Source organism: Glycine max, chromosome 3, assembly GCF_000004515.6.
Source record: "Glycine max cultivar Williams 82 chromosome 3, Glycine_max_v4.0, whole genome shotgun sequence".
Classification (NCBI taxonomy): domain Eukaryota; kingdom Viridiplantae; phylum Streptophyta; class Magnoliopsida; order Fabales; family Fabaceae; genus Glycine; species Glycine max.
In genome coordinates this window covers 37,737,439-37,877,187 of record NC_016090.4, presented here as the reverse complement: position 1 = coordinate 37,877,187, position 139,749 = coordinate 37,737,439, and the positions used below count along the sequence as shown (strand labels likewise).

The 139,749-nt window shown below is 33.2% G+C and overlaps 12 protein-coding genes and 1 pseudogene across 14 annotated transcripts; 5 read left to right on the top strand and 8 right to left on the bottom strand.

Annotated features, from left to right (window-relative positions):
• The first annotated feature begins 6,728 nt into the window (after nt 1-6,728).
• LOC100799520 (adenylate isopentenyltransferase 3, chloroplastic) lies at nt 6,729-8,063 on the top strand. The gene has a single exon (XM_003520512.5). The coding sequence runs from the start codon at nt 6,974-6,976 to the stop codon at nt 7,901-7,903; it is 930 nt and encodes a 309-aa protein (XP_003520560.2). The 5' UTR covers nt 6,729-6,973; the 3' UTR covers nt 7,904-8,063.
• An 11,741-nt stretch (nt 8,064-19,804) lies between these two features.
• On the bottom strand, nt 19,805-20,239 carry LOC102666530 (uncharacterized). Its single transcript, XM_006576824.4, has one exon. The coding sequence runs from the start codon at nt 20,237-20,239 to the stop codon at nt 19,805-19,807; it is 435 nt and encodes a 144-aa protein (XP_006576887.1).
• Nucleotides 20,240-23,419: 3,180 nt separating this feature from the next.
• LOC102666295 (uncharacterized) lies at nt 23,420-32,686 on the top strand (annotated as a pseudogene).
• Nucleotides 32,687-49,684: 16,998 nt separating this feature from the next.
• On the bottom strand, nt 49,685-53,998 carry LOC113001172 (probable glutathione peroxidase 4). Its single transcript, XM_026127874.2, has 6 exons — nt 53,806-53,998; nt 53,625-53,701; nt 53,430-53,491; nt 53,146-53,264; nt 50,219-50,386; nt 49,685-49,916 (listed from the first exon to the last, which is right to left on the bottom strand). Exons 1-6 carry the CDS (start codon nt 53,857-53,859, stop codon nt 49,884-49,886), a joined length of 513 nt encoding a protein of 170 aa, XP_025983659.1. The 5' UTR covers nt 53,860-53,998; the 3' UTR covers nt 49,685-49,883.
• A 1,873-nt stretch (nt 53,999-55,871) lies between these two features.
• On the bottom strand, nt 55,872-67,075 carry LOC100799006 (protein HUA2-LIKE 2). The gene is made up of 11 exons (XM_026127873.2): nt 66,595-67,075; nt 65,926-66,002; nt 61,431-63,374; nt 60,054-60,504; nt 58,364-58,472; nt 58,108-58,220; nt 57,829-58,013; nt 57,247-57,733; nt 56,698-57,133; nt 56,426-56,593; nt 55,872-56,303 (listed from the first exon to the last, which is right to left on the bottom strand). The coding sequence occupies exons 1-11, from the start codon at nt 66,718-66,720 to the stop codon at nt 56,278-56,280; spliced, it is 4,122 nt and encodes a 1,373-aa protein (XP_025983658.1). The 5' UTR covers nt 66,721-67,075; the 3' UTR covers nt 55,872-56,277.
• A 5,012-nt stretch (nt 67,076-72,087) lies between these two features.
• On the top strand, nt 72,088-79,566 carry LOC100798474 (CSC1-like protein At4g02900). Of its 3 annotated transcripts, XM_041014070.1 has the most exons (11): nt 72,088-72,398; nt 72,555-72,710; nt 72,997-73,132; nt 73,947-74,048; nt 74,985-75,104; nt 75,257-75,341; nt 76,069-76,405; nt 77,441-77,686; nt 77,771-78,095; nt 78,443-78,676; nt 79,037-79,566. In XM_041014070.1, the coding sequence occupies exons 1-11, from the start codon at nt 72,088-72,090 to the stop codon at nt 79,253-79,255; spliced, it is 2,271 nt and encodes a 756-aa protein (XP_040870004.1). In that variant the 3' UTR covers nt 79,256-79,566. The 3 variants fall into 3 exon arrangements, with proteins under 3 accessions (XP_040870004.1, XP_014629277.2, XP_003520558.2); XM_014773791.3 differs by lacking the exons at nt 72,088-72,398; nt 72,555-72,710 and having other exon boundaries at nt 73,007-73,132; nt 73,947-73,985; nt 75,257-75,337; nt 76,065-76,405; XM_003520510.5 differs by lacking the exons at nt 72,088-72,398; nt 72,555-72,710 and having other exon boundaries at nt 73,007-73,132; nt 75,257-75,337; nt 76,065-76,405.
• Nucleotides 79,567-83,635: 4,069 nt separating this feature from the next.
• Nucleotides 83,636-86,701, top strand: LOC100797949 (isoamylase 2, chloroplastic). Its single transcript, XM_003520509.5, has one exon. The coding sequence runs from the start codon at nt 83,788-83,790 to the stop codon at nt 86,386-86,388; it is 2,601 nt and encodes an 866-aa protein (XP_003520557.1). The 5' UTR covers nt 83,636-83,787; the 3' UTR covers nt 86,389-86,701.
• Nucleotides 86,702-87,254: 553 nt separating this feature from the next.
• Nucleotides 87,255-94,038, bottom strand: LOC100797410 (mediator of RNA polymerase II transcription subunit 33B). Its single transcript, XM_026127871.2, has 6 exons — nt 93,424-94,038; nt 91,526-91,640; nt 91,223-91,384; nt 90,355-91,021; nt 89,124-89,330; nt 87,255-88,568 (listed from the first exon to the last, which is right to left on the bottom strand). The coding sequence occupies exons 1-6, from the start codon at nt 93,729-93,731 to the stop codon at nt 87,442-87,444; spliced, it is 2,586 nt and encodes an 861-aa protein (XP_025983656.2). The 5' UTR covers nt 93,732-94,038; the 3' UTR covers nt 87,255-87,441.
• Nucleotides 94,039-94,275: 237 nt separating this feature from the next.
• Nucleotides 94,276-97,603, bottom strand: LOC121174577 (mediator of RNA polymerase II transcription subunit 33A-like). Its single transcript, XM_041013949.1, has 3 exons — nt 97,441-97,603; nt 94,886-95,013; nt 94,276-94,644 (listed from the first exon to the last, which is right to left on the bottom strand). Exons 1-3 carry the CDS (start codon nt 97,601-97,603, stop codon nt 94,276-94,278), a joined length of 660 nt encoding a protein of 219 aa, XP_040869883.1.
• Nucleotides 97,604-108,307: 10,704 nt separating this feature from the next.
• LOC102665888 (sm-like protein LSM2) lies at nt 108,308-110,781 on the bottom strand. Its single transcript, XM_006576822.4, has 3 exons — nt 110,564-110,781; nt 110,318-110,476; nt 108,308-108,563 (listed from the first exon to the last, which is right to left on the bottom strand). The coding sequence occupies exons 1-3, from the start codon at nt 110,564-110,566 to the stop codon at nt 108,444-108,446; spliced, it is 282 nt and encodes a 93-aa protein (XP_006576885.1). The 5' UTR covers nt 110,567-110,781; the 3' UTR covers nt 108,308-108,443.
• Nucleotides 110,782-111,863: 1,082 nt separating this feature from the next.
• Nucleotides 111,864-116,581, bottom strand: LOC100792660 (BTB/POZ and MATH domain-containing protein 2). Its single transcript, XM_014773790.3, has 4 exons — nt 115,858-116,581; nt 114,589-114,937; nt 112,889-113,165; nt 111,864-112,285 (listed from the first exon to the last, which is right to left on the bottom strand). The coding sequence occupies exons 1-4, from the start codon at nt 116,283-116,285 to the stop codon at nt 112,107-112,109; spliced, it is 1,233 nt and encodes a 410-aa protein (XP_014629276.1). The 5' UTR covers nt 116,286-116,581; the 3' UTR covers nt 111,864-112,106.
• Nucleotides 116,582-119,060: 2,479 nt separating this feature from the next.
• On the top strand, nt 119,061-124,044 carry LOC100792125 (uncharacterized). The gene is made up of 5 exons (XM_003521189.5): nt 119,061-119,454; nt 120,278-120,458; nt 121,184-121,598; nt 122,550-122,627; nt 123,280-124,044. Exons 1-5 carry the CDS (start codon nt 119,359-119,361, stop codon nt 123,770-123,772), a joined length of 1,263 nt encoding a protein of 420 aa, XP_003521237.1. The 5' UTR covers nt 119,061-119,358; the 3' UTR covers nt 123,773-124,044.
• An 877-nt stretch (nt 124,045-124,921) lies between these two features.
• LOC100791600 (elongation factor Tu, mitochondrial-like) lies at nt 124,922-129,157 on the bottom strand. Its single transcript, NM_001255142.2, has 12 exons — nt 128,860-129,157; nt 128,656-128,731; nt 128,461-128,553; nt 128,290-128,364; nt 127,716-127,820; nt 127,513-127,603; nt 127,174-127,379; nt 126,377-126,460; nt 126,074-126,139; nt 125,926-125,988; nt 125,523-125,763; nt 124,922-125,368 (listed from the first exon to the last, which is right to left on the bottom strand). The coding sequence occupies exons 1-12, from the start codon at nt 129,051-129,053 to the stop codon at nt 125,298-125,300; spliced, it is 1,365 nt and encodes a 454-aa protein (NP_001242071.2). The 5' UTR covers nt 129,054-129,157; the 3' UTR covers nt 124,922-125,297.
• Nucleotides 129,158-139,749: the final 10,592 nt, after the last annotated feature.

Genomic DNA, 139,749 nt, shown 5'->3' with positions numbered 1-139,749 from the left:
GTGTATTAGTGAGATAAATTTTGAATTTATAATATAAAATGGTTAAAAACCATATATAGTTGAAAACTAATAGATAAAAGTTTTTATCCATAATTTCTTAATTCCATAATAATAGGTAAAATATTATTGTATATTAATTTATCGTAAATAATAGAGAAAATTGTTTTATAGATCAAATTTGTTAAGTGCTAAAACTTTTTGTTTGCATTACTTAATATATTTTTTTAAAAAAACTAATCAATTTATCACAATACATTTTCTAATAATAATAATAAATAAATAAAAGGTTGCTTATATACATACTTACTACCCTATATTGAATTCATTATAGGAATATTTTTTTGGAAGGCTAATTCACTATAGGAATATAATAAATATAATATTATAAAAATATAAATAAGAGAAAAGTACGAATTAATTTTTAATAATATTTAATTTTTCCTTTTAACTTTTGGATAATTATATTTTATGTGTGGGACCAAATTATTTTGTCTAGTATAATGAGTAACAAAGCTAGCTGAAGACTTTTATTTTATCGTACGTGCTCATTTTTCTTAAGAATTTTTTTATTTGCTATTTTTATTAAGAGTTTAATAATTATCAGTGCAAAAGTTTTTAGAATACTAATTAATAAAAGTCATTGTTTGTTTGACTTAAGGTATTATCATTGTTTGTTTCACATGCCCGTATTAGCTATTTTTTTCTCTCTTTTAAATTTGTTACATTTAAATATAATGAAACATGTAATTATGGGTTATATCAAGTATTTTATGTTATTATTCCAAATTGAATGCACCCAAAAACTGCATTTTATGCTTAAGTTATCTCTTTTGAATATTTATTATCCCCATTGAATGTCTTCATACAATTTTAATTTTCATCTCGATTTTAAAAATGAGTATACTTATTTATATATATTAGATAGACTGATAGAGGATAATGTATAAAAAAAGATTGACTGATAGAAGAGAATTATTATTGTACATTTCGTTTTTGAGAATAGTGTGAAAGGGGGAGAGAAAGATAAAATTAAAGGAAAAAAAAGAAGTGAGAAATATAACAAGTAAAACAATAAAAAGGAAAATAATAATGATAAAGTAATTGTAAAAAAAGCAACAATAATTTGAAATGTATCAATATCAATGCCCTTAGATAAATATTCCATCCGTACTATTGAATTCTACTTGAAAGTTGAAATAAAGAGAATCCCGTACAAACTCAAATATTTCTGATTCATATAAAGCCAATATTTTGAAGTCTATCCTGGTATTGTGTATGGAGTGCCCTGTCAATGAATCCATTGTGTAAAAGGCAATATATTTAAGGCAATATTCGTATGATCTTGTGAGATAAGCGCTAGATGCTAGCTAAGCTGAAACTTCTATACGTGTATAAGGGACAAATTTTGAGATAAAAAGAAAGGAATAACTGATCTTATCATGGCGCTACATATATACTCCAAGCATATTAATTTGTGCTCCCTTAGTTATACATCCCCACTATAGAAAGAAGAACCTTGTGCCCCCCTTGGACCTTTGAAGACCTAGCTTCGTAATTGATGAGCACACAAAAAATAGTGAACACAAATTAGGGTAACAAAAATTAATGTCTTTTAATAATATTGTACTCTACTACAGGTAATCAGTCTTAACCAACCGACTAACACTACACACACATTTCCATATTGGAGTACGTGGAGATAGTTTTCAACCTTGATAGCTTTTAAGCATACATCGACAGAAGAATGTAAGTTACATTCATTTTATTAGATACACATCTTAGATAAGTATTGATTTTATCATTAGAGTCCTTTTCTAGGTATTTTATCTCACATCAGAAAAAAAAAGAAGCTCGAATTAATAAAGATATAGCTTTCAACAGGTCAGTATAAAACTAGATAAGAACAAATAATATTAGAATGTATTTTTAAGAAGTAAGCATTAAGCATACATAAAAAAAAGTATGATTAGAACATAAACCTTTCTGTTGAAATATAAACTTGATTTGGGTCCAAATTAATTATTTGGTTCCTTGGACTTAGTTATTTTGGGCTTAAGTAATTATGGGTCATGTTTTTAGAGAATTCTTGTAGTGTTTGGAGTGTCTAGATATTTCTTATGATTTTAATATTCTCTAGAATACTCTTTGGATCTCTAGAGTTGAGAACTCTCTAGAATTAGTGTGTCTAGAGTTCTCCTTAGAGTAGTATAAATAGAGATGTAATCCTACACATTTGTATCAAGCAAAAATACAAAGTTCTCTCCTCCATAAAGAATTCTCCTTCCTATCAAGTTTCTATTCAAAGTCTCCAATATTCCTAAACACTTTTCCTAAACATAAAAAGCCTTATTTCCAACAAAGTGGTATCAGAGCATCAAGATCCTCAAAAGATGGCGAATGGAGGTTTTCCTTTCCAAATGCCGATGCTCACAAAGAACAACTATGATAATTGGAGTATCAAGATGAAGGCGCTACTAGGAGCTCAAGATGTGTGGGATATCGTAGAGAATGACTTTGAGGAACAAGATGAAGCCTCGCTAAGCCAAGGTGTAAAGGAGACGTTGAAGGAGTCAAGAAAGAGAGACAATAAAGCTCTCTTTCTCATTTATCAATCGGTGGATGAAGATACATTTGAGAAGATATCCAACGCAAGGACGGCCAAAGAAGCATGGGATAAGCTTCAAACTTGCAACAAAGGAGTTGAGCAGGTAAAAAAGATTCGTCTTCAAACTCTTAGAGGTGACTTTGAGCGTTTGTTTATGGAGGAGTCTGAGTCAATTTCTGATTATTTTTCTCGAGTATTGGCCGTAGTCAATCAACTTAAAAGAAATGGTGAAGATATTGATGAGGTGAAGGTCATGGAAAAAATACTTCGAACTTTAAATCCAAGTTTTGACTTCATTGTTACCAACATTGAAGAAAACAAGGATTTAAAGACCATGACTATTGAGCAACTCATGGGTTCCTTACAAGCATACGAAGAAAAACAAAAGAGAAAAATTAAACAAAAGGAGGCTACAGAGAAACTACTACAACTCAACGTAAAGGAAGCAAACTATGCAAATTACAAGAGCCAAAGAGGACGAGGTCGCGGCCAAGATCGTGGACGTGGACGAGGACATGGAGGAGAAGGAAGAGGTGGTTACAACAACCACTTCAACAAATTCAACAATGGAGAAAGAAGTTGGAATCCACAAGTAACAAGAGATCGTGGAAGAGGAAATTCATGGTCGAGGTATGACAAATCACAAATCAAGTGCTTCAATTGCAACAAGATTGGTCACTACGCATCCGAGTGTAGATTCTCAAAGAAGGTTGAAGAGAAAGCTAACTTTGTAGAAGAAAAAGGCGGAGAAGAAGAAACTTTGCTACTCGCGTGCCAAAACAAATTTGAAGAGAAAAGAAACAAGTGGTACCTCGACACCGGCGCAAGCAACCACATGTGCGGCGATAAAAGCATGTTCGTGGAGATCAATGAAGCAGCAACTGGCGATGTCTCATTTGGAGACGACTCAAAGATACCAGTCAAAGGCAAAGGTAAAATTCTCATACGTTTGAAGAATGGGAGTCATCAATTCATATCCAATGTCTACTATGTGCCTAACATGAAGAATAATATTTTGAGCTTGGGACAATTATTAGAGAAAGGCTATGACATCCATTTGAAAGAACATAGTCTTTTCTTAAGAGATTGTAGACATAACTTGATTGCTAAGGTGCCTATGTCAAAGAATAGAATGTTCCTCTTGAACATTCAAAATGATGTGGCAAAGTGTCTCAAGGCTTTCTATATCGACTCTTCGTGGCTATGGCATCTACGGTTCGGGCACCTCAACTTCGACGGTCTAGAACGTTTAGCGAAGAAGGAGATGGTGAGAGGCTTGCCTAGCATCAACCACCCAGACCAACTTTGCGAAGGATGTCTAATTGGGAAGCAATTTCGTAAAAGTTTTCCAAAGGAATCAACAACAAGAGCAACAAAGCCGCTAGAGCTCATACACACCGATGTCTGTGGACCAATCAAACCCAATTCATTTGGTAAGAATAAGTACTTTCTCCTCTTTATTGATGATTATTCCAGAAAAACCTGGGTTTATTTCTTGAAGGAGAAATCAGAAGTGTTTGAAAACTTTAAGAAGTTCAAAGCCCTCATGGAGAAAGAAAGTGGTCTTTCCATCAAGGCCATGAGATCTGATCGAGGAGGAGAGTTCACTTCAAATAAGTTCAACAAATATTGTGAAGACCATGGAATCCGTCGCCCACTGACAGTGCCAAGATCGCCACAACAAAATGGAGTAGCAGAGAGAAAGAACCGGACCATACTTAACATGGTGCGAAGCATGCTCAAAAGCAAGAAGATGCCGAAGGAGTTTTGGGCTGAAGCAGTGGCATGTGCAGTTTACCTAACAAACCGTTCCCCAACAAGAAGCGTGCATGAGAAGACACCACAAGAAGCATAGAGTGGAAGGAAGCCTGGGATCTCTCACCTCAAAGTGTTTGGAAGCATTGCCTATACCCATGTTCCAGACGAAAAGAGGACAAAGCTCGATGATAAAAGTGAGAAGTACGTGTTTGTGGGTTATGACTCAAGATCCAAGGGATACAAGCTCTATAATCCAAATAGTAAAAAGATCGTCATAAGTCGCGACGTGGAGTTCAACGAAGAAGATTGTTGGGATTGGAGTGTTCAAGAAGATAAGTATGATTTTCTTCCTTATTTTGAAGAAGATGATGAAATTGAACAACCAATCATAGAGGAACATATTACACCACCTGCCTCACCGACACCAAGGCTGGATGAAACAAGTTCAAGTGAGAGGACACCGCGACTAAAGAGCATTGAAGAGATTTATGAGGTAACCACAAACCTAAACGACATTAACCTCTTTTGTCTTTTTGGTGATTGTGAGCCTCTAAGCTATCAAGAAGCGGCGGAAAACATAAAGTGGAAAGACGCCATGGACGAAGAAATCAAGTCAATCACGAAGAATGATACGTGGGAACTTACTACACTTCCACGAGGACACAAAGCAATTGGAGTAAGATGAGTGTACAAGGCAAAGAAGAATGCTAAAGGAGAAGTGGAGAGATACAAAGCAAGATTGGTGGCTAAAGGCTATAGTCAAAGACAAGGAATTGACTATGATGAGGTATTTGCTCCTGTTGCTCGTCTTGAAACTATTAGACTAATCATTTCTTTGGCAGCCCAAAATAAATGGAAGATCTATCAAATGGATGTGAAGTCAGCCTTCTTGAATGGTTTTCTCGAAGAAGAAGTCTATATTGAGCAACCACTGGGCTATGAAGTAAAAGGGCAAGAAGAAAAAGTCTTGAAGTTGAAGAAGGTGTTGTACGGTCTCAAGCAAGCACCGAGAGCTTGGAATGTTCGAATCGACAAGTACTTTCAAGACAAGAACTTCATCAAGTGTCCATATGAGCATGCACTCTATATCAAAGCGCAAAGTGGAGATATTTTGATTGTGTGTTTGTATGTAGATGACTTGATCTTTACAGGGAACAATCCAAGCATGTTCGAAGAGTTCAAGAAAGATATGTCAAATGAATTTGAGATGACGGATATGGGGCTCATGGCATATTATCTCGGCATCGAAGTAAAACAAGAAGACAAAGGAATTTTCATCACCCAAGAAGGCTATGCCAAAGAAGTCCTTAAGAAGTTCAAGATGGATGACGCCAATCCAGTTGGCACCCCGATGGAATGTGGCAGCAAGTTGAGCAAGCATGAAAAAGGAGAGAATGTGGATCCAACTCTTTACAAAAGTTTGATTGGAAGTTTACGTTACTTGACATGTACAAGGCCGGATATTCTCTATGTTGTAGGAGTAGTAAGTCGCTACATGGAAGCTCCAACCACAACTCACTTCAAGGCGGCAAAGAGAATCCTTCGATACATCAAAGGTACAACAAACTTTGGCTTGCACTATTACTCTTCTGACAATTATAACATTGTTGGCTATAGTGATAGCGATTGGAGTGGAGACTTGGATGATAGAAAGAGCACTACTGGTTTTGTGTTCTTTATGGGAGATACTGCTTTCACATGGATGTCAAAGAAGCAACCAATAGTCACACTATCAACTTGTGAAGCTGAGTATGTCGCTGCCACATCATGCGTTTGTCATGCAATTTGGCTAAGGAACTTGTTGAAAGAGTTAAAAATGTCACAAGAAGAACCTATGGAAATATGTGTTGACAATAAATCAGCACTCGCTTTGGCAAAGAATCCAGTCTTTCATGAAAGAAGTAAGCATATCGACACCCGTTACCACTTCATAAGAGAATGCATTGAGAAGAAGGAGGTAAAGTTGAAGTATGTGATGTCTCAAGATCAAGCTGCCGACATTTTCACAAAGCCACTTAAGTTGGAAACTTTCGTGAAGCTAAGGAGTATGCTTGGAGTCACAAATCAAGTTTAAGGGGGGATGTTGAAATATAAACTTGATTTGGGCCCAAATTAATTATTTGGTTCCTTGGACTTAGTTATTTTGGGCTTAAGTAATTATGGGTCATGTTTCTAGAGAATTCGTGTAGTGTTTGGAGTGTCTAGATATTTCTTATAATTTTAATATTCTCTAGAATACTCTTTGGATCTCTAGAGTTGAGAACTCTCTAAAATTAGTGTGTCTAGAGTTCTCCTTAGAGTAGTATAAATAGAGATGTAATCCTACACATTTGTATCAAGCAAAAATACAAAATTCTCTCCTCCATAAAGAATTCTCCTTCCTATCAAGTTTCTATTCAAAGTCTCCAATATTCCTAAACACTTTTCCTAAACATAAAAAGCCTTATTTCCAACACTTTCGGCATGCCCTTGGCTATATAAATACTGTTCTAATTCTAAGTTCCTTTCAAAAACTTGAACATACGTGATACTTTCTCAACTCAATCCCCTTTATTCCCATCGATTCTCAATTTCCTCACTCTCAGTTGATTTTCTTACCCCTTTAATTAGATGACTATGACCATGTCAAGAGTGATGTGTAGGCCAACACAACCACTGAAAAACGTTCCTTCTAATTCTTCCATTAGTGGCCAAAACCAGATAATAAGGCCAAAAGAGAAGGTAGTGTTGGTGATGGGAGCAACCGGAAGCGGCAAAACAAGGTTGTCGATCGACCTAGCCACATGTTTTCCATCAGAAATAATAAACTCCGACAAAATACAAGTCTACTCAGGCTTGGACGTTGTCACAAACAAAGCAACAAAAGAAGAACAACGTGGGGTCCCACACCACTTGCTGGGGACACAGAACCCAAACACAGAGTTCACAGCCTCCGACTTCTGCCACATGGCATCACACGCCATTGAATCCATCACTCACCGCGAGAAGGTTCCAATAATCGTGGGAGGCTCCAACTCATACATTGAAGCCTTGGTCGACAAGTTCGGGCCACGTTACGATTGGTGTTGTCTCTGGGTTGATGTTTCCACGTCCGTGCTTCACTCCTACGTTGCGCAGCGCGTGGATCACATGCTTGGTGGCGGAATGGTGAACGAGTTGAGACCCTTTTTCAGTCCCAACGGGGATTACTCGAAGGGGATAAGAAAGGCAATTGGGGTGCCGGAATTTGATGCCTATTTTCGAAGGGAAGCGTTTTCGAGCAACGAGACGAGGGTGAGTTTGTTGCAGGATGCGGTGAGGGATGTGAAGAGGAACACGTGCCACCTAGCATGCAAGCAGATTGGGAGGATTCACAGGTTGAGGAGTGTTAAGGGGTGGAAGATTCACCGTGTTTGTGCCACTCCCGTGTTTCAGAAACGTGGCCAGGAAGCGAATGATGCGTGGAAGAACATTGTGGCGCAGCCTTGTGCCTCCATAGTTTCCCATTTTCTCTATAGTACTGCAAATCATGATTATCAACCTCTGGAGTTAATTCGTTAATTCTCCTGAGTTTATGAGTTTATTGGTAGACTCTTGAGTTTATCACTTAGCCAACTAGTTAATAAATTAAAAAAATTAAATCAAAATGTAAGTTATTTTTTTATTATGTTTTGTATATTTAGTATTCAATATACCTTCATTTAGTATGTTATTCTCAAATATAAAATTTATCTTTATATTATCAAATTCTTGTTTTCTAATAACATTAAACAAACAAAAATTATTTAACATTATTATAACCTCTACAAATTATTATCGAATAATAATGTATTATTACTAAATTTGATTATTTAAATATTCTGAACTTTATGATTTATTATTTTATTTTATTATATTAAAATATTTAATAGTATATTATTTATAGATATTTTATTATTATTTTTATATAAAATAGACTTGTAGGAATCCATCAGTTAAAGTCTATGTGTCAAGTATATGAAATTCTACTTAAATTCTCAGGTTTAATAACTTCCACAATGCTGGGAGAGTGCCGGCTTCTTTGCAGCAAAATGATCATTAAACCTATATGGTGTGTGTGACACATGGTTCTAAATTGCGAGTTGCCATCTCCTCATGATGCTCGTCGTTACCGAAAATTCCAGCAAAATGCAATCGTTATGTGAATGCAGTGACTCCAAAAACCTTTATGTTGCTGCTACAATAATTGTGGTTACGAACTACAATTTAAAATCTTGGCGTGACATCGAGTTATTTGACAGATATTTTGTCTCTCAAGTACTGTGTTAAATGTTCAATTTTTTTAATCAACCTCCGTTAGAAGAACATATCTATTAGAAGAGTTCAACTCTTCAAATACTAAAAAAAAATTAAATATACAGTTTCATACCACTACTACGTGTATATGGTCATAATCAATTTTTATGTGATAAATAATCAAATTAATTTTTAATTTACAAAAACAAAAATTAATAACATTTAATTATTTATCATAAAGATTGTTTAATATCACCATGGTCCTTATCATTATAATGATTTTTTCCTGGAATTAATCTTCATATTTCGAATGATTAGTCTTTGGGTTTAGATTCTGGATACCTAGGGTGCAAAAAAAAAGACATTAAGTATAGTTGTATCATTTTTACGCTCAACATTATATTTGTAAATCTCTCATATAATTTGTCATTCAATTAACATGGATCGATTAGTTGTTATTAGTTTTCATAGTTTTATATCATCTTCCTACTAATAATTTTATTTATCAGAGATGAAAAAAATTATGAATATATATTTATCTTTTTATTTTTTTTATATATAAAACATCGTAATGATATAGATAATAAGAAAATATTATAAACGCGTATAATATTGATGCTAGTTAAATTTGTATACTAAAAGTTTTGATATAATTTTACACATACAAATTTGAAGAAATATTAAGTGGTGAAATTGTGTACGAATAGAAACACTTTTCTTTCCTTTTATTATTACTTAAAAAAAATACGATGTAAGACCCCATTCGGGATGATTTTTCGTTTTAATTTAGTTTTAAATTTTTTATAAATTTCCTTTTTGAGTTTTAGTTTCAGATTTTTTTGTTTGTTTAGTTTTTAAAAAGGTTGGAAATTGAAGATGAATAAAATAAATGAGTTAAATGTTTTATGTTTTCTAGTTATCTCACTTTATTACTAAGAAATAATGGTGGTAGGTGAGTGACGGTTGTAGCAATGAAGGTGGTGATGGTAGTGATAATGACGTTAGTGAAATGATGATAATAATAATGACAACAACAATAATAGTGATAAAATAATAATGATATAGTGATAGTGGTGACAATAAGAATGACAATGTAATAGTGACAATCACGACGACAGTGGTGAAAATGTGATGATGATGATATATGATGGTGGATGACAATGTTAGTGGGGTGAAATAGTGATGGTGGGATTGAAATGATAGTGGTGTTGGGGATGGAATAGTGGCGATGAAGGTGAAATGATGGTGGTACTAGTGGTAATAACAACGATAGTGTAATAATGATGAAGGAGATGATGTGAGAGTGTGTTTTAAAATTGAAAATCAAATTTAAAAAATTGTTTTAAAAAGAATGTAAAAATATTTTAAAATTAAATTAAAAATCATTTTAATTTCATTTTTGCTAAAAATATTTTGTTTTAAAATCAAAAAATTAAAAACGTGTAACCACAGCACCTTGAAACAAAGAAAAAAAATCTATGATTAAGCTATTTAGCTATTTAGGGGTGGGGTTAATTAACAAGAGTTGGTCACTACTTTTTCTATGTTACTTCTTCCATGTCTTTTTTTCTCTCAAGAAAAGATATAGATGATATGAAAATATTTCGTATGAATTACACGAAAATTAAGGTGTATTGATTTTGGCAAAATTCAACTTTTGACTTTTTCACCCACACCTTGTATGATTATTATAATTCTGATTGGTCAAATATTGCAAAATTTTCATGATGCATGAACTTTTTGAACAAAATCATTTGGTGGGGGAGAAAAGAATAATTAATTATAATTTTTCTTTTACTTTTTTTTACAATAAAAGGATGTATGAAAAAGAAAACGTGAAAAAATATTTTTCTGATCAATTTTTAAGCTTGATTGTTGATTATTAATTCAGGGTTTTTTCAAACATCGATTTTTACATTTACTTTATAACTTTTTAAATGTTTATTCCTCACATCACAAGTTGCAATCATATTATTAGTTTCTTTACTTTAACTTCCTATGAAATCATCATTTTAAAAAGAAGATTTGAACCTCAAGGCTTTGAAAACCTTCAACAATATTCCCAAGGCCGGCTAAACTCAAAGCAAATAAAATCCTCATTTTAAACTTGCAAAAATCTAATTTTAACTTTTAAAATATTTTTCTCAAAAAATGTAAAAAGTTATTAATTGTTTGATAAAAAAAATATTATAGCCCGTATTAGAAAAATTAAATATTTCTCGTTAAAAAAATCAAAACAAATACAATTTTATAAATAAATTAAATTAAATTTTTAAATGAATAAAATTTAAAAGTTAAATAAAAATAACGTTAGGAATTTTTCCTTCACTTATATCTTATTTATTCCAAATCTTACAGATTTGAAAATTGCAATCCAATTTTTTTAACTCAGAAATAATATTTAAGTTAAAGATTTATAAATTTATTAAATAACTTCAGCCTTTTTCAAAAAATCATTTTAATCTTTTATAGGATTAACTTAATATCTAAGATTTGAAATTATTTTGGATTTTCTCTCTTTTTTATAAGTTTTAAAAAATCTTATATAAATATATCGGCTTAAGTTTTCAACATACTTTGAAGAATTTTTTGAAACATGTTTCAATCACACAACACAACTTAGCTTTCAAACATGTCTTGAAAAGTCACGTCTTCATTATTTTCATTTAACAAATATAAAATAGTAGTTAAGGTATGTTTAAACTATATACTGTAACCCTTCCAACTTCGTATATATATATATATATATACGTTCAAAACTGAAAGGCATGTTCAAACATGCATGCAGCTTTTTTGAACAGAAAGATAATATTCGGTGAAAGTATCAGATACATCATAAAAGGAGAAAAAAGAATTCCGCGTGAGTGACTATTGACTACTAACGGGTCTTTGACTTTGAGTCTTTTGTTTGTAGACTATACTTGCATGCGGGATACCATGCTGACCGTTGAGCTGACCACTCTCATTTTTTTTCTTCTAGATATATATTTCAGTAAAAGTGTTAGTATGTTTAAATATATTTGAACATAATAAATTGTATGTATGTTTTCATAAAATAAAATAAGGAGCTGCATAATGGAATAACTTTTACAAATAAGAAGGAATTATAAAATTAATTGGATAGTAAAAAGAAAAAAACCACGGATTCAATTTTTTTTTTTTTAAAAATAATAATTAATATTTGTCAATAAAAAAAATTCATAAATAAGTGGTTTGTCAACCACTCAGCTTGTGTTTCCCTGTCTATCTTTTAGTTTAGATAGATTTTCTTCATTTTCATTTATAAGGATCAAAATTATACTCTTTTTTGCAGTAATAAAGTAATAACTTTTTCTCTTTGAAAAAATGAACAAATTTCTTAAAAGAAATGCTTTAAATTATAATTAATAAGTAAGTCTAAATCTAGTCAAACATTACTGCTATTCATACCGTACTGATCACCATGACAAACTTTGCATTTAATTTGGTGGACATGAAACATGCATGATGCTCAACAAGAAAAGAATGATAACATTTTGTTAATTTTTATGTTTGGAATGTTAGTCTTGTGACTTATTATGAGGATACTTTACTTTCAGGAAAAAAAGAAAAGAAAAGAAAGAGATGTCCCTATTCCATATTCAGGATGCAATTAATAAACCATTGAAATTTGGAACTAAACAGGATCTAAGTAAGATTACGAGACACGACTGCTTTTCACCTTTGTCATCATCATATATATTGATAGCTGCTACCCGGCATTGGCAAACTAACACTATATTTATGTAAACACTATTAATGTTTTTGTGCCGACCTCAACTATTATAAATAGTTGTCGGGTGTAATTCCGGAAGTTCTTGCAACGTACGTAAATTAAGCGGATCATAAGGGAATGTTTGTTGATAAAAGCACCAACCCAAATGGAAATGTAGTTTGTTTTCATTAATAATTATTGCTTTGAAGACTATAAACTTCTTTTTTTATGTTAATTATTGAATCACATGGGAATGCTGTACCTATAAGCAACAAACGGACTTGCCGACTATTGGTGTTGGTCAATGCAGAAATACTAGTAACTAAGGGTAATGGCCGGTGAAAGGTGATGGGACAGGGGCACTGTACATGGTAGGTGCAGAGGGTGCATGATTTATAGTGTGTTTGGATGAAACAATTCAATAAAAAAATTCATTTTTTCAAAGAATTTAAATTGATTCATGATAGAATAGTTTATTTGAATAAAATATTTTTAAAAAATTTAATTTTTGATATTTTTATGAATAATTTTGATCGATTAAAACAGTGAAATTTCAAATTCTCTCAAAAAATATAAAATTTGAAATTCCTTTTTCGAAAAGGCTCATTCTAACTCACATTCTTGTTCGTGACTCTTTCTCCCTCAATAGTCACAATTACGGGTGATCAAAGTTTTTACAACCGACATTGACATAAGTTGTTTTTCACTGACGTTGACCGATGTTTTTTTGACCAAAATTTTTTTGTATGATGTCAACCAAAGCTATCTTTTGTCGATATTGGCTAAGATTATTTTAAGATGATGTTGGTTAGAGTTATTTTCTAACTAACGTCAATCATGAGAATTTTTTGCTGACGTTGACCAAGGATTTTTTTGGCTGTTGTCATCTAGATTTTTTCAGTTGATGTTGACTAATGATTTTTTTTTGCCAATATTGATTAGATTTTTTCTACTAACATCAGTCATGGCTAACTTTTGAGTAGACACTTGTTAGGGTTTTTCAGTCGACGTCAGTTAGATTTTTTCAGCCAACATCAGTCAAAGCTATTTTTTAACCAATATCGGTTAGGGTTTATTTTTCAGCTGATGTTAGCTAGGATGTTTTGGCTGATGTCAACTAGATTTTCTTAACCGACGTCGGTTATGATTTTTTTTGCTAACATCGATTAGGGTCTTCTAGCTGACATCAGCCAGAGATATTTCTTAACCACATTAGCTAGGTTTTTTAGTTGATGTTGGCTAGGGTTTTTTCTGCTAACACCAGCTAGGTATTTTTGACTGATATCGGACATGACTATTTTTAGTCGACATCGACTAGGTTCTTATAGTTGACATCCACAAGAGTTTTTTAGGTCGACATCGGTCAGAGTTATTTTTTAGCTAACATCAATCAAGGCTATTTTACAGCCGATGTTGGGTAGGGTTTTTTGTCCGACATTGGTTAAGACTATTTTTTAGCCAACTTCGACTAAGAATTTTCCGATCAACGTTTGACCAATGATGTTTTTCGGCCAACATCGGGTAAGTTCTATTGGTCAATATCGACCAAGTTATTTTTTAGCCGATGTTAGGTAGATTTTTTTATCAACACCTGCTAGAATTTTTTAGGCCGACGTTGGCTAAAAATAGCCTTAGTCAATGTCATTCGACATTAGTTGAAAAATAGACTTAACCAACGTTAGCTAAAAAATAGTTCTGGTTAACGTCAGCTGACAAATATTCTCAGTATATTTTGACAAAAAAAACCTTATTTGATGTCGATAAAAAAATAGTCTTGGTTGATGTCGATTTAAAACATTACTAGTTGTGGTCAGACAAAACAACCCTAATTAAAATTATCAATATTTTGTATTTTTAAATTTTTAAAAATGAAAAAAATATTTTTTAATTAATATTTCAAAATTAGATTGTGTTTGTTTTCTTTAAAGTTTAATATTAAAATTTTATCTATTTAAAATATAAAATTAAAATTTTGCATATGAAGGAAATTGAATTGCCCTATCCAAACACAAAATTTAAATTAAAGAAATTTGAATTGATTTATCCAAATAAAGCATTTGAAAAATGAAGGAAATTAAAATCAAAGCAATTCAAATTTTAAACATTTTAAATTCTCTTAAAATTTTGAAATTGATAATCCAAACAGAAGATGAAGTCTGTGAAGTTTGAAGAAAAAAAGAATAACCTTAACCCTGATTACACTATGATTTGTAATTAGTTATAATTAATTAAAATAAATCTTAGCAAATGGACTTAAATACGAGGCCAAACTCGTATTCTAGGATTTCTTAATAGACTTTTCCTTTGCCACATAGCTGAACATGCATGGTGGATGGAGGTGATAATACTTTTAAGGAATTTTAAGTTATAACATTCAAGTGAGCATTACATTAAATAGCTAGAGTAACATAGTGATAGAATGAATAAGAAATTAGCTGACCAAAATGTAAGAGCAGTTATCAATATGTAATCCCATCTCGATCGGCATAAAATGCGGAGAGCTCTCTTCAATGGCCCTAAGTTTATCCTTGAATTTACAATTAGGGTTATTGATCTTAGCCTCTACCATGAAGTTTTGACTCCAGGAATTGGGCTTAATTCAATTTTATAGATTTGAGCTACATACAAAATCATATTATAACTCAATTGAATTCACTTGCATAGAGAGACAATTTGTGCCCTAGTCACTTTTGATTACTTATTAATTTACAAAGATTCTACTAATTTGCTCAACATAATTTGAATTATCAATTTCAATTCATTCGTCTCAACATGATTTTGCTATTTGGCTCCAATAATTTGACTAGGTAGTACTTGACACCTGTCTCAATCTAGAGGGAATGCTACGTAATTTAATTACTTAACACAATTGATACACTTATTACCATATTTGAAAATTTACATTTTAATATTTTTTTCTACTATGACAAAACCTGTGTCAATATATGGCTCATTCTCTTCGGCCAACAAGTTTTTATTCTGAGTGATGTCAGAGTTTGGTAAGCAATCTTGGATTCAAGGTTTTTAAATGTAAAAAATATTATTAAAAGGAGAAATCTATTGAAAGTAAAATTTTTCGACAAAGATTAATAATAATGATACAATGAAGAAAAATGACCTAGTCGGCGTTTTTTCAGTATGATCGAATTCCTCCCCCTAATCCCACCATACCCTTAGTACAAGAATGATTACATGTGATTATAAGAACTTGGATTCAAGGTTTTTAAATGTAAAAAGTATTATTAAAAGGAGAAATCTATTAAATTAAAATAATTTTTTTCGACAGATTAATAATAATGATACAATAAAGAAAAATGACTCACTCTCGTCGTTTTTTCAGATGGATCGAATTCCTTCCCCTGATCCCATACCCTAGTACACGAATGATTACACGTGATTATAAGAACAATTTGATTATTACAATTTACAAGGGATATAGTTGAGTCAATGACGTTAGTATTTAGTAGGAGCATTTGGAGGCACATAAATTACTGCATTTTTTCGGAGGAGGAACATTTGATAAAAGTACGCTCATGCAAGACATCTTTTTCTTCGCATGTTCATGGTTGAAGGGTAACATTTATGCCTTCTTTTAATTACTGCTTCTCGTTATGGTTGGTCAACCTCGGTGTATCGGTTATTTGAAAGAGTTGGGTGGGTTCTAGTGGTCGATCTGATAATATATTAATATGTCTCTTTTTTGGGAAGCTCTTAGTGAATGAAACATTTGAAGGATAAGTTGAGTGGTTATGATGGTTAGGAAAATAGTGTGGGAGGTTGGATATTCAGTGGTGGGTTGACAGTGGGTAGTTATAGGTTAGCATACAGTTTATATTAAACATATTTAATGGAATTATTGAGCTAAATAATTCCAATCAAGTTTAAGAATTTTTTAAGTTGGAGGTTGGATTTTAGGGAAATAAAGAGTCTGAGTCAACCTGTAACTCAATCGAGTCTATTTATATAGAGTTAGTTTTTTAAGTGATTAAATAGAACTTAATTTAATTAAGATCCAATCATATATGAGTTGAATAACGAGTTTTGTTTTTTTCATAAGACTCAACTCATACAATATAATTAAATTTATTATTATATATAAATTAATTAATAAATACAAAACACATTAGCTTTTAGCACACTTACTTTATTAAATTATTGAATTAAATTAACATGATTTTTTTATTTTTTAACTTGTTATTTTTATTATTGTCTTAATTTTATTTGTTTTTTCATGCTAATATAATACTTTATTTCTATCTAAAAAAATTATTTTAGCATTAAAATCATTAATTCTATTACTAAAATATTATTACAATTTGGTCTCTTTTAAGCATTTTTAGTTATTACATATTTATAAAACTTTAAGCAAAAACAAATTATTATTCTAAAAAATATATAATTTTTATGTTTTTTTTAAAATTCAGATCCAATTAACCCAACATGTTTATCATTGGGCTGGATTGGGTCAAATATATAAAATGTTACACGAACCCAACCCAATCCAAACCGTAAAAATTTGATCGTTTTGGGTAAGAATTCAACCAAAATCAACCTCTGAACACCCGTAGTTAGGATAACCCGATTAAGGATATCTTGCAAATAGATTATTAGTTTGTTTAGTCATAGTTGGTAGTTTTGGCTTTGTAAGGGTGAGTACTCTTTGTACTAGGGTCTATTTGATTCATTAAAAATTATGATACTCATCAAACAAAAAAATTTGTTCCACATTTGATTTAAAAAAGAATTAGAGAACATCACAAATGAAAACATGACAAAATTTCAAATTTTTGTTACTCAAAAAACCATGAAACAACTTTTGTGACTCAAGTATAAAGTAGGAAAAAAACACATACATTCATATTTTTATCTCTTTAATAATTAAAAAATAATAACTAACCAATGTAATCATTTAAAAAATAAAATACCAAGTTTTTTTAATTCTAATTTCTCTTTCTTTATTTATTTGGGTAAAAATATTAAATTTGATATAAATTATATTAAGATGATTAATATTAAGTATTTTAGAAATTTTTATATCATTTTACTTATATTATCCATTATTCGTTAAAAATATAAGATAAAAAGTTGTGATATAACTTATGTTTTTATCCTGTGTTATTCTTTTTTTCCTGATTAATATCATATTTTTTTATAAATCAAATGTCCCCTTTATTTTCTTTCTTAGTGATATGATATCTATATTTTTTGCTGATAAAAAAATGACGGGAAGATTGGATTACCATCCTATCCTATGAGAGTATGAGGTTATCACTAATTCACTACCTAATTTGTAACTTCTATAATCCGGACCAGACATATTGATAAGAAATATACCAATATTATCTCATGTATTTCTAATTTTGCCATTTTATTATAATGGACTATTCTTTTCGTGGGCCATTTTTTTTTCTAATTTTGTATCTTGGCCCATTAAACCCCTTTTCCATTTCTAACAGGATTTCACAATCAATAATATATTTTTTTTTAATTTCTTATTCAAACCTAAAATCATCGACAATGAGCAAATAATATAGAAAATTCTTATTCTTATTTTTTTTTTAACATAGAGTTTATTTTTTCAAATAATAGAAAATTTCAACTATCACAATGAAGTATTAAATATACTATTGTTTCGAGGTAGTGTTCTTCTATATATATGTAATGAAATCTATTTGTCTAGAACTTTTACAATTCAGGATAGTCTTTTTACTATTCGTTGCTATCTTCCCACATGTCAAGTTTCCAATCTCACTCAAGATGACCATTTTGATCATTATATTATAATTTCGCAATATTTACAGTATTGTTTTAATATTTTAGCAGATATTCAATTAATAATATTTTTATATAATAATTTCTTATAAACATAAGAATTTATATTATGTGATCTATAAACATATAATAGTAAAATTATAGAATATTATCGATGTGATATTTAGTATATTAACAAGCATAATAATGGATAAAAATGTTAGTTTATGTAAAGTAAATGATAAATTTATACAAGTAATTATTAAAATAAAATTTAGTTAAATAAATCTATTTTTAAATTCTTCCTGAAATGTATTATAAGAGTTAAGTTTTATATGGAAATATAATTATTTTTGTGGATCAAAAATGAAAATTTATTCAATTTTTTTTATTTGATAAGGTATTCCTATAAGAATAATAACAATAATTCAGATATAATGGTTTATTAAGAAATATTAATTTCAATAATAATTTTAAATTTAAATTTGTGTATTTTTTTTACCATTTATAAATTTTAAATCTACAATTTGACGGGAAATATTTTTTATATAAATTAATGAAATTAATTAAACAAATTTTATTTGAGTAATTGAATTATCAATATTTTAAATTGGCCAGTTTGGTAAATATTTTTATAATATTTAATATTTCTATGATTTTATAAAATTAAATTCTTATTTTTTTATTCATAAAAAATTCACTATTCATAAGAAATATTAATATTTTACTAGGTGTATTTTCAATTTTGCCATTTTATTTGTAATGGACTATTATTTTCATGGGCCAATTTTTGTAATTTCTTATCTTGGCCCATTAAACTCTTTTTCCATTTCTAATAGGATTTCACAATCAATTTCGATGTCTACATATGATATTTAAAAAAAAAATATATATATATATATATATATATATATATCCATCTTTTTATTTTTGAACAAATAATTTTTAGTTATAATTTACTATCCTCTTCGTGTAATTAATATTTTTAATGAGATTTTTTATATAAATTCCATAAGCAACTGATTCTTTAAATATATTTTTAATGTAAAATAGTTTTTATATTTTTTTTATCATTAATATCATCAATAAAATATATTTTTATTGTTTTTGCATAAATATATCTCAATAATATTTTGTTTTTACATTATAGAAGATTTAAGTTTTAGATGAAAATATAATCATTGTTATATACATTGGTGGAGAAATTGACGATGATATAGGTATTCCATCAAATTATTTTTTTAAAATTAAAAACATTTATTCATTCAATTTTATAAAATTTACTATTTTGATCATTTCTTCCAAAATATTGACCAATAAGAAATTAACTAAATATCACCCAAATTTAATAACATAATCAGTGAGAACTTTAATTTGTTAACTGTTGTCACATTTTAGACTCACTGGCATATAAGTCTACAAACAAAGTAGTACATCTTATATTCTATTTGATATTTAAAACATATAATTCATAATTCATGAATCACGAAATAAATCTAGTTATACAAATAACAATTAACCAAGCCATAGTATCCAACTATCGGCTCAGCTAGCATACGGGAGCAAACAAACAACAGCTAGATAACAAGACTACAGAACCCTGGAGAAACGATAATTAAGTATGATGTTAGTCCTTAAAACTGAACACAAGATTGGAGTGATTTAACTTGGATGACTTAAAATGCAAGTTTGAGAACATTGAATCATATTGGTGCACCGCATGAGTAAGTGATATCACACGATGCTCCAACCTTGAGTGTGTACTGATGCGAAGGTCTAATAAGGAAGGGTGGCAAGCGCAGTAGAAGTTCACACACACATTGGTGGTCAACTTCCTTAGCCCACCGGCAACAGTTATCTTCATCAGGGGTTTGGTGGTGCCTATGTCTGTGTCCATGTCTATGGCCATGTCTGTGGCTGCGATTGTGGTGGTTGTTGTTTTCTTCGTCAGGGGACGGGGAATCCGGTGGGACACCGGGGGAGAATGGCAACCTCGAACAAGCGTAGTTCACTAGTGCAAATTGAGATGCACAAAGTGGACGAGGGGTTTTTGGAATAGGCTTTATTTGGCTCTCCATCTTTGGCACTATTGCTAGGAATAATGTCAGAGCCAATGCTATTAAGTTGAAAATCTCCATGCTGTTTTCTCTTCTTGAATTCCCTTAGAAGTTGTACCTGCTTATATACTTGCAATTTCGTAGGGATGTTTGTTTCTAATGGCTTTTTTTCTTCTTGTTCAAAGTTTCTCATCTGTTTTGTGTGATGACTTTGTAGGTGACATGCAAATGGTTATAAATTGAGTTCAAACCACCTACCTTGTTCCTAAACAATTTTTTTAATAATTACTCTCCTATGGGTGAGGGGTGTAGTTAAACGATAATCCACAAATAATCAACATGCAGAATTTATGAGGGGGTGATAAAAAGTTTTGTATATATTAGGAGTGTTTTTAAGAAACAAATGTAGTTGTAAACTATGTAGTCATGCATGTGGCAGGGGTTAACTATTGAGCTAGAGAAGTATTATTTCTGCTTTTTTTCACCAACACTGGAGGATAATATTGAGTGAACAAACTTTCCGAGTCTTGAGGATACAAAATATGCCTATAGACATTGGATTACATGAGAATTTGTGGGAAAAGAAAATGATGCGACACCCCGTATATAGTGAGGTTAATCCAATGGTACGAAAAAATGTGCATACCAAATAATTTTGTTAGAATATTCCTTCCCTTCAATTTCTACTGTATCACTTTTCATTACCATAACGGGTAGGTCTTAAAGTTCCCCCGCAACTATTATGTGCAGCTATTTCTAAAATAATAACTGCCCCTCAACAAACAACAATTAAAGTGTAAACTGTGCTAGTTCTTTCCCAGTATTAGCCCTGGACTTATCTCTCTCATATTTAAAGAAAAGAGCACCCAACTCATTTAAACAGACCAGTTCTAAAAGATAAAGTTTCTTTGGCTGTTGCTTTCTATACTCCAAAAATTGCTTCCTACATCTTTCAGATTTTAATTTTTTTTTTTTTTACCTTTCGGATTAGCCAATCCACAATGTAAAAGGTGTAATCAATCGAAATATAATTTGATTAGCCAATCAGGAAGCTAAAAATGGTACAGAAAACAAATCTTAAGTTTGTTTTGGGTCAGTTAAAAATGAGTTGAGTACCATTTAGCAAAAAAAACTAAAGAGGCCTCATGTCACCATCCATAAACTTATTAGAAAAATGAAAAGTTCAACAAAAATGGGCTACCCTAACAGGTAGTCACAATAAAGGGTAATGCTAGGTGCACCCAGCATTTTAAGTGAATGGACGAAAATGTCTTTCACTCAAGTTGATCCGTATGAGTTATACAGGACAAGGTTGACGACGCGGTTGGCTAGGCGTTCAAACTCCATCAAGTAATTGTTGACGAGGCTGCGCTGTTCGAGTTCAAAAAGAGCGCTGTGTGGATCGTCGTAGTACGATGGTGCGAAGCGGGATTCTAACGCCTGGAGCATAGCGGGCCATGTGGATAGGAACCCATTACGGGTCATCCATTGATACCAGCAAAGTACTGGTCCTTCCATGTAGAAGGAAACCACCGTGAGGCGCTCCGGTCCTGGCCATCGAACCATGGGACTTCCAATTTCAATTGAGGGTGATGGTGTGGGGTCGGAGGTGGCTGGGCAGGGGAAGGGGAAGCAAGGGTCATGACAACATGACGATCCAGAATAGACTCCAGTTTGTCGTTAATGGCGGAATGGGATTAGGTGAGGGTGGCTTGATTCTGGGTGAGCCTCGACACCGCTTCCTCCAGTCGTTCGGTGGCGGAGAGTTGCATATTGTGGTCAGGCATGGGTGGCAAGTCGGACCACTTGGTAGATGGTTCTACTCTACTGCTAAAGATATTAAGATAAGGAAATTCTTCTCTGCCTTTACTCATTAATCCACTATTACATATATAGATGATTTTATAACTGCTTAACAATAGTTTGTTACAGAAATTAAAAATATCTAATTGTTCTGGAATTCTCTATAGGTGGTTACAACTTCAAATCCTAACAAACTACAGGCAGAGTAGTGGTGAGCATGGCCAGCCGAACCAAGCAGCACTGAAGGCCCAATGAGTCCACAAAATCACTAAGGTAAGCTGGTCTGGTCCTTACTCTGTTGGGTTTGTTACTTCATGTGCCCTAGTTATTGCTATCATTATGTTCATGCATCAACAACATGCTTTCTCTCTCTCTCTAACAACGATTCAGAAAAGAGAGAAAAAAAAAACTGACACTTCACTCTGGTGTAGTGTAGGAACAGAACAAACAAAGAGCATGACATAATAATAATAATAATAATAATAATAATGATAATAATAATAATAATAATAATAATAATAATAATAATATTTAGAAAAATGTAAATATAGTAATATTAAATATACCTTCCATCCTAATCCTATGATCATTTTCATCGTGTCACACGTTACGTATAACCATAATAATGTGTCGTTATCTAACATTCATTTTAAGTTAGTAACTTAGGTACGTTTTTATTGTGTTGGGCACAGGTCAAGTTTATTGTGGGGTGATGCTAGGTGCACCCAACATTATTGCTGGTGCACCCAACATTTTAAAAAAAATGCCAGAAATACCCCTCCTCTATCTTTTTTAATGATGGGTAATGGCACCACCATGACCTGCGACAAGTACTATCTCCAGGTCCCTCTCCACATGCAAGGCCACCGGTTGAGGTTGACCTTTACGCCTTACCCCTCAACGGCCTGATGTAGTATTATGGGTTCAGTGGCTTTAGGATCTCGGACCTGTTACCACAGACTACAACCATCTCACCATGACATTTCAGTTTTTGGGCCAGCCCATTACTATACAAGCTGATATCCCACTCCAGCTCACACCGGCCTCAGCCCAACAACTTCTCCGCCTGTTTCACACCGAGAGTGTTTCGGCCCTGTTCTAGCTTGCCATCGTCACTGAACCTACTCCGACCACCCCTGACCCTGATAACCTGTTCGTCCCTGCTATCGACCCAACCCCACCACCACCTGCCCCCACCTCTTTATTAACTCGGTTCGCGATAATCTTCCCTAAACCCACCTCCCTCCCTTCCCCATGCCCCATCACCCACCATATCCATCTTCACCTCAACTTGTCCCCGATAAACGTCTGCCCGTACCGTTAACCACATTCCCAAAAAGTCGAGCTGAAGAAACAGGTGGCGACCATGCTTTCAGCGGGTCTTATTTGCCTGAGCCAGAGCCCCTTCTCCTCACCTGTCCTATTGGTGAAGAAGAGGACGACACCTAGAGATGCTGCATGGATTATCAAGCTCTCAACTTCGTCACTGTTCGCGACAAGTTTCCGATGCCCACCATCGACAAACTTCTCGATGAGCTTGGTTGTGCTTGTTGGTTCTCGAAACTTGACCTTTGCCAGGGATTTCACCAAATCCGCGTGGAAAAGGAAGACATTCCTAAGACGACGTTCCGGACCCACCACGGGCACTATGAATTCTGTGTTATGCCTTTTGGTTTGTGTAATGCACCCTCTACCTTCCGGACAACCATGAACGAGCTCCTTAAGCCTTTCTTCCGCAAGTTTGCTACGGTGTTCTTCGACGATATACTAGGGTATAGCACGTCGTTGCCTGGTCACTTAGACCATTTGGAGCTCATTCTGCAAGCCCTGACCAACGGAGAGTTCTATCTCTGTCATTCTAAATGCCTCTTTGCTCGCCGTCAACTACAATACCTGGGTCATATTGTATCCACAGATGGCGTTGCCCCCGACCTGAAAAAGATTCAGACCATGGTCAACTGGCCTCGTCCATCATCCACCACAAAATTGCGCGAGTTTTTGGGCCTCACTGGGTTCTATAGGAGATTTATCAAAACCTATGCCTCGATAGCGGGTCCATTGAATGCCTTGCTCTGCAAAGACCAATTTCACTGGAATTATGAGGCCCAGAACGCCTTCGAACACTTGAAAACTCTAATGACACAGGTGTCAATTTTAGCCACGCCCGACTTCAATCTTCCATTCATTTTGGAAACCGATGCATCTGGGATCGCCATGGGAGTCGTGTTGCTGCAGCAGCTCCATCCAATTGCTTACTACAATAAGCCACTCTGTCCCAGACTTCAAAAGGCATCAATGTATGTTTGGGAACTACATGCGATTACGGCAGCGATACGAAAATGGTGCCATTACCTCCTGGGACACTAGTTCATTGTCCGCATAGACCACCAAAGCTTGAAGGAATTAATGGCGCAAGTTATTCAGACCCTTGAGCAACAATTATACTTATCCAAGCTCCTCGGCTATGACTATACCATTGAGTATAAGCCTGGGTCCACTAATAAAGTAGCTGATGCTCTGTCACGCATTTCATCACCACTAGGCCAACTCCTCTCTTTATCCATTCTGCATTTTGTTTTCTTGGATCAACTCAAGCAATCCATGCCTGCCATCTTCCCCCACTTATGTTGCTCGATTCCTCTCCACTTGGAGGACACATGGGATTCACAAAAACACGTCATCGCATTCAGGCAAGCTTCACTGGCCTTGCGTCGAGACCTTCGCGAATTCATTGCTAAATGCCGAACTTAATAAACACATTATATTATAAACAAATAGTGTCGCTATATATAACACTAAAATTTCTAATTTATATTTAATGTACATATAAATTTACATAATAAATTTTATGATGACTATTTTTTATCTAATAATTAATTTGTTTACATATATAAATTATAAATTCAAAACATAGGTTTAATAAGTATTTACATATGAAAAAAATATCAAATTTATTTAATTATCAATTGCTATAAAAAATATCTAAATACATCATTCAATTAAATATCATGTTTATTTAATTTTTAATCATTATAATAAACATTTAAATATATCATTCAATTAAATATCAAATTTGTTTAATTATATTTTATATATTGAAAAGCTCATTATATAATTTGTGTTATTATATATAGCGACACTATTTGTTTATAACATAATTTGTCTATAGCTCAATTGGTTTGAGTGTTCTATTAATAATATAGGAGGCACAAGTTTGATTCCTATTTTGACCATTAATTTTAAATTAGATCGTAAATTATATTTTTGAAAAAAAATTCTATGATCCAGGTATGGATTGACAATCCGTGTTGGGCTTACGGATTCAACAATCCGTAAAAAAAAACTCATACGAATCGCTGAGTTAAAAAAAATCATACGAATCGTCGATCCGTGAAAATGTGAAGGACATTTACTTTGGACACCCAGTAGTTTTGTTGGACACCCAACACCCTAGGTGAAAGGGCTAAAATGCCCTTCACCCTATTAATATAAATATGGCTACAATAATTCCTTTGTGTTGTGCTTCGTCCTCCTCGTGGCGGTCTCATAAATTTACATAATAAATTTTGATGATATTTTTTATCTAATAATTAATTTTTTACATATATAAATTATAAATAAAAATCATAGGTTTAATAAGTATTTACATATGTAAAAAAATATCAAATTTATTTAATTATCAATTGCTATAAAAATATCTAAATACATCATTCAATTAAATATCATATTTATTTAATTTTTAATCATTATAATAACATTTAAATATATCATTCAATTAAATATCAAATTTGTTTAATTATATTTTATATATTGAAAAGCTCATTATATAATTTGTGTTATTATATATAGCGACACTATTTGTTTATAACATAATTTGTCTATAGCTCAATTGGTTTGAGTGTTCTATTAATAATATAGGAGGCACAAGTTTGATTCCTATTTTGACCATTAATTTTAAATTAGATCGTAAATTATATTTTTGAAAAAAAAATTCTATGATCCAGGTATGGATTGACAATCCGTGTTGGGCTTACGGATTCAACAATCCGTAAAAAAAAACTCATACGAATCGCTGAGTTAAAAAAAATCATACGAATCGTCGATCCGTGAAAATGTGAAGGACATTTACTTTGGACACCCAGTAGTTTTGTTGGGACACCCAACACCCTAGGTGAAAGGGCTAAAATGCCCTTCACCCTATTAATATAAATATGGCTACAATAATTCCTTTGTGTTGTGCTTCGTCCTCCTCGTGGCGGTCTCCTTCATTGTCCTTTTGCTTCTTCGTGCTGTGCTTTTTTCTCCTCGTGGTGGTCTCCTTCATTCTCCTTCTGCTTCTTCGTGTTGTGCTTCTTCCTCCTCGTTGTGGTTCTTCTTCTTCCTCTTGTGGTTCTTCTTCTTCCTCCACTTCCCGTGATTAGATTGGTGAAACAATTAATTTTTAATTTTGTTATATTATATTTGTCTAACTTAAAAAAAAATAGAAACAAATATTTAAAAGATATTGAATTTGTTACTTATGAGAAATATTGAAATCATAATTAAAAATAATTTAAATTTTTTAGTTGCAATAAATATTTAAACGAAATTTTTTAATAATTAAAATTTGTTATAAAAATATTGAAACATAATTCTTAATTGTACAATAAATTTGTTAGTTATAAAAATTATGAAACCAAAATTTAAAATTTAAAATATGATAAGATTTGTAATCTAAGATAATGGTTGAAATCAAATTTTAAAATATATTTGATTTAGTAGTTATAAAAAATATTGAAACTAAAATTTAAAATTTAAAATATGATAAGATTGTTAGTTTAAGATAATGATTGAAATAAAATTTAAAAATATATTAAATTTGTTAGTTATAAGAAATATGGAAACCAAAATTTAAAACATGATTAGATTGTTAGTTTAAGGTAATGATTGAAATTAAATTTAAAAATATATTTGATTTTTTAGTTATAAAAAATATTGAAACCAAAATTTAAAATTTAAAATATGATAAGATTGCTAGTTTAAGATAATGATTGAAATCAAATTTAAAAATATATTAAATTTGTTAGTTATAAGAAATATGGAAACGAAATTTTAAAATATGATAAGATTGTTAGTTTAAGATAATGATTAAAATTAAATTTAAAAATATATTTGATTTTGTAGTTATAAAAAATATTGAAACCAAAATTTAATATTTAAAATATGATAAGATTGTTAGTTTAAGAAAATGATAGAAATCCAATTTAAAAATATATCGAATTTGGTAGTTATAAAAAAATTGAAACCAAAATTTAAGATTTAAAATTTATTTATTAATCCATATGTTTTAATTTTTTTAAAATTATTCTTTTAAAATTTTTTATTCATTTAATTTATTTACAAAATTTGATAATTAAACAAATTTGATATTTAATTGAATGATGTATTTAGATATTTATTATAATGATTAAAAATTAAATAAATATGATATTTAATTTAATGATGTATTTAGATATTTTTTATAGCAATGGATAACTAAATAAATTTGATATTTTTTTAATCTATAAATACTTATTAAATCTATCATTTTTATTTATAATTTATATATGTAAATAAATTAATTATTATATAAAAAATAATCATTACAAAATTTGTTATGTAAATTTACATAGCAATATAAATTAGAAATTTTAGTGTTATATATAATAATAATATTTGTTTATAACATAGGTTTGAGTGTTCTATTAATCATGCATGTGATTCACAATCATATGTTTTCGATTTCTGTAACCAAATGCACAGAAGAATTTCCTTTTCTTAATATCGGTAGAGTAGAACTATCTATCCCAAAACCTTGGTACGATTGAGTTCCGACCAGGTAACTTCGTGAACGATGCTGATGATATTCCATTTGGGATCATGTCTTGTCTCACCTTTGGATTAATGTCTCTGAGCTTCATTGACCTTGAGATTCTCCAGCAGAGTGGTTCATCCGAAACAAGCTGGTACCACCTTACCTGACATTCTCAATCATTTTTTTTGGTTCACAGCTCTAATTGCCAAAAAAAAAACTTAGAAAGTACCTCCATGGCAGAGGAGTTGCAAAGTAACAAGGTCACAAGCAACTAATGCTGTTTCTGAACAACCCGCAAAATAGCAGCAGCTGAAGTGTCAACCAAAAAACAGTCAAGAAAGAAAAATAAAATAAAAGCACCAAGGTTTACTGTCATAATAATAATAAGTTGAGAATGTTAAGTACCAGCTTGTTTCTTCTCTGTGGATGAACCGCTGAAGAATTTCAAGGTCGATGAGGCCTAGAGACATTAATCCAAGGGTGAGACAAAACATGATCCCAGATGGAATATCACTGCATCTTTCTAGAAGTTGCATGGTCGGGACTCCATCTTACCAAGGTTTTGGTCTGGGATAGATGGTTCTACTCCACTGCTAAAGATATTAAGATAAGGAAATTCTTCTCTAATTCCAAAAAAAATAAAGAACTTAGGAAATACCTCCATGACAGAGGAGTTGCAAAGTAACAAGGTCACAAGCATCTGATGCTGTTTCTAAACAACCGGCAAAATAGCAGCTGAAAAAACAAAAGCACCAGGTACGGTGTTACTAGCTTTGTTTCTTCTTAGTGGATGAACCACTAGGCGGGAGAATCTCAAGGTCAATGAGGCCGGACAAGTACAAGCCCCACAAAATTAGCACCAACATAGAGCCCATATCTTGTGCATATAGCTTGTGGGATAACCTATCCCCAAGTGGCATTGTAAAAATCAGTGCTATGTCCTGCTTAAATCCTTGCTTAAATCCTGCTTAAATCAGTGCTATGTCCTCCAAAAGCAAGAACAAAAGTCAGATAACACTACTGCTACAACAGGATGAAAAATCTTGTCGAGACAAACCAAAACCCAGCAGGAAAGGAAACACAAAAATGAAACCTTAACCTTACGCCCTATATAGTAAAAGGGTGGTGTTGGGACAATTTGGATCAGTTATCTTAGGTTGAACCATTCAGTAGTCATATTAAGCTGTTTTATTTTTTCTGGAGGCATATGCTATATAGTTCTAGTTCATAATAGCGGAGATTTTTATTCAAAACAAATTGTGTTGTAGATCTTTACATTTATGATTCCAGGTTCTGGATGTTTTACTTGGACACAATCATGCACTGTTTAGGCGAGCACAACTGAAAGCTCTTGGTTCAATCCATAGCCAAGAGGTAATCTGTTTGAATCACCACCATTTTGTACAGCTTTCTATTCAAAATGAGCAACCACTGGATTTTCCTGAAAATATGTTATAGTAATAGTTTTTTATTTATTACCATGTTTAAAAACAATTTTGATACATTTTATAAAGGAATGCTTCTAATTTCACCACAACAAATTTTAATGTTTTTTCAAGTATTTTTCTGTCTCCCTTAACTTCATTTTCTTGACCATTTAAGGCTGGTAAAGGGGGTGAACTCACTCATGATGAAGCAACAATTATCAGCGGAGCACTAGATCTCACAGAGAAGGTAGCTACTTCTAATTTTGAGAAAGGCATCTTGATAGTTCCATCTCTTGCTATTTATCTTTAACAAAGTTAAACAGTTGTCATTTCCTTAAAAATTCCCTACATCAGAATATATGAATGTCATGAAATTTTCATGTGATATACCTGGAAAAGTAAAAATATATAGTATCAATGAGACAACCCCATAAATCTATGATGTGTTTGGCTGTGTATGAAGCTGTAAAATAAGACTCTATTATGAGCATTTAAGTTAGGAGGGCATGTTTTTGGCAAAGAAGCAACTGTCATTTGACTTTTCAAATTTGAAATCTACATTTGTATGTATGGTCCTTGCTTCATCATCCATGTCAGTTCCTTAGCTACCTGACATGTTCTGGTGAGCTTAATGAGCTGGGTTCTCTTTATTATTTGACCATAACAATCCCAGTAATAGCAGTCTAAGGATGTGTTATAATTTTCCTTCTCTTTCAGGCCATTCCGCTGTTTCAGTGTCATGATAAACTTAAAATCCAGATATATTTATTGGCTTTGCTCTATAATACAAAACTATTGTACATTGTTATGCAGACGGCACAGGAGGCTATGACACCAATTGAATCTACATTTTCCTTGGATGTTGCTTCCAAATTGGACTGGTGCGTTTGTTTCTATTAGTGTTTCTGTTCAGATCTATGTAGCAGCAGTCTCAGAAGGTCCAGTTATTTCTAACCTAAGTATTGCAGAATGTGGATTACTTGATGTCAGTCTTACCTGACTTAGATTTACCTCACTTTAGCAGTCTCTTACTAAACTGGACTTGAGTATTTGAATTATGTATGTGAATATTTTCTCATTCTTTTTCTTTTTCCATGATTTATATTGAGGAGGCAGAGTATGTCAAAAAGGTTATCCATTTTAGTACAATAGATAGTGAGATTAGCTTTCAATTGAAATTTAGTCACGTCTAGTGAACAATTCTTTGAATAAGGTAATTGACTTTTGTGGATAACATTCCCAAAATAAGGGGAGAAAGGTCACCTAGTTACCCTTCCTTCTTATGCCCTATTTCTGACAATAAGTATACATTTAGAGTTCAGGTAAGATTCTTTTTTCTCCTTTATCACAGGGAAGCAATTGGGAAAATTCTTGCACGAGGTCATAGTCGTGTGTAAACCCCAAAAATATAATTGGCCTCTCACTAGTGAGTATTTATATATAGTGTATCCAAAATTCTTTAAAAAATGTTTTTCTGGTACTAGCTGCTAAAAACATTTTGCCATTCTTAATTTGCTAGGTAAAAAACCTTCTCACTGTAAGAGCTGAAACAGAGACTCCAGTTAGTGTTGTTTCCATCCGGAGAATTCCTAGGTTTGACCAAATGGTGCCCTTGTATTTCGTCTTTCTAACTCATTTATTGAACTAAATTATTGTTAAAAAATTATCCAGGGTTCCAGCAGATATGCCTCTATATGATATCCTCAACGAGTTTCAAAAAGGAAGCAGTCATATGGCAGCTGTAATTAAGGTTATAAGAGAGAGAAGCAACCCTCAGAATGTTGAAGATGGGGAGGAAATCAATGTGGAAGATTGGCATCATCACCCTGGAGGACGTGTTTGAAGAGCTCCTGCAGGTAGCCTCCACTTGCACTAATCACATCTTGTATGTGTCTTTAGTTGCCAAGACTGAGATAGAATGGATTATCTGCAATCAGCTCACTTATGCACTTATATTTATTATCTTCCCGTTTAGCTTATGTCAGTTAGATGGGATTGTTGTGCGTTATTGGTGCATCAAAGAAAATACAATTGTTGCCCTTAGAATGAAGAAAATTTGCTAATAGCTTTCATCCATGCAGGAAGAAATCGTGGACAAGACTGATGTCTATATAGATGTACATAGAAGGTGATCTAAACTTTCTGGTTTATTTTTCTACATCTCTATTGCTATTGCTTTTAAGTGGTTACTGAATAAATGAATTTGGCAGAACACGTGTGGCTGCTGTAGCAGCTGCTACATCTGTGGCACTAGTTCCATCTGGCCGAAAGTTTACAGGTCACAAGCCTGTAGTAAGTCAGAATCAGATTTGTAGTCTCTTCTCTCTCAATTTAAGTTTGGAATAGAAAGATGACCATTATGGATCCACCTCTCTTAAGTTTGGCAGAATTTTGAAAGAATTCATTGTTTAAAAATTAATGTAAAAAAATGGGTTTGTATTTGGAAATGGTATTACAAGAGTTTGAATATTTTTTTGAAGTGTAAATATATGTTCCCTTACAAAAATTTTGCAATTCTCTCAGATGAAATTAGTTTTACTAATGTTGGTAGCTAAAAAATCATCAGAATATAAATTCCTTGCATGCTATAGATCTGTAATCTAGATATTCTTATAGTAAATTTCTGTGAAACTGCCATTTGCCAAATCAATTTTCCTTCTTCTTGTGCCAATATTTAGGAACAAGTTATCATCAAAAGTCATTTAAATTATATTTTAATGAAAGATCTTTCGAAATATACCTGAGACTTTTATGCTAGATGCTTCCATTGAAACGGTTCTGGTAACAGTTATTGCACACTATTATGGTTGCTGATGTGAGATAATGCAAATTTTTAGATATCTTGCATTGAAATAATGTTGCTTTTGCTTTAGGAGGGTGAAAGTTCGACGAAGAATGATTTACATTTAAGAAGAATTTCATCTAAGGATCATTGATGGGCAATCTGACCACTGCATATAGTTGTGTGGCCACTGGTGTACAGCATGGAGATGTTGGTCATGCTTTTTTTGTTTTTGTTTTTGTTTTTGGTAGTCTTTATATGAACATGTAGGTCCAATAGTATTAAGGAAAATAAATTCTTATATTTGACATTTTTGTTTTCTTAGCAATTTTGTTTGAATCAATCACATTTTTAGCCTATCAGATTCATGGCTACGTTGCTTTCTTGCTGAGCTCAAATTGCTACAAATAATTATGTCCTGTACCCCTTAATTGCTACTGTATTGTCAGTTTGTAACTAAGCTTTTGATGTTGGGGCTAGATATAGTATGACAAGGATGATGAATGATGATTATGGTGGCAATAAAAAGAAAACTAGGCCATGAAAAAGTCCTGTTTCTGTCTCTTAACAGACACATACCAGTATCTTGGCTTCGGTTGTCTCTATTTCTTAGAAGGAAATTGCTGTGTCACTTTCTGTTCACGTGAACTGTTCCATATATCATCCAGCCACTTTCTTTGGTACTACAAGCCTTTCCTATCACATCTTTGCAAGTTTTTTTTTTTAACTTCTCTTATATTTATTAAAGCCAGTAGAGGTGGAGATTTGTAGTCTACCAAAAAAATAACAATGTGCATGTTTGGATTGTACTTAAAAATATTGTGCACGTATTCCAATATAAATCTAACGGATAAAAAAACAAAATGAAAGTAAAAACAAGGATCCTAATCCTTTGACAAAATTACTTTTACCTCAAAAGTTCTTTTTTTACTATATTATATAAGTATTGGGTGTTTGGAGTTCTGAGTAATGGTCTAATTGAGAAAATAAAAATGAAAAATGTAAATGATTAATTCACATTTTTCAGATTTTTTTTTAAATTAAGGTGATGATATACACGACATAAAGTTAGGCATGACAATCTAAACTCATGGGTATTCTATCCATCTTAGTCCAATTCACAACCCACATTAATGAAGAAAATTCATTATGTGTCATGTGTGTGTATTTGTTATGGACATAACACATGAGCCACCATTGCAAGCAGCACCAGCAGCAGGGAATGTTATAAAACAGCAGAGCAAGGAAGAATTACTAGCAGACAAGAAGGAGACAAGCACTCACCTAAGGATCAAAATGGCACAGCACACGTAGGGACTGCATAACAAACTTGGACCAGGGATGCTGAGCTGGCACCTTAGCATTGGACAATTAGAATATTTTGTCTGCTGGAAGCATCTTTCTGTTAGGATAATATCCAAATTCGTTAGTGCTAGCATTATCCTTTAGGATTTGCAAAAATAGCTTGAATCAGAGTAGCATTTCATTGCCTATAAATAACACAATCATGCAATGCAAAAGGCAAGCAGAAATATAATCAGTATTCCCTCTCTTTAATCCCCTTTTCTGGAGGTTTCGTAGTCCTCGAATTCTAGAAACCATAGAACAGAAATTCTGCTCATAACAGTATTATATTAGTTAAAGATTAGGTTATAGTAAGTAAATATGTCACACCGTGACAAAAGATAAGGGTAGTCACGAATGGATTGAGAAGGGGAAGGCACAGGCCTCCCTCCCCCTCCTTCACACGATGAAATGATAATAAGGAGGTTTTTTTATTTTTTTTTTCAAGATCACTAAATGGAGATGAAATTTAAATTAGTACCTAGAAAAACATAAGTTATAAGATAACCTATAACTTCTGAATTAAAAATCGTAAATTGTATTATGATTTTTATTTTATTTTTTTCTATGTAAAAGAGTTTATAACTTTAATTTTTTTTAATGCAATTTTAAAGTCGTAAGTATTTTTAATTATTTTTTTAGAAATTATAAATTATTTAAGACTTCAAAGTTACGACTTCAAAAAGTCGTAAATAATTTTTATTTTAATTATTAACTAATTAATGAATGTTTTTTAGTTTTATTTAATATATTTTTTATATTTTTATATATTATTTTATTTAATATATTTTCTATATTTTTTTACTAATGTTAAGTATTATTTTTTTTAGTTATGAAAAAATATAAAAGACTTAAATTTAAATAAAAATATTAAAATATAATATAAATATTTGTTTAATAAAAATATTAAGATATTTTGTTATTAATATTAACAAATAATATTAACTTTTAAATTTATTAATTAATTTTTACCATCTTAAGTAAATTAATAATCTCGTACAGTACTATTAATGTTTAGGGTATTAATAGCGTGAAAATCGTAAATATGATAAAGGCTCCATATAGATACTCTAATTAATCTTATTATAAGAAATTATTAATTTACTTAATGATAACGGTAAGAATTAACTAAAAATTTTAAAATTAATATTATTTAATAAATTATAGGTTAATATTTTTTTAAAATATTAATAACAAAACATCTTAATATTTTTGTTAAATAAATATGTGTAGTACATTTTAATATTTTTATTTAAATTTAAGTCTTTTGTATTATTTTTTCAATGCTAAAACAAATAATTGTCATTAACAATAGTAAAAAAATATAGAAAATATTAAATAAAATAATATAAAAATATAAAAATATTAAATAAAATTAAAAAAAAATACATTAATTAGTTAATATTAAAATAAAAAATTATTTATGACTTTGAAGTGGTAAATAATTTATGACTTCTAAAAAACTAAAAATAATTATGTTTTCAAAGCCGTATTAAAAAAAATTGAATTCGTAAATTTTTTACCTCCATTTTGATAATTTTGAAAATAGAATACCTTGGTCATTTTGACCCCTCACACATCTTATTTTAAAATAAAGAGTTATGTGGAGTACCTTTTCCTGGAATAACTAGCAGTGGCTGAAAATCATAAGTTATAAGTGCTAACTTCATAATAATTGTCTCAAAAATTTTGGCAGGTTTTCGTTAACTATAATTGTATTTATAAATTAGTCGAAAAGCTTTAGTATTTAAAGGAGGAAGAACAGCTACCTGCAGTTAATACTTTATATATAGCATTGGATATAATATTATATTATAAACATATTTTTATATATATCATTGATAGTGGCAAGATTTGATAACTACTAAGTTCTTATATCCAGAGTTTTTAGCAATAATATATTAAAACAAATTAAGATACGTTTACTTTTTTATTGTTTGAAATAAATTTTTTAATTTGTGTATAACCAGTTAATGTATATTTTGTAAGAAAATTATTTATTAAATAATTATTTAAATAATTACAAAATAAGAAAAAATTTAGTGTGCATTTAGTTTCACGTTGTAAAATTAATTCTAAGTTTAAAATTAATTTTAAATATATTTTCATGTGTTGGTTTCATAATGGAGAAAATTTTAAAATTAATTATGGGTCCAGAATTTATTATGCCCTGAACAACTTTAAATAATTTTTACTTTATATCCAAAATTTTACATTCAATTTTACTCCTAATTATTTTATAATAAAAAATTCAAACATAACTTCAAAATCAATTCTAACTAAAATAAATTTTATAAAATCAATTATATTCCAAATCAATTTTATCAAATGTTTATCCATCCCTCAAGGGTAGCAAAATCTTATACAATTATCAGTAAAAATGTTCACACTCAGTTTGAATCCTCTCCTACCAAACTCCTCTTTAATCATCGCATTACAAAATCTCAATAGTTGATGAGTTTAGTTATAGCAACAAAATTTAAGGAAGACAGAGAGAATGTCATTGGCCGAAAATTTTGGTAAAAATATCCTACTACACAGACAAGAAAATACAAGTTCAATAACTCAGTCGTTCCTCTCTGATTTTCTATCCCCAAGAGAAAAATGAAATCATAGAATAATATCAGCCAAAACATTTTTATGCTCTTTGGACCATTATTTTAATAAAAATATTACATTGCGAAGTCTGACAATTTTCACAAATTCGGAGAATGTTTGTTTCAAGCTCTAAAGTTGTATGGTCATAAATGTTGAGAATATAATAATTAGAAATCTATTCTATTTTTTTTTCTCTTAAAGTGTTTGGTTAAAATTTAATATTTTTGTGAATAATTTTTAAAATTTAAATTATAAGAATAAAACTGAGACTAAAAAGTTAGAACATATACTTGGTTAACCATTCAAAAAGTATTTTTGGATATTGAATGTACTTTTCGAAAGTAAATTTAGTTTCCCCTTCAAAAGAAAATAAATTTAATTTCGTGATATGTTTACTTAATTATTCTTAAAAATATATTTACACATTAAATTTTTTTCTTGAAACTCAGTTTTGTAAAACAAAATTTGGGTTATTCTTTAGTGTGACGTTGCTTTTTGATTAAAATTAAAGCTTCACTCAAATAAGTCACGCTTATCTTTAATAAATATAAACTTTTAATATACGAGTTACTAAGATTAAATCTCAATTTTAACTAAAGAATAACATGACAAACACTTAAAGATCTTACACTTAAATTTTGTCCAACAATAATTACTCATATATACGAATCATACCATACTACTATATCGCTACTTACTTATGCTTGATAATATATCAGAACAGTTCATCATTAATTATTATCATATTTTTGAAGGGGGAAAAAAAGAGATATGAAAAGACCATTGAATGAAAGGAAGACTATTGGAGGAGGGGTAAGAATAAGTCCACATCCGAAGTGTGGGATTGGTTGCTCCAGTGCTAGGATTGTGACCAAACATCATGTTGTCTTTTTATAGACGAAAAATCGGGGGTTATTATTATATAATAAAATACTCAACTTCCTTACAATGTGCAAGATTTTGTTCTAAATTTTAACGGTACTCACGTCACCACGAATCTCATAAAAATCAGAGGCTAAAAATCTCGAGTGCAAAGTTCAACAGCAAAACCATTCACTTCAATTATCTATTATTACTCTTTTGGTTATGGATTGTCAACAGTAGATTCCAAGGCTAAAGTGAATTGAGATTTTCCTTGCAAGTTAAAAATTAATATGATTATCCATCTCACAAGTTAATTCATTAATTCTCATGAATTTATTAGTCTATTTTTAATATGTGAATTGATTCGTATGTATCTTCTTAGTAAAGTTGATTAGTTAACGAATTAGTAAGTTAAGGAAATTAAATAATAAAATAAATTATTTTGAATTATTTTCTATCTGTTTAGTGTTCAAAATATCTCTATTTAATATATTGTTCCTAAATTGAAAAATTTTCATCTTTAATAACATAAAGTTCTTGTTCTCTAATAATATTAGACCATCAATAGAAATACTCTATCACTACTATAACATCGATAATTTATTATTTAATAGTGATACATTACTAGACTTAATTATTTAAATATGGTAAAATTTATTATTTATTATTTTACTTTATTATATTATTGAAATGCTTGATTAATATGTTATTTATAAATATTTTATTATTATGTTTATATAAAATGAATTCTTACAACACGATTTAAGTTTATTAAACTCCTAGGAATTTATATAAAGTGTCAGTAACCGTGAGAGTCTAATAACCTTCGGCCTATGGAATCCACATTTTCTAGGTGGATGTAATAAGTCGCTAGCTGCAGATCAATTCTTCCATATAGTTTACATAGAATAGAAGTCAATTATATTTATATGCAGTGAAATAAAAAGGGATATCTACCCGTTAAATTGTAGGGCCAGTACTCTAAGGTACTAATTGAAGTATCAATAAATAAAGATTAATGTTTTAAAATTTGTAGCGAAATTGTATTGAAAATTATGATGTGAAGGTACTGCGTAGATATTATTATTATTTTTATCTAGCGAAATAATATTGAAAAATATTTTCGATTTGTTAATGAATATTTTGAAGACATCTAGCTATGAGTATTCTTCTAAATTTTAATGTGATAAAATTATGTTTTAATTTCTCCTAATGAACATAACTTTAAACATTTGAAAATTATTTAAATATTTATAAAGAGAAAGAGATACATACAAAATATTGTTGTTCAAACAAAAGCTTTATTGATCGACACTTAAAGTTTGATTGTTTTGCTTTCAAACAAAATTCTCCCAACAAGAAAAAATATTATTGATATTTGCTGTCCAGGGAATCTTACAACTCGTATGATAGGCAATCTCAACCGTTTATCATAACTCTAAAATTGCATTATGCTGAAAGATTAATTAATACATTACCTTTATACATAATGGAAAAGAATTTTTAAGAATTTGTATTTATCTATATAAATATATAAAAGCTAAAGCTTTAATTATAGAGTTGCCAGCTTCTTCCTCTCTTATTTTCTCATCTCTTATCATTCTAATTAACTCTTCTCTACAATACATTATAGCATATTGATGTTATTAGTAGATAAATGACTTTCTTAAATATGCTAATAGATGTTGGATTATCTAGTCGTGCATATGAAGTCTTCATGTGATAATTTGAAATTCTTCTCAAATGATAATTATAAAAGAGTAGTTTATGAGTTCAAAGTCATTTTTCATAAGAAGATATGATATCAAAACCTATTTTCAAGAAATGTCATGCCAAAGTCATCATGAATGATGAAAGATAAGATCAACTTATCCAATACGGAAACCTAAAAGTACTCAATATCTAATATTTAAGAAAATAGTAAATTACATCAAAATAAAATATAAGAATATGGAATCATCAAAACATAATATGATCAAAGCAAGCAAAAGCTATGCGAGGCAACAACACCTACACTCCAATTGTAGAAGGAAGCTTGCAACAATGAGACTTCAACTCCATCCCTTTTTCTTAGATGGAGACAAGATGTTTCTTCCTCCCAACCTTCTCATCACATCCACCTTTATAGATCATATATCATTCTATTCGTTCGGAAGCCATTAGTGGGGGACAAGAATGGATCTAAGGAGAAGATGTTGTCAACAACTGTGAATCAAATGCTTAAAAGAAAGAGTGTTTGTGGGAATCATGGCTAAGCTTGTGTTTTGCCTCAGGCAATGATGTTCCAAAAACAATACACTAGGACTACCAGATAAAAATAATAACATTTGTAGTTTGTCTCACATAATGAGGTTTAAGTTTTTATTTATTTGACCAAGTTTTATTTATTTTCAATTTTTTAAAAGACATAATCATCATCTCTATTACTTATATAATGAGCAGTTGACTATTGACTCATATTTACACCATTAAAAAATATGGAGACCAAATTCGAGAAGTGGTAATAATAAGAGAACTAAAATTGCCAAAAAGAAATTAATGGACAAAATTCATAAAATTGAGAAATAGGAGAACCCAAAAATAAAATTAAGCCACGATATTATATATCTCGTCATCGTCAATGACGGAAAGCAGTACAAAAATTTGAAGTTCACGACGAACAAAAAAATCCAAAACAAAATTCAACGACTCAATCCTTACTCTTGTTTCAATTTATTGTGAAATAAAAAATCTTCTCTTCTTTTTTCTTTTTTTTTGCTGAATATGAAATAAAAAAATCTAGAGTACTCATGTAACAAAATAATAATGCTAGATAAATTTTAATTAACTAAATATTATTTTATAAAATTATGATAAAATCTTAACATAGTGAGAGAGAGAAAAAAAAAGAAGAGAAACATATCGAACAGGTTTCTAATAATAACGTAATAATTTATGTGCAATGCTTATCCATTCTACATCACTCCAAATGAAATGAGAGATATGGTTTGTAACCCATTGACCCAATTTGTCCGTTGCTCACAATAGGAGCTAGATGGTTGCACTTTCTAAGCATTAATTGATTCAGTTAGATACTTGTATATAAATGAAGCCAAGGCCAACTTTCTAATTATTTCCAGAAACATTAATAGATCATAATGTTATACTACCCAGAAATTGAACCCTCTGATTTTGGTACAGTGGCATTAATTTATCATAAAACCAAAAAGCAAAGACTGAAGAAGTTCATTTACAAAAGGTGTGTCATGTAAAAAACTAGAATCAATGAAAGGGCCTGAAGCCAAGCTTACAATCACTTCAGCTTAACATCATTGACTTCTTTACTGTCTCTCTCTCTATATATATATACTAATTTACACATTAATCAGGAGGTACCCTGCTTCATCTAGTTTCTTTACATACAAAACACAAATCATGATCAAGTAATCATAAAAAATTGGAACCCCAAACTTAAACTTGCAGTGGCACCAAGCAGCGATAATTTGTAATCAATTAATTACTCTTGCCAGACATACTTAGAGGGAGAACTTTGTCGTTCATAATTATTGTTTGTCTGACTTGAGCAGATTACTTTACTTCCGGTGAAGCATACATGTGATATGTACAAAAAAAAAAAAAAATTACTCGTGCCAGCACAAGAGTAAGACAGTGCATCTCCAAATGATGTAAAGCCTGGTCCTCTGTTGGCGAATGTACTTGGAACACCTTCCCCATGGTCGAACCTTAGAACTCCTAAGTGATGAGAACACACCACTACTAGTTGACATATTTCGTACTTTGAATGAAAACTCAATTGGGTAGGTGGGAGAAGAAGTTGTTAATTGAAGAGTTGAAGTTGAAGGTGATGAGCTTGTGGTCTCAAGGGAGAGAATAAAAGCAAGGTGGGTATATATAGAGGGAACGTTGGAGATATGAGTGAAGGGAATTTGTGGTGGATTAGCAAAATGTGGCCCGTGGGTGCAGAGAAATAGGACATGTCCCACTGTCCACATAAGATATCTAAGTGACACCTATGAGCTTGTCTCCTTATCGCCAAACCCAGTTGAGAAGGACTTCTCATCCACTTCTACTAAGTAAGGGTCTTCCTTGTCCCCCTCCAATGAATAATCGCTATCCCTATACTTTTGTGGGATATTGCTTCTGCACCTATTCAACTACTATAGTACTCTTACTACCATACTGTTTCTATCTTTATCTTCAAGCTTCTTCTTATCAAGATATAGTTAGCAGGGTATGAGGAATCAACACATATGTATCCGCTCGTCCGAGAGTATAATCAAGGGACTCAATTGTGTTAAATTTGTTGAGAGGGTCTTGATTAGTTTAATACCTGACTTAGTTTTAAGAAATTTGTTGTTCTTCTGTCACATTATATATCCAACGTGTGATGAGGATAGATATGGATTAAGGATGTATAACTAGTGATAAAAATAAAATATAAAAAAAAAATAGGAGAATCCGGATTTAAATTCTCTAACCAGCAAAAACTAATCATACTAATAATAATAATTAATATTTATCAATAAAAAATATTATATGTAGTACGAGAGAAATAAACACTCAAACTTAAAAAAAAAAAAGTAAGAATAAAGTAACAAAAAAGTGTGTAAGATAAGAAAATATAGATATGTCTCAAACTTCTTTTTTTAAGATGATATGGCTGAAATTTAGTGTTAAGAACTTTCACTTTCTCATTTTACATATTTTTTTCTAAGCCAAATCCATAAAACAAATCCTTTGGTTCTTTAATTTTTAAAGCCAACTATTTATTACTTCTTATTATTACATATCGATAAATAAGTCTTTTAATTTTTTCTACGAGACTTTAGTCTTTTAATTGAAATTCATTAAAACTCAAACTATGTTTAACACTGCAAGGCTGAGATGACATTGGCGAGTGACAATACAAACGTGCATGAGTGATTACTTGTAAAAATAAAAATATTTTAACACGCAAGTCAATGATCATAAGAAATGAATAAAATAAAGTATTAAATATATTGGAAGACATGTAATGTCTTCTATAACAATAAGTATTTAGAAAAGTAGCTATTTCATTGTAACAAGGATAAATAATTACTTACCTGAAAGTATAATTCATTAAATGCGTTGTTAAAAAATAAAAATATAAAATTTAGTTTTTAAAAGTGTAAAAAGTGTAATAGATATATTTGACCCTTAATTTTCGTCCGTCACTATTAATAGGAAAATCTATCTGATAAATTTGTCACTGAAATGATTACCCTCATGGTCATGCTAATTAAATTGGACGAAAATATCAATAAGATACATTTTTTGACATAAAAGTCGGTAATTTTTTGTTGGACAAAAATGTCTATTTTTTTTTATTGGAAGAATATGTTAGTAATTTTTTGGAACCTAAATGTCAGTAAATTTCATTAAACCAAAATGTCAATAAGTTATCATTATTTGACGGAAATGTGAATAATTTTTTATTGAACCTAAGTATCAGTATATTTTTATTGGACTAATTTATTAGACTTGAAATTTCATTTCATTTAAGGATAAATTTTTGTCATTTTTTTATCGTTATAAACATAATATTACAATAATCATTTAACAAAAATATATTGACAAATATAATTTAAAACAAATATAATAACAACAATAATATTGATTATCAACCATAATTTGTGTGTCACAATAGAAATTATCCAAATTATATTATTATAATTTTTTTCAAATTATAATAATTAGTTACTATAAATAAAAGATAAATATATCACATATTTTATTTTTTCAAATCTTGACTATTTTACGAACGAAAGTTAACGACCAAATATATTTGTTACACTTTTTACACTTTCGATGACTAAATTTTATATTTTTATCTTTCAGTGACACATTTGTGAGCGAATTATACATTCAGGAACAAAATTAACTATTTATCGTATTCATATTTTCAAAGAGTGAGAAGACGAAAAGTTAAGAAAATATTATATGAAAAATATGTCATTATGTTGGCAATTGGAGATATAACGAACGGACATTAATGATCGAATACATTTATCGTTTTTTACACTTTTAAAAATTAAATTTTATATTTTTATCTTTTTGAAATATATTTCTTAACGAATTATTAAGAAATAAAAGTGATCATTTACCCTTACAACAAAGATGACCTGCCTGATAATCATGCGAAGACATGATGAGATGGAAGTCAGCTATCAACCTATATATTTGTGAATGTCGGTGTTTCGTCTTACAAGATCGGTCAATATACTAGGTGAAAGGTAGAGGTCTAAAGGCGAAGTATGATCTACAGAAAAACTTAAAATTGTTTATTTTAATTAGTAGTTTTAGTTGCAAATATATATATATAAGAACCAAATTCTTGCCGAAAAAACGTTCTTTCACGTCACCAACTCAACTTGCTCGAATATTAACGGTAATATTGTATAAGAACTTATTCAACTATAAAAATCTCATAAGCAACTCTAATTGAAAGATACCCAAATATAATTTCCACTTTAGATAGCTAAACATCCTAATTATCTACAAATTATATATGAAAACAATCTTACATCTTATATATTCTTTTTTTTTTTTAATTTGGCAATAGCAAGAGTAATTAATTTATATACAATAACAAGGCCTAAGGGCATTCAGCAAAAAAAAAAACATGAAAAAAAGGGTTTAAGGGGATCAGAAATAGTTAGGGAGTTTAAAAAATAATATCTTCTAATTTTTATATTTGGTTGGCACTTCTTGTGCTTCTTTTTTTTAATAATATTGATATAGTAGCCTTAAAAAATAATATCTTCTAATTTTTATATTTCAATTTTTCCTTACCTCCCAATAAAATATTGAAGTAGCTAGCTTGTAAAAAAATCCTCTAAAACACAAGCCTATTATTGGGTCACAACTCGATCCTGTTAATTAAAATTTTAGATTCCAGTAGATACTTCACTCAATGTCAGAGTGATTAAAAACTAAAACTAAAACATATTTAGAGTATAGACTATATATAGACATTAGCAAGCATGCTCTCTCTCACACACCCTCAATGATTGTACCAGGTGAGAACATGATGGTTGAGAACAATTAATTTTAATTATATAGTTGTACGAATATACAATTAACTTTGATTTTATTTGAGTTGTATGATTAACCTTAACTATTCTCTTTTCTTACATTACTAAAGTAACCTTACTAGCTTGTTTTTTTGAAAAAGTTTGTCGATAAGCTAAATTTGAGAATTTTTGACAAATCGAATTGTTAACATACTCTTTGTAAAAAGTAAAATACCAACGGAAATATATTATCAAACTTATGTGCGTGCACCTGTGTGAGGGAGAGAAGAAAAATAATTAGTTTATAACAATAAAAAAACTTACTACTTTCATATATTATTCATTAACTTTATATAAATACGAACTTCATTAATTAATCCGACTGGTAAAAGACAACTATTTATTTTGATCAAACTTTGTGAAAAATAAATAATAAAAGTAAAATTAAATTATACTTTATATATATATATATATATATATATATATATATATATATATATATATTAAGTTAATCTTGATGTGATAAGATATGATAGATGATTGCAAGAATATCATATCAGTTACAAATATATTTCTATATAAATCCTAACGTTTTGATCTAGCTAAAAGGACATATTGCACTATGCTTTTGAATTAGATTTTCTTTCTCTAAGCCTAGCTACTGAAACAATATTAAAAATAATTTTCGCATTTTTGCTTAAAAGTTAAAATTACATTACATAACCACCTCAAAAAACAAAAGTTGACACGACAGCTGTTGCCTGTTGGCATATACGTCCACCGCAACAACAAAAAAAATCTGCAAGATTTTGGTGGGTGAAGATTATTTCCCCCGTTGATCCAACTTAAATTGCTCAATGTCAATTTTAATTGGGTTACTGTACTCTAAATATTAAAATGGAGATAAACATTATGAACTAAACGTTTACCATACATTAAGATTCAATACATTATCCACTCAAGGAAATCGAACAATAATAATGATGATAACATACTTGCTTAAAAAAAACATACGAAATAATATTTGATTATTTATTTGGATTTAGCAAAATTAAAAATATCCATTAATTAAAATGAAGCTAATTTTATAAAATTGTAATAAAAATGATGTAATTTTATGCAAAATTTAACTCCATTGAGTTAACAAAATATTTGGCAGTGAGTTTGATGACTCTGGGATGTAACTCACCTAAATATTTTAATGTAAAAAAAATATTACATCATGAGGAAGAGTGTTTATAAATCGTTTCATTTCACCAATTCTTTCAAATTTAACAGAAAACTTTTGATAAATTTGAATTTAAGAAATTAGATCTAATACTTTTTTAAGATGAGATTAGGTTATACTTTGACTGTCTCAACTTGTTCTAATATATATTCTCTTAAAATAATATTACTTTTAAAATAATTATATATTAATAATATAATTTCTTAACTTAAATAAATAATAATCCAACCTTTATCTCAAATATTATCGGATCTTAATCAAATTAGGTTGAATATTGATGTATCAGAACTTCAACCTAAGTAATAATGTAGGTAAACCCATTCCACAAATATCCTTAACCATGAGTGCCCCTTTAATTTGTCTGTGTTCACTAAAACGAAATATTCTGTAAATGTATATTCTCTTTTTTATCAAATACTTTATAAAATTGTCTTTGTTTGCAAAAGAAAATAAATTGTTTTAATAATATGATAATAAAGTATTTGATAATCGTAATCGAGTAGCTTAAACAAATATAGGATATAAAAATCTAAAGAAGTTCATAAAAGAAATTCAAACCGAGGCGTTTCTCCGACAAACCGGCAATTATTGGGTTTGAACCATCTAACCGATGCTTGTGGATGATAGACATTTCTTTTTGTCCCCTTAGATATTGTTCTAGAACTTCTTGAGAAGGTTTAATTAGCGTTAAATCAAAGAGAAAAGTTAATAGGCTGATATAATACTAATAAGCTTAATATTTAGTCTGTCAGATCTAATATACTTAAGGGATTGAGAACTTTCTGAGTCTAAACTAATTCCAATATTAATACCATGGAAGATTCTTCGATCTCCATAGACATTATTCATGCTGATCATATAATAATCACTACTATAGTCTATAACAAAATAAATGAATAACATAAATAGTGTTTCTTTCTCAAAAGCATCATTATCTGCTTAAAGTGCTCGATCGATCATTATGATTTTATTTTTAATAAAAAAAATATTTTAATAGGTTAAGAGAAAAATGTTTACAAACGACTCATGATGTCGACTCCTAAACAATATACCACTTTGTGGACTGTCGAAATAAGTCTCTCAATCGAAATTAATGGGCAATAGAATGATCTAGACTTTGATTCTAGCGTCAATGTTTCGACCTCAAGCTTGCATCATTAAGATCCCTTGTATTCAAGTTATTGTTCGCTTAAGTGCTCGATCGACCGTAACGATTTTATTCTTAATAAAATTTGACTTAATAAATTAAAAAAAAATATTTATAAATGATTCATGACCTTAACACTTAAACAATATGAAACTTTGTGGGTTACTAGAATAAATAGGTTATAGCTAGAGATATGCATCAATGGCATATTAGTTCTCTAACTTTTACCATTTATTTTGTTTTTATAAATACTGATTCTAATGTCGAAGTCTCTTTAAATATATCGGCATAATTCAGCTTATACAAGTTAAGTTAAAATAGATCTATCCAAATATTTCTCCCACTTTACACTAGTGTCTAAAAGATATATCCTTTTTAATCTCCATCCCAAATTAGAGATAAAATGTGCTTAAATCATATACCAAGCACATAGTAAACTAAATACAGTACATCCAACACTTTTCTCAGTAATCAACATCACCATCAACTCAGATATTTCAAGTTGGAAACACGATACTTTTACACTTCATGGTATAACATGTACCACAACTGAGAAAATAAAAATCTTGAGTAGAGTACTGGCTTGAGATTTGACATGAATATGTGGACGGAGGGAGAGAATCTTGGACACTCATAGACCAATGATAAAGCAGATGTATCTATCTAATTGTATGATCCTCATGTTGTAGTTGAATATGAGAAGACGATGCATTTTCACACGAGGCCACAATATAATCATGCATGATATGATTCTAAGTCATGAAGAGACTTGATAATTTATATTATGCATGCGTGCCTACACAGTAGAGTCCACAGTCACGTGTACTGTGTCGCTGCAAATCAGAACCAAAACCTTGTCATTTTCAACACAGCTTGCCCGCAGCCATGACACCAAGTCGAAGGTTTCAACATCCTTTCATCTTCACAATCACAAACTTCATTTTTTCTCAGGAATTAATTCAAACTTTAATTAATTAAACTACAAAGTGCGTTTCATTTCTCCCAATTAATTGCAGGCCCCACATGGGTTTGTCCTGAAGTAGTACTGTAGACACACTTGGGTATCACTGGGCCAGGCTCTATGACTTAATGGGTTGAGCCTATACACGTGTATGGGCTTCATTTCAGGGCCATATCTCTCCGTTTGGGCCCCGACCCATGTGCTTGACTCTCACGATTTTCATGTGCTGTAGGAACTAAACTCCCTTAGTAGCATTCATCATAATTGAAATTTCACCTGGATAGCCTATGGTGACCCTAGAATGTAAATTTAAATCTTTATTATATGGATTATCGAAATAAAATTTAAATTTCGATTAATGAACAACTACAATACAAAAATACTAAAAAAACAATCCAATTTTATAAAAAGAAAAAACTAAAAACTCTACTCTTTCTTTTTACTTTTTATAAAGCTTAAATTAATGAGCAAGTCTCTGGATTGTTTGGGAATTTTTAATTAGATTCTTAAACTAAAAAAAAAATGTAATAGATCCTTGATTTTGTAATTTTTTTAAATTGAGTTTCTAGAAATTTTAAAACCAGCACAAATTGTCATTTTTTGGTGGTTTCAACTCACTATAAACTTAACTCTAGAGATTCAACTACAAAAATTTTACAAAATCAAAGATTCAATTACAAATTTTTGTTTTAGAAACCTAACTAAAAATTTCAAATAATTCAAAGACCTAACGATTAATTTAACACTTTATAAATTTAGATCGTATCATTAATTAACTATATATTAACTTTTTTTTATCACTGAAACTATTAACTATTCACTAATCAAGACAAATAAAGTCTCTGCGAGTTCTTTTAAACAACGTATATGCATGACATGATTGAATCATTGTCATATTATATTAGTATTGCTATCCTAATCGCTCACATGGTTCAGTTCAAGTCATTATTGCTATCTTCATCAGTGAGATGGTTCACTCGCTGTCATTATTGCTTTCTTCTTAACTTAGCTAAACCTTTTGGAAATAATTTTGGGAGGTTTGTCTAATCGAAGCATCCAAGACCTTATCTCCACAGGACTAGGGATTAAAAAAAATCATAAAAGATAAGATGTTAGTGGTGCAATAGTATGATTTTGTCTACCCTCTAAGGTACGCGACAGTGACACTCCCCTTTAGAGAGTGGAACCAGGTCTTGGTAAGTTTCATCTCTTCCCTGCCATGTGATTGATGCCTTAATTTTTTACTTGTTAGAATTTAGACATCACAGCATATCCTTCCCAATATACTTTTTATTATCCAATAAAATTCGTTTAAGTTTCATACTTTGAATCATTATTAGTATTCAATATATGGCTCACATGAAATGCACCAAAATGATAAAGAGTAAATTGAAAAAGAAAATGTCAAAGAATGCATTATTAACATTTCTCTTTCAATATTTATCTTCCCATGTGAACATTATATTCCAACAAGGTCATTCACGATTTTCTGAATCCGAGTGGTTATGAGAATATATGGAAATTTCCTTTCAACATGTGTCATTCACGATTTTTATGAGTTGTAGCTCAAGCAACACCAAAGTCCAACTCAAGAATTATTTGATCCCCTGATTGAATTCTATTAGATTATTTAGCCTGCACTTTAACCTACTTACCTCTCCTTGCAACCAAAAAGAAACGAGTTGATCCAACTCATGAGCATTGTGCTTTCTTATTTCATTTTGTAGGCTACAAAGCCTAAAACCTTCTAGTTACGGTTTTGTACATACTGCCATCCTAGTTAATTGATTGACTACTGCATTTACCAGCCTAAAACAATATTCACGCTTCTATTTATGTTTACATTAATGGTATGTCTGGTTTAGGGAAGAAAGTGAAAAGAAAGAAAAGAGAAGGAAGAGAAATAAAAATGTGAGATGATTTTTTAGATTATTTGATAAGAGAAATGAAATAAAAGAGATATGTTTTTTCTTTTCACTAATTTAGTTTGTTTTGAAAATTAAATGAAAAAATGTGAAAAATGACATAAATATCTTCAATAAAAATGACATAAATAAGGGTATATTTATCATTGAAAAAAAAATCCTTCCTCAACTTTCCATCATGGACAAAAGCCAAAAAAGTATTCTGACTCATGTACAGAGAAACTTCCTTCCTTTGTCTGCAGTCACCAAATGAAGGAAGGATTAATTCTTCGTGATTTTCCTTTCTTCCCAGTTCCACCAGAACAGACAAACAGTAAGTTAGCGAATTTAGAGGGCGAGATATAAGGTGAGAGAGAAAACAAAATCTTGCGAGAATTTAGAGAATGAAAAGCTTTTTGTTCTGGTGAAATGCAGTACATAGGTTTTTCATATCATCCATATATATAGACTCTTGAGTCTTGATAGACTTGGTAGGGACTGTTCCCTAGCATTATAATAAGTGATGCAACTTCCTCGACACTAATACACATGAGGCCATGACCATTACATGCATTTTAAATGATACATGAAAACACACTTCTAACACAACTCAAACCAATGCCCATTAATTAAGTTTTAAATAACGATTCCAAAACAGATTTCTAATACAACAAACACAAAAAAACCTAGACATGAAATTTTTAAGAAATAATCACTAGAAGAAACATCTACAAATATACATTCCTTATGTTTCAATCATCTTCAACAAGAGCACCAATTTGAAGTGATTGTAGAGTTTTTCAAGCCTCCCCCAATGCTCTCTTGATGTCATTCTGTAAAGGCGACAAGGAACAACATATGAGATAATTTCAAGTTTCAATTGCAGCACATATCAACATTTTTCACACTTGCATACCAAGCCTCTAGTTACATAGCAATAGCCACACACATTCACACAAGAAATTGTTGCATATCCTTGGAGCGCTATGTGAGATTGCCTCGCTCCATTGGTATCTTGAAATCTTAGCCTTAAGTGACAGGATTTGGCATTGTTCAAGGCTGAGACGTCAAAATCCAAATGGAATGAACATAATCTCACATAAGCTCCATGGAGAGAAATAGAGAGAGATTGTACTTCAATGGAAAACGGTGAGGTGGTTGAACCATAACGCCGGAGGACATTCCCTTCCTTGTCAACCAAAAACTTGGTGAAATTCCACTTTATCCTAGAACCCAGAAATCCTGATTTATTTGCTTTAAGGAATTTGTAGACAGGTGCTGTATCAGGTCCATTGACACGTACCTGCAAATAAAAAGGAATTTAATATATGCGGTTAACAACCCAATGCTAAATAATGGAATATACGGCCATATGTAATAGTATAGAGATGAATAACTCACTTAAAAATCATCCAAGAATAAACAGTTAAATCTCGTATTTTATTGAATCATCATTTGTAAGCATAACCACAATGCCAACATGCTTGGCATCTCTTAATAACTTTCAAAGTCTAGATGCCAACACAAGAACAAATTCCTATCTTTATTTCCTTCACCAATACATTTTATGTTGGCTCATTAGCAGGACATAGTATTGACTTTGTTTTAATAAATAGAATTTATTAAGAGCAGGACACAAAATTGGAGGATAAGAAATCCTCAAGGGGAAAATAGATAACATGTCAATCTCTCTAAACATCAAACAAAGGCACCACTCTGAAAAGACCATTAGCAAAACACCACAAGGAAGCTAAAAAATATACTCAATCCCAAATGAGCTCAAAAGAAGACCATCAACCACAGAAAATTCTAGCATTTCTTTCCAACCAAACACACCAAAGGACTGCAAACTGAGCGCAATGCCAAAGCTTTTTTTGTGTAGTGTTGCCTTTTATTAATTAAAAAAGAATGATAACTCTAGACCTGTCCCGCATGGTTGGATACCACTACAAAGCTGCTGATAAATCTTTGGTATGAAGACTCCATAAAGCCCTGGCCTTAAACAAGCCCCAAGGACTTGGTTTGAAAGGCTGACCACAACACTTCTTGCCTCCGGCTTCAAGGCAAGCACAATCTTTCATTGTTCTTGTTAAATCAAGGACCTCACTGCATTTTTATCCTTGTTTATGTTGATGATACAATTGTCACTGGTGATTCTCTATGGCTCATTCAGGCTTTCATTGCCAAGCTGCATTCTGTATTTGCTTAACAATTTGGCTCCATTAATTACTTTCTCGGGATTCAAGTCCAGCCTCTCCCTGATGGTTTCACCTCTCAAACTAAGTACATTAAAGATCTCCTTGACTGGGCTCAGATGACCACTGCTAAAGGGATTTCCACTCCCACGGTCACCAACCTAAAATTATCCAAACACAGTGTTGAGTGTTGACTATATGATTAATTCTACTCTTTACAGATCTATTTTCGGTGTCCGGTACAATGTTACTATTACAAGGCCTGAAACCAGCTATGCTGTAAATAAGACCTGTCAGTTTATGTCTCAGCCTTTGGAGGAACACTGGAAGCCTGGAAGGATGTCAAGGACATTTTAAGATATCTCAAAGGAACCCTGACTTATACCTGTCAGTTTCCTCAGTCACTCATATTGACAAGTTCACTCTTTGTCAACCCCACATGAGTTTGAGGGGGAGATATTTGAGGATAGGTTTGTGTTAGCATAGTCTATGTTCAGTAACCCCAGCTGTCAAGTAGTTATTCAATTAGTAGTTAAGAAAAACCAGTTGGTATTCAATTAATTGGGCTTCTGTTACTGTTGTAACTGATTAACAGCTGGAAATCATTGTATATAAACCCCTGGGCGTACAAAACAGAGACTTAATGAAAATATCATTAATTCCTCAGTTCTTCTCTAAATTCATCTCTCTACTTCTCTCAGTTTATCTGTATCTAATAGTTTGGGTTGCTTAAATTAGAATGGAATAGAAAAAAATGAAATGGATTCCAATCCATTGCATCCAGACCTTCAATTTGTATTCCCTCTCAATTTGGGGGATACAGGACAGAATCAGGATACTTTTTTATTGTTTTTATCAAATTATGTTCTATCACATCTCTGCAATGCATCTGCAGCAGGTAAAGCTTCTTATTTCATCCCAACCTTGTTGCTCTTGGTATAATAAGCCCATGCTCTGTCATATCTTGACCATGAATGCACCCCTCCAACAGTGAATAACGGCATAGCCACCAGCAGTAATTTTATTCATATTAGAATCCCAATGTTTCTGACTATGACACAGCCTGACTCCACAAACATGATTCACATTTCATCCAATCAAACTAAAGCTGCCTGAAACATTGGATATATCACTCCAAGTAAAATTATTCCAATTTTTTTATTTTACATTTTTAGTACCTTTCCCTTTTCTCTACATCCTAGTGTTCAATGATCTAATCCAGTTAACTTTTAGTTATTTTCTTTTTAATCCTTTACCCTGCTCATTCCAATTTGATCAATGCAGACTTACTTACTCTATGATTGCAACTTGCAAGTAAGAAGTGTGATATATATAGCTTCAGAGTACTGTCATCACTTCAATCAGCACCACTCTTGGCATCACATTATGTATCTCAATGTTTTGTTACTAAGTTAAGCGGCATTAAAAATGGTATAATAAAAAATATCACACACTTCTTTAATATTAGGCACCTCTCTATCATACACTTTTTTAATCCATTAGCCGATATCTTGGTCATGCTCACTAGGCCTAATAATAATAATAATAACTATTAGACAAACACAAAACTTGAACATAGTTTTAACTTTTAAAGGATCCTACATGGTATTCTGTAGATGCAACGAGTTAAACAAAAACTAACAGAATAGCTTATACTCATGCAGTATGTCATGTTCCCTCTTAGTTCTTCCCATTGTTAAAATCACTAATCATTACTAATACTAACATAAAACTACTGAATCAATCAGCATTTAATGACAAAATATAATTAGAAAAACCACACGAATAAATCAGTTTACTATTATCTTTGTATCCTAAAATCAGTAGACGATCCAAATGCCCACACAAAGTATAAACAACCAACAACCTTTCCAAAAATGGGATACGCGGCCTTGTATCTTGTGCAGGCAAATTCCTCTACGTCCTGGCTACTCCCAGGCTCCTGCTTCAGAAACTGGTTGCATGGAAATGCCAGTATCTCAAGGCCTGAGATCAACCAATAAAACATTCATAAGTGAGACAATTTAAGAATTTATTATAATCCTTCAGTTTAACTAAGTTCAAAAGTATTTGGTCACCGAAAAGGCACAAATTTAGAATCCAATAACATGCAAGTGCACCAACTGCTCTGTAAACCTAAAAAAACCATACCTCTGTCTTTGTATTTGCTGTAAAGCTCAGTTAACTGGGTGTAATTGGTATTCGTAAATCCACTGCAATTTGCACCCAAAGAGTTAATCAGCTAACCCAAAAGCAATAAAAGGATAAAAAGAAAGAAAGATTGGATTTTTACAGCAAGCATATGGAAAAAGTTGGGTTAGAAAAAAAGGGTGTGTGTAAAAATACCATTTTGAAGCGACATTTACTACAAGAAGAACCTTCCCTTTGTAGATGCTGAGGTTCACGTCTCTGCCCTTAGCATCCTGTGTCAACCATGACCAATATAATAAGAGATTTCTATAATCATTCTTCAAAAAATGAAATAATAAAAAAATTGAGGTTTTCTGTTGTTGAGATTCAAGTATACCTTGACCATGAATTCATGGATGGATTTTTCCGAGACCGATAGCGAAGCACCCATTTCTCAAAGACGTGAAAACTCCTCTCACAATTTTCTCTCTTTGTTTTTCTTAATTTAGGATGCTACACTCTGTCTATGGTAATATTTTGGGTTTACCAATTAACACACGCTGGACAACTTTCATGTTCTTTTCAACACGCTGTCTGTGTATTTGTTTGTCAGGAAAGAAAGTAAAAAATGATAAAAAAAAAATGAAATATAAAATAATCTAGAATATACATTTTTATATTTTATTTTAATTTAAAATTTTTATTTTAATTCACCTTTTTTTTACCCAATCGAACGGATCCTAAAGTTGATAAAGCTTCTCCCAATATCAAATAATTTTTTGCTTGACTAGCCAAAAATAAAAAATTTAAAACCACAGTAATCCATGTTTTAGTTAATTTTTTCCGTGTGTTTTTAAAGGTGGTTACGACCAATGAAACTAATCAACGTTGAGCATTTTGTATTATTCTAAATATTAATAGGTTTTCTTAGGTCATCTCTCATGCCATCTCAGATTCTACATCTGCTCAGTAAAAAAAAATGGATAAAAAATAGTAGAACTAGCTGTTACTATCAAAGCAACTGATTTTCCACGTCACGATTTCTTTTTCCAGAAGAAAAGATAAACAACCCCCGTTATATATGCTCTTACATCTGGAAATTACAGCATCGCCTTGTAATTCTAGGTAAATAAGAGCGAGAATGATTAATTTCTATCCTCACTTTTGTTTGGTAATGATTAATCATAATTGCAGTTCCTTTTAGTGATAAAAGAAAGAATTCAATTCTTTTATCTTGAGTTAAAATTTTAAAAATGAAGAGAACAAGTAATAATTTTGCTCGAATTCACTAAAATAAACAAATTTAGAACGTAAAAATGAGTTCTAAAAATCAAGAATCTTAGACAAAAGACATGCTGCAGACAGATTCTACAGAAGAAGTTACATCCAAAACTATTATACTACAGTTAAATCATTGTAATGGTTTTCGAAAGATATTTTTAAAAAATTAATTATTAAAGTAAATATCTCACAGTTTATATCGTTAAAAAAGCGAATTGGTCACTATATCCGAAACAGCAGAATCATGGTTTTAAACTGTTAACTCATTTATATGTTTTTCCTTGGTCTTATAACTTAATTTTACATTGCATATCGTATATACTTTCTGTCTCTAATTATAAGTAATTATTTTATTAAATTTATCAATTATTTATATTATGATTTTAAAATTATATTTTTTTTCATTTTATTTATTTACGTATTTTTTATTAATGTTAAAAGAATAATTAAATAGAAATATATAAAAATAATAATAATTAATATATTTAAAAATTAAATAAATGAATAAATAAATTTTTAAAAATAATCTTATAATTAAAAATGAAAGGAGTAAATAATTAAATTATTTATGTACGACCTGTAATGCAACTTTTTATTTACGCCGACATTTGTCCCAACTCACTGAACAGCTAGCATAAACGACAGGCTGTAGATTGTGAAGGAGAAATAAGATAACTATCTCAAAAAATTATGTGCCCTCGAGTGACAGAAGATTATCCTTGCGTATATACTTTAAAGTTCAATTTAAAACATATGTAATTAATTTATTAAATAAATATTTGTTTCTTCACTTCAAAAATAATTTTTCAGAGAAAGCTTTTCCAAAAATTATAATGCTAAGTCAGAAAGTCATGCCCTTCATGAGACGGAACACTTGCGTAGTTGGACGTACCAACTACCTTAATAAATTCTATTAAACCAAGAGTGGCTACAAATGCCCCACACGCGTTTTTATGTAAGGCAAGGTTTTGGCGTGAGACATCAAATTACAGGCTACATGTACTCACAATCCACATGAAAAAAAGGGCATTTGTGAGAAATAAATAAAAGCCAAGCACTTGGGGGAAGAATACAACTAACCCAGCTTAGTTACCCGAGGGGTATTTTTTCTATATTAGGAAAACAAATTCAAGAAACGGCGCCTAAAAATTTAAATGGACTTTGATCGAACATCTGTAAGGGTTTCCATGAAATAAATTATATAATCTGCAACAAAAAGAATTTGATACGTTGACAGCCAAAAGATAAGTTACAGCTCTCCAACGACTCTACAATGACTCTTCCTGCTCTGCATTCTGCAGAAGAGGCTGCAATATATATGTATATATACAAATTCTAGCATATTATGACCAGATCCTGTGCAGATTCTGCGGACCTCTAAAGATTCTTTCTTGCATGTACAGAAAGAGGGCACAACAACCACCTCTTCTAAACAAAGGCAGGGCCCACGACAAAAAGTGGGTTGTATCTAACATTCCATGAGTGAATTATAAGTAACAAAGATACTGATTGGTGAAGGATAACCAGACAGGCTTGCGGATAGACAGAAGTATGCCAATTGCCAGCCTTCATTTATTGGTAATTTTTGTCATCTTGGCTGCCAAAAGCCTGGGCCTGAAACATAATTATCTTAAACCTCAATTCAATATTCTCAAGTAATATTCCAGAATTCAAAGTAAATAAAAAAATAAAGAATTTTTCATGATTGATGATAATCTGTCAGAGGGGGTATATACCTCGGTTTGCTACTGGAATTGCATCTTCAAAGTGGGGTCTAAAAGGCAAGGAGTCCCTGTAATTCATTGATGGGGGAGGAAATCTCCATCCATGACCTGGAAAACCAACTGATTCACTAGGATGACAACCATAAGGAGCAGGCACACCTCGGTCACTATACCGAGGACCTGAAAGCAGAAATCCCAAGAAAGATAGTAATTAATACACACAACCAAAGCAAACCCCTTCACCTCAAATATCAAAATTCAAAAGCATCAATTATCAGTCTTACCAGAACAAGGAGGAGGAACATTCCATCTCTCTTGGTAATCATATGGTGGTCTTGATCTCTCATGACTGTCATAGCCATACTCTCTCATCATACTCGGCATAAAGTGGTGCCCATTGGAATATGAAGGGGGTGGCGGAACCTCCCTTCGTGACTTCATTTGATGTTCCCCATTTACAAAAGAAAACTGATTGGATGGCACATGGTGAGGTGGTGGTATCGAGTAACCTTTATTATGCATAGTAGCACCATCAGTATTCCTGGAATTGTCTGTTGGTTGTACAGGGAAAGTGTTGAAAGAGCAAGTAGACTCTGGCATTTGTATTGGCATGTCTCTACATTCAGGGACTGTATACTGCACTGCATCACCGATAGATTGACTATTTCTTGGTGCAGCTAAGGGCTGGGCCATAGGATGGAGTACATTGGCTTCCACAGTCTGCAAAAATGAACCAAAACCCAAGTAGAAACGAAAGGTTTACAACATTAGTTTTCACATGCTGCAACTTGTTCCATTGTGTAAAAATCCCATGCAAAAGTTGTGAAACATACCAGTGAATCTTCAAAACCTTTTGAATCAACTGCAACATGATATTGATCAGAGGTAGCTGACTTGAAGTGCAATGTAGGAGGTGGGGGTGGAGGTAGAGGTAGAGATGGAGGAGGAGGAGCTGGTGGTGGTGGTGGAGGGGATGATGGTGGAGGTGGGGAAGACGGTGGCAAATCCTGTGGTAAAGGGGGGCCAAAGGACACAGGAAGATTCTTCTCAAACTCTGTGGCATTTCCTCTATCAATATTACAAATCAAATTCAATTCACCATCAACAGACGGAGCCACATCTTCCATTTCAAGCTCACCATCAACATCTTCCAACACATGCCTGTGTTTTTCAATTGCATGAGTTGTTTCTTGCACTTCATATGTTTCAGAATCATGTTCAGGTGTGACAGCCTCAAACTCCCCTTCATCAGAATCACTCCCCCCATCATCTTCAAGCATTCGGGGCATGCAAAATCCAGGTAGTTGAAAACTTGAGTTGCTGCAAGACCAAATGCAACTTGAGTAAACAGTAAACACACTTGCAGAGGTATGAGAAAATCATAAAGTCAATATTTTCTTCCAACAATTTCATACCTTCCATACTCATCAAGCATACCCTCCATGTCTCTAACAGGGTCATCAAAAGGCCTCTCTCTTCTTGATGAACGGCGTGCGTGGACACCTGCAGAAACTGAACTGCTATATGAGTCTAGCTCCCGCATATGATGCTGAATAATGGGTTCAGGAAGGATTTTTCTCTCCAACCACAGCCTTAATACCTACATAATTGGGAGGAAAGCTTAACAATTATAAGAGAAGACTTGAGAACATATATGTTTTAACTTCAGTAAACAGGAAATTTCATTTACTTGCCTTAAGACACTGCCTACGATTTTCTTTTGCAGCATTTCCGGGAGGAGCAGCAGCAGACAAGAGGCGTGGCAGGACTGCTTTAATAGTTGATGGATATACTCCACCAATGTCTCCTGAAAAATCAGATATATTTTCAACATTGACAGATACTAAATGAATAGATTCTGATATGTTTACAACATCAACAGATACACATGCACATATTCTTTTGTTTTTGCTTGCAAGACTCAAGAATCACCAAGTAATAAACAATTACCTTTCAACCCTCGAGAACATTGAGCAATAGAGTCAACAAGAAAAAACAGATCCACCCTCCGATGCAGGCTTGACTCAATTTCCAGATTGTGGACAACAATTTCCATCACCTAGAATACAACCCACAGCCCAGCCCCCCAACAAATGGATATACCATTAAGAAAAGACATGATGAGCTTTTAAGGGAAATGTACAATGATTTCAGTAGGAAATAACCATAAAGCAAATTAAATTGTTATCATTCCCATCAAGGTGCATAAGATTGAAATTAAAACTTGTAGGTGCAAACTTAGTTATACTCGAACAAACAAATTAAATTAAGTTCCTCTATGAGCCTGGGATGCCAAAAGTTCAAGATCCAACCAGGCCTAATTAACAACCATATGTTCCCTCCTAAAGAAATTCAAATTCTACCAAGACACAAGATAAAAGTATCCAAAAGGCCATGATCATAATGCATCTGGTAAATTTAGATTGCTCAAACTCACTATGCAGTTAATACCATATGTAGTTAAGTAGATAAGGTGCCCATGCACCAAGATTCATGGATCAATTTAAATTTGGACAAAATAAAGAAAGTTAACATGCTTGAAAGGTAAAACTATGAGGTCTCAAAAAACATAAATTGGATATCTCCCTTGACTATGAAAGCTTTTTTTTGTACAATGACAGAACCACGGCAATGATATTTGAACCCAGAACGACATGCAAATTGCAAACTACCTTACTACCCAAACCCCCACCACTAGGCTGACCCCTCTCTTGACTATAGAAGCTAGCACAATATAATTCCCTTATTTTATTTTTATTCAGAGGATGGGTTAAAGCCCGACAAGAAACTACAAGATCCTAATGGATCTCTGGGTAGCACACCCCATAGCATCCTTCAGGACAAAGAGAGAGCATTCTAAAGGAGGGACCAGAAATACATGTGTCCCTAAAGAATACTGATAAGCTACTCTAGCAAGACTATCAGCAGCAAAATTGGCCTCCCCATACACATGGGAAAACTGAATCTGCCAATTCCTACTATTTAAACTAACTATTGTATTAACAAGGTTTCTGTACGGGTGCTGTATAGGATAGCCATTTACACTAAACTCAATAACCACCCTAGAATCAGACTCAACATTGAGGTGCTCTCTTTTTGAGACCCCAATTTTGGATTAAATGCAATGTGGATGGGCCTGTTAAAGATCAGAGTGCTTGCTGTGCAGGGGTCTTTAGGGATCATTGGGGCCAGTGGAAGTCTGGCTATCCACAATCTAGGCTCCTCGAATGTTCTGATGGCTGAATTAACAGGTATTTTGAAGAGTTTGGAACAGGCTTGGGATCTTGGATTCAGGCAGTTAACCATTTAATATTAACATCGGAAAATTGGGCAGCAGGCACAACATTCAGCAACCTGCTATCGACCACCGAAGTCCAACCCACCAAATGACTTTGAGCCATATTCAGATTTGGATGCATAGAAATACTCTGGTTTTTCAATGAGAGCAGTTTCGTATAGCACAATAAATCATACTGGTCCAAAAAAACACTAAAAAGAGGCATTCATCATGTCATAAGTAAAACTAATCTAATGAAGAAAGAAAAAACTAATCTAATCAAAAAGCATTCACAATTCATGATTTTACATTTCCTATAGGCACGGAGAAGAAAATAAAAATTTAAAAATACCATCGCATTACCTTAGTTGCAATGCCAAACTTTGCACAGTCAATAGCTATGCGTGTTGCTCGACCAATACTTTCCTTTGTCCTTTTCAATGTTCGAAGCGTTGCTTCAAAGTACAACAATGCAGCATCTCCTGCTTCAGTTGACTTGCCCTCAGATCTTGATTGTTCATTTTCCACAATCCCATCTTTCCATCCATCAGTAGGACCAGATAAAGTGTTCTTTTGGTGTACATCAGGGCTACAACTTCCATTTTGAAGGATATTACTACTGTCAGATGTAGAAATATTGCAAACTGATGTAATTGGAGGTGAACCTAGTGGGAGGCAAACTCTCACATCAGTCAAGGATGGGCTTGACAGAATGCCCAAATTACCCTTTTCATCGGAATAATCATTTGATATTGAAACAGAATTCATATCCTCCTCTTGTCCTTTAAATTTTACCTCTTTGATGACCTCATGCCTGAAAAGAAATGATAGCAAGAGCTTTAGTTGATTGAAAGAAATGCAGCATACATTATTTTCATCACACAATTGTTCTCTTTTCACTTTTCATTACCTTGAACAGATTGATTAAAATATATACAACTCCACCAAACTGAACCCCAGTAACTGAATTTGATAGATTCCAATAAAACTATAGAACGTGTGTATAGCAGAAGGGGTGACAAATTTGCCCAAGAGGGCAGTTGGTGGAAATGGATAGAAGAACAACTTAAATAGGTGGCAACAAACAAATGGAGGGAAAGGTGGAAAATGATCAGGAAAGGGAAAGATACAGGGAGACATGAGGCATGAAAATCATTTGGATCATACAGGATATATCTAAATCTTTCCGAGATAAAACTATCTTCTTTCTGTTTCATTTCTGTTTTCCTGTGTAAGGAGATCTAGCTCCATTCATGTTCTTAGTTTCAGAGCTGTCAGAAGGAGTTTACCTTATTTCTGTTTTTCTTAATCAGTCGTTCCTATAATTATTTAGGTCGCAAAACACAACTACTTGCACAAGTATGACCTAAGCTAGGAATGCTCAACTCCATAAAGCTAAAATTTTATAATGATTAATGAACATATTAAGCATGACAGAGAATGGAGAGCATGAATTTTGTGAAGGCTATAACTTTTTGGACATTTGGATGAGTAATTTGGTGAAACTCAATGTTTTCAGAATAGGCTAAAAACAGCTTGTTTAGTGCTTTACTCATAAGCTAAAATTTCTAGCTTCTCCATAAAAGCTTTTTTCTTTAAAGAAATAAATAACAATAAAATTTCACGAATAATTAAATAAGAAGTAAAAATGTTTATTTTTTTCATAATCCTTTTTTTTTTCTCCCCAAGGATATGAGTGATCAGAATCTAGTAATTGTAGGAACATTAAAAGAAGCTTACGTGTCATTAGGTTTGCTGCTGTCACCAACTGCATGCTTCATCATATCCTCACAAGCAACCACCACATTCTGTGTCACATTAATACTATTTTTAGGTACCAATTTATCACTTTCACTGTTGCCTGCCACAGGATCGAGACTTATTCCAACATGCTCTACTGTATCAGATGCATCTGAATGGTTTGAAGTTCTGGCATTGTCATCATCATTTAGTAACAATGATGGACCTGGTGAATCCTTATTGTTTCCAACTTGGCAACATTTCACATCAAGATTAGGAGAAATTTTTCCATGTGACTGTATTAGTGAATCTATTTTGGCAGGATGACAGACAACAGAATCACTAATATCTTCACCACCTTGCTGACTAGCACCTGGGATGACATCCTTCCCAGACTCATGTTGGAACTTGACCAAATGCTTATCCACTTCTGTAGATAACTCATTCTCTGTGGAAATAATTGTATTTGAACGAGTTGAGAAACTACACACACTAACATGAGAAGAATCAATGCCACAAGAAACCAACCTTTGCAGTTCTAACTCATTAACTCCTTGATTATTAACAGTCATACAAGGACATCTCTTAATGGCAGATATACAGCATCTACCACTAAATGTCATTATAGAGGAGGAGGATTCCATGCAAGCTTGACCTTCTTCGGCAGCATTGGCAGACATTGCTTCTAAAGCACGATGGATGCGTTTAGATGGAGGTAAAGCAGCTTCATCATCCACAGAGCAGCCAAACATTTGGTCTTTTTTAATTTTACAAATTTGAGACCCATTTTCAGAATACGAGGCTATTAAGTTAGAAGGAGAAACATTAACCAAAGTACTGTTCAACACTGATGGGCCTCCTTCAGCAAGGCCATTTTCACAATTTGAGCATGTGATTATCTGATGTGGTGAGTCAGTAATATCTTCCTCGCCACTTTTAACCTGAACTTGAGAAATGCTATTGAGTTCTGCCTCTGTGGATGATTTACCCATTCTAACTCTGGCTCGTTTCACCAGGGGCAAGTGTTCATCTCCATCTTGGTCAGGGCATCTTTCTTTCGAATTTCCACCCATATTCTGCAAACTTTGGCTGGCATTCTGAGCACCAGAATCATTAGTTTCCTTCTTCTGGTTTGGTTTTCTTTTATTCTTGTTGATTACAGCCTTTATTTCTAGATCAAGACCTTCACCTTCAGGGCAAACAATAGGCTCAGACTGTTCAAATTTTAAATTAGAATCTATCGTACTTCCCTCATTTAAAGTAAAGGCATCAGAATTGATTGTAATAATTTCAGAACCATTGTCCTCCATGCTAACATTTGGGGCAAATGCAGGTGAATCAGTATCATCACAACGTAAAAGGTCAGGTGATTTCCTGATACGTTTACTCCTTATAGATGTATCCTGAATTGCATCAGCTGATATGTTGTCATCACTATTGCCAACATTATTTCCACCATCACCACAAGGTACAACAAAGTTTTGGACCTGTAATGTGCTTCTAGTTCTAGACCTTCGAACTGGTGCATTTCTCTGGGTTATTGAAAAAGGTGATTTTACAGTTGCAGTCATAATAGCATTATCAGTAGCTTCCTCCAGTGATGCCTCTATATTATAAGATTCATCCTTCAATGCAACAGCATCCTCAGGTCTGTCAATCACACAATTTGAAGATTTCATTTGTGAATTAATTGTGAAAGGAGCATCCGTCTGATCCTTTAACCCTGTGTTGGCAGATGGATCAAGTGAATACGACACATTTGCAATAGCAACTTCACCACCAGAGCTAGTGTCACCATCCTGATTCTCCGTCCTCAACTTTTCATAACATTCAATAATCTCCTTTACTGCACAAGCAAATTCACCACCCCTTCCTGAACGTTTGGCAAGAGATTGTTTCTTCTCTTCAGTAAATGCTTCAACATCGGCATGATTGCAGAAAGCTCTGCAAAACCAAATGGCATTTCAAACTAAGACAAACTGTAAGGTAAATAAAATTAAGGCTTGTACATAGGGAAATAACTATATGTTAAGAAAGAGATTCCACATTGCGAAACAGTTATGAAAAGTCTTACAGTTAACTTAAAAATAAAATTCATGCACATTCAATCATTTTCAGGATACTTCAATGTCCATCAGTGGTATGTGTATCCATCCTCCAGAAAATTCCTGGTTTCTATGGATGTTACATTTTGTAATCTCTCCCACAATATTCTTCACAACTTAGTTATCTACACTTCACTTTATTCTTTTACCTTCCACTCTCCAATCTTCCATCTGCTTCTCAAACAACTCATATTCATCCAAAATTAATCGATTCCTTTCCTACATACTCAGAAAAACAGAGCATGTCCAAAAGTCCAAAGAATCGCTATTCATTCATAGTGAACTAGAGGAGAGAAAAGTTCAGCTCTATTCAACAGCCTGCTCAGTCATTGGATCCAACTCCTACTGAAGCTCATAGAGAATCATCAGTTATGGAAACCAAGTCTAGTCCTCTTTTCTGTCGAAACCTCAACTCCAGGCAAGGAGGAATTCTCTTTACCTGTTGAGCAAAACTCTAAACTTGATCTACCCATTGCTATAACTCTGTAAGAAAAGGAAAAAGAAGTTGCACCAAACACTCCATATCCAATTATGTAGCTTACCATTTTGGGATTTCAGACTTTAAAGAGCCACTTTTGCAAGAATTGATTCAGAGAAAATCAATGTTATGTTTTAAAATTCTATTTGCAAAATTCTGGGTGAAATTATATTTAATTGGGTAGTGTTCTAGGCTTCATGCAACTAGAATTCCACAAGGATAATATTTGCTTGGACTATAATTCACAATGAAAATATAGTAAGCTTCCAGGTTATTTTGTGAATTTTGGTGCTCTGACACCAAGAAGAATCAAGTAAGTCTAGGAAAATAATGATAATAACTAAACTAGAGCAGAGGCCTGTGCTATCCACGACCATGAAGAGAAAAAAAAAAAGGCGGGACCAGATTGCATATGCAAGCAACACATGGCAGAGGCTGGATGGTTTTTATATAGAGAGAGAGATGACAAAAATGAGATAGAAGACAAAGTTATTACATGAACCTCTAGTGACAAGGTGGAATCTTATAGCTGATGCCTGGTATCCCAGATAGAAATAACAGGGGAATGAATATATTTTCTTTATTTTTTTACAGTATAATCATGCTTCACGAGAGAGAAGAGAGCATGGATCAAACTGAGCCAGCTGAAAGATCACCGACATAGAATTGTACTTATAAGTGGAATGCAGAGAGCACATGAAGTGAAGAGTGCATGCTCATATTGGAGCATGTTTGATTCCATGTTTGAATTAGAGAAAGATTTGATGCATCAAATGTGCCTTGAAATCAATCCAACATATTTAGCAAATTTGGCACATGAATTATGACAGGCCATACCAACATGATTTTGGCTATTGACAACAAGTAGCAACATCTTGTTGCTTCTCTAGTAGAAAATCACTTTGGGTGTATATTTTATAGAAATACCTTTATATTTTTTATAATATAAACCAAAAACACTAATTTTGGCAACCACAAACTTGCAGAAGCATTTTTATAAACACTATCCAAAATCAAGTATGCAGAATATTGGCCTAACACAAGTGTGTTGGCAACAAAATTCACTTTGCTGCAATATGCCACAAACCATAATCAAATACCGGAAACCTAAGATAAGAGCCATTAGCATTCATTTTTTTTATCCCTTCTCTGCTCATAAGAACTAAAAAGGTAAAACAGACGCTACTACAATAGTCACAATGATCTGATTCTCAATTTCTCACTAGAAGAATCATGCCCTAAAGGTGAAACCTCACATATGCACAAAACTCATAACTACTATTATCTACTCAAACTTCAGAGAAAATTTATCACACAACGAAATCTTTTAAATATGGCTACAACCATAATATATGCATGCCATAAAGGACAAGCTAACTGAAAAATGCAAGCATGTCATCAATAAGCATTATCATCACAAGTGGACTACAATGATTGAAACCATCCAGTTTTAGCTTGCTTCAAATATAGACAATGAACATTCAATAATCCAACTGTGCACACAAAAGGAAAGCCACCCTGATGTGTGAATATTGTAATATCTATACATGCATCATCAGTGTAATAGAAAGAACGGAAGTATAGAAGGAAAATTACTTACTAACACCGCAATCTCTAATGACTTTCTAGCAAACACCAAATCAATGACATATTGACATATAAACAAGAATACAACAATTAGACCTTACAATATCCCTAGGTCAAACAACGTGGCATTAACAATATCAGATATCTACTATATCATTTCAAAACAACCAGGTTTTGAAATTTTATCATGTCCATTCAATTCCTTATCGAACACCGTATGCATACCAATAGCAACTTCATGTCAATTCAATTCCTTATCAAACAAGAACACGATATGCATACCAATAGCAACTCAATCAAATGAGACATGGACTTGAATACATACATTTGGGGGGCTCCAAAGAAGCAAACAAACACTTTCTTCCGATCAGCTGAGTAACCCCACTTCTGCGGCTCACTCACCTGCCCCAGGAAAAAACAGAGCAACTTAATCAGCAAACAAAATCTTCATAACAGAGAATCAAAAAGCAGGGGAAAAAAGTGCCCAACTGTCCAAAACAAACATATAAGCCATACAGGACCATAGAAAACGCAAAGCACAGATCTGTATAGTTTAACTTATGGTCCCTAGTCTCTTACCTTCTCCACAGCTCCTCCCAATCAAATTCCGGGAGCCTCTAGGCCCCGATCAAGTCATTAATAAAAAATTCACCACAATATAATCATTTGATAAACCCAATCTCCGTGTAACATCAAAATTCGACAGTACAACTACAAGCTTAAGCTAAGGCAAAACAGATAATCAAGGTCAGACCCAAAAACTTTCAATAAAATCTAATATACGCATCAAAAAACAAAACAAAAATAAAGCAACCACTCGAATTAATCGATTAGCACCAGGCAAACACTGAGCACTACACCATACTTCAGCAGAAGAAAATCAGTATAACATGCAATTGCAATCCAAGGGAGTGTTCTGTTTATTCTAGACAGAACAGCACAATCAATCAAAAAATTTCAAGCATTCACTTAAAAATTAACAAGCAGCACTAACCGTCGCAGGCCAAGCAGGGAATCCCTTAACCTTAGCGAGCACGAGATCGCCGAGCTTAAACTGCCGGCTGGCGGCGGCACCACCGCCGCCGCTTTTTTTTCCGCCCTTCCTCCGACTAGGCGGCATGGCACCAAACCAGTGTCAAGCAATAGCGCCCGATTTTCTCCGAATCGAAGCGCGAGAGTGAAGGAGAAAGCAAATTCGCAGAGTAATCGAAGGAGTTGGAACGGCAGCGAATAGGCAGAAAGAATTAGTATGCATTGGGAATGGGGAAAACCCTAATTGGAGACAGAGGAAGAGAGAGGGTGACAGAAAACATGACATAAGAGTGTTTGTGTTTGGTTAGGAGGGGCGGATGAAGAAGAAGAAGAAGCTGCTGCGCTGGTGATAGTGGTGGTGTGGTGGCTTAGGGTGCGCCAGGTCCAAGAGGTGAGAGTATATGCATTCACACTCCGTGAAGTGCACTAACGTGCACCGTGTGCGCACACTGTAAATATATACTCCCCTGTTATTAAATAGGACACGTTTCTTTTCAGCTTTTTTTTTTTTTTTTTTTACTTTACTTTTCCTTCTTTTTTTTTCCCTCACTTTATATACCTTTTAGTTTTATTTATATCATTTGTTAATAACTTTAATAAAAACAATAATGAATTTACGCTTGCCTCTATTAGAAAACTATTTATTTTAGTAACTAAGGCTGAGTTTGGTAATTTAATTCAAGCTTGTAGAAGTGTGATTCAACAAAATCCAACATTTTCTATAGGCTCTATAAGAAGACAAGCCAATGGAATTGCCCATAAATTAAATAGTAAAATTATTTTTTTTTAATCTTTATAGTTTCTATCTTGTTACAATTAAGCAATGAGATGAGATGAATATGTTTCAGTAAAAAAAAAAGGTTGTAAATAATGTTTAAAATTTGTATTCCACCAAATAAGAATGTTTGAAATTTGGACCTAATTAACTTATAAACCTAATTAATTTTAACAAAAATAAATAAGTCTATATTTTGGAGGAAAGAAAATTTTATTTCTCTAAACAAGCATAACACAGCAATAAATCTTTAAAAAATACGCATGATATTTTTCTAAAACTATATTTCATCCTCTTTATTTTTTATGAGCTAAATTATGATAATTTTCCAAATTTATTGAGTTCGTGATTGAATGATAATATATTTTTTTATTAGTTTTTCCTCTCAAAAAGTCAAAATACATATTTGTGGTATTATTTAATTTTTTTATAAATATTATTTTAGTTTTTCCTCTCAAAAGTCAAAATACATATTAGTGGTATTATTTAATTTTGTTGCAAATAATATTATTTTATAAATATCCGTTATTTATTATACTTGGTTTGATTCTTGTGAACAAGGATATAATGTGATTAGCTGATTTTGATATATATATATATATATATATATATATATATATATATATATATACATATATATATATATATATATATATTATAAACTATGAATAATTATAAAATCATAATTTTACAGTGTTTCTTCTTTTTAATTTTTTTTGAACAAATACTGTTGTATAACCAAAATAGGACATGTACCCTTCGGCCTTTTTTGTTCTTTTTTTTATTATTTTTCTTTCATTTCTTTGTATAGCTTTTACTTTTATTTATATCATTTCTTAATAACTTCAATAAAAAAAATAATGAATTTACGTTTGGTTCTATTCGAAAATAATTATTCTATTTAGTGACTAAGGCTGTCAATGATGTTATGAATGTGTGGTCTAATTAGTGACTAAGGCTGTCAATAATGTTAGGAATGTGTGGCCTAATTAAGTCTAGGTTAGTTTTAACAAAAAATAATAGTTTAACTCTATCTTTTGGTGGAAAGAAACTTATTTCTTTCTCAAAAAACAAACATTGACAAGCACAATACAAAATAAATCTTAAAAAAATATGCATGATATATATATTTCTGAAAACGTGTGATATTTTTTTTAAAATATATTTCATGTTTTAGAAGATCTATTCAATTAGGATTTTAAATGATTTTTTTAAAAAATTAAAATATTCAATTAAGATTTTTTATAACTTAAAAAATTTAAAGTATTCAAAAAATATATAAAATTTGATGGATTTCTTCTTATCATATATTTTATAAAAAAAAATAGTAGAGAATACACATTAAACAATCTCACATAAACTTATGAAATTTCACGATAATTTTTTTTTCTGTCAATTGACATATTTTTTCTTTTTCCATCACACATAATTTCTTATTGTCTTTTTGTTAAAAGAGGAAGATATTCATAATTTTTTCTCTTTCGATCATTTATTAATATTCCTTGAAGCATCAGATATGATAGATCTTTTCAATTATTTGAATTTGTGACATCTTGATTACGCACTTATATGTATAAATGAACATGAAAAATATATAATTTTAATAAACTTAAGAAGTTGACTTGTGTATAGGTGGATAAATATATAAATGAGATTTAAAGTAATTGTTGGACATCTATTTTGTTTGATGAAATTGTCAGTGTGAAAATGACTACAAATATTAATGTTATTAACAGGTATTGTGACATATAATTTTTATACAATTAACATAATTGTGGATGAAAGGGAATGAATTTATTGTGCTTGTAAATATGCTTAGAAAAATTGATTCGTCATGTAATATATTTAAGGTTTTTTTATATAAGAAGAATTTTATTTAAATTGTTAGGTGGATGAAATTCATGAACATGTTATTAGTAATTTTAAATGTTTTTAAAAAACTCACGAGTTTCGTTTAAATACTTAAATACTTAATGTGCTTTCAAATCTTATAAATTCATATTTTGTAAATCCATTAAAATCTTTTTAAAAAAATCTTAAAAACCCTTATTTTCTTACAATTTTTTTAAAAATCCACAAGATTTTTTTATGCCAAAACAGTCTTTTAAAATCCTAATACAATACATCATCTTACCATTTTTTCTTAATTAGATTAGAATAATATTTTCTATTTATTTATATTTACATCTTTACATAATCAAGACAAAACAATTTATTAAGGAATTTTTTTCTATAGATTGAAATCAAGACGATTAAGGAAATTAAATTAACATTAATATATAAAACAAGATTATTGTTCTTCTTTTAATTTTTAATTATAACACTTCAACTTTTAATTATTAATTTTTCTTTAAATACCAGAATATAATATTTATGAATCTTTTCTTTTTTTCATATCTAAGGCAATTAATACGTTAAGACAATTAAAGTGAAAAAAATCATCTATGAATTCACAAATTATATTAGTAATTTTTTATCATCAAAAAGCATACACTAAATAATTTGCGAATATATGTACTAGTATATTGTTACATAATAACATACACGCCAAGTACATTCTAAAATGCGACTATGTTTGGCCTTTGTTTATTTTTCTTAAAAGTTAATTTAAATTTAAATTTCAAAATAAGAGTATAAAAAAAAGAAAAAATGATTTGGTAACTTTTTATTATTTTCAATATCCTTTTAAATTATAATTTATTTAGTAAGAAGAAAATTTTATTTAAAATTAGTTACCTCTCTCAATGGTTGTTTAATATATTAATACAAATAAGAAATATTATGTAAAATTAATTTAATCGACATTAATTACAAAATATAAAAATTTTCCCTAAGCTTCGTTTCTTGCTTTCTACCTCTTCCGTATATGACTAATGCACTTTTTATTCTTGTATTATATATATATATATATATATATATATATATATATATATATATATATATATATATATATATATATATATATATATATAATAAGTCTAAGAAACTACAAGCCATGTCAATGAAGTTTGCTTTTTATATATAATAAGTTTTGCTGTTTTGATTGTTTTGATGTTTGTCGGTAGCAAGAAATGAAAGTTATCTCTTATTCACAAGGATACTTATCCTCTGATGGGAGGATAAAGGAAGTTAATGTTCCTCCAAAATCTTACAGGATGATTCTTTGTCCTCAATTTGCTTGGTTTTGCTTTAGAGCTACTTGAACCTATTATGCCCACCTAGATCTAGTTGGGTCAAGTCTAGAAAAATCACAAAATAAATTATTTATCATATAATTTATATATTTAAATATTTATTTATTATAAAATTTAATTACATAAAAACAAATATTCATCCTATGTAATCAATAGAATAAACTAATATACTAATTCTTAAAGATGAAAATAATTATCAAACACTACTAAAAATAACGCCCACCAAACATGTTTTTCTTATATTTATTAATTTCGTGCTGATAAAAAAAACTTATTTATTTCGGTCTTTTCCCAGTTGCCCTATATCGAAGGTAAGTAGTGTGGCATTAGTAAGCACTAAGCGGTAAGTCCAAGTGGAGAAAAAACGGTAAAAAAAAAAGGGTGGTAACTATTTGACATGCCTCCGAACCTTTTGGCGCCAACTCAATCCCTCTCTTTTTCTGCGCTGAAAGAACGGTAATTCATTCTCTGCAAACCAAAATTCAGTTCCCGTTTCTCTCTCCGCTGTTTGGACACCACCAAAACGCCGTAGAGCAAAACAAATTCTGCTCTCTCTCGTTGTACAAATCAGAGAAACCACCGAGTCGTGCCGGATTTTATTTTCCTCTCAACCAAACATGCCTCTACATTTGGCATTCGTCGCCGGACAGAGGCTTTTACCGTGAATTTGTCCTACAAATGTACATTTCCCCGTTTCCAATTCTCAATCTCGTGTTTTAGGTCCAGACATTTGCTTATTTTGAAATTCCTTTGCCACTAATCGTTGCTCTTGCGTGCAATGCGTGTGCATGCTAGCTAAGACAATAATAGAAGTTGATGAAATTGATAGGTTCTCTTTATTTCTCTGTTTTTTTTCCTTATCTGAATTTTGCTCTGGTTCATCAGAGAATAGTTGAATGCCAGAAAACATATGCATAATGCGATTCGACATTGATATGGGGTGTAGAAAATGGAAACTGGTTAGAGAATATTTTTTTCATTTTGAATTTAGCTCCTCTAAAGTGCAGGATTAAGTGCAGTTAATGATGGTCTAGATTGTGATAAAATGCATGCACGTGTATAATAAATTATGATGTTATTATTGATTTATAATTTGAATTTGGCTTCTAAGAAAAATAAAACGCAGTTGATAATGGTTCTTTTAGCTGAATAGAGCATAGAACAATTGAATGCTTGAATAATGATTACATAACTACGACATTGATGCTAAACAATTGTGGTGTGGAAATTGGAAACTAAACAATTTTTTATTTGAATTTGGCTTTTCTAAAATGCAGGATAAAATGCAGTTACTAACCATTTATGCAGTCAAGATTGTGATAAATATGCAAGCACATGTATAACAAATTAGGAAGTTATTGATTTATAATTCAACTCAATATGGATAAATAGATAAAATGTAGTATGGCTTGCTAGTTGGAAAATGGAAAGCCAATTTGGGATGTTTGTGTATGATACAGATTAAGCGCTTCTAAGGAAGAAGATAATGGCGACTATTGGGGATATTTGTGTTTCGGCATCCATCAATCTGTTGTCTGCATTGGCGTTCCTGTTTGCATTTGGAATATTGCGACTTCAGCCCTTTAACGATAGGGTCTACTTCCCAAAATGGTATCTGAAGGGGATAAGAGGCAGTCCAACAGGATCCAATAGGGTAAAGAAATTTGTTAATTTGGACTTTGGGACCTACATCAGGTTTCTGAATTGGATGCCTGCAGCATTGCATATGCCAGAACCTGAGCTTATTGATCATGCAGGACTTGACTCAGCTGTGTACATTCGGATTTATCTTCTTGGGTGAGTTGTACGCCAAGTTTCTCATTTAAACTTTACATGTGCACATGGACATAATTTAAAAGAGACAGCAATAGCTTATCTACTGTTTTGAATTTAATTGTTTGATCCTTTTCTTTTTGATATATTCTTATCTCCGATGGGAATACTCATGTACAGGGTCAAAATATTTGCTCCAATTACCTTACTTGCTTTTATGGTTTTGGTTCCTGTTAACTGGTTCGGGAAAACATTGCAAGCACGGGGACCTAAGGATTTGACATTTAGCAGTATTGACAAGATTTCAATATCAAACATCCCATTTGGATCAGATAGGTGAGATGATCTTTATGACAATCTTGTCCTAGCTCTGAGTCTCTCTCTCTCTCTCTTGCTCCAACACACTGGATTCTTAACAAATTAAAGGAGTTATTGGTTGTGTTGGAAATGTGATTGCAACTTTGATCTTTGCCTTTTAATTAAGAAAACCAGAGTACCACCAAGAGTTTCAATATTAATTGAATCAACTTGCTCATTTTCTTTTATTATAATAGGGTTTCAGACTCTTATTTAGTGTCATTAATCATGTTATGTTGCGAAATTTGTTGTCACTTTCTTCCAGGTTTTGGGTGCATATTGTAATGTCATATGTATTCTCATCTTGGACATGCTATAGTCTTTATAAGGAATACAAGGTTATAGCAGAAATGAGATTGCGATTTTTGGCAGCTGAACGTCGTCGTCCAGACCAATTCACTGTAAGTTGGTCTCATTTTGACTGAGATCCCTTTGCTGCATCACTGCTCTTCATGATAAAGGAAAAAAAAACACTTAGAGATTCAGTACCAAAATTTCTACATTTTTGGTGCTCTAGCTCCTACAAATACATTTTGCTGCCGATATGAAGAGAGTTATTACTCATGTTTATGGGAGTTTACCTTATTTGAACATGTTGTGATTCTATATGTTATTTTGTGGCCGACTTACCAATTACCATGGTATTTCTTTGACCTGTTCTGATTTCCCTCAAATACCCCTGGATCGGTGAATCAAACATTTGACTGAATATGTTTTATCTTGTAATTCAAAGGAGGCAATTTAGTTAAAATTTCGGTTCTGTTGCATCCATGTAAAATATTGAAAAAAATTCGGAATATCTATGACTATGACAGGATGTGTTCCCGTGGCTGCATATACCAGCAGCCCATGTGCATGCATGGGGATGAGTAACTGGTTGGGATTTCTAGTCTGCCATGCATTCTACAATTAAATTCGATACATAGCCTTTCAGCTTGTATTTGTTTGACAAGAAATTGATAATCAGAAAGTAAGTATCTGTATTTTAGTATTTATAGGAGACTTGCTAGCAAAACTATCCTTTTCAGATGCTTGTCTAGTTGTCTTCTATGTTGTCCAAGAGAGTTTTAGGTTGCGGCTTTCATTTATCTTTTGTATATTTGCATTTTTTCTTCCAGATATTGGAAGAATTGAGCTACTAGTTGCAGCCAATTTCCACCTGTCCTGTGGCAAGCTGAATATTGTTTCGTAATAACCACTTGGATTTTTTCACAGGTCCTGGTAAGGAATGTTCCCCCAGATCCCGATGAATCAGTAAGTGAGCACATCGAACATTTTTTTTGCGTCAACCATCCGGATCACTATCTGATGCATCAGGCATGTTACTTAATTGCAATTACAAATAATCTTTCGACCATGTATAAATTGTATACTGTTTTTAGTTGTTCGTGTCGGGAATTACGTACCACTCCCCCTTCTTGTGCTTTCACAAACAAACCCTAATGAAGGGCTACCTGGGTCAGGAAGATAAGTTTATGCAATAGCACATCATAAATACTCAAAATTTAACCTGGTTTTTTCTAACATGTCCATATCCTTGAATAAGAGAAATACTCTCCCATTACTATTACAACTTTTTCCTGGATAAATTTACAAATCCTCATCCACACTGATATTACAATTTTATAGACAAAGCTAGAAACCTTATGTCCATGCAACTTTTATGGACGAGGTTGCTAACCCTCCTCCAACATTACTCAGAATATGTTGTCCCTAATTCTCATTCTCATCCTCCTACCAATTCTTATCATCATTCAGCTACAATACTTTGATACATAAGGAACAATAACAAATCCCACACTTTCCGTACCAGGATAAGAACTATCCTACCACCAGTTTTCTATTAAAAAAACATATATTTCACTTATCTTGATATATGGTTATAAGTTACAACTTTTTTTTGGATCGGTAAATATTTGTTGTTAGCCTGTTAGTTTTGTTAGTTGAAGGGATTTGAATCCACGATCTCTCCCTCCTCCCTTTCTCCCTTCAACTACCAAGCCAGCCTTATAACTCCGTTACAAGTTACAACTTAAAAGTGGGAAACCTTCAATAATCATTCGGATAAGAATTTGGATGAAACCCAACATTTTAACACATTGACCTTCTTCTTAGGATTTAGGAATTAGGATTTGTGATTTACTGAGGTTGACTTCAACTGATTGAGGACCTTCTATTATGAATTGTGAATTTGTGTTACTTTTGTGATTTTCTCTAGTGTAACAAGAATAATTTGTTATGAATTATTGGTAGGTTGTATATAATGCGAACAAGCTTGCATGCATAGCTGCAGAGAAGAAGAAATTAATAAACTGGCATGTTTACTACCAAAACAAATACGAAAGAAATCCTTCCAAGAGGCCAACTACTCGGGTAGCTTTCTTTTCATGATATACTATCAAATTACTTTTTCTAATTTCAGAAGAGACTTCCTTTTAGCATTTTCTTTTGTCACAGGAATAGCCATAATTGGTGATATCAACTAATAACCTTTTATGTTTCACGATTTGATTTCTTATCTATAGACAGGTTTCCTGGGTTTCTTGGGGAATAAAGTTGATGCTATTGATCATTATACTGCAATAATTGATAATTTGAGCAAACAAGTAAGTACTGATCAAATTATACAATGGATATGTCAATGTCACCCTTCTTATCCTTTTTTGTAATTGTAACTATTTCTTTACAGATTTTGTCATCCAGTCATTTTGCCAACCCTTATCACTTAATTTTATAATATTTTGAAGTAATCAAATTATGCCAATTGGCTATTATTGTTATATTCTGTGGAGATAATGGGCTATGCTTTTAATAGTTCAGTCAGGGGACTTCAGAACATTTTGGACTTTTCTCTTGATTCTCTGCTCTTGTTTCACATGCTAATTAGGTTGTTCTTGTTATTGATTATTATCTTTAGGTTTATGTCGCTAATTAGGTTGGCCAACTCCTAGTGCTACATGTACAAGTTGTTAATGGCATGTATGGTTTCATTTTTTTTGTTGCAGTTACTCGTAAACTGAACATATGATTAGTTTATTGGTTTATTATAATCTCAGGAATGAGTAATGATGGCTACTTGAACTAGTTTCCATGATATCAATATTGATTGCAGAGATTCATCTTATGCCAATAGGGCAAGGTATGTAAGGCTGCTAGAGGAAAAAAAAGAAAAGAAGAATAAAAAAGGATAGTTAGTCATGATATCAATAGTCTGCGAAAACAGATTAGAGACAACTGTTACCACTGGCTTAATATTCCATTGCTTTTATTTGTGTCTGTCTGCTTAAAACATGTTCATACGGGGATTAATTTCTTAGTGTTCATTTCAAACAGGAAGCCGAAGAAAGAGAAAGTATCATAAACAATCCGAATGCTGTTATTCCTGCAGCTTTTGTTTCATTCAAAACACGATGGGCAGCAGCTGTGTGTGCTCAAACTCAACAAACTAGTAATCCTACTATTTGGCTCACAGAATGGGCTCCTGAGCCTCGGGATGTCTTTTGGGAAAATCTTGCCATTCCATATTTTGACCTCAACATGCGAAGATTGCTCATGGCAGTTGCTTTATTTTTCCTAACTTTTTTCTTTATGATACCAATAGCACTGGTCCAATCTCTGGCCAACATTGAGGCAATTGAGAAGGTCCTTCCTTTCTTGAAGCCAATAATTGAAAAGTAAGAGGTCTCAATCTCATACCAGCTAATTTGTTTTTTGGTAAAGCATACCAGCTAATTAGTATACCAATTTTCATCAATGATCTCCCCCCGCCCCTTCTTTTTTTTTTATCAAACGTTTATCCTTTCCCCAAAAGTCATGAAATCAATCTTTTTTACTAAGATGTAGAAATGTGGCTGAGCTATCAGTAAAATTGAATGCAGAGAGAGAAATGCAGCAATTTCATACGGCAGGCTGTTTAATTGTAGTGCTTTTCAGCTCAGTAGTAGAAATATAACAATATTGTATTTCGGATTATTTATATAACCCTTCTAATTAATAAGGGGTATATATATAGACAGGCAGACAGATAAAGGATTATGCACTGACAGTGTATATAATTTGAATTTTTTATTAAGTTATATATACTGAAGTAAAAAGAAAAAGTATTTTATTGAAATGCATAAAAGATGTGTACCTTATAATTTTTAAATGCGTTTTCATATGATTTGTATTAAAACCTTTATCCTTTAATTTCTTAACCAGTGCCACTGGTTAGCAAAACCCTAAACATATTTACTGATTTCATTTTTCAATCTTTACTAGGAAAAAACTTAGAGGCAAATTCATAAGTACTTTTGGTGTTGTCTTCTACCCAGAATCAAAGTTTCACCTCAGTAATCCTTGTTGAGAGCTATGAAACCTTTATTCCATGGATTACTCCGAGGTAAAACTCTAATTCTAATTGAAGAACACCACCAAAAACAACTCATGAACTGCATTTTAAGTTTTTTTCCAACTTGGTCAAATTTTAGATTCAGTAAGTATTTTTGGTGTTGTTTTTCAATCAAAATTGAAGTTTCACCTCAGTAATCCTTACTGACGTTTGCCGATCAAAGTATAAAATTCCAATTCTTACTGAAGAACAACACTAAAAGCACTTAGAAAATTGCATCCGAGTTTTTTCCTCTTTACTATGCAATGTTTTGTGTCTTCAAAAGCGTCATTCCTTTCTGAAATGGATTTGGTTTCATGCACTGAGTTACTCGTTGCAGGCCATCTATCAAGTCTGTTATTCAAGGCTTTCTGCCAGGGCTAGCATTAAAGATATTTCTTATAATGCTTCCAAAAATTCTTATGACGATGTCCAAAATGGAAGGTATTACTTCGCTTTCAGGTTTGGACCGGAGGTCAGCTTCCAAATATTACTTGTTTGTTCTCGTCAATGTGTTCCTTGGGAGTGTTATAACAGGAACAGCATTTCAGCAACTTGGGCAGTTTATTAATCAGCCCTCTACAGAGTAGGCTCTGAGCTTGTTGAGTTTTGATAGCTTTTATTTGGGCACCCAAACTGGCAGCAACTGACATGGAGTATGAATTTGCAGGTTCACAAAAACTGTTGGCAGTACAATCCCCATGAAAGCCACATTCTTCATCACATACATAATGATCGACGGTTGGGCTGGAATAGCTGCAGAGATCCTCAGGTTAGCTCCGTTAATTACGTTCCACGTGAAAAACACATTCTTGGTGAAGACAGAACAAGACAGACAGAATGCTATGGATCCTGGTAGCTTGGAATTTGCCACATCTGAACCTCGCATCCAGTTATATTTCATGTTGGGGCATGTGTATGCTCCAGTCACACCTTTTCTTCTCCCCTTCATTGTAGTATTCTTTGCTTTTGCCTACATGATCTTTAGGCACCAGGTGAGCTATTCATAGAGTGTGCTGCAATACTTTGTCTCTTGGAGTAGATTTCATTAAATAAGAAATGAGATCCACAAGTTTTTTGTGATTTGTAGCAAATATAAGTCAATAATAGAAAGTAACATCAAAAGAGTGTTAGAAAATATATTATTAACACTTCTTTTTATGTATAATTGCATATCTAAACAAGCCCAAGAAATAATAAGATGAAAAATTCTATTGAACTGATGTTTGATTGCTTCACCTAGTAACATTGCATTACACCTCTTTTTGCTACACAAACATTTGAGGAAGCATCATCGTGTTTCTTGTAATGCTTAATATTGGCTTCTTTTTCTTGTCCCAAGATTATCAATGTGTATAACCAGCAATATGAGAGTGGAGGATCGTTTTGGCCAGATATCCACGGTCGAGTAATTTCGGGCTTGATTATATCTCAAATTCTTCTGATGGGTTTGTTAAGTACAAGAGGTACAGATAAGTCGACGCTAGTGCTTATTGCGCAACCCATCTTGACATTATGGTTCCACAGATACTGCAAAGGTCGTTTTGAATCTGCATTTGTAAAATTTCCACTAGAGGTTGGTTAAGTGATTATAAGTATGCATACACGTGGTTCAGGATATATCTGTTGTTAGAGTAACTAAATTAGTAATTTGTTTGGATAAACTTCTTCATAAATACTTATAAGAAAATGAAAAGGTAAAATAAATTGAAATTATAAACTAAAATCAATTTATGCACATTATAGAAGCTCTTCTTATTTAACTTCTCTGAAATAAGTTGTTTTTAGTTTGTAGAGAAGTTCAATGCATTTTACCTTTTTTTTTTTTTTTTTTTTTCTTACCATTGTTTATGTATATCGGTCTAAGTAGATTGAGTTTTGGGAGACAAATATATATGGTGATCCTGTATTAGCTGACATATATGAGATTTGACAGGAAGCAATGGTGAAGGATACACTTGAGCGGGCTGTGGAGCCAAACTTAAACCTGAGAATTTATCTTCAGGATGCTTACGTGCACCCAGGTTTTAAGGGCGATGATTTTCAAAAACCAGCAATCATTGATGATGAAGAGAACAATCCGCTTATTCAGACAACGAGAGCTTCTCGTCGGGGTAGCAAGCCAGAATCTGATAGTGAAACCGGCAGTTACTAAGGTACAGTTGCCATTTGAGATTCCAAGGAAAGACCATGGATTGGAGTGATTAATCATTTGAATGAGTCAACTATTTTTAGTTGAAATTGTGAGATGCCAGCAAGCAGAATTCCAAAAACCAATTGCAACGTTCTTACCTTTCAGAAAGGCTTAAGTGACATTCTGTTGCTCTCAATTGCCTTCGAAAAATGTTACCTACTGTATATATACATGTATGCTTTGTCTGGTAATTAATGTAGAAAAAACTGTTCAATATATACAGTTAGTGAAAAATATGTATACATTTGAGCCAATAAAACAGAAACAAACCCTCCTGGATGAAATTAACTTTTAGTGATTTTTTTTTCTTCAAAAAAGGATTATACCAGATAAGTATCCGATCAAGACGAGAAGATCCCTGATGCGATATATTTTATGAAGTCGAGTACCCTCTCAGTCTATGTCCACATATTTCGCACAATGTCTCGGCCTTCAACATATGCAAGTGACAAATACCATTGGCCATGATTATCATCAATAAACCCAATTAAGGATAATTACTTGGTTAGAAGTACCAAAGTAGGATTAAGAGGAGTATTACCTAATTGGTAATCAGAACATGCAGACCCATAGACTTAGGACCCAGTAAGGTTAGTATATAAAGGGAAGAGCTCTCCAAGTAAGAGGAGACTGATTTATTCTTAAGCATTCACTAGATATCATCTACAGCTCTTAGCCAAACCCCTTACTTAAGTGTCGGAATGCCTTTTGCAGGTATCCTCCCCCCCCCCCCCCCCCCCTTGGCTCTCTCTGATTTGCATGCATCGGAGATATCAGTAAGGAGCCATCAATGAGACCCCTCAACATAAGGATAAGTGTCTGGTCCATTTGTGACAAGAACATTTTGGTGCCTACCATGGGGTCGACCGAGTAAGATATATCCCAACCCCAAGAGATTATGGCAATAATAAGAACTAGAACTAGAACGAATACAACAACAATAGAGCAACCGGCAAATCAACGGAACAAAGAGTTTCATATGGAGGACCAGACCGACTTGTCTTCGATAGTGTGGAGGTTACAAGCTCAGGTCTCGAAAATGCAAAAGCATCATGCTGAAAAAGTCGTTGCCTTTTGGTGCGAGAATGCCCGTCTATGGGGAGCTCATAGGTCACTGGGGCTAACCTACTCGAAGGGAGAGAAACCGAGTCAACCACAATCGGCTTACCCAAAGCTACTAATTCAAGTGTGCGTCTGGGCACTGTTCCCCCATCCCTCAACACCTTTGGAAGACAGTTGTTGCAATTTAAGAACCCCTTTGCCCCTAGAATCATGGAGGCGACTTTCCCCTTCAACCGGAAAAACTTTATAATTGAAAAATATGATGGTACCACGGACCTAGACGAACACTTGGACGTATACATCACCTAAGTAAGCCTCCACACCACAAACGATGTAATCCTTTGTCGGGTGTTCCAGACTTCACCAAAGGGGTAGACCCTTCATTGCTTCATGTGACTTCCCCAACTTTGTGGATTTGTTGGACACCTTGGCGGCTCGTTTTGACACACAATTAGCCACTAGCCAACCTCACCACTTAACATTTGTTTCCCTCGTCAACATCCGACAGGAGAAGAGGGAACCATTGCGAACCTTCATGGAACGCTTCAGAAAAGTTGCATTGAATATCTGAAACTTTGACCCAATAGTGGCTATGCACCATTTGATAACAACATTAAGGCTAGGAGCTTTTGTGAACAACCTATGCAAAAAACCAGCATCAGACCTCGACAAACTTCGAAAGAGAGCGACTAAGTACATTTAGATGGAGGAGTTGGTTGAGTATCGAAACCAAGTATGGGCTGATGCCGTGACAACCTAAAAAGATAATGATAGGCCCAACTTCAACAAAGCTCGCAACGACGAGAGGAAGAATTGGCCACCCCGAGAATCATGTTATGCTCACTGCACTCCTCTTACCGTCAATAGATCTTATATCATGGATCAGGCCTTGGTCGTAGACATTTTAACCATGCCAAAGAGAGCCAACACCCCACAGAAAGCCGACTAATCAAAACGTTGCTGGTATCACCACAATCGCGGTCCCTCAATGGAAGAATGCAATGCCTTGAAAAACAAAATAAAAGAACTCATCAAACTTGGTCATCTAAAGGAGTTTATCCACAAGCCATAGTCATACAGACCCAACGATCAACACAAACTAGAGTCAAGTCGAGGGAAGGACCAAAAACATGTAGGTCGGTTAGAAAGGCGGAGGAGCCGGAGTCACTCGAGGGAAAAAAAGGAAAGACCCCTTGACAAACCAAAGTTGGTCATAAGCACCATCGCCAAAGGTTTCCCTGGAGGTAAGGTTATTGCCTTTGTGCAAAAAAGGCACATACAACAAGTCTGGTCTAATAATAAGGTCTCCCGGCACCGAGTGCCTAACATGCCCCCCATAACCTTTAAGTTAGATGACTTCAAGGCGATTGACCCGGTGCATATCGACAATGAGCCATCAGTAAGACCCTTCGGCATAGTAGAAGATCCTTCGACATAAAGATAAGCGTCCAGTTCATTTGTGATAGGAAAAAGGAGTTTTGAGAATTATATATGCTTCAAAAAGAAATTTATCTTTAGAGTTTTTTACACTACATAACCTGTCAAATTTATATCAATTTATTGCACAAGTGTTTGGCTCATTTGGTTGTGCTTTTAGTCTTGTACACTTCCCACATGTCAAAACTCTTTAATAGATAGAATGAATCAAGCATTGAAAAATTATTTAAGAGATGTTTGTTTCTGAAAATTGTTTCAACCTAAAAATAATTTTTGATAGGGAACCCAACGGTGAGGAGTGAGAGTTGATAGAAGACAGCAAAGACGTGTCCTTTCTTTCTTCAAAAGCGCAAACAGAATGTGCCCTCGGGTCCCTTGAATGATTATGTGAATTAGCACAAGGCACACACACTATCTCTTATCTCATTCCCCTTCATCTTCAATTATTTTTGGCTGGGTTAAGCTATATGTCCAGATAAAATAGTACACTGACGGTGAAGAATAGTTGACCTGTTATTACAGGTTTTGGAAGTAATTCATTTGGCAAAGAAATCCTCAAAGTATCTTAAATTATAAGGGTCTAAATTTTTTATATCATAGCTAATAAAGTCCTCTAAAGTTTACTGTGACGTTCAACATCTTGGGATTCAAATCTGGTAAGTATAAACTATAGGGTCTTGCTTGTATTCTACTGACCTTTCTTCCCTGCACTTTTGTTCATAAATAAAGAGTATATTTTATTTATTATTGCCACACCATAATAAAAGCATTCTCATCATGTATAATCCAAAGAAAGAAAGAAGATCATTTGTTAAGGAAAGCAATGACATCTCCCAAAGCTCAAAGAGATCTGTTATGGTATTGTGCCTCCTTTAGTCTATAATCTGTGGCCTCGATCAGATTTATCCACCCCCTCGTTTCCTGCCTAGTCAACCAAACTTATGCACCCAAGAGGTTCAAGATATCAATAGTTTTTTTTTTTTATCAATAGTCAAGCAACTACAAATTTAATGTAGAATAAAAAAGTGAAAACAGTGTAAAATTAACAATAACTACTTAAAAAGTTATACTTATCATTTTTTTTATTAAATTAACAAAGTAAATTTTTTACACTGTAAACTTAAAAATAAATGACTAAATTAATCTTTGAAATTGTGATTCATTTACACTTTAGTCGTTATATTCTATAATATTTTTTTTAAAACTCCGTGAACTTATAATTTGTTTCGTCTAAGTTCTTAAATTTAACCAATTATTATTAATTTGATCTCTAAATACATGTTATCAGGTAAGTCACGTGATAGAATGTAACTTTGAACTAAATAATTGACAAGTTATAATTTTAGTTTTTTAATATATTTATTGTCCTTAATTCTTAGGATTAAAATACCGTTGTTTTACAAATATTAGTAACAAAACGTTCCTTTTTTCTTCTTCTTTTTAATAGGGATACATCAACATTCCGTTACTCATTTCACGAATTTGTAAAATGTGTAAAAATTGTAAAATATGTGGAATATTTTTTTTTGAATGATAAGGTTTGTGAAATGATGATAGCTGAGTGATAAAACAAAACGTGCAATTAAAACAATATTAAATTCTGAAATGAGTAAATATTGGCTAATAAAAAGGTAACAGACCCATCAAACGGAAGGATCAAACTGCAATTTTTTATCCAGTTTTTGCAAATCCACTCCAACAAGAATAACCAGTTGCCCGTCAAACATCTCAACCGTTCATTACAGCATTCACATATCTGACGGCAGCAAGAGAAGTATCACCATTGTGCCACGCCACTGCCTTCACCGAAATCGTTGCCTTATTGTATTGTTCTTTCTTTCAGTTACTCTTCACTCTCATATCGAAACATCATAAGTTTCCATCACTCAAACCTTAACTATAATACATGTAATGTCTGTTCCAAATCCAAAAAATGCAATGCTCTAATTAGCAACCACCGAATCTCCTTCCTCAGATTCAGCTTCATCTTCTCAATGACAAGTCTCGCGCCACGCTTCTCATTCTCAGTGATTCCTGGGAGTCACCACAGCAAACCCAAATTCTCTTGTTTTCACGAACCCTTTATCCAAAGGAAGCACCTTTGGCCCAAACTTGGATTGCAAAACCCCATTTCCCCCTTTTCTCGGAACCCCACTTCTTCAAAATTGTGTGCCACGTCACGCTTGTCCATTGAGGAAACGGAGCAGCAACTTGGAACCTTGAGCCGACCCGAATACCTAAAAGGTTCATCGGCGTATTTGTTTAGGACTGAAACTGGTGGCGGGTTGGTGAAAGTTTATGTCACAAAGAGAAAAGATAGGTATTTTGTTTACACTGAGATTTCATCGTTGGATATAAGTGGTAGTGTTGGTGAAACGCTTTTGTTGTGTTGGGGTGTGTATAGAAGTGATTCATCGTGTTTTGTGGATCTGGATACGATAGGTTTGAGAGAAAATGCGGCGACGGGGATGAATGTTAGTCCCTTGGTGCAAAATTCTGATGGAAACTTTGCAGTTGAATTGGAATTTGATGCAAAGCATGTTCCTTTGTACTTGTCGTTTTTCTTGATGTCGTCTTTGGATGCAGGGATGGAGATTAGAAGCCATAGGGGAACGAATTTTTGCGTGCCGGTTGGGTTGCTTCCGGGGTACCCGGGTCCTTTGGGGCTCTTTTGTTCTCCTGATGGGTCTGTGAATTTTGCTATTTTCTCGAGACGTGCTGAGAGTGTGGTTTTATGCTTGTATGATGAGAATGACATGGAGAAGCCTGCTTTGGAGCTTGATTTGGATCCTTATGTGAATAGGACAGGTGATATCTGGCATGTCGCGTTTGAGAGTGCCAAGGGTTTCATGAGCTATGGTTATAGCTGCAGAGGGGGTGTTCTTAAGAGGAACAAGGATGATGGTTTTGCTGAGCACGTTGTTTTGGATCCGTATGCTAAGATTGTTGGGAATTCTTATCCTGATGGTGTTGGATTTGTGAAGAATCTTGGATGGTTGGGGAAGGAACCTGATTTTGATTGGGGTGGTGATTGTCATCTGGATTTGTCCATGGAGAAACTGGTGGTTTATAGGTTGAATGTGAAGCGCTTTACGCAGCACGAGTCCAGCCAACTTCCGAGTGGTTTAGCTGGGACCTTTACTGGTTTGGCTAAGAAGGTTCAGCATTTTAAAGATCTAGGAGTGAATGCCATTCTTCTGGAGCCGGTTTTCACATTTGACGAGAAAAAGGGACCATATTTTCCTAGCCACTTTTTTTCTCTGATGCACATTTATGGGCCATCTGGTGGTCCTGTATCTGCTATTGCCTCTATGAAAGAGATGGTTAAAACTATGCATGCCAATGGGATAGAAGTTCTTGTGGAAGTTGTTTTCTCCAATACCGCTGAGATTGGTGCTCTACAGGGAATTGACGACTCAACCTACTATTATGCAAATGGAGTTGGTGGTTTGAAGGGGCAGAGTGCTCTGAACTGTAACTATCCTATAGTGCAAAGTTTGATTCTGGATAGTCTTCGGCATTGGGTGACTGAGTTTCACATTGATGGCTTCTCTTTCTTAAATGCTTCACACCTTCTGAGAGGATTTCATGGGGAGTACTTGACTAGACCTCCATTAGTTGAAGCTATAGCTTTTGACCCAGTACTCTCCAAGACTAAAATCATTGCAGATTGTTGGGATCCCCATGGCATGGTAGCAAAGGAAATTCGCTTTCCTCATTGGATGAGATGGGCTGAAATAAATACAAATTTTTGTAACGATGTGAGGAACTTTTTAAGGGGTGAAAATCTTCTTAGCAACCTTGCAACAAGACTTTGCGGGAGTGGGGACATATTTTCTGGTGGAAGAGGTCCCGCATTCTCTTTTAATTACATTGCCAGAAATTTTGGAGTTTCTCTTGTGGACTTGGTTAGCTTCAGCAGTACAGATGAATTAAGTTGGAATTGTGGAGAAGAAGGACCTACAAACAACACTGCTATTCTTGAAAGACGACTCAAGCAAATCCGTAATTTCCTCTTCATCTTGTTTGTGTCATTAGGAGTACCTGTTCTGAACATGGGAGATGAATGTGGCCAGTCTTCTGGTGGTTTTACTGCATATGATGGTATAAAGCCTTTCAGTTGGAGTTCTTTGAAAACAGGCTTCGGTAAACAAACCTCACAATTCATTTTCTTTTTAAGTTCATTTAGAAGGAGGAGAAGTGATCTTCTTCAGAGGATGAGCTTCTTAAAAGAAGAAAACATTGAATGGTATGGAAGTGATGGGGCCCCACCAAGATGGGAAGACCTATCCTGCAAGTTCCTAGCCATGGCTTTGAAGGCCGAAGAAAAGGAGTTTCTAGAGAGCTCTGTATCTTCTGATATATCCGGCGATCTATTTATTGCTTTCAATGCAGCTGGTCATCCAGAAACTGCAGTTTTACCCTTGCCTCCAGAAGGAATGTTATGGTACCGTTTAGTTGACACGGCTCTTCCATTTCCTGGCTTTTTCTCGGCCAGTGGTGAAGTTGTTCCTGAGCAGACAGCAGGTTTATTTACTTATCGAATGAAGTCTTACAGCTGCACTTTGTTTGAGGCAAATAATAGTACCATTTAAAAGAAATACTTTCCCCAATCCATGACTTCCCTCGACCTCTATAAATTTTTTGTCATTGCAAGTAATTGTTGGCCTGTTATAGGTTTTGTTGATTAATTAATAATTACAATGATATAATAATAAATTGGTGAGAATGCATACCAGGCAGTGTCTGCTGGAATCCTGTATATATACACAGTTTCATTGTAGTGATTTCTTATGTTCAGTGATGGATTGTCTTTATTTTTGAAATTGAATTATTTGTGTTAATATATAGTATTAATTTCAGAACAAAATATATCCTTATTATTCTAAAGACAAAGTCTCTCCAGAATTTTTTTCCTCTTATCCATTTAATTCAGTGTTTGGTTTATTAAATTTTAAGGTAAAAAATACTGTAGATCAATCCATGATATGCTTGGAAAGGAGTGCTAGCAACAAATTCTCTTATATATTCCTTCTACTATTAATTAAATTTTATTACAAACCTCAAAATCATAAGCGAGACTCTTGAATAGGAAGTGAGACTTGCAAAATTGTGATCGTAAACAAGTTTTAGCAAATAATAAAGAGTATGAGAGAGAGAGTATTGGTAGTATCTCTCTTCCCTAGTGAGACTTGCACTCTGTTCTGAATGAATCTCTTGCAGCGATGCGTTCACCTCCCCCGCAAAGTCCATTCTTAACAGATTTTCATCAGGTTCAGGGGGCGCTCGAAATGGTCTTTTTGATGCTTACACCACCAGTCAAGATTGTAGACTAATAATTAGTGGATTACGGCAATGAAGTTGCATGCATGTGCTTACGATGTATACAAATACAAGTTTTTATCATCCACGAAAAATTAATCACACTAAAAAATATTGATACGGACAACTTGAAGAAAAACCGACATCTGACAACTAATATGAAAGCCATTTGACGAGAGAAGTGTATTGAAATGTAAAAAAAAGCATGTAGACCAATTCATTGCAAAGATCTTGTTTGCATTATTCTTCTATTTTGGTAGATATGATAGTCAATCTGACCAATCTTTCTAGTCTAACTACAGAATAGTTTGAAAGTTCAGATAGATTTAAGATCTATGTTCAAATCCAATTATCATTTCAGCTGCTGCACCCATGACACCTATTCCTCCAATTTCCAAAAGGCGAAGAGCCAACTTGTGTTCATCCATCTGACTTAATCCCCAGCTCAGTCTCTTCAACAAATCAGCATCGACTTCCCGAACCCATGATGGAGCTTGACCCACCATCAAGCTCACTAACCCTGACACATAGGCTTTCCAAGTAGTACAACGAGAAAACATTGCTCCGTTCCTGTTCAGGGTGCTTGCAAGAAATTTCAAATGCAAGCCGACAACCTCTGCCCGTTGTTTTGGTGAATACGAATTGTCAATACCCCAGGCAAATGCTGCACTAAGAAAAACAAAAAATGCCAGTGCATAACCTTTGAGCTTAGCAACCATAACTCCAGATTCTCCACCATCTTGCTCGAACATGGTAGCTGATAAAAACCAGGAAGGCAGAGTCTCCCTCATCAAATATTGAATCAACTTTTGTCCACCTGATATCCAAACCAATGAAGCCCCGAGTAGAGCGGCATGCTTGACACGTGCCATGGATCTGGCAAGAGAAACTTGGCCATATTTTACCCCAAACTTGGTTTTCTTTGGTTTCCTTACAACCCCCTTGGGCATCAAATCACTACTTGCAATGTCTGTAACTGAAAGCATTAAAATAGGCACAATTTCTTTAATCAATAAGGTGATATCTCCAATAGACCGGTACACTCTTATGTAAAGAATTCCTGGAGCCACTGGAGAGATCCCATTGGATATTCGGGAAACAGAACCATCACCAAGGAGGGCACTGACACCGCCATTATTATAAATGCTGCCATAGCCTAACCCAAGGGTGGATGTGAAGCAACTTTTTAGTAGTTGAGCTATAGCATCCTTGTTGTGGTGGAAAACAGTGCTGGAAGCAGAGAGCACAAAGTAGTTACTCCAACGCTTCACCTTCTGGATCCACAGAGAGGTCACAATGGGCAAGGAGGGCCAGGGACAACCAGAAGCAACGGCATTCATAGCAGGGGCAATCAGTGCAAGGAATGGCTCAGTGGCCTTGTCGAGTTTATATGTTAATGTGAGGCTTACAAAAGCTGCCAAAGGAAAAGGAAGTGTAGCTGGAGAATCCCCATCTACAGGGAATTAAAAATACTGTCAAAATAATGAACCTTTTGTTTCCACATACTATAATATTAATGCAAATGCTATCAAGCACTCCAAGAACACTGGATAATGAAATGAAAGTAGATAACTTTTACTGAAAAACAAAGCATCCGTTGTATTAAGAAAAATTATTACTTACTTTTCTTGAGTAATTGGAAGTGTTTAATAGGTTTTAAATATCATTTGAAGGTACTTAATACTTAAAAAGATCCAAAAATATGACGAATTTTATCCACCATAAAAATAAACGCCTGTACGCACGAGAGAATATTCACTGGTCAACCATACAGCAAGTTGATTAATATAATTCGTCCTGACCAACTCTCTAGAGAGATTATGGATCTTTGTAAGAATGTCTTTTAAGGATTTCCTGTTGCAAATAGGTAATGTTTCCCATTACCTTCTTTTATTTTTGTATTTGCAATATAATAATGTTGATTAAATGCTTTCTTAATGTTTGAATTCTCCTTAATGTTTTAACAAAATCCAAAAGAATAGAAAATAAGAGACTAAGACCAATTTACCTATATCAAGGCTTGGGACATTGACACCTGTGGCTGCTAAGATTTTCTTTATTTGTTGCTCAATATGTGCTAGATTTGCAGCAGGGCTAGGCCAGTCAGTTCCATTCATAAAAGATGGCTTCCATATGCCCCGTGTAACTTCAGCTGAAAAGTAGCTTGCAATGGTAACCAAAGAAGCTGGAAGAAAATCGGCTAGATCTTTGAGACCTGAGAAAGAAAAAAAAAACAAAAAAAGAACGTGAAAATCAAATTACACAGCAAGAAGCGTACCAAACAAAGTTGGAAAAATCAGTATTACAATACAACCCAGTGCAAATTTCCCAAATATATTTTTCACTATCAATATTGTTCCGGGGTATATCAATATCAAGATATATCACTCTTTATTCCATTTAAGATTAAAATGGTGGTTGCATTTTCTTATTTTTTATTTTAAAGTTGCTGGTTGCATTTTGTACACCATTTTTCGCTGATTACATCACTTTTTATTTTTTCAATTATTATTCAGATAATTGTCATTTCATTCAGAATTGAAATCCATGAAGGATATTAAAAAAACCTTTTGGATTTTTTTTTTGCAGAATTAAATTTCCGAAAACCAGCATGTCCGAGTGGAACTTTCAAGAAATAATTCAACAATTTTCTTTCTTACCGTGCTTTTTGAATTTTATTTGAGAATAAATATTATACTATAAGCTTTTATGTAAAAATAATCGATAATTACAGCTTTTTTACTCTACACTTTAATCTATATTTATTTATAGATAAATTATTATTTCCATAAAATGTATATGCATATACATTATATCTTTTATAATACTTTTTATTAACGTTATAAAAACATTATAGTTTTAAATTTTTTAATGTTTATATATATATATATATATATATATATATATATATATATATATATATATATTTAATTTAACGCCACTTTACAACAAGTGATATATTAGTACTACGATAATATAGTCCCGAAATGGGGTTTATAGGACATGCGTAAAATCCCAGAAATGGCGTTCTGCTTTTAACAGGACATAGGATTTATGATGATGATAATCCAGCATTTTCAAGTGGTTGCGCACTTGGAAGAGCTATGTGCAGTACATCCTTAGATTTCGTGACATTCTCAGATTATAAAACATCAGTCTCAGTTCCTCATTATAATCCTGACTCAATATGATAGGTAACAAGTTAAAAATTATGCAGACAAATAGAGAACTAGGCATACCTGTAGCCAGTTCACGGGTAGAGGTTTTCCCATAAGCACAAGATGTCAGAGCAGAATCCAGCACAAAGGGAATAGCTTCGAGGATATCCCAGGCAGGCACTTTTAGTTTCATTAAAGCATCATCCAATGCATTCCCAGATGAATTGCTGCTTCCTGAAGTAGTAGGTGTCGAAGGTTTGACACCGTTACTTACCTTCTTAAACATCATGCTGAGTAGAGCATCAACAATTTGATTAACAGGCCTTCCAGGCACAAGACCAGAGCGGAATGAAGCAATGCATTCTTGATGTTTCCGATACCAAAAGTTTAATTTTGGAAAGGAATCCATGAATACAGGTTCTACGGAAAAACATAAAATCTTTGGCCATCTTTTGAGCCTCTGTTGATCCTTTTCTGTTCTTCCAAATGATGCCAATTTACAGTTTCGAACTAATAAAAGGCATTCAGGACTAGGTAGTGATCCAAATGGTGGAGTTGTTGCATCGCTCCTCACTTGTTCAATAGGTAGATGATCAAACCGCCAGAACCTCAGCAAAAGAGTAAACGCATTACAGAATACTTCCCAATGAGTGAGTTTTTCTCCACTTGCAAGTGTCCACGAGGAATCAGGAACACATGATCCAAAAACCTCACATATTAGCATTAGTCCTGGTGCAAGTAATGGAACCTGCAGTAAACGGCAAAATTAAAACATATAATCAAAGAAGGTACATGCAACATCTACAAGCTCTCTACAACATAATTGATGATAGAGCCTTCCAAGACTACAAAACAAACGCTTCATAAAAACTTCACTTTAAAAGAAAAAGGGTAAATGTTGGCAATTACACATGTCAGTCAAACTACATGGATTAAAAACAGAACATACCAAACCATGTAGGGAGAATATATGAACACAGTCCATAGATGAGATTCCAATAAGAAGAACGTTTAAAAATGGAGCTTGGCTGGTCAAATGGCTTTCAGCCCCAGAGTAATTAGGAGGATCTATAGGTGAAAGCAATTTTGTTATAAAAAGAACGGTATGCTCCTGCAAACAAAATTGATAATGTAAACTTAAAAAATAGAGACAAAATTAAAGAAGAGACAGAAGACAACCAAACAAGCTAAAAAAAACTTTTTCAAAAAAAAGTAGAAGTCTTTGAAATAATTGGAAAGCCAAAAACAGTACCTGTACATTCCAACCACGTACCAGAGATGCCCCACATAGAATGGTAGCAGCAGATATCTTTTCTTCATCTGAACCATTGATTGCAATTTCATATATTTTCTCAATCTCTGCCAAGCTTCCATCAAAATCCATGGGCATAAATTCAGTTGACTTATAAGTTTTCAAAAAAGGGCATCTAATATTGGCTTCATGAAATGAAGGACGCATCTGTATACTATAGTTCAGGTATAATGCTATACTATCATTGAGTAGATAGCTGCCATTTTCAGTTACACGAAGACTCCATAAATGTGTATGCATATTTAGTATATATAAATTATAAATCTATATTTGATCTAAAAAACCAGAATCTCCATGTATTTTCCAGATGAATAAGTCCCTCTATCCAGGAACTATGGGAGCAATAAAGGCTACATAGCTTAGGAACTAACCTGGCCAAACTGTATTAAAGAAAAGTATTCTATGGCAACCGTTCATACTATGTAGTATATATATATAAATTATTTCCATTATCCATATTTATTATATATTATGAAATTTATTACCACATGAATAATTTTAAACATTCTTTTATGCATTACTATAATACCCACATATTTAATTTACATTAAAGCATAGATTACATTCATATGCTTACCGGTGAGTGCCTGTTTATGAGTGACACATAAAGAGAAGGAAAATTAAGGACGACTACATTTCATGCTATTTTAGTATTATATACAAATTTATTGCATTTTATGCAATTTACTTACCACATTAATATTTTATAAATTATATTTTGAAGACTCTTTTATATATCTATAATAGAAACATATTTAATTTACATTATTAAAGCTTCAAATACATTCACATGCCAGCCAATGACTGTGTTTTTAAGGATGTTTTGAGGATGACTACATTTCATGCTATGTTAGTATTCTATAAAGAAATTGAAATTGAAAAAATGATAGAGAGCATTGGTGTATCGGAAAGGTTATTGTTCTATGACCAGGTAATCTCAGATTCTAGTCACGGGAAAAAAAATAAAAAAGCCTCTCTGCTCATTCAGATAGGATTGCCTACATGTAATCCTCTTCAACTCCCTAGTAACAGAAGGTCGTGTTGAGCTGTCCTTTTGAATTACAAAAGAACACGGTGCAATACCTAGTAGGCAACCACCAATGACATTAAACATGATCAACAATGCATTCTCAAAATTAATAAAACTGCATGGTGTTGGCTCACACAAAATGAAGTAGGGTAAACTGTTCAGAAATAAACTAGCTATTTGTCTTGACAATATCTAGAGATAAAACAGAAGAAAAATAAAGAATGAAATGTGAGTGGGGACTTATTTTCATATCTTAATATTCAGTTTAAGAGAAGGAACACATTCCCAAAAAGTAAATATAATTTCCCTTTAACTGTAACTGCCTTAAAAATGATACGGTAAATCAATTGTTAAATCCCAAACTATTGATTAAAATAGATCAAAGAAAACATACAGACAAAATTGTTAAAATACACACACTACTGAAGTATGAACAGTGTTCTACGTCAGTAGCATAAATGTTGGGAGCCAAGGCTTTTCACGAATTTTCTGACGGAATATGAATGCAGTCAACAATTCAAAGTATGAATAGTGTTCTACCCAAAACCACCACCGCCAAAAGAAGAAAAAAAAAACAAAAAAATGGCAAAACAACTAGAGGAGCTGATATCCCATGTCATTGCTGCTTTGTCATGTGGTAAAAACAGCATTTTGGAAACACTAAAATTCTATATTTGAAAAACCCCTCCATCTAATTTGCCTGAATCAACCACCTTCCTCAAATCTTGCCCTTCTGAAAACAAATTTCAGAGGGGATTGAAGGAGACACAGAGCATATGAACTATGAAATGATGAGTCACTAGAATACCTGGAAGCTGGAGTCGCAACTAAGACATTAACCAATGCAGGAGTTAGCTGTGATCCCTCCATCAACGATGACCAGCCAGACACATGATTAGAAATGCTACAAGGAATTTGATTGCTGCATGTATTCACATAGCCAGGCCATAAATAAGCTGATGTATCAAGCAATTTTTTTGCAATACAAGCCTCAACAATTAGATGTCGCAAGTTTCCAGCTGCAAGTAAAAAAAAAAATGAACACAAAAATAAAAAATAAAAAAAAGTGTCACCTGCACACCAAAGACATAAAAGATAGGGATTCAGAACAAACATATGAACAGACTTTTATGAGATGGCCTTATACGAAAAGTAAATAACAGAGAGGTAAAAAGAGCATTGCATTATGGCCAAATTATGAAAATATGATTGAATACCACAGCCGTATAAAAAAATGATTAAATACCACAGTACCAAGGTAAAAGTGTCAGTGCCACTAATAAAACTTCTGATAACTATAATTGTGATGAGTGGGAGAGAATGAGAGAGAAATTTTTGAATAGATATGCAATGTTGACTGTTTGTTCGCAGGGAAACCTATGTTTTCTGTTTGAGGAAGTAAGGAGGGTGAAACTTCCCAAAATTTAAGACCTGGATTTTGTTTGTAAAATGCATATACAGTTTATCAGCCCAACAGATTTTCTATCTTTCCATAGATTGCTTGGATTATTTTAACTTTGGTCCACTCCAGTAGTTTAACCCTAGCTCTGCCTCAGTTAGAACATAACAATAAAATTATAAAAAGGATACATATCAATTAGAAGTACAAATGCTACAGAAAAAGAAAAAAAAACTTCACAGATAACCACAACATAAGAATTTACTCACAACATTTCATCGGCATGTCATTCGTGCTCATATATTTGAAGCATCCACTACCAACAGGGTTTCCTGATAAGAACACAATAGCTTTGGCAGCAGCTTGATTGGCTTCCACAAGAACAAGTTGAGGTGGTGTCAGTAAGGACTCATAATCACCCAATAGCTGTAAGCTGGTAATCAATTCCCCATGACACTTCCCCAGAGCCAGTTTATTTTTCCCTTGATTTGTAGGGCTATGTTCAGGTTCTTCAATAAGTTGACCTTCCTCTTCTTCTATAATATTAGTTACCACGAGGGTTGTAATGCTCAGTAACATACACATGCAGGTATCAAGGCGAGGTATAGGACCTTCTTTTAAATCCCTCTCCTAAAATAACAGGTTGCATAATAATTGTTGTTATGTGAAGATGCACTGTTCAATTGCATGCAATTTTCCAGTGTGACTAGACATTTTTTAAAGAACCAGTTAATCAATTAAATGTAAAAGTGCCATGTGACAACACAAAGTAAAATGTAAACGACTTGTAGTATAGTCTTTCCTTATTAATGATCATACACAAATAAATTCATCAAGCAATATTTCCGGGAGAATTCATACAGCTCCATACCTTTTCTGTTAGAATAATTCCAACCCTTTGAACCAGACGCAGTGCTGCAACCCATAAACCCAAAAATGTATTGTGCCACATAGTGCCATTAACTACATGTAAAGTCTTCACCATACCTGCAATTACAACTCCAAATAAATAACACTGATTTGAAAAAAATAGAATAAAAGAAAGTTTGTCATTCAAATCAAGTATTCAGTTCAACTCTCACTCAAAAGATGTCATTTTGATTTGGATTGATTTTCCATGTCATAATCCTCACAAGGAAAAACTTGAGATCACTATTCACATATCTTTCCCTTCATCTTCCAACAATTTTTTTTTATAGAAATAGCAGCAATTCTCTTTGTTACAAGGCAAGTTTTTGATTCTGTAATAACCTTTTCCTCATTCAGTATTTTGCCATTTCTCTAGATCATTTGCTGGTCATTTTTTAATACTTTCTGTCTGCAAGAAAGGCTGTCACTGTGGTGCGGTTTGGCATGATCCTAGCAATCTACAATTAGATGTCTTAGAATTTGGGCTTAGGACCTAAATACACCACACAAAACTCACTTACAAAAGTGAGGAAAGTTTTATTAGCTCTATTGAACCCATATCTCTAGGCAACGTGGGGATAAACACACCCCTTGAGGTTGCAATTAAGCCAGTCCAAAGAGGACATAATTAAGGTGGGCTTGGGGTGTCCGCAATTAAGGAAGCTTTCCAACAAGGTGATGTTAGAAGGCGTTAATGTTTTTTAGGCAAGGGAATATCAGTTTCTAGTTTCTACTCTCTCTTTGACTTGAATCAAAAGGTTTAGTAAGATCTGTATTAATTTTATTGTGTAAAACCATAATGAAGATCTTGAAATTATTAGTTTCTAAAGGAAGCCCAAAAATAAATCCTTGAAAGATTCAAAAAAGAAAGAAAACAATAACTTTGATCCATCTCAACCTACTTGTATGCCACAAGCTTCAAATATTTCATCACGGGATTCTAAGCTTGATGAACGACATTAAAATGTAGAAGAATTCAACAAGAATAAATGAAAGCTATTAATATAGTGATCATGGATTACATCCAGTGATATGCAAATACTTTGACTATTTATATTGAAAAGGAGATTACAAAGACATTCATTACCCAAAAAATTACGAAAGAGTTTTATCAAATCAAGAACCAAAGAATATCATGATTTTGAAGAAAAAAATTAGTCATTGTTGTTAAATTTTTGCCCCCCCCCCTCCCCCCCAAGAATCTTTTTTTGTTCCATCCCTGCCAAGAATCTTTTCTGCCAAGTGCTTTAGTTCAAAAGCAAGTCCTAATTCAAAACTCCATATTCAAGGGTAAGTGCTGTTCAAACTATTTGATACTTCACAGTCTACCATCTCTCTCCACACTAGAAAACTGATGTTGAAAAATAATACAAGTAGAATCTTTCAAGTGGGAATACTATTAATTAATCAATACTATGTTAGGACCAGCAATTAATTGGTTTCCCCACAATTGCATCCACATCAGAAATATTCACCAATAATAATCCTGGAATGGGTTTAATTGCTGGAATTATTATCGGTGAATATTTCTGATGTGGATGCATTTGTGGAGAAACAATATTATCAGAGGAAAAGCATAATTTTTGGCTGATAAGGATTATTTTTTATATTTAGGATTTCTTTATATTGTTTTTCATTTTGAATTTTGTTTATGGTTTTTGTCTTGATAAGATTTTGTGTAACAGAATCCTTGAGTTCCAGTTTTGATTTTTATTAGGATCATTGTTAGTAATTATTAGCATGATCCTATAAATTAGGATCCCTTCCTTATCTATAGCCTTATAAAAGGAAAACTTGGATTGGACGTTGGAGAAATCAAGGAAGAAAATATTTCAAGAAAATCTATGTTAGTCAAGGAGGGGGTCTGTCAAGGACAAGTCTGCTTCTCACTTTCACTATAGGTCACAAGAAAGAGTCTTTTGTACCCTAATGGTTTGGTCCTACATAAAAGTTCATAAGAGTTTCTTAAATTTATAAATTAAAAAAAAGGAGTTTGGTCGTGGAAGTAAACAGATCATGTCTTAGCAAAGAGGAATTAGTTCCAAAATACATTTTGAGGTGTTGAACATAGGAAAGAAAGAAAATGAAGTCAAAGAGAAAATAGGGGATCTGACTTGAGCACATGTTCTTCAAGTTTGTGACAAAGATTATAACAAGGCCAATTAATGAGAGATTGTGCATGCATGTGGGGATTTGGGCCCTCCACCACTAAGGAAAATAATTGACAGAGAGGTGTGTTGTAATATGAAAGCTGGTAGGTAAAACACTGGCCTGCTACAAAATTTATCAGTGATATGATATTTGGGAATCTTGGGTTTTGGGTTCATGTAAGGAATAGATTCATTACTATTTGTGGGATTCAATAAAATCATTTTTTGTGGTGATTTAGGCAACTTAAAAATGACATTGGATCTCTTGGATGTATATTTTCTCAGTGTTTTCTGATTATAATTTGATATTCTTCTTTGTGTAGGAATTTTACCCAACATTATGACTTAAAAAAAATAATAAGCATACCGGTAATAATTTCAATAGCACTAAATGCTGCCACTTGTGCTCCATCCAAAGCATCTTCCAGGATAAGATCAATAGGAAGCCAGAGTGAAGACCAACTATCCCCATAAGATTGACCAGCCAAAGGCATCAGAGAACCAGCAGGTGTGACTAAGTTAGTCTCCATCTTAGATTTTTTTTTTAACTCATGAGAAACAACCTCATGGATATTTTGCGTCCAACGCAAAAGGCTCTCTGCAGTAATATGTTTCAGATTCCTAAAAACTGAAGAATTTGATACAAGCAGCTGCATTTGGTGAATGAAAGACCCCCAATGTGATGACCTACAGAGATAACTTTCCTTCAATAAAATGTTCTAAAATCTTAGTTGAGAGTCACTCAAATTTAGATGGTTTACCAAATATAAAGTATATCAGAATTAAGTTCTTACATGTTCCAATGAACTAAGGAAAGGATCCTTGAAGTCATTTTCTGTTGCAAAAATTCTGCAATGATCTCAATAGCTATTGCTGTATTTTTCTTCTGAAACCCCTCTGCTTGCTCAGTTTTCTTTTCAGTAAAGCTGTCAGGTCCATCAATATTCATATCATGTGACCTGCTTAGCCATCTAGGCTTATTCTCAGCAGTGTGATCTAATAACCCTTCATCATCTAATGATGCTGCAAGTAACTGCCATACGATTGAAAAGACAAAATCAACCAGAACAACTCCCGGCTCCCACACCTTTTGACTGTATACTTGAGAAAGCTGAAGAACTTCATCAATTGATTTCATAATCCTAAGGACCCATTGGTATGAAATGTAATCATTAGTATTTAGAAATACACAAGGAAACTTCCCCATACTCTGAAAAAGAGATAGAGAAAAATGCACACTAAAAAATAGAAAGAAACTACTTTTGTTTTTCCATTATGATAAGATGTTCCTTTAGATATAGTTTTCTAAGGTTGCCACAAGCACCAAAGCAACTGTCAACAAGTTAACTAGTGTGCAGTAAAAGATAATGTCAATATCTAATAGCAAATGATGAAATATATTCTTAGGAGATGACATTGAAATCTGAAGAGAAGCAAATCTACTTTTGGCAACAATGCACTAGATGCAATTTTTTCTTTCTTTCCACATACATATCCTGAAAATATACCCAATACCTCATTCTCAACATAATATATCAAACTCTAAAATATTATCTCATTTTATGTGGTCAATGGTTTGAGCCTTTGATGGACAGATATGTTAAAAAATAAAAACAGCAACTCAACATGTGGCTTCAGTTATAAAGCCTACATAACACGACTTTTGAACCCTCCAAAATGTTAAGGAGATTTACTTCATTTCTTTTACCTAAGTAGCTTACTCTAGCACCAAAAAGAAACAAGATATTCATAACAAAGAAGCAATTTCTGTTGTGGGATTGCAAATGGTCAGGACCTAAGCATGATCGTTATGGATAAATAATATATTTAAAATAGAAAACTAGATAGCAGATGCATTCATCTAGTTATGTCAGTATCATTCAAGCATGATTCTTTATTAAGGGAAATTTTAATCATACGTGCCAATTTCCTTGCATGAAATTTTAAATATTTTTGTTCGCTTCCAGTCGCTTAACTCTTTTTATATGAACAGAACCTTTAGAATGATACACAAGAACTTTCCAACAATATTACAAAGTTTTTCAAAACTACAGGATTCACCAAGACACAAAGGTTCTAGACTTCTAGCCAACATTTTAAATATTCTAGTGCTCTTTTGGAAGTTAGACTACTATGGTGAATCTTTAACCTGTAAGATAAACATTAGGCAGTAGCAAATGCACGCCAACCTCCTACGAACGCAAATTTCTACTATAATAGAATTACCAAGACATGAACAGTGTTTTGGATTGATGTCTATAACATACATATTCTCAATTTTTCACATCAAATAAAAGAAAAACACAAAAGCTACATGGCTTGATGTGGATCAAATGTTTCAACTTTCACAATGTCAAACCAAACACAGGCAAAGACTCAATGCAACATCACTAGCTAGATTAGGCTTCGGTTGTATCATGCGGGATTTGTTCAGTTCAAATTGAACAAGTGCAATGATACAGTTCACATTCCAACCTACATAATTAGAGAATATTCAAAATGCTAAACACATTCAGAAACTAACACAAATAAAATTCATTTGCACCAAACTCAGTTGGAATTGGATCTCACTTTTCATAATATAGAGAACTGAAATCACGTGCAAGCATATCATCAAGTTGCTTGAGGAGTTCCATATAAAGTCTGTAAGCAGTAGGGTAGAGTTGTCTGCTTGGAACAACCCTGCAGTAATATACAACAACAAATGTAAAATGATAACCAGGGTAGAAAATAAGTAAATCAGTGAATGTTTTTAAATTGCAGTTGTGGCGGTTTTGCGATGTTTAACATTGTTAGAAATTGCGACCATAGTGAGTTAAAAATCCTTTATGTTGAGGCCGCAATTGCGATTACTGACCTTTTTTTAAAAAACCATCATATTGAAAAGGTTAAACACATTTTTGGAAACACATTTCTAGAGGTCAAATTCACATCAATTTAGCGTGTTTGAATACACGTCAGTTTTCCATTGAACGGAAATTGTAACGCCAAAACAAACATGCACCTTATAGTGTGTTTGTTTTGTCGTGCGCCTCAACGTAACAGATGTTCATCTGAAAGCAAAAGCAAGTCGCTCCGTGCTTCTCACAGAATGCCATTTTCGACACTTTGAAACGCAGGCTCAACTCCACCCAACAACTAAACAAACACACGCTTAGTCTTTAATGGCCGCCATGTTTTATTTTATGGCGATTTCTTTCCAAAAACCATTGTTGCTCATTTACTTTTATTTACAAATTTGTCACTGTTTTTTTTAAGATGAATTCTTTCAAAAACCATCGTTGTTCATTTACTTTTATTTACAAATTTACCATTGTGTTTTATTTTAAGACAGTTTCAAAGAAACCATCATGGATTTAACGTTGTAAAATATTATTTTTCTAGTAGTGTGGATAAGCTACTGTGGAGAGTGTTCGTCAAGACGCACATATTTGGAGTTATTGACGCAGTTCCAAACATGCTCTAATAGCATCAAAGTTTCATTTCCTAATAGACCAAAACTAGTTAACCTTTTCTCCATCTTAACCATCAACGTCACAACCACGCAGAAAATCTATTCTAGTAACCACCGATGCTTAAGTATGGAGCCGAATTGAGCAAAACCGCGACGTCACAGTACGAATTTCACCCATTCTACATCTTCAAATCAATACACATACTAATGAATAAGTATATGCCACCGAAAATGCACATTCAGGAAACAATTGCAAGATAAATACATATATAAAATCAATTAAATTAATTCGAAGAACGTGAAAACGGAAATGACTGAGGGAAGAAGAAATGGTACGTGGCGGAGAGAAGAGCCATGAGGAGGGAGGAAGGGAGCAAGTTGAGGGACATGGCGGTGTGCAGAAGCTTCCACGCGGTGGCGCAGTGGTTGTCCCAAAAGAAGAAAGAGACCAAGCGGTAAGCGAGTTCGACAGAAGGGAGGGTGACGGCGGAGGAGCGAAGCGTCGACGTCACTCCCAAGGCCCACGCGTTAGGATCGGCGTTGGTATCCACGGCCACCTTCGTTTGACGGAGGACCGCTTCCCATGCATCAACCTCACTGGTTTGCGCGGGAAGCGCCATTGTTAGGGAATTTAGAGAAAACAAGAGAAGAGAATGTGATCAGTCTGAGTACAGAGCAGAATTGTGCATGGGACGGTTCGACCGCGACATTTATAAATGATGACGAAAATTCTCTCGCTTCTGTTTTGCGTTTTGCTTTCTCCCTCACTTTAATTCGCCACGTTCATGCCTTCACTCGAATTCTGATTTTCCCTCCGTTACCATCTTTATATATATATATATATATATATCATTACTCACATTACTGTTGTTCTCCATATTTTGCTGATCACTAATATTTGTTACAAATTGACTGAATTATGTTTTTTAGTCTACCATTTTGAAATTTAATATTTTTCTTATTAAAAAAATCAAAAATCAATTTTACTGGAACAAAATTAGATTTTGCATCTTCTTTATCTATATTGTTTAATTGTCATTGTCGATCACCGATATTTATCAAAACTCAATTAAATTATGTTTGCTTCGTCTACAATGTTAAAACTTGAGTTTATTTAAAAGATTTATGAATCAAATTTACTTGAACTAAATATTTGATTTTGCTTCTACTTTATTTGTGTTGTTTGTCATTGTCTGTGACTGATATTTATCAGAACTCTGACAGAATTATGTTTTCTTTGTCTACAATATGTTAAAGTCCGAGTTTTTACTTAAAAGATTCGAGAACCAATTTTACTTTGAATATATGTTGATTTCGCATCCTCATTATTTGTATTTGTATTGTTTGTCATTGTGCATGACTAATATTTATTAATCAGCAATCGCCTGGATTATGTTTTCTTTGTTTACAATGCTAAAACTCAAGATTTTACCTTAAAAAATCGAGAACCAATTTTACTTGAACTAAATGTTGATTTCCCATTTTCTTTATATGCAATATAAATTAAATATAATGGTTATTGAACTATTGAAACAATTTCATTTATAATACTCAAAACCTATATGTTACTCATGGATTTGAAACAATTTCACTCGCACTATATATTTATTTTGCATCTTCTTTATCACTATAGAGAAAAAAATTCATTTATAATACTCAAAACCTTGCTCAAAGACACACGTCATTGGTCAAGAGTTTGGAGGTCCTATGACAAGGTGATGATGGAGGTGCAATCATTATGTCTAATGATCCTTTACAAGAGATTGAAGGTTCTATAACAAGGTCTAAGACTAAGAGGACGAAGTAAGCATTGCAAGGCCTGATTCTAAATATCAAAGAGAAAGAAGATCAACGTGAATTAAGGATTGCATCTAATTGGGTTACTCTCGTACAAATCGACGAAGGTGTTTTGAGGTCAACTTGAAGAATCATTTTGGAAAATCCAATTTATAAGACAAGAAGCATTCATGGGTTGAGTTGATCAATTTTGGTGAACTATTAATATTGGGCTGATTAGATAATAATTAAGCCCAATATGCACGATCTTTTATTGTTATTTTTAAGTCTTTTAATTATTATATTCGTTAAGGGGTGATGGGCCTAAATTAGGATTATTAGTATGAGTATAAATAGACTCCTTAAACACTTGGGGGATTGAAAGATTAATGAAATTTGAGTGTTTTTTTATTTTGAGGGTTTTTCCTTTGTTCTTGGGTCAAAAAACTGATAGTGTTGATTGCGGTTTGGGTCAAGTTTCTTTTGATAACTTTGGTTCTTGACAACTCATTGGCAAGTGCACTAATTCATCCAAGTAGTAATTTAGAACGGTAAGACCGAGTATCGCTTCCACAGAGATTTTGCTTGTACTAAAGATGATGTGTATCCAATTTTTGCACCATTAACAAATAGATTTAAGAAGTGTAATTTGATGCACTTTTGTAAATTAAACAAACTATACTAATCTAAACCATGGTTGAGTAAGAAAAACAAACACTGGGAGTGGCGAAGGATCGTGAACACATGATTTGAATATGTTGGGGTTTTCCTACCGAAACTACTCTTGATGCGATATAATTAATTTTTCTCTATTTAATTTAATATTACTCAAGTTATCACCTACATCTATTAATATACTCTAACTGTGACTCCTCACATAAGTAGACATGGCAAGAAAACTCGTACCCGTGGGTACCCGCCCGAATCCCTCCCGAATTTGACGAGTAATACCCGAGTTTATCGGGTATGGGTTCGGGTTCGGGTTTTCCCCGATAACCAAAAGTTGGGTACGGATATGGGATTACTAGATCTGTCCTGACCCCGAACCCGAACCCGCCACTTAAAATCTTTAGAATTTTTGCATAATTTAATCAAAATGCATAGATTTTTTATTACTAGTTAATTTTATTTTAGAATTTTTATATAATTTAATATTATTTTATTAACGATTTTTGTAGACACGTGCGCTATAATAAATTTATTGATATATAAGTAGTTAAAAATAAATGTTTAACAATCAATTTATTTTTTCTAAAATCAATTTTTTAATATTTTTTTTACAAAAAAATATTTTTCTAATTTGTATTGGGTATGGGACGGGGTCGGGGATACCCGATACCCGACGGGTACGAGGATGGGATAATAAACTTAAGTCCGTCGGGTATTGGGTATGAGTATCGGGATATGTTAGGGAGTCGGGGTAAGGGATTGAGGAGAGAATACCCGTACCTGTCCCGTCCCGCCCCATTGCCATGTCTACACATGAGAGAGCCTAATTCTCCTAATTTTTTTCTTAATCACTCAAGAACTAACTATTTGAATCTTACGACTAATGAAGATGCATAAACAGGCTAAAAAGCCTCACACTATCCCTAGCAATGAAACATTTAGATGTTTTTTCCAATTCTAAGGATTATTTTCAATGTCTAAACCCTAAACATAGAATATATATGGGTGATCAAACCAAATCCATGTGAATAAGCACATAAAGATACAATAAAACTGAAAATAACATTAAACAGATAATTGTTAATGGATTGACAAGTGCATCAATGCGTCCCAAGTAGTAAAGTTAAAATGGAAGTCCAAGTATCGTACTCATAGAGACTTTGTTTGTACTTAGGTAGATGAATATTTGATTAAGAAAACGATTTGAAAAATTTGTAGAAAAACAGTAATTTAAATTGATACAAAATTAAATCAAATAAGAAAAAGAATTAAACATAAATTAATTAGGGACAGAAAATCCAATATTATTGTAGAAGGAAATACAGAAGATGAGAATGTTGGGAACTTAACCTATCAGAACTATTTTTTGATGTAATATTAATGATTTTTTTCTATTTATAATTATTTCAATTTACATCTGCATCTACTAATATACTCTAACTTTGGTCCCCCGTATAAAAGAGCCTAATTTATCTATTTCCTCTTCCAAATCCCTTTGCAGAACTAAAATAGTAAATTGCATTAAGAATAAAGATGTATAACAAACTAAACAAATATCAACATATCCCTAGTGATGACTTTCTTTAGATACCATTTCCCAGTTCTATTAGAAAATAAAGTTTTCCAACGTTATCCCTAAAACTTACCATGCAAATGAGTGATCAAGCCACATGCAATAATATTAAGCACAAGAAAGGGAATGACTCTGAAACGCACCGTTTCACTAAAAAATAATAATAATAATACAACCCCACCCCCCCTTTCCATTACCCAGGACCTCCCCCCCCCCCCCTTCCAGTTTTAAACCCTGAGACCCCTCCCCATTTCCAAACTTTTTTTTCTTTTTGCAGTAACCTACCCCTCCCTAAAACCCTATCTCATCTTCCCCAAAAAATTAATCTCTCAATCTTTCACTCATCTCCTTCCATTGTTCCAAAATTTTCAAGTTTTTTGCATCCTTGTGTCTTTCCAAGCACAAGAAGGTGATAGGAAAAAGGGGGAAACACTACTCATTTCCTTAGATTTTTCTATTTGATCTCTTTAAGGTAAATGTTTATGACCCATTGTGTTAGATGAGTATTTTATAGCACTGATTAGTTATGGGTTGTATGAAAAGGGTTAGAAACAAAGTATTAGGGATTTATTGTGGTTTCCTCAAAACCCTAGGTTTGCTAAAACTGGGGATTTCGTCTAATCCCTTGTTCTATTGTTTTAAATGCTTAGATCCTGTAAAAAATACGGTGGTTGATCTTCCCAACAATAGTGGAAGACATTGGTTGTGTTATTTAGGTGAGTAGTTAATCTACTTAGCGACATTTTTAAAATTCCTTTAGGAGAAGCAATTAAACTTAAAAAATATATATATTCTTTATGATCTTGGAAATTTGTTTTTTTTTAGATTTTGATATTATATAAAAGGATGAATGTGGAATTATTTATTTATTTTAATTATTGTGAGTTTATGATAATTGTCGTTTGCTACAACGAAGAGATAATGCAGCCTATGAGTCAATTTCTCATAGTATTGATATATTTTCCATTTGCTACAACGAATAGATAATGTAATCTATGAATAAAATCCTCATAATATAATTATATTTGTCGTTTGCTACAACGAAGAGATAATGTAGCCTATGAGTAAAATTCTCATAGTATGATTATAATTGTCATTTGCTACAACGAAGAGATAATGTAGCCTATGAGTAAGAAACTCATAGTATATTTATATGTTCCATTTGCTGCAACGAATAGATAATGTAGCCTACAAGCTAAATGTCGTAGTCATATAATTACCGTTCGCCACAACGAAGAGATAATGTGGTCTATGTGCACATAGTGGAATGAATGTTTGATTATAAAGTGTTTATTCTTGAATACCAGTTTATGAGTAGTTCTGAAATTATATTTCTTTGAGTACTAATTTTTAAAAGCAAGTGTATTTTATTTAGTTATTTATTTAATGCCATTTTTTTTAAATTTCTTTGGATGTAAAGACTCATGCTATGTTGTGCTCTCCTATCTGTCCGCTTTGTATATTATGCTCTCACTAAGTTCTTGTGACTTACCCCCTATTTTTATTTCATTTTCTCAGATACACAATAGTGGAGTAACTGACTTCCTGGGATTTGCTAGCATACCCAGGAATTTGATTATATTTTGGTAGGTCTCCATTGCATCTGATGGATATTTTGTTTGTAACTCTAGTATAATGTAGCTATAGGGACCAGGGTAGTAATAGATTTAGAGAGAATTCCTTTATTTTGGATATGTAAATGATTCTCTCTTATAGATATGATGATGATGAACTTATGATGTTTTGAGACACTTGATGACTAGTATTTATAATCAACATTGTTATTAGTGAATTTTGGACAATATGCTAAGGGTCTGTGTTGTGACCTGAAACCTTGATATTAAATGGATGGAATGATATATATATATATATATATATATATATATATATATATATATATATATATATATATATATATATATATATTTGTCTAGATATATTATGTGTTTTTTTACAGGTTATTTTATATAGGATAGACTAGTCAGACTAAGAAAGTCATAGTTTGTGCGTCGGTCATGGCCAAGGGTGGATCGTGACAAGCTCTCATTGCTTGCTTCTTCTTCTTCTAGCATTTGCTTTCTATAAGGAATTTGTCTATGTGTGTATTCTCCTTCATTTCTATTCTTCTTTTATATGTGTAGATTAGTGGGCTTTTGAATTAGTCTGATTACCTTAGTATTAGTCCTTCTTTTCCTAATTAGTCTTTTTTCCTTAAGTATTATGTTTTCCTTAATTAGTCATTATTTTCTCAATTAGTATTTTTTCCTTAATTAGTCATTCTTTCCTTAGAGCCTTTCTTTCCTTAATTAGCTTGTTTTTCTTAATTAGCTCTGATTTCCTTAATTATTCCTGCTTATATAGGCTTTATTTTACTCACTAAGCTTCATAAATTCATCACTTTTAATATTCTCTACACAAAAACTTAAATGATGTTAATTTAAAAATTATTTGCTCAAAAAAGAAAAATAAAAAGAGAAAAATTACAGCTTCCTCTATAATTTAATCCCCAATATATACTCATAATCAACAATTATCAATAGTAAGAGTCATTACATCAATAAGAGAGTTTGATGGAAAGCACCCTAACAATGAGTGGTTTAGCCTCTCATTGTCATGAGAGTCTTAACTATACAAAAAAAGGATGAAAATGTGTGGAGGAATGGAAGAAAGATGGGTGTGGAGGTAGTTAATGGCTCCTAATGGTTGTCTTCCTCTTCTTCATCGAGCTCTAGGCTTTTTGTTTTGCTCCCCAGCAAGATGTCCATTTTCTCCTCTTGTTTATAAGAGTTTAGGCATCTACTACACAAAAACTCAGGGGACGCCAAAATTCTAATGATTCACACAAAAAGAAACAATAAAAGATGAAAAAATTGATAATTCTTACATGTCTTAATTACATAATATACTTATGCACATTAGTTATTAGTTCTACCGATAGGTCGCGGTTAGGGTCAAGTTCCTTTCTTTTTATACATGTTTTCAAGATGATCTTAAGTGGTTTATCATTTGGTACAAGAGCTTCAATTCTTGAATCAGGTGTCTGGTAGTTGCTATTCATGAGTTAGTTTGATATTAAAAAGTTGTAAGAAAATAACAATGTGCCTTCAATTTATGGTTCTTTTTTAGAAATTTTACATATTTTTTTTATTGAGTGATTTTATAGAGTAGAAACTCCAATTTTGTGACCTAATGTAGAATCCAACTCAATTTCAGACCAAAGTTGTTGATGACTCGCTTAGTGAGACAAATTAACTAAGCAAAATGCATCCGTTTAGCAAATGAGAAACCCTAGAAGAGAATAAGTCAGAGATCTACACGCCCAGCGCACAGCCAACCCGCCCAACAAAGACGTTGTCTCTTCTCACGCTTAACACGCCCATATTCACTATGCAAATTTTCACTTACTCTCACTTAACGAGAATTAGCGAGAGACATGCTCGCTAAACAAGCCTTTGAAAGCTAAAGAGTCCAAGAGCCTTTGAAAGCTAAAGAGTCCAAGAGCCTTTAAAACACTATTAATTTTATGGCTTTAAATAAGTAAAAAAATAATACAATTAACATTAAATTTTGTTTAATTTTAAAATTAAGATTTTTAATTTGTTCAAAAATCTTAAAATAGCAAAAAATTACACGCCGTTTATAGAAATTAAAGCCATCTTTTTAAAGACGATGTAATCATCACTTCCTATATCTGACGCACTTAGCTATATATATATACGCATTATACTTGGTGATATTTCTTTGAAAATAGAGGCACTAGGGGAAGGAAAAAGCAATGCAGTTACATAGCCTTAACATCTGAAAAGAGTTTCCTTCTGCAGTAGGAAGGATAACATCCACCTTATGGAAGCCCACTGAATTCTCTCATTAAATAAGATTACAACACAAAATGAAGACATTAACCGCCCCGAGCTTCTCTTCTTGTGGCATCGTGCAATAATTCAATGTCCACACCTTCTGGAGGCAATTGCACATATCTCACTACCGAACCTCTGATGAAGCAGTTCCTTACAGAAAGCTGACACCAAATAGTCACACATTACTGACTATATATAAAGAGAATCAAAATCAAATCAACATTAAAGCTACTCAGATCATATACCAAATTAAGGCTAACAAAATTAACTAGGAAAAGAAAACTCAGCTATCTAATTTTTTCTTATTTTGTCATTCAACAGGACATTTGAGAAATAGGTATAAATCTCCCCTCAATCTAATGTTTGATTCTCTCGTACCCAAAGCAGTATTCAGAAATCCTTTTGCAATGATATCCTTAAAATGAGTATCCCTCGTTTATCTATTCTATTATCGCAACATACCTTCGGTATTTATATCTTCTAAACATCAAATTCACTATATTCATGTCTTTTCTTAATGGTGTACCAAAATAACCTTAATTAAGGGCCATAAACTTAAAACACAATCAAGCATCCCCTTTAAAACACAGCTACCAAATATATGAACTCCAGAATCCCGTCATACTTCCCAATTTCCAACAATCTACGAGATATAAGTTTAACCATTTCAATCTCTCCATACTCAACATAAAAGAAATAGGAAAGATGAGCATTAGCAGCCTCAGTCAAATCCTTAAACTTCAGCCACTGTTTGCTAGACTTATCCTTGACATTTAGCAAAATTTTGAAGTATCAGAGGCAACTTATCAGATGCAAACATACCCACACACTTTCAATGCACGTCCATTTCATAGAAATGTATATACAGGCAAATAGAAGAGTGACAAATGACAAACTACAGGCTATGAGTATCCACAAAAATGAGAATCCTGACATTGGCCCAAAAAAGGAACCAAGAAGGTGGACAATATGTAATCATATATTTCAATGTTTCTATTAATAACCCAATAGACAAAGAATTCTAACATCAATCAGGCTATTACAGTTACACAAATAAAACCCAGAAATCCTGGATCAATTAATCAAACCACTATAATCAAAACATTGAAAGCATAATTTTTTCTCTTCATTTTTTTTAATTAGAAATCTTGCAGTGTAAACATATTACCACCCCTGTGATGAGTTTAAAGGAAAAACTTGCATCACCTCACTGTCTCAATCACACAAACAGAAGAACGTATAACAAGGACATGGTTCCCTTTAACTACTTTCAAATGAAGTCTTCTACCTCAACTTCCAATTCACATGTACTGATATACAATTCAAATCATAATCTACGACTCAATTCAAAATTAACCAGTAACCATAGGCACACCAATACTCAATTTGAATACTCATTACAGAACAATCTCATTATTTAACATGTGCCAAACGCTTTAACACTTCATCGTTTGATAAACAAAATCGAAACAACTTTTAAATTTTAACAATTCTATTACAAAAAAAAAAAAAAAAAAACAAAGCCATTCGACATTCGGCACAGTTAAAAACCAAAATTTAACAATACTATTAAAAACTAATTTTGTTTTTTCAATACTAAGATAAAAGGAGGCCTGGTGTGAGTACAGACCTCCAACATCAACATCACACCGAAGTCCTTGAGCAGCAGAGGAGGTTAACAAATCGACTCAAATATCCTGATTTTATTCCAAAAAGAAAGAAAGAAACCTTACGAACTTACGAATAGAGACTATCAGTGATTACTCGAAAATCTATTGAATCGTAATACCAAACAATTATAAACCTTCATAAACCCTAAAATTCAGAAGACCGAATAACTACGGACTATCAAAGGAAACGTTAAATACAAATAGACGAAAAAATATAAACCCTAGAGAGAGAGAGAGAGGGATACCATGTGAGGGTACTTTTCTTGATTGACGACGCTAGTGTTTTCGAGCTTGATGTTGAGGTACTGATCAACAGAATGCAACGTCCCTTTGATGGCCAAATCGTTCTTCAGCTCCACGATTACTTCCCTCCCCACCAAATCCTTGAAGTACGAGAAGAACAACTGCACCACCACAGTCCAATTTTCATCACTCAAACGAAAATCAGAAAACAAAAAACAGAAAACAAGAAACAAGAAACGAATCTGTACCATGTTTGCGCAGAGGGAGAGCGAAAGGGGTCGCGGTGGTGGGAAAACAAAACGCTGCTACGAGAATTTATTTAACCTTATTCACGCTCTATTCTAAATAAATTTTCTATTCATCCGAAAAAAATTAAATAAATAGTAGTATTAAGATTTTACTCTTGTGCCGAAATTGCCCCCGCCCAAACAAATTTTTCAAGATGATGCTTGATGGATCCAATCCAAGATCTTTAATTTATCTTTAAACTGTTTCTTTCAAGAAAATATTAGAATAAATAAAAATTATAGTTAAAGTTTATCTTAAATTATTTTTTATTTTTCAGTAAATATTTATGGATATCCCAAATACTCAAACAGATAATAAAAAATTTACGAAACACGGGTATAAGATGAACATATAGTGAATTTTCTAGCGGAGTGGGTAATGGTAGCTACTACCTGTGCCCATTCCCCCATTGTCATCCCTAAAGTAGACTCTTTCATTTTAAGACAATCTAGATAGTTTATTCACAATACCAAAAAGTAGTTGAGGGATGTTTGGAATGGGTGCAGGTGAATAACTCATGATACTCTAGTTTAGGAATGTGATGATTCAATTGAATTTAATCATAATGTTTTTTTTTTTTGTAATTTTCATGAAGAATAAAAAATACAGAAGCATAGATTCGATGAATTTAAAAAACTAAAACAAGTAATTCCATGGATCAATCTAATTTTGAATGCCAACTTCAATAAGAGTATAATCGAATTCTATTTTAGGAAGAGATTCATCGGTACTTAAAGTCAAGATAAATGGGTAAAGCTTAGGGACAATACACAACAATCTTTCACGCACAAATTACCAATAAACAAAAAGAGGGATAAAATTCACAGGCTTATACTCCCTAATGGTACATGGACTTCAAATGATATTGCTTTACAAAATGAGACCCCAACTTTCTTCCATACACTTCTATGCTCTACCAACCATTAGTCCCTCCACCAACTTTTGGTGCTTAATATGCTCCAAATTGATGGTGTTGATATAAATTGCCCCACCAAACCCGTCTCCAAGGAGGAGGTCTCAGAGGCTCTAAATAATGTTATGAAAAAACTTGATTCAACTATCGGTGCTTAATATGATAAGGTTTCCTATTATCCCTGTCCTGTGTGTGGAAAAACTTTGCCTTCTCCTTCAAAATTGGACTGCCAAATGTTTGAAGAGCACTTACGCTACTACATTTGAATAAACATACAGAATATATATATATATATATGTATCTATGTATATATAAAAATATGTAATGCTCAACACTTGCAAGACATGTTTTTCCAGTAAAAAGTAATACTGAAGATATTGCGGAAACCTACACGTTAAACAGAACAGTAACAGCAACAACACAAATTACATTTACATCTCTTACACATGAATAAGCCAAGAAAATTAAGAATTGCCTCTGATCCTATAAAAGATTATATATATATTCTCCCTCTAACTAAGCTCTCGCTATCTTTTAAAACGGAGAGTAGAAGAGGGTTGTACAGAATGCTGTGCAGTGTTCTTCACATACTAGAGCCTTTGCTTCACCCGCCTCCCATTTATATCACTGCCATCAAGTAGGGCATCATTCCTATGATTGCACATGATGTCTGAATGCTCAGTAAATCTGGCAACGTACTCCAATAGCTCAGTCAGAACAGATGGGCAGCTTTCCTTCAAGTACTCAAATCCGTCAGTTTGCATCACAGCTGAAGAATCAAAAAGAAGGAAATAGTTTCGTTAATAAGAATTTTCTGGATGAAGAATGAAAATGTTATCAGCAATTTCATTCGAATTGGCAAGAAAATTACAACAGAAAACTCTGGCAATAGCCATCTATAACAAACGTGTTTTTAAATATGAATACCAAATAATTTACCCCTTAAACCAAAATCCTGGAAGAAGTATACTGATTGTTCCACAATATATGGCCCTTCTTTGCCTTCTTTTTTTTAATAAAAAAATAGGAGATAAGGAAGCAGAAGCCAAAATTTAAATATTCACAAAGAGAAAAATGATTCATAAGGTTTTCTGGTACAAATTAACAGGTGAGTCAGGTGACACAAGACTATGAGGTCAACTTAAATTGAGACAACCACTGTACTGTTTTTGCATGGATTAATTAGCAATACATAGAAAACATCACATTAAGTAAAACCATATCCCTTTAGAGCTTAGCATTTTTTTCATGCAAGTTCAAACTGGAATACAGACAAAGTAACAATTGACAAGCATCAGTGTTGATATTCAGAAACAAATTTAAATTGCAGACCTCAAAGAAAAAAGTAGAAGTTCAGAGTGGAAAAACAAACCTCTAAGATTTTGAGAGGTAGCAATAAACTTGAGACAGACAGCTTTAAGCTGGAAACAATGGTGCTGCTCTGCCAAGGCTAGAGTTGTAGCCACAGTATTAATAGCAACATCTTCACAGAGACTCGCTTCACACATCAGCCTAAGCCTCTCTAAGCCATGACGATCAGCTGCTGCTAGAAGATGCTGAGCCATTAAGGTTGATGCCCATTTTGAGTCCAACCCAGTAAGCTCTTGCATGTCTGGTAGCGAGTCCCAGTATATAAAATGAAGCAATGCCTGAAAAACAGAGAAATGGCACAGGTGAAGAAACATTCTACACGCATATTGCTCAGCGTAAGTTATCAGGCTAAACACAAAGTCACAAACACATTCACATTAGAGTTAGAGACAAGCCTTGCATGTTGTAGTTGTATGGAAACCAGAGTCACCATGTACTCCCGTAATGCAATTACGGAAAAACAAAACCATGACATTTCCTTCTAAGGACAACAACTATGAACTACCCAAAAGAAAAAAGGTTTCAACTTCGATTGTCATTTTGACTCAATTTCTCTGCATATTTAAAATATTTATTATAATTTATATTATGAGAAACATCAAATCACATTCATTAACCTTAAAGATCAATTTAGTTGGCATCATGGTAGCACTTAGAAAAAGAAAACTAGCATAATTAAGCGTAGTAGCAAGAATCAATTTCAAAGCCAAAGCATATATAATAAAAAGTATCAAATAACTTCTCATGGCCAAAAGGCCAAGTGAATCTGCCAATTCTAAATGCAAATTGTTACATTACAATGTGTTTTCTTTCAATGTCTGAATTCATGTTTCTTATTCAGCAAATGATATTACAGCTAGTCAGAACCAGCTGGTAGAGCTTCACTTACTTAAAGTTTGACTGTTTGAGAAAACAATTCATGTTTCATTTTCATTTTTTGAGTTTGTCAAAGGAAAATGAAAATAGAAAATAATAAAAAGCAAAAACAATATGCCATTTTTGTAATTAAAAATGAAAACAGATTACAGAAAACATTTTCTCAAACCAAACAACCCCTAAGGAACCACAAACAACTGAACAAGCTCATAATAATGGCCAATTTAAATGAGAACGGACCATACATTCTCTATGTGGGACTGCCAGCAAATGAGTGATCATAACAGTCAATAATACTACCATCTGGGCAGAAATACCACAGAATTTTCAACTTCCCAAACAAACCAGTATCCATGCATATGAAAAGGTAATATAATGAAATGTGTGCTTTTTTTCATAGGGGAGAAACACAGAAGAGATGTAGATTGAAACAAACCATTGTTCAATGGCGGCACCATGGCTGCCATGGCAGAATGGCATGGTAGATTTTTTGCCAAGTTATAGGCAATTTGTGGAGGGATAGCCGCTATGGCAGTGCCATAGGCCGCAATGTGTTTATATGACAGAATTATGGCCTTCAATCATTCGCCATTGATAACACTGAATACAACTCACTAATACATGAACCAGAGAATAAGAGTGGGTATAAAGAAAGACATTCCTAATAATGGAACTATGAAGAAAAAACCAAGGATAAAATGCACAAAATCATGAAGCATGTGTGATTAGTAGACAAAAATAAAAACCAAAACCACATTAGGTGACCACATTACAAACAAAAATTAAATACAAAAAAATAGGGGGCACAAAGAACATTTAACAAACCTTGAAAACTGGAGCTTCCATGTCTTCAACTTTAATACACTGGGTATTCTGATCTTTCATAGGACCAAAAAGCTGTGCTCTGAAAACAGGTGAACGAGCTGCTAGTACCAATTTATGTGCAGCAAAAATATCATCATTAACTTCAAAATTTACATCACTGCCTTTACCACTTTCCAGCAGATGTCCAAATTTCTGACCAATGCTAGAAGGCGGTATTGCTATGGTATAGATTTTCGGACCTTCCGTGCGTGACCTCACAACACCAACACTACAATTCACAGACAGACAATCATCTTTAAGGTAGTCTGATGTCTCTAGAGCTGTTCTCTTGAAAAACCGCTTGTAACCCCTGAAACACCAAGCATCAAACAATTAGCACTTACTAAAAAAAGAAACAGTAGTTCCATCAAAGATACAAAATTACCAATCAAAAGGCATGAACATTTCCCCCACTCCAAATTATTATTTCCCCCTCATCCCTTTTTCCACAGCGTTTGTGGGAGGAGCAACTAGCAAGGGATGAAAGATTTCACCGCTCGAATCACTCCACGGAAACCTACTCCATCAGACAAATAGTAAAGCATACAACACCCAACAAGACTTACCTCATATAAAAAGAAAAATAATCACACATGTTAAAGCAAGCACATGTTTAGCATCTGTAATGCAAATCATGGTTCTAAATTGCAGCCCACAACCACAATTGTGTTGCTGCCTGCAACAGCAACAGCCAGCAATAAACTTCAATCACACAAAATGCTGCAATGCATCCACAGCATAGCCGCAATGGAAGTTATACTATCTTATAAATAAATAAAAATATACCAAAATTACAATAACTGCAAAATTCTTTTTTACATTGAGTGCATATAATAATTTCACACCGCTATGGCTGCAACTCACATCGCAGCAGCCACAATGACTGCACTGCAACCGCAATGTAGAGCCATGATGCAAATCTATCACGAGTCCAATAATGTTACATGGAAGTTAGCAAATAGTGGATTTTTTTTGTAAGAAACGACATGTACCATGAAAGGTAATAATACTCATAAACTAGGTAAAATCATTATGAATGACAAATCTTTTCTTGAGTATTTATGGAAGCTGTATATCCAGTATAGAAATTGGAGATCACTGGTTAAGCTGAAACTCACAATAATAAATTTTTTAGACTATATATTACACACAAAAAAACTCGTAAAAATTAAAATGCAAGGCAAAGACGAAATTAAAAAACAAGATTAAAATTTAAAAATAAAAACCCACCACATACTACCACGGTACTTCAAGGTGTAAGGCCCGCTCTCAAGAGTCCTCTCGAAATGGCTATGCACCTTGTGCCTCTCCTTCCCACTCTGATCCAGAAGGGTCAACTCGAAAAGTGCCCTAACGTCGGTGCCTTCGCTGGCCAGCGCGATGAAGAGCGACACGTAGGTCGCATTGTCCTCCACGCTCTTCCCATCAGGGTAGAAATAAATCGCCCAATTGTACCCTCCGACGGAAAACACGTCGGAGGCCATGTACTTCCCAATCCCGATCCCCTTCGAGAGCGAGTACCCCGTAATCTTGAACTGGTGCGACCCCCTCACCGTCTCCGTCACCGACATCGACGACGTGGTGCCGGGCGCCGCAGAGGGGTACGCCGATGTGGAATTCGCCGACGGCTTCGCGGTTTCTTGGAGAATCTTACCCATACGATAGCCACTGTTAGCGCCGTAGCCGAATCGGCGATGTGATGCGTTCGGCCGCGGGAGACGCCGGCGATGGGGGAATTTTGGGGAGGGGAGTCGATGCGGGGAATTTGGGTGGGGATTGGAGTATCGAATTTGGATAAGTGAGGATTTGGTGAGAGAATTTAGGTTCGGTTGAGGAAACTTGTCAGATTCTGAAAGATGATGAATTTCTAGGGTTTCGCTTCAGAGAGAGAAAGGGGGCAGAAGAAAAAAAAAATGATTGTTTGAGAAACGAAATGACAGATAAAGGCTTACAATAACAACAGCTCCGGCTTTAAATAATTTTATTTTTTGGGAGAATGAAAACTAGAATATTGAATTATTTGATGAGACCTCCAACTACCTGTCTCAATCGGCTCGCTTTCCTTTCGAAACAGCATGGGTAAAACTGAATACGGAATAGGAAAAACTTTTGCACAGTTAAAAATTGGATAATTAGATATTTTATTTTCAAAATCAACTATTTAGATATTTTTAATTTTTGTTTTTTTTCTTCACTTTTTTATCTTCTTCCAAAATTAATCATTTTCCTCTTTGATGTTATCTATCATCTACCTCTTTCTAACATTAACAATCAAATTCGTGACCACATCATAAGGCGTTGATATTGTCGTTCCCACTGCTATGGTCTACCTTTGTCCTTAATGAAAATACAAGACAAAAAGCAAGAGAAGGAAAAATGATCTACCACGACATAACCTTAAACTTCTCTCTCTTCTTTCTCCCTTCATTCTTTACTCTCATTGCGTCAAAGCTCTACCATCTCCACCATCACGGATGACGAACACTTCATCATACCAGGTAGCCACAACACCACCTCCAAGGCTGCTTCGCCACGATGGTGGTGAAGTACATGGGAATGGTGACAATGTTGAGAAAGAGGAAGGATTCGGGAGTCATGACTGGTCCTAAATCTTGAGTGTCGAGTCTTTCTCTTCTTCTCCAATTTCAATGCTCTTCTTCTTAGTGTTTGCGACAGAGTAAAATGGTGGAATAATAGAGAAGGTAAGAGACTTGAGATAGATGAAAGAGAAAGAGGGATAAAATTGATAAAGAGAAGAAAACAAATAAAAAAATAAAATAAAATATAAAAAACAAGACCTAAATATAAATTTATCTAATGGTTTAAATTTTTACTTTTACTTTACCACTGTAGATTCCATCAATACTGCAAAGAAAAGAATACAAGACCTATAAAGAAGCACTCACAGTATATTTTTATCATGATTTTTAGGTATTTTGATGGGGAAAAAATGTGTTAATGAATTCGGAATGTCTTAAATCTGTAAAAAGAAAAGTTTTTCTTTCCCGAAAAGCTGATTTTATGAATTTAAATTTTTTGGCTTATGATTATTTTTGAACTGTTAGGCCCGTTCCGGGTATTTTTTATTTTGTCTTGAAAATTTTAAAATTTATATCCAGTTTTAGTATTTAGTTTCAATTTATTTTTATTCTTGGTTTTTTGAAAATTTGTTTAAATTAAAGATGGGAAAAATAAAATAATTATTTTTGTTTTTATTTTATTTTGCTTCACTATGAAACATAATAGTGGTGGAAGGACAATAATAGTGATGAAATGTTTGGTGTTGATGATAACAAAGATGACAAATGTTCAAAAATAAAAATAAAAATCTCATGACAAGAAAAAATTTATAATATTTTTTAAAAGAAATATCTTAAATTTTTTTAAAAAATACATAATGTTACGATAAAAAAATCTAAAATATTTCAGTTTTTACCTATTATAATTATTATTTGTGAATTTTCATAATTTAAAATAAATTATGATTTTTTATTCACAATATTATAAAAAATTACAAGAATAAAATAATAAAATTGGTACCAATTTATTTTCTTTTTATTGTTTATATTTTTTATATTCATTTAAAAAATAATTTTATGGGACCAAAAACATTTTTTTTATTATATATATATACAAAATAAGAAAAATTCTTGACCTAATACATGAACAACACATTCACAAATTGACGTGATGACATGATACTAGTGATAAGAATATGTCTTTTAAAATTAAAAATTAAATTTATAAATATGTTTTATTGATTTTAAAAATAAACGTAAAATTACTTCAAAATTGAGTTAAATTTTTTTTGTTATATTTGGGTCAAACACATTTTATTTTATAAAAATTATATTTGAAAACAAAAGATTAAACACTCCCAACCATTCCGAATAAGGTCTTGTTTTTTTTTTTTTTATTTAAGCTGTTATTTTACTCTCTTATCATGCACAAACTAATTTTTGTTACATCAAACGAACAAATTTACTCAAACAAAATTTGATTCTTATTATAATTGATTATTGACAAAATCTAATTTTTCGCAACGATCCCTAACACCGAAACAATGTATGTGATTGTTTAATATTCAGTTGAAATTGGTTTTGAGGAAGGATCGAGTTATCCATCGAAGATTCTGAAAGAAAAAAAAAGTCATCCATTGAATATTTGAATTTTAATCTTACTTGATAAGCGTGCAAATATGTGATTATCAGATTATCCAATTTAAGCATCGCTTTATTGTGTTTACGAAATTCTCATATTTTGAATGAAGTTCTGAAAATTTAGGTGGATTTTTTGGGGGGCAAATTTGTCCAGTAGATACTACTTTAAGCAATTAAGTAATTAATTAAGTAACAATAATAAATAAGTAATATTAAAAGATGTGATTATTTATGTTTATTTATACATATTTTTTCTCGTCACGAAGCCAACCACAAGCTGTTTTTGTCTTTTGTGGGATACGAACGTTGACTCTCCCGATCGTGCGTACCATTGGTTCTTCCAATTTGGAAGTTTCTGGATTAAACAAGTGGATTTTATTTTTTGAACTGATGGGTCACAATAAAACCTAATAATATTCGTGTTTTTGGGTTTGTGGAAAATATTCAGGATTTGAGGTGCTGGAGAGAAGGGATAAAAGTGTATGGTATGGGGGCGTGGTGACCGAGGGCTCGAAAGGAGGAAACTTTTGGCTACAGAAAGTAGTTTCTTTAGTCGGGTTTCTTTCAAAAAATGGTGCAGAGTCTCTGTTTGATGGCTTCTCATGGTTACCCTCCTGGCCTTGTCTTGCATCCACAAGTACTGGGCTTGCCCTGCAGTACCATGAAGGTAACATCAACAAGTTCTGATTTTGCTGGTTTTAGCAATATTAATGAATGGAATGGTGTTATATTGTTAAATGGGTATATCAATATTAAGTACTAGCAAAAGGGTTGTGACTTGGGAGTCTTGTGACTATGTAACCCTGGTGTGATCACTCTTGTGTATGTTTGGCAATGCAGGGAAATGGGTTTAAAAATATGAACATAGCACATATTTTGTTATATGTTACTCATATTTCTTTTAATTAGAATCTCTTTGTGTGTGTATGCGGTGTTCTCGTGTCATATATTATTAGCTAAGTCGAAGTGTCCGTATCAGGTCTGGTGTGCGTTCGTGCTTCATAGATTTATATATTTTTTAATGAAAGGAATAGAATAAGAAATTCTCTTGTTACTTTTAATCATTCTTATTCATAATATATCAAGGCTATCTTTGGAAGGAGGGGGGGAGTTTCAAAATGTAGGAAACTATAAACTGATTAACTAAATGAATGATGGTGATTTAAAGGTTACTGATAGCATATCGTTTCATTTGTCTGAATTGTAAATTTCTTAAACTAGGAGATGCTCACCTATGATAAAGAAATTCCCCTCCAAAACTCTTCATCTTAACTTACCCTTGGTTTTGACAGTGTTAAGAATTATATACTAACATAGTAACGTGTAATGGATCACAATTAAACTCATAATAACATCCTTCATGAAGTCGTACTTATGCCTTATGCCATTATTTCTAATTTCTAGGTTATTGTGCATGTACTCATCAAAAAAGGTTATTGTGCATGCATAATTTTTAACTGCTTATATTTTTTTTCTTTTTTTCAAGACAGGGCTACCAAACATTCTTTCCTTCTCCAGTAGCAAAAGCAGACCTGATCAGATATCAGTCTCCTTGTCTTGATCCAAGTCCATGTGAGGAGTCAACGAAATCTCAAAATGAATGGTTTGATTATAAGAAGTTTGTCAATGTTGACTTCTCAGTTGAAAGGCCCATGCTTATTAATGACCAAGGTATATTTGATCAAACCTTTTTGTTGTTAACTTTTTCTATGATGTTAGTTAATTGTCTGGACTTTCCCATATATTAGTAAAAAGTGCAGAACATCTCAAAATTTCAAGTAGCAGTATACCCCCTACCCGCCTTTTGTGTCTGCTCTTTAATGATTCTATCTCCTTTTCTCATAGACTAATCATGTTGAAATATATCACACTGGCTAGCTACACTACTTAAATTGTATTTGATGTAAAGATTCAGCAAATAGATTTTGAATTTCAATATTCTCTGATTGCTTCCTGTGTCATTGAATGTCTCATTGAGGATGGCCTGTTTTTGTCTCTGTTTATTAATTGTTCATCTTTCTTTAATTTAGCAGTGATAATAACCTTGGTAGAACCACATAAAACATGGTAGCCATGTTTGTTGGAGAGCCCAAGCCCTATAAACCCCACACTAGAATCCCATACTTCTAATGTGGGACTCAAGTCCCATATTAGATCCTAACAAGTGGCAAGATATTAAATCTGATGACCAATAATTTAGAGTAACCAGTGAAGGTTGGCTTGCTCTTTCAGATGTTATGTATTACTAACTTGCCTCATTGTTAAAAACCGGAAAGCATATGACAGATATTGGGTTGACACCTTTTCTTCTGTTTGCATTTATTGTTGGGATGAATGCTTTTACATTATTTGTCTTATTCTGACTTCTGAATAACATCATTTGTCTTTGGTTGCAGCTAACTGCTCAAATGCAGTTCTTTTTGGCTTTGGCATTGTTGAACAATGCTCTAAGCATGATGAAATTTTAAAGGTGCTAATGTCTGAGACTGCTGAAGCAGGGATAGATGGAGGGAATTTATCCTTGTTATCAGACTTGATGAAATTGCAGTTGTCAGGCATTGATGAAACCCAGCAACCATCATCATCTCTTATCTACCCAACTGGAAAATTCAACATCCCAAAGCATTTTCTGTATTTTGTTCAAGATTCGGCCCTTTCTTCAAAGATCACGGTTCATCCAGATGGTCAAATGACATTTATGGGTACCGCAATTGAGTTGAAAGATCTTCTCTCTGTAGTTGCTGAGTCATGCTTATCAAAATGGTCACGAAGGGATGAAAAGCAATCTATGCTTGTTCCACACTTCAGTTGGTATAAATATGTTGACCATCTTGACTTGTTTAAACTTCAACCAATTAAAAAAAATTCTGATTGTCCAGACATCTGAAGGACTATTTATTTACTTAAACATTCACTTATATTTTATAACAGTGATAATATATTTTACTTTGTAAATTATGTTGACCTTTGGATTAGCATCAACCATTCTGCATTAATTAGATATTCAACATCACAATAACTGTTTTATCAAAACATTATTGTAAATGATATATATCTTTTCTAGTATATTGTCAAATTATTATCCTTTTAGATGCTATATACATACCATAGTCTTTGCAAGCCTTTACAATGTTGACTGTATCGTATTATATTCATGACAAGAAGTTCAAAAATTGAGTGCATGATTGTTCAAATTTGACTATGCCAAGTTGTCTATAATCACTATTATTTAGATTGAAGTATATTGTTGGCTCCTTATACATGATATTTGTTTTTAATATGATCCCTATATGAAAAGTTTTCAATTTAGTTCCTATATGTACAATTATTTTTATTTGAATCTTGCAGTCTATTACTATTATAATACCATTAGTCAAAGTTGTAACGTTGTGAAGCATAGGCATCAAATTAAAAACGTGTCATATGTAGGAACCAGAAATATCTTTGGTCCCTATATGTGAGAATAATTTGGTCTTTGAAGTTATAATACTGTTGGTTGAATTTATAACATTGTGGGGATTCCCTGTCTTTGAACATAAAAAATTTGAATACTTGTATGGTAATTAACGTAACCAGTTTAAATTAATTGTTTAACTTGTATATGTACAGTGTTTCCCTGCTTCAATTGATATTTTAATTATGGTATTATCATTGTTCTTCTGAAATAGATGACCTATCATTTTCTATACTCCAAATTTAACAGTCTAGTATTGTTAGCTTTGTATCAAGGAACTTACTTTTGATGATATTCCATATGGACAGGGTGAATATCAATGAATTAGAGAGAAGTCATTCCTCCACATTGAAGAATCAATCCACCTTAACTGCTCCTTTAAAGAGGTATGCTGAATGTACTTTCCTTGATTGTGTTGACCTGTTTTCTAGCTGAGATATGCTGATGTTGAACAGTAAAAAGATAACCTGTATTCGTCTTCCAACACCCTTGTTTAGCATTTAAATCGCTGAACGGGTCACCCAAGTGGCTTGGCTGTTGGAAATGCTCCTTTCTACCTCAAGCATCTAAATTGCTGAGCATTAGACTGTTTCTATAGTGTAAATTTTACAAGTTAATTTAAGGAAGCAGACTTTTATGTGCCACAGATTGAGACGAGTGTCCTTTTCTCCCCTTCCCCTTTCTACCATAAGAAAAAAAAATCAAGGAGAATGTGGATTGCAGTAGTAAATCTTGGGTGCTTCTTGAAACCATTGAGACATTATTTAGGCTGCTTTATTGCCAACATTTAAGGCTTCGATGATTAGTTAGTTGAGTTCAAAACAGTCTATTTGAGGGTATACTTGTTATTAAGTGGAGTTGGTTCAAACGTATGTATTTGTTCCTGTAATCGAGCACAATCATATGTTAGAGAAAACATATGCTATTATAAATACATAACACAGTCTCAATGTGATATTGTATTTTCTTAAGATTTTTTCTTAATTGAAGTTATTTTCTTGGTAACTAACTTTAGTGGTAAATGTGTCAATTATGCAGTCCTGAGAAAGTCAAACTGAAGCCATCACCAAAAAAGACCAAGAAAGTAGGCAGGGAGAGGGATCTCTACAAGAACTCTTCACATGCATGTGAGACCCTTCTGTCCCTGATGGTTGACAAGAAGCGATGTCGGAAAACGGCAATTCTCTCGCTGAAGAAATCCAGTCCTGAGCTTCCTGAGCTCCTGACACAATTTTCTGCCGGCATTGCTGGTACTGGCCTTGCAGTCCTGCTATCCGTGATGTGTAACCTAGCTTGTGGAAGGGCTACCTTTTGTACTTCTAGCTTGTTCAACACCGGGTTTGGACTTGGGTTGGTTTGGCTTTCTGGGGTAGTAAATAAGCTAAGGGCCACAATTGTCAACATCAGCAAGAATGCAGGAAAGTTGGGTTTGAAAGAAGAGGAAATGATGCAAAAGCTGGATAAGAGCATAAGAGATATTTACTATACTGCTGCAGCATTGCTAGCAGTGGTAGTGCTAAGGCTTGCTTGAGTAACATCTCCAAAGATGTAGTTATTTCTGGCTGGTTGGATGCTACAGTGATGGCTTTTGGTGAAAGAAAGCAAATGGCAAAGCAAATAGTAAGAATCAAGGTTCAAAGTAGTTCCACGGTGAGATCTTTAAGGCACCAAGTTGATCAGCTATTGGGTGTTGTAGTTAATTTGGTATTTTCAGTTAACCCAGGAAGCATTGTTTGGTTTTGTAGTTAGCTTGTAATATAGTAGAATTTTGCAATGGAATCAATAAACTGACTTTCTTTATTACTTCAATGTTAAAATTAATAGGCTTTTGAGGTAAGCACTTAGGGTAAAAATAAAATGCAGGAAAGTCCATTTTTTATGTTAACTGAGATCATGAAAAATAAATCTTTATATATTATCCTGAGTTAATTTTATCTTATTTAACAAATAAAGAGAAAAAGACGATAAAAACAAAAAATAAAGATTTAAATAAATTTTGATCCTCACTTTCAAAAAAAAACTTTTGATCCTGTTAAACTCAACTTGTTTTTTTTAATAAAAAGACTTTTATTTACTAAATAGGTTAAGCAATATTTGGTCTTAAATGCGTTAAGTCAAACCTTAAATAGTTAAATGAACTTAACTGTAGACTCCTGAGAAACAATCTAACTTATTTTTACCCCTAGACATAACTTAAATTACTTGGCCAAACTGTATTATATCCATTGTCAGTAATATTTTGCATGTATGAATGAGTTTAGATAAATGATGGAAAAAAAAAACTATTTTTATTTGAGTTAGCACTTAAACTGCACATTTAAATTAGGTAGTTGAAATAAACAAAGGCTGAATGAATTTCATTATACGAAGTTTAATACAAAAAATTAACATTTTTCATTGTGAATAGTCATTCTTAAGTTAAACGAAGGCGGTTCTAATGAGAACATTTTTTTAATCATGTTCTTAAATGATCAAAATTAAAATTAATTGCATTCACAACCTCATTCCTTCAGCCAATTGATTTAACCAATTGAAATAGATGGCTAATAGTATAGGTGATAGATAGACATGCCCTAGAATTCAGTAAATTTTCATGTCGGGTTATGCAGTACAACCTCAGGTCTTGCGCATCAACTACAAAATGAGTTTCCAATAAGTGATACCCAGACAACTATATCGTAAGAATTTGTTTATATCTGAAATCAATAGATGCAATCAACAATAGAGCTTCAAATAAAAAGATCATTATTTAAAACAAAAAAAAAATGTAAAACCCGATATCTATGGCTCGGACTGTTGAACACAGATGATACACAAATTATTTTCATAAAGCAGAAACAGTCTGCAGCGATCATGAGCATGTTGATAAATTATGCACTACAAAAATGAACAGTGATAATTAACTCCTCTAAAATTTACTCAATTTCATCCAACACAACCGATAAATATTATATTGCTTGGCACATGTTTGTATTTCTCAAGATAAAAGTCAGGTCTCAGGGTTTCCAACCCCCTTTGCAAATGGGTAGACTAAAACTTGAATCATGGCAAATGCACTAGCTCAGTACTTTTGACACCACACCGGCACCAACTGTTCTTCCACCTTCTCTCAAGGCAAATCTTTGTCCTGCAGAAGAAATAGCAATCGGCAAAGCAAAGTTCAGTCTTCCAGCATGAATGGCACAATAATATTCAGCATATGGATAAATGTATCTATGTAGGGCGGGTTGAATAATACTGCAAATTGAATTTTTTCTCTCACTCAATTTAGTCATACTGACCTGCTTCAAGTGGAACTGCTGAAATCAATTCAAACACGGCAGTAACATTGTCTCCAGGCATAACCATTTTAACATTTTCGGGCAACTCTACTTTTCCAGTGACATCAGCAGTCCTCAAGTAAAACTGAGGTTTGTAGTTAGAGAAGAAAGCAGTGTGTCGCCCTCCCTCATCCTTTGTGAGTACATATATCTCTGCCTCAAATTTCTTGGATGTTTTTACAGAACCAGGTTTGGCAATCACCTTTTCAATAGAAAGCAGCATTGGGAAAGTGCTTTCTCAAATTTAGTAATTTGAATTCGAAATTCTATAAATTTTATCGAAACAAATACAGATAATATACAGTTCTCTTGCATGCAGCTATGATGTCTAACAAAAAGCAAAAGCTAGATCTCCTCAACTAACCTGACCACGTTGAATGTCTTCCCGCTTCAGACCACGGAGAAGAAGACCCACGTTATCACCAGCCTAACAAAATGTATTAAAAATCCATATTAGTTTAACATATGCTCTATGTAAATAGCCCTTGTAGATGAAGATAACAGTCACTTACCTGTCCTTGATCCAAAATCTTCTTGAACATCTCAACTCCAGTTACTGTTGTTTTCAGAGGACCACCCTACCAAGGAAAAATATGTTTTAGGAACCAATACCACAGGAATTTACCAAAAGCTCTGATAAAGAAACAATCTAATGCCCATCAAAGAACGAAGTACAAACCACTAATCATCAGTCATCATTAGTGGCAAATAAAAATATAGAAGCAGCAAAAGAAATCAGCATTTGGCAGTTTAATCCAAAGGAATGATGAGAATCAGAGGGGAGCAAGAAACAGGAAATGACTCAACGAAGATACCTGCATTAGACCCAACACCTCCACTTCATCACCAACTTTAATGATCCCTTGTTCAACACGGCCAGTGGCAACTGTTCCACGTCCCTTCATCACAAATTTAAAATATAAAGCAGCTGAAATGACTTTCAGGAAATCATTTCCCTTATGTTTCTTTTCATCCAACACATATGAGGAAACCAATGCAGATTTTGAGAGAACTTAAAAGCATTGAAAAATAAAAACTTTAATACTCTATTACAAGAAAAGAAAAATAACTTCAAAATTAGGCAAAAATGCCTTTCAAAGCATCATACTAGATTTACACCAGGTGTATCATGTCACTGAAAACAGTAAGGCCCCAACAAATACTACGTACCTCCTTTTTCTTTTTAATTTTCAAAAGGACCTAGACAGCATAATTACTATTTTTTTAATTCTATCCTTATCTTCACCTAATTAGATTTAGAAGGGCAAGTAATAAATTCTTGAAAGTCCCCAGTTAAAAGAAGACCCAATATGAGGCACTGTTCCACATATCCTCAAGTGTTTGAGACACACCAATAATTACTATAGTTTATGAGTGAACTGAAGGAGCATATTAGGAAATTAAAAAAAAAATTTAATGTAAAAGGATACTAACTGTATTTCATAAAAGCAGTGTGTCATTACCTAAGCAGTGCTTACAAAGGAACAGTGAGGGTACATGGTAAAAAAAATATAAGACTAACATATTGTAAGAATATTATAACCAAGCTCATCTTTACTTCAATGAATTGGCTTTCTTAAAAAAAAAAAAATTGTAGTCCAAGTCCTTTTACCTGAATTGAGAACACATCTTCAATTGGCATTAGGAAAGGCTTGTCAAGTTGGCGAACAGGGTCAGGAATGTATTCATCCACAGCATCCATTAATTTTAGGATGGCCTGTCTTCCGATCTCATCATTTGTACCCTGTAAGGCAGACAATGCTGAACCTCTAATGATAGGGATTTCATCCCCAGGGAACTTGTAGAAGCTCAGAAGCTCTGCCAAACACATGATTAACATAAATAAACTTTCAATTTTTAACAAACACAAGGACTATAGAAACTTATGTGGGTGTATTCATTTTCTGAGCAGGGACGAGAGGGAAGGTGAAGCCTTAGAGAAACACCCTACCACGGAGCTCCATTTCTACAAGCTCTAACAACTCTGGATCATCAACTGCATCAACTTTATTTAGAAAACACACCAGAGATGGCACACCAACCTGCATAATACATTTGAAAAGATAATGTGTGCATTAATCTAGAAGCCAGGAGGACACTGTAGACCTAATGTATGCTTAGATTATTTACAAACCACTTTAGTAAAATACCTACTTGGCGAGCAAGAAGAATGTGCTCCTTGGTTTGAGGCATAGGTCCATCAGGTGCGGATACAACAAGTATACCTCCATCCATCTGGGCAGCTCCTGTAATCATATTCTGCAAAACAGACAATTATTAAACATAGGGCGAATATGAATTATTTTTGTGATTCGCACTAAAGAAAATGATTAGACAAACCACCAGGTAGGAATGCTAAAGCCACTAATGTTCCTAGGAAAGCAGTAATCTAACAGATGCAGCTAAGGCATTGCAATATTTTGCGTGATCTATTCTTTATAAAATGATTTGGATAGAAACTAATCTAATTCCAAATCCCTACCTTAAATTTTCCATCTCATTTTGAATAGAAGATCAAGCTACCCAAATATGTTAAATTTCACAATTAACAAGTATTATACATTGTTAAATTGCTTAAATTCCATTCCAGCAATTAACAATCCTCCATTTAATAATTCAATCTTCTCTCTCAAGCTATCCATCCAGTGATCCAGCTGGTGTTAGGTAATTAATAACTCTAGTCAATAACATCATTCTTGGAGAAATTAGACCAAATTAGAAAGCTAACTTTAACATAATCTGCGTGTCCAGGGCAGTCCACATGAGCATAATGTCTTTTCGCAGTCTCATACTCCACATGTGCCTGAAAATTAAAGCATTAAGCAAGCACACATCTCGACACAAAATAGCACAATCGATAGCAAGACCAGAAGGACATGTCTGAAAGAATAAGTCGAACCGTTGCAATCGTGATTCCTCTCTTCTTCTCTTCAGGAGCCTTATCGATTTCATCGAAGGCAACAGCTTTAGCTTTCCCTTCATCCGCAAGCACCTGATCAAATCCAATTGGACTAATGAACACCTAAACCTCTTTGCCTGAAAACACATTTGAACAAACACTGAAATACGAAAAAGAAAAGGAGTATAATAAAACCCTGGTGATTGCTGCAGTAAGCGTGGTCTTCCCGTGATCCACGTGTCCAATAGTTCCGACATTAACGTGAGGTTTCCTGCCAGCAAAACAACATCAAACAATAATAAAAGGAAAAAAACAAGTAAAACATGTAATTATCATTATTATTTATTTATTTATTTATTATTTTTGTGGCGGTGGCGAAAAAGAGAAAGAGAGAGTTACGTTCTGGTGAAGGTGGCCATGGATCTCCACCAGGGGTTGGAACTGGAAGAAGAAGAAGAAGAAGAAGATGTGGAGTCATTGGTGAAAACGGGAGGAGAGAGAGGGGAACGAGTGAAGGAAGAGTGGATTTGAGAGGTTAAGGGGAAGAGGCGCCGAGAAGTGGAAGAGCAATTTCTGAGAACGATTGTAGCCATTGAAGCGAAGAGAAGAGTGAAGAATGAAAAGCCCTAAAACTAAGGAATGGAATGCAGAGAGAAAGAGAGAGACTACGAGCGAGGGTTTTAGGTTCGGGAAGACCAAAGGTAAGTGCAGAGTGAGTGTGAAGAGTAAGGGTTTTAGAATGGGCACCCGACACCGACCCGTGTTGTTCGTGCGGCCCAATTCTTGCAACCGGCAGTTTATTTTTGATGACGACACAAAGTGTCCAAAAACAAAATATCATCAACCATTTTCGATTTTCGTGTATGTTTGATTTGTAGTTGAAATACAGGTTGACTTGTTTTAGAACAAATATAATTGAGAAAATTATTTTTACTTTAAATGTAATTTTATAATAAATAAAATAGCAAAATAAGCACAAAGGTGATGAGGATCCATGATTTGTAGTTGGAAATACGATGGTTGAGCGTGTTTTAGAACAAATATAATTCACAAAATTATTTTTGTTTTAACAATCTATAATCTATAATACTTGAGAATTCATAAATTACAGTTTATTGCAAAAAAATAAAAATACACGTGTCAACTTCTGTCAGCTTGAAATTGCTTTTCAAATTTTTGTCTATTTGAGGCAAAAGAAATACATTACAAATGAATCACTTGGCAAAGTAAATCTGCTTTCATTTTTCCATGCCTTTGTAGACATAATTTTTTGAGACATGAAAATCCGTTCCATTTTGAATTTGAATTTTGTTTGTCTTTCCACTATATTTTGCTATGTTCATCTATAAATAACTCAATTTGATGGATGAGTTTATGTTTTTGAAATTTGAAGTTGAATTTCAATAAAGTCTACTGTCTATTTATCATTTGTTGTGCTTCTTTTTTATCTGAAACAAAAACTATCGAGTAAGCACGAGAACACGAATGACAATCTCTTGGAAGAGCTTCACATGCACCCCCTAGACAAGATAAGTTTTTGCTTTCCCTTGTTTCTCTCCTTTCTATGATGTATTTTTATTTTTGCATGTGAAATTGATATTAGTGTTTGGTTTGGTTTTGATTTTGCAAGTTGCTTTTTCTACTACAATGTTGCGGTATTGTCTTCCTCTTTTTGATTCCTCTATGCTGAAGTTTGTTTATTAGGAATTTGAGGGATGAAAATGCTACTTCTTTCTTTTCATTAGATATGAGATTTTTATTTGATATACATTTCAATTTCTTAGTCTTATTTTTGCTTCTTATATCATAACTCATAAGTACAAATTCTGCTTAAAATTATTGAAATCTATTTTTTAAAACCTTGTTAATAGTTTATATGATTTTGGCTTCAAAGTTTTAAGGAAATTTTAGAACACAGAGTTGGCTAAATCTTTTGGAAATTCAAAAAATTACATTTTGGATGACCCTTTTACTATTAGTGAGTTGAAGTTTTTTTTTTCGATAAAAGAATGTGGAGGCTTCGAAACCTGTCCCACCACCCCGTTCTTTGTCAAAGAGGAGTAAAACTGTAGGGTTCCATAATTTATCTAAAAAGATTAAGTTTTTATCTTTTAATTTTATGAGAAATCTTTCTATTTTCTAATTTTGATTGATGATTATGATGTGTGGAGAGAAGGAGGAATAAGATTAAGGAGAAAATGAAAACCTTGGAGAATTTAATTCCAAATTCCAACAAAGTAATATATCTCTACATATATTTATAATCATCTGCCTCTTCATTAACTTGATTAATCTTACAAAATATTACTATTTTCTTTTTTTTAGAATTATTATTTTCTTGATGATTCCTTTGTGTTTGTTTTCAATAGACAGACAGAGCTTCAATGCTAGATGAGGCCATAGAATATTTAAAGCAGCTCCAGCTTCAAGTGCAGGTGAGTTTTCTTTCATTCGTGATATTAGATTAATCACCTCCTTGGATATGCCTTATCTTACAAAGCGATTTCTTTTTGTTTTCTTTGCCATGATACGGGAGACACCTACATTTTCTGGTTCTCTGATTGTAATTTCAAGTTCAATTTAAAACTGCCAGTTGTTTAATTTGCACTAGAAAGACATAATACGGGTGTGTGGGACGGTGTCGCATGATGTGATTTTCTAATCTTCTTGCAAGCTGCAACTGAACCTTGTTTGTTTATTTCGCCAATTCTGAACAAGTCCTTTTGGAATCTGATACCATCTAGCTTCTCCTTTGGAAAACTCTCATATCCCTATGTTTTTCCTTTTTTTCTTTAAGACTAAGCCGCCAAATTTGGCGACAATACATATATAGTTATATAAAATGTTACAAGCCATGATATTATAATATATGATTAATAATAGTACTTGTTTGCTTTTGAGTTTAGCACCATTATATTCCGTGAAAAATTAGAAAAAAACTATTCCAAAATTGCTACCAGGGACCTTAATTAACTGGATAGCTTCTGCAAATACAATATTGGTTCCCACAAAGATCACAATTAATTCAAAACGTGTTTCTATTTCTTTGTTTCTTTTTTTCTCTGGTTCCCCAATATTTATTGCATCTTTCCATTTACACCCCGGAAAACACACCATAAAACAAGCTTCTGAGCTTAACTGCACTCAACATATATAGTCTTCTGAGCTTACCAAATTTTAGAAACAAATACATACCCAACTTCAAACACTTGCCAAACCAAACCTAGCTAGCCTGCATCATATATATCCATGGGGAATAGGAACTCGTCAAAGTCAAAGGTTCATGGCCAGGTAATAAGGATTGCTTCAACTAAACCTGGCTATGACTATGATCCAACGATTGGGATGCCTGTTACTAAATTCAGAGATGAACACATAGGAAAATCCAAGGGAGAGACCCCAGGCAAATTGAAGGGTTCTGGGGTGTACTCATATCAACAAGGCAATGCCCCACTTGATAGCAATGAAACTTTCAACACTTTCATACGACGTGCCAAGTGTAAAATTAGAACCGTGTCCCACATCAATCGCGAGCAAAGCTACGTTGCACCAGCACCACCACCAGTGTACGAGGTTAATGCAAGGGATAACCAAAACGATCAGTTTTCAAATTTTATTCTGAGTACTAAGAAGAAGTTGAGAACTACATCAAGCATGAGAAAGAATGATTCCTTCTTCAAGAACGGCTATTGATGGGGACTTGAAGTGTGGTGTGTCCAATATTTGTTATCGATCGAGTATATAGTGCATGAAAATAAGGCCATAGTATAGGCATGCAAACATATACTGAAATACTCCTTTATTTTTCTATTTGAAATAAAATTTGGATTGGTTGATGGCATATTTGTATGATACCTATATACATTGAGGTTTATATTGAGAAGTAATTTGAATAAAATGTGTTTCATTAATTTGTAATGTGAAATACATCAGACCATATAATATATATATATATATATATATATATATATATATATATATATATATATATATATATATATATATATATAGAAATGATTATACAATAGAACTGGATAATAGTTAACTCTAAGTCACAACTATTTGAAATATAAATTAAATATAATAACAAGTAGATAATAATTATTTAAAATAAAATTTAAAGATAACATTAAGCAACAACTAAAAGATAAATTGGAACTAAGAGATATAATTCCTATAGTTTAAACATTGATTTATATTTCCACTTTTATCGCCCTATTTCTTTATTCTATTGGAATTCACAGAAATTGGTGTTTGTATTCAATGGAAGGTTTGTAAATTGATCTGCACTCTGTTTTTACCATGTCACATATAAAAATTTAAAATTGATTTATTATTATTATTATTAAAAAAAATAACAGTTAAAAACTTGAAAAATCAAAACAAAACAAGGCAGTCCTTAAAACATGCCCTTCAAGACTCGATTGTATATTTTTTCTTAAACGATTTCACTATGTATACAATTACCTAAGTTGATCGAGATGTGCAAATCTCCTTAGAGTAGATAGTTATCTATTTAGTTTGACATAATCACATTACAATTCAAAACTTAGTTTCTTACTGAGGTCTAATCTAAGTTTATAAAATGTCGTTGTCGGGTGTGGGGAATGATATGCTGTGCTGCTTGCTCGCTCTTCACATTTAACCCATCTATGGTTCTCTTTGCGGGAGACAGATAAAGCAGGTAGGAGATTCCATCATCAAGCATTAAGCACACATGGAATCTTGAATCTTACCTCGATCAATCCAGCATTTTCAATGATGATCCTATGATTATAATGAATTTCTCTGCACTACCTCGTCATCAGTCAATTTCGTTGGCTTTGCCTACGAGCAGTTCTTTAAAAGAAATACCAAGAACATGATTCATGTGCGTGTTACTACTATGGATGCTTTTGGCATCTCAATTAGTAAATATTAATTTATTATTACAAAGGTTTCATGCATGTTATACTGCGATCAATTGTAAATTGGTGTTTTTTTCCTAAAGCACGTGTTTTGTACTTTTTTGTTTTCTGTCGTTTTCCAAGATTATAATTTAATCCTTGCAGTTTTTTTTCTTCTGTAAAACTATACAATTAATGAAAGCACTTCGTTACACTCTTACTCAAGAGTTTGTCATGTGCCTGCTGAGTGCTGTCCTTAGCATACCTTGGGGTTGTAGTTGAAATTAAATCACTGACTTATTTTCAGTACCCCTAATAGAAAGTTGTATATAGGATTATCAACATTCATTATTTAAATTTTTTTTTACTATTAAAGGTGATAAATAAATATTAATTAGCTGTGAAGATATATACTTTAGCTAGCCGGGGTTCTCACACTTATCAGGCACAAGGAATGGAACCTAGCTCCCTCTGGATAACATCTTTGCTGCTTTAGGATATGATTTGGCTCATGTTTCTTAATGTTTTCTGTTCATTTGCTGTCTTTTTTTAAGTTTCATATGTACCCAAAAAAGAAAAATTAGCGGTAGAAGAGGATATATAGTTGGCGAGATGGGGAATCTTTTGGCCTGAGTAGAAAATTAAGACTGCTTCATGTCTTTAAAGCTCTATGGAATTACTTGCACTTATTTTTCATCCTCTCTTATTTTTTATGGTCGACTTTTTTTTCCCTTTCTCTCTGTCATTTTTTTGAAGGGACATGACATGCTGAAATTCGATCTCTTACTTAAGATGCGTTGGCCAACCCAAATGTAAATTTGTAAAATCATATGAGTACGTGCTACAGTTAATTCTAGATGAGAATATGTTAGAATAAAGGAGAATGTGGATGAAAGTTTGAAAAAAAAGAAAGGAAAAAAAAGAAGAAAAAAAAAAGGTTTCAAGTCCAACATCGCTCAAGATAAACACTTGAATAATGTTTCAATCCCTATATATAGAGAGCTTCTCTCTTCATTTTTCTTTGCCCCAGTTGAGAAGCATTTCCTCAACTTTTCTTTCTCCTTCTCATATTTCAGCTGATGCATTTCCGGCAAACTTCTCCCTCTTTCTTTCGGTCGCTCTAAAAATTTCGGTTGGTTATAAGAGTGACTTTTTAAGTCATAATTTTGGTTGGTTATAAAAGAAACATTTTAAGTCATATTTTCGGTTGGCTATAAGAGCGACTTTTTAAGTCATAATTTTGGTTGGCTATAAGAGTGACTTTTTAAGTCATATTTTCGGTTGGCTATAATAGTGACTTTTCAAGTCATACTTTTCGTTTGACTATTAGAGTGACTTTTCAAGTCATATTTTCGATTGGCTGTTAGAGTGACTTTTCAAGTCATATTTTTGGGTGGCTTTAGAGTGACTTTTCAAGTCATACAAGAGGGTGTAATTCTAGAAAAAGTTCCCTCAGTGCAGTGGGAATCTTATACAGTGATCTGGGCTGTTTTATCCTGGGGACTTCGTGGTTGATAGTCTGCTTGCACATTTTTTGACAGTGTCACGAAACGTCTTAAAGAAAGCGACATTGTCCGCGACTCAGCCAATAATTTTTTCGGTTTGCCATAAACTATTGATCCAACAATTTTAAGACGATTTCGGCTCTGCTATGGCTACCATAGATATTACTGGCTCGAACAACAATGACCTCAACAAACCTTTTAGATTTGAAGGGTATCATTTCAAACGTTAGCAACAAAAGATGATGTTTTCTTTAACTATGAGAAAAGTTGCTTGTGTTTTGAACACTGATATTCCAATGATGTCTAAAGATGCTGAGAAGGAAGTGAAGGATAAAATGACTATGAACTTAGCTCTTTGGAATGAAAATGATTACCTATGCAAGAATTTCATTCTGAATGGGTTAGCTGATGATCTCTATGATTATAGTCCATATAAGTCTGCCAAATTAGTTTGGTTGGCTCTGGAAGAGAAGTATGATATTGAGGAAGCTAGGACTAAAAAGTATGTTGTTAGCCGCTACCTCAAGTATCAAATGACTGATGATAAATCAGTAGAGTCTCAATCCCACGAGATACAAAAAATTACTCAAGAGTCATACACAGATGTGATAACTGAGATCAATATGATTGGAGGATTAGATGGATGGTGGGTAGACACTGGCGCCTCTCGCTATGTCTGCTATGATCGTGCTATGTTTAAAACATACACGAATAAGAAAGTGTTGCTGGGTGATTTCCACACCTCTACGGTTACTGGAATTGGAGATGTTGAACTAAAGTTTACCTCTGGAAAGACTTTGATTCTCAAAGATGTGATGCATACTCCAGAGATGAGAAAGAATCTGGTTTCTGATTTTCTTTTAAATTAAGGAATAGTGGGGGTACTTCATCCAGTTATCTTCTTGCTATTAGTAGTGAAAATCTTGCACAACCAGAACCAGATATAAAGTCTCGAAGAGGTAAAAGAGCAAGAATTGCTAAAGAGTATGGGCCCGATTATATGACCTATACATTAGAAGAGGATCCATCAAACCTCCAAGAAGCTTTGTCTTCTTTGGATGCTGACTTGTGGCAAGAAGCCATTAATAATGAGATCGATTCTTTAGAATCTAACAAGACCTGACATTTAGTAGACTTGCCTCCTGGCTGCAAACCTATTAGATGTGAAATCATTGTTGTGTAACAACTTTGATATGAAAGACCTCGGAGAAGCAAGTGTAATCCTTGGTATTAAGATTACTAGGTCATAAGAGGGAATTTCTCTGGATCAATCTCACTACATTGAGAAGATCTTAAATAAACCTGCTAGTACACCATATGATCCAAGTGTAAAATTGTTTAAGAACACTGGTGAAGGTATACGACAAACTGAGTATGCAAGTATCATTGGTAGCCTTAGGTATGCCACTGATTGTACTAGACCCGACATAGCCTATGTTGTGGGATTATTATGCAGGTTTACCAGTAGACCTAGTAAAGAGCATTGGCACGCTATTGAAAGGGTAATGAGGTACCTTAAAAGAACCATAAACCTTGGATTACATTATAAATGGTTTCCCGCTATACTTGAAGGATACAGTGATGCAGATTGGAACACTCTTTCAGATGATTCCAAAGCAACTAACAGCTATATATTTAGCATAGCTGGTGGGGCTGTTTCTTGTAAGTCAAAGAAACAGACTATCTTAGCTTAGTCCATTATGGAATCTGAGATGATAGCACTAGCAACTGCTAGTGAGGAAGCAAGTTGGCTGAGAAGCTTACTTGCAGAGATTCCGTTATGGGAAAGATCGATACTAGCTGTGTTGATCCATTGCGATAGTACCGCGGCTATTGCAAAAAAAAAAAAAAATAATAAAAAATAAAAATAAAATTGAGAACCGTTATTACAATGGTAAGAAACGACAGATACGTTGTAAGCACAACATTGTTAGAGAATTACTCTCAATAGAAGCTATTAGAGTGGATCACGTACGCACTAATGATAATTTAGCAGATCCTTTGACGAAAGGATTAGCTAGAGAGAAAGTCCATTACACTTCTAAAAGAATGAGACTATTGCCCTTACTGCGATGATCATTCATGATGGTAACCCGACCTAAATGACTGGAGATCCCAAGAACTAGGTTCAATGGGTAATAACAAGTTATGAAGTGATATGAGATGAACATGCTATTATAAGTGAAAGCAACATGATTCCTGAAGTAACAAGAGGATGAGTTATGAAAAAAAAATTCATAATTCTTAATGAGATTTATACTCTACGTTGAGTGGAGTACCTAGGCTACAGGAGTACTCTTGATAGATTCACCTATGTGAATGTTGAAGTGAGGGCCGCTTCATATGAAATTTTGGGCAAAAATTTCTAGAGCTATATCGGGATAGACGTGCATGGCCTTTAACGCACGAGTTTTGTAGAATACACCTATGAAAAGGTTGTGTGTGGTTTGATGTCGGAGATAGAGTTCAAGACTTCGAGTCACTCTAGTAAAATCTGAATCTTACTCACTATGTAAATGTTCAAGTTGTATGACACCTTTGTTTATGCACAATTTTATGAAATTCTCAAAAATCTTCTTTTCAAATTTCAAGTGGGGGATTGTTAGAACAAAGGAGAATGTGGATGAAAGTTTGAAAAAAAGAAAGGAAAAAAAAGAAGAAAAAAAAAGGTTTCAAATCCCACATCGCTCAGGATAAACACTTGAATAGTGTTTCACTCCCTATATATAGTGAGCTCCTTTCTTCATTTTTCTTTGCCCCAATTGAGAAGCATTTCCTCAACTTTTCTTTCTCCTTCTCATATTTCAGCCGATGCATTTTCGGCAAACTTCTCCCTCTTTCTTTCTGTCGCTCTAAAAATTTTGGTTGGCTATAAGAGTGACTTTTTAAGTCATAATTTTAGTTGGCTATAAGAGTAACTTTTTAAGTCATATTTTCGGTTGGCTATAAGAGCGACTTTTTAAGTCATAATTTTGGTTGACTATAAGAGTGACTTTTTAAATCATATTTTCGGTTGGCTATAATAGTGACTTTTCAAGTCATACTTTTCGGTTGGCTATTAGAGTGACTTTTCAAGTCATATTTTCGGTTGGCTGTTAGAGTGACTTTTCAAGTCATATTTTTGGGTGGCTTTAGAGTAACTTTTCAATTCATACAAGAGGGTGTAATTCTAGAAAAGGTAGTGATCTGGGCTGTTTTATCCTAGGGATTTCGTGGTTGATAATCTGCTTGCACATTTTTTGACAGTGCCACGAAACGTTTTAAAGAAAGTGACATTGTCCGCGACTTAGCCAATAATTTTTTCGGTTTGCCATAAACTATTGATCCAACAGAATCATTCTTTTAAACCCATAATGCATGCATGTATTTATAATTTTCTTGTCATATATTTATATTTAAAATGTGTTCATTTGATAAAGGTAAACCAATTTTGAATTCGTTAAAATGTGCAAGTAATAAACTCAACGGTAACCTTATATATTGAAACAAAATTAACTAGAATTATCAAATTAACTTAGATTATTGGATTCAGGATGGTAGATGCGAGAAATCATCAGCAGTCACTAAAAAATTCAGAATTTTCAGGGACTCTCCACATTTTTTTTATGATACTCATCCTTATAAATATATACAAATTAAGAATTAGGATTCGGGTTGGTATTTCCGCACTACATTTCTACGGGCAAAAATAATTGTGATTTGTTTAATTTAATTTCCACTATATAGACATGAATATTAACTTCCAATAAGGGTAATGGAACCACATATACGATCCTAAGTGGGACGCTCGCATGATGTGATTCTTGCAAGCTGCAACTGAACTTTGTTTATTGCGCCAATTCTGAACGTACAAGTCCTTTTGGAATCGAATACCAGCTAGCTGCTCCTTGGAAAAAAACTCTCATGTCCCTATGTTATTTTCCTTAATTGACATCTAACACTAAATGATACGATATAACAGTAAGATGATAAGATATAATAGTAACCAAAAGGGTAAAAGAATATATATATATATATATATGTGTGTGTGTGTTTGCATATCATTCCGTTCAGAAAATAATTCACAGACATTCAACACAAAATGACACCTAAAAATAAGAGAGAAATAAAAAAATAAAAATTTAATGAGTGATATAATGAGAGAAATAATAAATAATGATTGAATGTATGATATATGTATGTATGTATGTCATCACTCTTTTTCTTAAGGATTAAGCCGCCAAATTTGGCTACAAGAGATACAACCTTACAAAAGAATACAAGCCATGATGTTATAATAACAGTGCTTGTTAATACCAAAAAAATAATAGTAGTACTTGTTTACTTTTGAGTTTAGCACCAACATATTCCGTGAAAAACTAGAAAAAGCTGTTCCTGATTGGTGTTGGGAATCTTAACTGGATAGCTTATGCAAATACAATTGGTTCCCACAAAGATCGATCACAATTCAAAAAACGTGTTTCTATTTCTTTTTCTAGTTCCATAATCTTTCCATTTTTCCATTTATACCCTGGAAACCACACTATAAAACAAGCTCACACACTTGTTGCAAACTACATTCAACTCATAAATCTTCTGAGCTTAACCAAGTTTGAGAACCACATAAACCTTCATCAAACACTTCCCAAACCAAACCTGCCTCCATGGGGAATAAGAACTCATCAAATTCAAAGGTTCATCATGGCCAGATAATTACAAGGGTTGCTTCAACTGAATCTGGCTATGACCCAGGAATGGGGAGGCCCGTTGCTAAGTTCAGAGATGAATATATAGCCAAACCCATGATGGCAAAGACCCCAAGCACTTCGAAGGGACAACATGGTACTTGGGTGTACTCAAATAACACCCCACTTGATAACGATGAAACTTTCACCACTTTCATTCAACATGCCAAGTCC

Coding starts and splice junctions, on each gene's coding strand:
- LOC100799520 (XM_003520512.5), top strand. CDS start 6,974: ATGACTATGACCATGTCAAGAGTGATGTGTAGGCCAACACAACCACTG.
- LOC102666530 (XM_006576824.4), bottom strand. CDS start 20,239: ATGGAGATTTTCAACTTAATAGCATTGGCTCTGACATTATTCCTAGCA.
- LOC113001172 (XM_026127874.2), bottom strand. CDS start 53,859: ATGGGTGCTTCGCTATCGGTCTCGGAAAAATCCATCCATGAATTCATG. Junction 53,702..53,805: donor TCCATGAATTCATGGTCAAG/GTATACTTGAAT, acceptor TGGTTGACACAG/GATGCTAAGGGCAGAGACGT. Junction 53,265..53,429: donor CAGCAAATACAAAGACAGAG/GTATGGTTTTTT, acceptor GGTTGATCTCAG/GCCTTGAGATACTGGCATTT.
- LOC100799006 (XM_026127873.2), bottom strand. CDS start 66,720: ATGCCGCCTAGTCGGAGGAAGGGCGGAAAAAAAAGCGGCGGCGGTGGT. Junction 57,734..57,828: donor ATGCTTGATGAGTATGGAAG/GTATGAAATTGT, acceptor TTGGTCTTGCAG/CAACTCAAGTTTTCAACTAC. Junction 56,594..56,697: donor TGTTCCTCCTCCTTGTTCTG/GTAAGACTGATA, acceptor TTCTGCTTTCAG/GTCCTCGGTATAGTGACCGA.
- LOC100798474 (XM_041014070.1), top strand. CDS start 72,088: ATGGCGACTATTGGGGATATTTGTGTTTCGGCATCCATCAATCTGTTG. Junction 78,096..78,442: donor ACATGATCTTTAGGCACCAG/GTGAGCTATTCA, acceptor TCTTGTCCCAAG/ATTATCAATGTGTATAACCA. Junction 78,677..79,036: donor TTGTAAAATTTCCACTAGAG/GTTGGTTAAGTG, acceptor GAGATTTGACAG/GAAGCAATGGTGAAGGATAC.
- LOC100797949 (XM_003520509.5), top strand. CDS start 83,788: ATGACAAGTCTCGCGCCACGCTTCTCATTCTCAGTGATTCCTGGGAGT.
- LOC100797410 (XM_026127871.2), bottom strand. CDS start 93,731: ATGTTTGTTCTGAATCCCTATCTTTTATGTCTTTGGTGTGCAGGTGAC. Junction 91,385..91,525: donor TACGTGGTTGGAATGTACAG/GTACTGTTTTTG, acceptor TTTTGTTTGCAG/GAGCATACCGTTCTTTTTAT. Junction 88,569..89,123: donor TGTCCCAAGCCTTGATATAG/GTAAATTGGTCT, acceptor AATTCCCTGTAG/ATGGGGATTCTCCAGCTACA.
- LOC121174577 (XM_041013949.1), bottom strand. CDS start 97,603: ATGGAGACTAACTTAGTCACACCTGCTGGTTCTCTGATGCCTTTGGCT. Junction 95,014..97,440: donor TGCTATTGAAATTATTACCG/GTATGCTTATTA, acceptor ATTTATTTGGAG/TTGTAATTGCAGGTATGGTG. Junction 94,645..94,885: donor GAATTATTCTAACAGAAAAG/GTATGGAGCTGT, acceptor CTGTTATTTTAG/GAGAGGGATTTAAAAGAAGG.
- LOC102665888 (XM_006576822.4), bottom strand. Junction 108,564..110,317: donor AAGAAAAGTACCCTCACATG/GTATCCCTCTCT, acceptor ATTTGGTGTCAG/CTTTCTGTAAGGAACTGCTT.
- LOC100792660 (XM_014773790.3), bottom strand. CDS start 116,285: ATGGGTAAGATTCTCCAAGAAACCGCGAAGCCGTCGGCGAATTCCACA. Junction 114,938..115,857: donor AAGTACCGTGGTAGTATGTG/GTGGGTTTTTAT, acceptor TTGGTGTTTCAG/GGGTTACAAGCGGTTTTTCA. Junction 113,166..114,588: donor TGGAAGCTCCAGTTTTCAAG/GTTTGTTAAATG, acceptor TCTGTTTTTCAG/GCATTGCTTCATTTTATATA.
- LOC100792125 (XM_003521189.5), top strand. CDS start 119,359: ATGGTGCAGAGTCTCTGTTTGATGGCTTCTCATGGTTACCCTCCTGGC. Junction 119,455..120,277: donor TGCCCTGCAGTACCATGAAG/GTAACATCAACA, acceptor TTTTCAAGACAG/GGCTACCAAACATTCTTTCC. Junction 122,628..123,279: donor TTAACTGCTCCTTTAAAGAG/GTATGCTGAATG, acceptor TCAATTATGCAG/TCCTGAGAAAGTCAAACTGA.
- LOC100791600 (NM_001255142.2), bottom strand. CDS start 129,053: ATGGCTACAATCGTTCTCAGAAATTGCTCTTCCACTTCTCGGCGCCTC. Junction 128,365..128,460: donor GAGGAATCACGATTGCAACG/GTTCGACTTATT, acceptor TTTAATTTTCAG/GCACATGTGGAGTATGAGAC. Junction 126,461..127,173: donor AAGATGTGTTCTCAATTCAG/GTAAAAGGACTT, acceptor TTTGTGATGAAG/GGACGTGGAACAGTTGCCAC.